The 144,179-nt window shown below is 32.7% G+C and overlaps 8 protein-coding genes across 9 annotated transcripts; 5 read left to right on the forward strand and 3 right to left on the reverse strand.

Annotated features, from left to right (window-relative positions):
• The first annotated feature begins 3,967 nt into the window (after positions 1-3,967).
• Positions 3,968-5,752, forward strand: LOC133196922 (serine-rich adhesin for platelets-like). Its single transcript, XM_061332768.1, has 2 exons — positions 3,968-5,424; positions 5,524-5,752. The coding sequence occupies exons 1-2, from the start codon at positions 3,968-3,970 to the stop codon at positions 5,750-5,752; spliced, it is 1,686 nt and encodes a 561-aa protein (XP_061188752.1).
• Positions 5,753-7,736: 1,984 nt separating this feature from the next.
• On the reverse strand, positions 7,737-22,563 carry LOC133197483 (WD repeat-containing protein 5-like). Its single transcript, XM_061333546.1, has 10 exons — positions 22,274-22,563; positions 21,058-21,142; positions 16,415-16,559; positions 15,277-15,466; positions 13,789-13,897; positions 13,312-13,343; positions 12,911-13,010; positions 11,651-11,716; positions 11,328-11,420; positions 7,737-8,073 (listed from the first exon to the last, which is right to left on the reverse strand). The coding sequence occupies exons 1-10, from the start codon at positions 22,393-22,395 to the stop codon at positions 7,939-7,941; spliced, it is 1,077 nt and encodes a 358-aa protein (XP_061189530.1). The 5' UTR covers positions 22,396-22,563; the 3' UTR covers positions 7,737-7,938.
• A 157-nt stretch (positions 22,564-22,720) lies between these two features.
• LOC133197482 (N-lysine methyltransferase setd6-like) lies at positions 22,721-31,046 on the forward strand. The gene is made up of 11 exons (XM_061333545.1): positions 22,721-22,909; positions 24,113-24,257; positions 26,848-26,983; positions 27,259-27,387; positions 27,588-27,831; positions 27,973-28,071; positions 28,730-28,825; positions 29,102-29,182; positions 30,000-30,102; positions 30,675-30,720; positions 30,885-31,046. Exons 1-11 carry the CDS (start codon positions 22,748-22,750, stop codon positions 31,042-31,044), a joined length of 1,401 nt encoding a protein of 466 aa, XP_061189529.1. The 5' UTR covers positions 22,721-22,747; the 3' UTR covers positions 31,045-31,046.
• A 4,431-nt stretch (positions 31,047-35,477) lies between these two features.
• LOC133197484 (protein brambleberry-like) lies at positions 35,478-46,743 on the reverse strand. Its single transcript, XM_061333547.1, has 11 exons — positions 46,444-46,743; positions 46,178-46,306; positions 44,363-44,548; positions 43,008-43,230; positions 42,730-42,846; positions 41,978-42,157; positions 41,387-41,593; positions 40,874-41,029; positions 40,022-40,107; positions 36,878-36,993; positions 35,478-36,077 (listed from the first exon to the last, which is right to left on the reverse strand). The coding sequence occupies exons 1-11, from the start codon at positions 46,669-46,671 to the stop codon at positions 35,957-35,959; spliced, it is 1,749 nt and encodes a 582-aa protein (XP_061189531.1). The 5' UTR covers positions 46,672-46,743; the 3' UTR covers positions 35,478-35,956.
• A 121-nt stretch (positions 46,744-46,864) lies between these two features.
• LOC133197486 (endothelin-converting enzyme homolog) lies at positions 46,865-71,265 on the forward strand. 2 transcript variants are annotated; one of them, XM_061333549.1, is made up of 20 exons: positions 46,865-46,951; positions 56,754-57,015; positions 57,262-57,585; positions 58,244-58,515; positions 58,855-58,917; positions 59,510-59,626; positions 59,896-59,982; positions 61,171-61,319; positions 62,571-62,674; positions 63,050-63,168; positions 63,714-63,812; positions 64,003-64,080; positions 64,343-64,446; positions 64,723-64,833; positions 65,165-65,232; positions 66,363-66,487; positions 66,914-66,979; positions 69,836-69,931; positions 70,232-70,308; positions 70,768-71,265. In XM_061333549.1, the coding sequence occupies exons 2-20, from the start codon at positions 56,754-56,756 to the stop codon at positions 70,865-70,867; spliced, it is 2,421 nt and encodes an 806-aa protein (XP_061189533.1). In that variant the 5' UTR covers positions 46,865-46,951; the 3' UTR covers positions 70,868-71,265. The 2 variants fall into 2 exon arrangements, with proteins under 2 accessions (XP_061189533.1, XP_061189532.1); XM_061333548.1 differs by lacking the exon at positions 46,865-46,951 and adding an exon at positions 50,466-50,713.
• A 3,969-nt stretch (positions 71,266-75,234) lies between these two features.
• On the forward strand, positions 75,235-108,656 carry LOC133196923 (collagen alpha-1(I) chain-like). The gene is made up of 8 exons (XM_061332769.1): positions 75,235-75,391; positions 76,010-76,474; positions 90,153-90,314; positions 90,609-91,058; positions 100,486-100,594; positions 101,904-102,064; positions 103,207-103,662; positions 108,178-108,656. Exons 1-8 carry the CDS (start codon positions 75,235-75,237, stop codon positions 108,654-108,656), a joined length of 2,439 nt encoding a protein of 812 aa, XP_061188753.1.
• A 775-nt stretch (positions 108,657-109,431) lies between these two features.
• Positions 109,432-113,967, reverse strand: LOC133196516 (serine/threonine-protein phosphatase Pgam5, mitochondrial-like). Its single transcript, XM_061332390.1, has 5 exons — positions 113,798-113,967; positions 113,098-113,279; positions 111,262-111,476; positions 110,409-110,542; positions 109,432-110,288 (listed from the first exon to the last, which is right to left on the reverse strand). Exons 1-5 carry the CDS (start codon positions 113,965-113,967, stop codon positions 110,138-110,140), a joined length of 852 nt encoding a protein of 283 aa, XP_061188374.1. The 3' UTR covers positions 109,432-110,137.
• A 7,336-nt stretch (positions 113,968-121,303) lies between these two features.
• On the forward strand, positions 121,304-140,451 carry LOC133196924 (beta,beta-carotene 15,15'-dioxygenase-like). The gene is given in 13 exon segments (XM_061332770.1): positions 121,304-121,387; positions 130,133-130,214; positions 130,309-130,439; positions 130,441-130,568; positions 132,178-132,319; positions 132,418-132,559; positions 132,761-132,957; positions 133,190-133,301; positions 133,433-133,590; positions 133,729-133,840; positions 134,122-134,210; positions 134,383-134,494; positions 140,279-140,451. Coding segments are annotated over 12 exon segments (1,542 nt in total). The 5' UTR covers positions 121,304-121,387; positions 130,133-130,153; the 3' UTR covers positions 140,437-140,451.
• Positions 140,452-144,179: the final 3,728 nt, after the last annotated feature.

A 144,179-nucleotide genomic window follows, 5' to 3' on the forward strand; every position in this document is an offset into this window, starting at 1 on the left:
GCAATTGAGCAGTGAGGGATCTCTATTGTGCAAACACTTATCATGACACAAGACCTCGGTTTTTAAGACCCATGATTTTCAATTCTAATATGCAGATCTTTTTTGTGCCAGCACCTACTGCGACCCGGGACCTCGGTTTACACAGTCTCATCCGAAGGACCGGTCTCTACTTTCTACTGTGTGATTCGAACCCTCGACTTAAGAATCAACTCCTTACTCCACGACTCTAGAGCAGAAGCTCTAACCAGAGCGCCTCGCGAACGATGTTGATGCATTGTACGGTGCTATCACATATTCTGGTGAAATTTAGGTCAAATTCTGCAAATTCCTTTTTAAATTAAGAAATAATGACGATATTTTACTTTTTTTGACAAACAAGGAAGTTTTTAATGAATTTAGAATTTATGTCAAGTAGGATAATTGCCTCCGATTTTTTTTTCATTTGAACATAAGGTTTCCTGTTCTGTTGGGTGAAAGTTGTGCAGAATGAAATTTTTTCATAAGTTTTAAGTACACATAATGCAAAATAATTTTACGAAAACAATGAGCAATTCTTTTAATTAGCAATTACTGGGCTTTTCCAAAACATTTTTGTAGATTAATGGCTTCTTAACTTTGGTCTTTGCTACAGGTAATATCTTTCGAAATTTAATTCATAATGGCAATATACATTTTCAACCATGACGGATAAGACGATTATATTTTCATTTGCAATGTTTGTTATGAGACCCTCTTTTTCAATATTTCAAGGTTATCATTGAACTTGACCTTTTATCTACTTTTTCAGTCCTATCATTTGAATGAAAGATTTGTTTTGAGTAAGACTACGCTACAAAGCTCACAGACTGTCAATAAACTGACACTATGACTTAGTAACTTTCTAAAAACAAAAAACTTTTACATATACAGTGTACCTTGGTGTACTATACGATGACAATCCAAGAAATCGGCGTAATTTTCTACTCGTTGGTTGAATAAAATTTGTGATTCCGCGGAATTATGAGCCCGCGGAAAAAAGTATGTGTATACAGTGTATGTGTATATTAGATAAATATTGGATATTTTTGCATTCATGATGTTTTATGTCAGGATAGGCAGGAATTGACCAATCAAAATTCTTGTCATTCTACCTTACAATATACTATGTAAGAAACAAAGCAAAGTGCATACATTGTAGCATAAACATGTAGTGTACATACAGTAAACACAAAATATTCGATTTTCATTACATGTTTTTCCTTAAAAATAAAGACGTCTATTAATATTGTTTTACAAAAGCAAACAAATGAAGTGATGAAATAGGCGAAGATAACGAACAATAATCAATCTGAATAAAAAAAAACTACAAACAATACAAATCTGTACAGGACATAAAACACGGACCCCTAAAAACTCCAGAGGTGGGATCAGGTGCCTAGGAGGAGTTAACATCCCTTGTCGACCGGTCACACCCGCCATGAGCCCTATGAATTGATCAGGTAGATGGAACAATCCGTAGTTAATTTAATTTTAAAACAAGAAGTCAAAAGAATTGGGGTGAAATATGCCAGTCAAAATATGACCCAAAAAAGGCTGTATTTGCTAACAAGGTCATTTTAACGACCATAGAATTTATGAAATGCTGACTTTAAACGTTGTTGTTGAAATCCCTTTTTCAATTTATTTGTCAGTAGCCTGCTTCAGTTAAAATTGCAAAATCGTACTCAGTGTATGCTCTTGGAATACAATATGTTATGTTGGGAGACATAAACACCATATGCAAGTGATAGTGGAATATTGCTTCATAAATAAGGAAAGTTGACGATGGAAAAGCTGCATGATAATCTCGTTTGTCATACAATATTTAGTTGTAATTTGGTTCTTATCGTTCATAGTCAGTAAAGTAACTTAATTATTTTAATTTCTGAAGAAATATGTTTCAATGACATAATTTGATTAACAAATTTGGGGATATACATATTCTAGAACTTGTAGAAAGAATGAAATCAAGTTAAGTACTCTATTTATTTATTTATTTTATTTTTTTTTAGCAATTTAAGTACTAGGGTAATATTATTTTCTAAAGAAAAAAAATAAGGTGATTAACCACTTAATTATGAAAATATGCCCAGAAATGTTCAATTTTGTAATGATTTTGAATTCCCTCTCTCTCTCGTCCTTGATCGTTGTTTTGCTTTAAAATTGTATTCAGAACTGTCGACGATTGATTTTGGTTTAAATTGTGATGGAAAAAAAAGGGTACATGTATACTTCTTCCGGAGATTCTGGTCAGAAAATTTAGGTAAACGGTCAAGACGGGTATTTTTGTAGCTTTTTAATTACCCAGAAAATTATTCTAATGCTTCCAAACAAATGTCCAAGTATCCCCGTGTTCTATCTTTAAATTTTATCGAGTTGTCATATTGTAAATTTGGCATTTATTGTAGTTTTGTATTTACTACCAACCGGTAAATTCAAAGATGTACAACATAACGAAGTCATTGAGCTCTAAGACATGGCTGAGACACAGTAGACTTACCTGATATCTATATACTTACCCTGATAACTACAAGTGTAGGTACCATCCTAATGCTAAAGGAAAGAGTATTGGGGGGGGGGGGGTACTGCGCGGTAGTAAATACAAAATTATCGTGAGACAGGATTTTTTGCATTCGTAATTTTTTTTATTTTTTCTTTAATCCTGTCTCACTTGTGAAATAAATTCCATATCCAACTTCAAAACATTGAATATCCTCTATGTATTTCTCACGAAATTAAAAGTGTCTTCATTGGTAATGAAATCTGTTTTTTTTTTTCTAAGTGGAGCATTTGTGGCGTGCAAGCCATCTGGTTACACGTCCACCCAATGATAAAAGAGGGTTCTCCTTGATGTTATCCCAAGGAGGGCGAGGAATGTATATTTTATCAAAGTTCCGAGTATAAATTATAATTGAGACTTTCATTCCCTATGAAAGATCAGAGCACCAATCTTAGACACAAATCCTTAATAATCAGTTTTCTTGTGTTTCAAAGGATTTTTCAAATTATATGGTAGTTATTAACTTTCAGAAGCAATAACCTACGCAAAATGTTCCTCTAATTTTAAAGGAAGTCAGCTCTTTTCCCTCGCCGCCAGGAAATACGTAACAGAAAATAGCGAACAAATTTAAGATAAAGAGAAAATCCTGTCGAAAGATTTCCTTGTTTCCAAAGGAGTGTTGAAAGCTGGGTTATTCGATTAGGATGAAATATAAAGTAAAAATAAAATCCAGAATATGAAAAACCATACAAGACCGAATCCATTCACATCTTTTCGACAGGGGTTTTACTTTTTATCACAATGGTAAATTAAGACCAAATAAATTTTTATATAAAAAAAAATTAAAGATAAAGACTCAGAAATGTGATATTAATTCAAAATTATTATTACTTGGGTTTGGTATAAACAGATATTGAAAGAGATAGTACATTGTAATACTTCAAGGTCAAATACAAACACTTGGATATACACTTATGTGCATATCCTCTTTCCAACAAAAACCATAGAGTATGTTTCCTGCTCAAAGCGAAGAGGCCATTTTAAACACCCGAAAAATCTTTACAACGCCTAATTGTTTCACTTAAAATAACATTTTTTGTTTTCCTCTTTGTCTCTTATCTACTTATTCCCGATTTATGTAAATAATATCACACAATAAACAATAAAAACAAAAATATGTCTTTCCTTTTTTCAAGAAAAGCGGACATGGACATTCCCGGTAGGATATCTTATCACGACTCCCTTCTGAACTCTCGAAAACCCTGCTAAATATTACAAAGCAGCAAAAAGTAGTCACGACTACTAAAACGAGATTTTCAGCATTTACATTTCATTTGGACTAGACAAAGTGATTGAATACAGACGACTTTGACAACTTCTGAACTATTTCAGGACCCCCTTGATTTGGTGCTTTTTGTGCGCATTTGATCACCAGTTAAACTTGCTGCGATGAATTTCTCTGACTCAGAAATAACAGAATCGTTGGTAGTGCCGCATTCCTCAGGTGTGGAGAAAGATTTCACAGAATCTTATGACATGTCTACGGTGAACAGCACAAGTGATGATTCAATAATAAACTGGAAAAAACTATCATCTGCACCCACGTCTACAGGTGATTTAAATGAAGCACATGAGTCCTCTACTGCAAGTCTGTCTAAATCGTCTGATGAATCAACACTCACACTCTCTTCAGAGGGAGCTAGCTGGACTGAACCAAGAGAACAATTTTCAGGACCTACAATACCAGTCACTGAACCTACACCTAACTTGATTAACAATGATATAACTGCAATGGATACCATACCTTGGTCAAACATGGACAAATCTATAGAAAACAAACAGTTAGATAATCAAACTGAGGTTTCCACGATAGAATTCTCCCCAGAGTTCAAGAAATCCTCATTATTAACATCAGCTTTCTCTGAAAATTTATCTGAAACTACTAATGCAGACTTTCAGCTAGATTCCATGGAATCAACAGTGACTCTAATCAACAAGACAACATATTCAGTCAACGAAATTACCACTGAATTCATAAACAAATTAAAAGAATTGCAGCCTAGAACTATATCCTTAAATGAAAAGCCTGAATTCTCTTCTGAAAATATGCCTGATTTACCCACTGAATCTTCAAGGGTCACTGGTTGGACTGAGGCAAAAGAAAATTCCACAAGGATGCTTGATGAAACAGTCACTGAATCTACAACAACTTTGTTAAAAAGTGATGTAGATTCATTGTACATCACAATCAAGTCTATCAAGAAATCCTCTGAAGAGCAAAAGGGAAACATGGTATCTAAAATGGAAACCAAGTCCCCAATTGCTTCTTGGGAGCCAGAAGCAGAGGAATTAATAGAAAGTAGTATTTGGTCAACAATGAATATTGATTCCTCAGGAAACTTCGCTGAGACCACAGAAAAAAGTATTGTACAAAGAGTTTCCATCTATCAAACAGTAGAAGAAAATACTTCTGGAGAATCTGGAATGAATTCAGAATCTGGAATGAATTCTGGTGATGTTGATGATGATGTCTTCCCAACATTAAAACCTACAAAAATGACAAATAGCAAGAAAACCAGTAAAACAACAACAAAATTCAATTCCACAACCTTAAGGTCTACAAGAGCAGCACCCAAAACACCAGAAATAGACACCTCCACATCAACCACCGTCAAGAGTCATAGCCATCCCTCACTACAAAATGATGCTACTTATAGGACCAGCAAATCAACAATTTCTAGACCAACTACTCTTAAAAACCCAAGAGCAGTCTCCAGTGGAAGAGTCACCACCAAGTTCCTTCCAGAGGAAAGTTCACAAGTGGATACCCACATAGTGGCTGGGGTCTTGGTACCAGTAGTAGTACTTATACTCATCGCAATTCTTGGTTTTATATGCTATAGAAAGTTAGTAATTCTTTTTTGTATTTTAATGTCAAACAAAATATAAACATTTATTGTCAGAATTTTAAGAGATGAAGCTTTAAAAATCTTTCTGTATTTAAGGAGGAAAATGGGAACATACAAACCAAATGATGTGGAATCTACTTCAAGAAGAATTGAGGGAGAGACTTATAAAGAAATTCATAAGTTAAGAAGTGTTTCTCATCAAAAACAATCAAATTTCAAACCACTAACACCTGATGGTTATGCACAGATAAATTTAGATAAGGGTGAAAAAATAAAGGTGAACGGTGTATCGTTACACCAGCCAGATACTGGTGCCTATATTTAATTTGATTGAACTTGAATATTCCAATCATTTTAGCTCACCTGAGCTAAAAGCTCAGGAGAGCCTTTATGATCACACTTTGTCTGGCATCCGTATGTCCGTCTGTCTTAGACTTCTCAAGAACCACTGGTCCAGTTTTAAGAAAACTTGCCACAAAGCATCCTTGTTTAAAGGTGATTAAAGTTTCTTCAAATGAAGTGTCAGGCCCTCTTTCAAGGGGAGATAAGTAAAAGGTTTTGAAAATTTAATGGCATCTTCATAAATTCTCTTCTCAAGAACCACTTGGTCAGGAGAGATGAAAGCTTCATTACATAGTGTATATTTAAGTTTGTTCAAATCATGAGCCCTCCGGGTGAGGTGGACAGTGTACCTAATGAACAAGGAAATTTTCATGTTAAAGAAATAGGGTGCAGTTATCCCCCTTGAGATTTATTCTACCATTATAAAGTATCCCCTACCTATTGTAAACCTTTTTATTTGATACAGAAGTAATCCCTACCTATTGCACACTGTTTTGTTTGATACAGAAGTATCCTCTACCTATTGTACACTGTTTTGTTTGATGAAGAAATATCCCCTTCCTATTGTACACTGATTTGTTTGATACAAAAGTATCCTCAATAGAACACTGTTTTGTTTGACACAGAAGTATCCTCTACTTGTTTTGTTTGATACAGAATTATTCTCTACTTACTGTACACTGCCTTGATTGATATAGAATTATCCCCTTCCTATTGTACACTGATTTGTTTGATACAAAAGTATCCTCAATAGAACACTGTTTTGTTTGACACAGAAGTATCCTCTACTTGTTTTGTTTGATACAGAATTATTCTCTACTTACTGTACACTGCCTTGATTGATATAGAATTATCCCCTTCCTATTGTACACTGATTTGTTTGATACAAAAGTATCCTCAATAGAACACTGTTTTGTTTGACACAGAAGTATCCTCTACTTGTTTTGTTTGATACAGAATTATTCTCTACTTACTGTACACTGCCTTGATTGATACAGAAGTATCCTCTACCTATTGTACACTGTTTTGTTTGATACAGAAGTATCCCCTACCTATTGTACACTGTTTTGTTTGATACAGAAGTATCGTCTACCTATTGTACACTGTTTTGATTGATACAGAAGTATCCCCTACCTATTGCACACTGTTTTGTTTGATACAGAAGTATCCCCTACCTATTGTACACTGTTTTGTTTGATACAGAAGTATCCCCTACCTATTGCACACTGTTTTGTTTGATACAGAAGTATCCCCTACCTATTGTACACTGTTTTGTTTGAAACAGAAGTATCCCCTACCTATTGTACACTGTTTTGTTTGAAACAGAAGTATCCCCTACCTATTGTACACTGTTTTGTTTGATACAGAAGTATCCCCTACCTATTGTACACTGTTTTGTTTGATACAGAAGTATCGTCTACTTATTGTAAACTACATATATACTACATGTATACCTTTTGTACAACTTTTAACTATACCCTATATAACACACAAAAACCTTGCCACTGCATGAATACTCTTGGAACACAAAAATGTATACAGATGTATATAGTTTTGGCTCAATTAATTAAAAACAAATACCCTATTAACTTACTGTAAAAATATAGCAATTATACGTTTAAAATTAATTTGTCATTTTTTCCCTCGCAATATTCATTTGCATTATTTAACTTTCCACATCACAACAGTTCTTACATCTCAAGCACACAAGTTCTGAAAGCATTAAATTCTTATTTTTGGATGTTGTCAGGCCTATAACAGCACCTCTCTGTGGTGACAAATTATCATTACGCATTTCATTAAATTATCTATGATATTCAATTTGTTGGCATGGCTATAAGCCATATGCTGTTATAGGACCGACGACAAGAATTCAGTGCTGAATTAAATATATACAACTAACTTGAATGACCATTGGCCAAGCTCAAGTTTATCAATTCTTCTCATACAAACAATATAAAACTTAACTCTGATATACAAATAAATTTTAATGGTATAAAGAAAAAGAATTATGTACATAACCAAAACAGTATAAAATTGTATTTTTAAAGGTTTACATGGTGTATCACAATAATAAAATGCTCAATATCATTTCAAAATCAGAGAGCTTAAGCTCAAATATCACCTGAATGTCATAACATGTTGGATAAATAAATCATAGACCCATTCTTAGCTGATTTTCTTTTCACTGCGCACCAGATAAATATTGTTGCTACTTCCTATGGCCACCAGGGGGCTGTTGCCATGGCCATCATTATCAATGCAATACACGCCCTGTGGAAGTTCACATAAATGCCCAGTTGTCTGCAAAGAAAAAAATCTTATTAATAAATTCATCTTATTTTCTGACCTTTTACTTTATGAATGCATAGTTTCTATTGAAGATATGGTTGTGGAATGTTGCAAGATTCAAATGTATTAAGAGTTTTATATACTAGTATAAATTGTATGTTTAGACAACCAAAACAAATATGCAGTTAGGAGCTTCTGAAAAAGGCTAACTAGTTAAGAGAAAAACAATCACATTTTCCTGTTGTAGGTATCCGAAAAATGTGTCACATACATACAAATGTATCCAACTTTTTCATCAATAAATAATTAAATATATTCCAGAAATGTCATTTTTGATGTCAGACATTACTGTTTAAATACTACCATTGAATAAATTTTAATGAACATCTGCAGACCTATTCTAAAGTGTATAACTGAACTTATAGATATCTCTGACATTGATAACTCGTAACAATATGCCTGAGTGAAGTGGAAGTCCCTACTACTTTTTATGCCCCACCATGAATATGGCCGGGCATATAGTGTTTGTCATGTCCGTCTTCCATCCTTCTGTCTGTCTTTCCATCACGCTTTGCGTTTAGCTCTGTTCAAAGCTCAGTTTCAAAGAAACAAAACAAGATATTTTTATCAAACTTCATATGCTGAATAGATATTGATGAGAGCTATGCAACTGCATTAACATTTTTTGACCTTGACCTTTCCTTTGACCTCACTTTTTTTGACTTGGTGTTTAGCTCAGTTTTAAAGATACCATTCAAGATAGTGTAATCAAACTTCATGTGTTGATTCATAATGATGTAAGCTATTCAACTGCATCAACATTTTTTTTTTTACCTTGACCTTTCCTTTGACCTTGACCTCACTTTTCTTAAATTAGTGTTTAGCTCAGTTTTAATGAAATCATTCAAGATATTTTCATCAAACTACATATGCTGATACATACTGATGAGAGCTATTCCACTGCATCAATAATTTTTTACCTGACCTTTCCTTTGACCTTGACCTCACTTTTCTTAAATAAGTGTTTAGCTCACTTTTAAAGAAACCATTCAAAATAGTGTTATCAAACTTCATATGCTAAAACATACTGATGAGAGCTATTCAACTGCATCAATTTTTTTTTACCTTGACCTTTCCTTTGACCTTCGACCTCACTTTTCTTAAATTAGTGTCAAACTTCAAATGCTGATACATACTGATGTAAGCTATTCAACTGCATCAATATTTTTGACCATGACCTTCCCTTTGACCTTGACCTCACTTTTCTCGATTTGTGTTTAATTTAGTTTTAATGAAACCATTCATAATATTTTTATCAAATTTCATATGCTAATACATACTGATGTAACCTTTTCAACTGCATCAACATTTTTTGACCTTGACCTTTCCTTTGACCTTAACTTCATTTATTTTAAATTAGTGTTTAGCTCAGTTTTAAATTAAACATTCAAAATATTTTTATCAAACTTAATATACTGATATGTATTTGTGAGAACTATTCAAATGCATCAAAAACATTTGACCTTGAACTTTCCTGTGACCTTGAGCTTACTGTTTTTAAATTTGCATTTTGATTGATTTTAAAGAAACCGTTTAAGATATATTTAAGTAAGCTTATGCACTTATGCATAATTTGGTGAGAATTTATCATCTATATCCAACTTTTTAGATTTCAATTTCAATTTTAAAGAAACTATTCAAGATATTCTCATCAAATTTCATACACTAAATTACTAATAAAAATTTTCATGTTGCATTACTAATATACCCTCGGTGGGGCATTCATGTCCTATGGCCATATTTCTAGTTCTCTTTATATTTTAATCTTAATATCTGAAATCTCAGATATCTCAAAATGTTTTCTCTGTCCCTTCAAAGAGATAATGAGATGTGACAGTCTTTAAATATACCTAACATTTCACTTTATAATTTTGGTATCTAAGAGCTGTAGATACAAATCAAACATGTTTATAGAGAACAAGGGTGGTTACATATCATGCTCACAACTAAACCCCATACAAAATTTTAATAAGTAGCCCATGGGCTACAGTGCTCACCTGATTTATTTTAACTCTGCTTTCCTGCTCTGAGAAAATGATTTTAAAAATTTTCCCTACAAATTTCCACGTAAAACATTGTGACCCCATTCTTGCCCCATGTACAATTACTTGACCAAAACAGTGAGACAGACAAATGTAAAAATGACAGAGACTTTGATGTACCTCTGAAGATTCTTAGGTTAGAGGACAAATTCAAGGCAAATAGATGACAAACATTGATCAGAAAAATTACTTGAGCCTTTGACTCAGGTGAGCTTAAAAGTTCCTAGGATAAATTATGGGAAATATATTGAAGCTGTCCCTGATGATTCACTATAACCATGTTCTACTGTACTTAGCTTTTTAAATCATTATAACTTATTTAGAGAATTTGCCTTCAAAGATACCTTATCTAACAGGAATAGGCTGGATTTTACCACTTTTTCTGTAGGTACATGAGTACTTAAATTTAATGGTCCATTTCAGCAATTCTGCCCAGTATTTGTAATATGCCCTAACACTTATATTTTATGTTCATTATCACTTCTGTCCTGTACTTACATTTTATATTCCCATATTAAAAATTCTGCTATAAATACTACAGATGTATTTATTTTAGCAATTATCATATTTTAGTGCCTTTTGTGCTGCGCCTAGTCTGCTAATTCAAGTACATACTTGTAAGTTGTAAACATTTTGGTCCACATGCACAAATTCATGTTTATGCTAATTTACTGATTAGGAAGATTGTGCCATATTTTGAGTGAGATAATTTAAGTACTTTCAAAGTAGTATTAAGAACTAATCAGTAAATCTGCTCAGTACTCAAATTCAGTGTTCCCTTTTCAGTCACTGACAGTGTTTTTCCATCAGTAGCACACCAGCACTTATATTTAATTTTCCCCTTTCAGTTATTTTACATAGTACTTAGCCTCTCAGTAATTCTACTCAGTAATTACATTTAATGTTAGAGTAATTCTGCTTGGTACTTATATTTAATGCCCCCCTATCAGTAACATATTTACATTATACCTTTCCCTAATTTTACTTGAAACTTGCATTTACTGTTCCATTGTCAGTAATTCAATCAGCTCAATCAGTACTAATATCTAATGTTTCCATATCAGTAACTTTTCTCAGTATTTTTAAATATTTAATGCTCCCCTATTATTCTGTCCAGTACTCACACTATTAATGTTCTAGCTATCAGTTCTACTTGGTACTTACATTTAATGTCCCCCTATCAATAACTCTGGCCATGTTCATGTCTGATCCTCCACAAATGATGTTCTCCTTCCCCAGCCACTGACAACAGTACAGCTACAATTAAATACCATAGAAATGAATCACTGTAGGTACAATATGTACAGTTGGTTGCAGTTTCATACTAAATCACATTGTAACACCTAAAAGAAAAACTAAATGGACCACTCACATACATTTACTGGATCACACATCAAGTGGATACAACAAATGTATCTGTCATGTTATAAGTCTGATACATGAAATAACAGTGAATGCACAATTACATATACAAATAATGATCTTACCAAACTGTCATTCATTGGCTCTGGAGGAACATCTTTTATTTTCTCAGCACTAGCAAAATCCCAAATCTACAGTTTAATGCAAACTTCATTTTAATTTGTAATTACAGTCAAATCTCATTATTTTGATAGAATAAAGCAACAATGATTTGGCAGTTTTTTTGTCATGGCTTTACTCTGAGATAAAATGTAAAATGAATAATCATACAATGCAAACAAATATGAATGACTGTTCAATGGTACAATACAATGAATATGAACAATGATCACTGACTGTTCAATAGTTCTGACAATACTGTATAGGAAAAGCAATGAGTTCACACACAATGGTCTAAATCAACTTTATCAATAGTATATGATGTAGAGAGTTCAATGACAATGACACAATGACAGAAGCACAATTATTTGCCACAGCCCCTGGAGGATAATAGAACCTGCAGTGATGCTTGGACTTAATCTATTCACCTCAATAACATGACTCAACTCATATACGAGTTAAGTTGGATTATCTTGAACTCTGTGGGACAGAGGAAAAACTTCGAGATATCTGATGATTTGAGATATCGAGGGTAAAATACTTAAAGAATAAGTAGGGCTGAAACGATATGCCCCCTCAACGATACGGTATGTATCGCGATACTTGTGTCACAATTCAATTTTTTTCAATACGATACATTTTAAAAAAGAAACACATCAAAAGGTTCAAGAAAACATGTATTCAGATTTCAAAAGGCAAGTAAAGGGTGATGATACAATAAAGAGCACTACTTGTGCTTCTGTAGATTAAAGAGCACTTTGTTCATGTCAATACTAGCAGCATCAGCCTGCTCTGAAACTTTTCCGTCGCAATTTTCTCCCTCATGTGTGTCAAACTATTAAAATGAGGTCGAACCTGATCTATTTCAAGGAGTAACCACATCCGATTATAAAAAAACGTACCGAACCGAAAATCGAGATAGTGAATCGAACATTGAACCGAGCAGTAATATTAAACAATATTGAATCGTTTCAGCCCTTAGAATAAGTGGTTGGACTTCCAAATCACTTTGACATATCCTTGGTGTTCGAGATACCTAAGTTCAACTGTATTTCAAAAGATAGAACTTAATTAATGTGATAATATCTGTTATCAGAATAACTTTCATTTTAATCAAATCCCAACATCAGCCTTAAGTCAGTGTATAAATCTGCTCCAATGCAGTTTATATGAACTAAGAAACTGAATTTGGATGTTGGTATATCATTAGTTTTTAATGTATATACCTGAAGTACGTCAATTTTCCTCCAGGACCCCGTTAGGATATGATTATGAATTGGGTCAATGTCTAAGGCTTCTCCACAGATGTGTGGTCCACTAATCAATCTAAAAGGGAATTAACTTACAGAGTTAAAACAGAATGAAGACTTTGTAAGATGTATGGTCCACTAATTAATCTAAAATGGAATTAACTTACAGAGTTAAAACAGAATGAGGACTTTGTAAGATGTATGGTCCACTGATAATTCTAACTTATATAATATAGTGTTAAAAACAGAATGGTTACTATCTTTCTAGTTAGTACTCTTTTTAATATTTCCAAAGCCTCTACATTTTATTGATGCAGAATCAGATTAATTAAGCTTTCCCAAGCACTCTACTTAATCTGGTGAAGAATATTGCTTACCTTATTGACTGTCTTTGTCGATCATCCCAAAACTGAAATGAAATAGAAATTATTATAAATTAAATTGTTTTATTTTCAATTAATGAAAAAAGTTTCAACATTCTTTACTTCAGTTGTAACTCTTAAAATCAAAATGTGAAAAAAGTTGGTGCTAAATCATTGTAATTAAATATGACTTGACTTCAAGGTTACATGTCTGTGGCATGTGTGGGTCAGAATGGAAGGTCAAATATGATGGCTTACTTTTTGATATATATGACTTTGATCAAAGCAGTTTGCAGTGAATAAAGAAACGTTTTTTGGTTTGGACACTGCTGTACAAGAAGAAGGAACAAACTTGAGGTACATTTAAGACAAAAATTTCTTATCTTCTTTTCTATTAACTAAACCAAAACTTCTCTGATAAAATATGAGTTAAATTATCCCAATAAACTGTCACTTACATGTACCATTTTATCCCAATAAAATGCCACTTACATGCACTGTGTTATCCCATCCTCCTGAGATGAAGACATGAGGGAAGTTTGGATGATACTGGGCTGCAAACACTCGGAAATGATGACCATCCATCTTATCTCGAGAATCACTAAAAGAAAACATGCATATTTCACATAACACTGATTTTTTTTAGTACAGGTGAAAATCATGGGATAATGTCTCTTAAATTTTGCTTCATATGTTTAGGAAAGTCAACAAAATTATTTTTTAAAGGATTCTTTTCTTCTTGGTAAAAAAAGAGACAAAGAAATAATCTGCTGTTAGAAAAAGACACTGAAAAACCATTGTGGATGTTTATACAGAAAATGTTTTATAAACTAGAAATATGTCCATAGGACATGAATGCCCCGCCAAGGGTATATTAGTAAAGCAACATGAAAATTTGTTTTACTGTATGAAAAATGAGAATATCTTGAAAAGTTCCTTTAAAAAAATTGAAATCTAAAAAGTTGGATATAGATGATAAATTCTCACCAAATTATGTATAAGTGCATAAACTTACATAAATATATCTTAAATGGTTTCTTTAAAATTAAGCAATATGCAAATCTAAGAAAAGTGAGGTCAAGGTCACAGGAAAGTTCAAGGTCAAATGTTTTTGATGCAGTTGAATACTTCTCACAAATACGTATTAGCATATTTAAGTTTGATAAAAATATTTGAATGGTTTATTCAAAACTAAGCTAAACATTTAAAATAAATGAAGTTAAGGTCAAAGGAAAGGTAAAGGTCAAAAAATGTTGATGCAGTTGAAAAGGTTACATCAGAATGTATTAGCATATGAAGTTTGATAAAATATTACGAATGTTTTCTATAAAACTAAGTTAAACACAAATTGAGAAAAGTGAGGTCAAGGTCAAAGGAAAGGTCAAGGTCAAAAAATATTGATGCAGTTGAATAGCTTACATCAGTATGTATCAGCATATGAAGTTTGACACTAATTGAAGAAAAGTGAGGTCAAGGTCAAAGGAAAGGTCAAGGTCAAAAAAATGTTGATGCAGTTGAATAGCTTATATCAGTATGTATGAACATATGAAGTTTGATTACACTACCTTGAATGGTATCTTTAAAACTGAGCTAAACACTTATTTAAGAAAACTGAGGTCAAGGTCAAAGAAAAGGTCAAGGTAAAAAAAATGTTGATGCAGTTGCATAGCTCTCATCAATATCTATCAGCATATGAAGTTTGATAAAAATATCTTGGATGGTTTCTTTGAAACTGAGCTTTGAACAGAGCTAAACGCAAAGCGTGACAGAAAGACAGACATAAGGACGGAAGACGGACATGACAAACACTATATGCCCTGACCATATTCATGGCGGGGCAAAAAAATAACTGTCTGATGAGTTATTGGAAATGGGAGAAAGAGAGAATTATATAAAATGCTTTTTATTCCTACTTGTTTTTTTTCTCTTGAAAAGGAAGGGGTTGATATTTTCCCTTTATTTTACAAAGATTTTGCATACCTTGGTTCAAGTGTATTGATTCTCTTTTTTGTGTCTTCGTCATACACGTGGATTTGTGGACTGTCACCAGTGGTCAGAAATCTGGTGCCATCTGGATTTACAGCTATATTTAGTGTTTGTCTAACTTCGTTGATAGTGTGCAGACATTTCCCTGATGTGTAATGCCAAAATTTGACTAAACCTGATGCATCTGAAAATGTTGTCACATGAAAATATATATATACCAGTATATATATCGAAAGCTAGTGTAAGATTTCTTTTATGAGAACTTTAAATTACAAAGAACACATGCTGTGTTGTTTTGTTAGTGAATATTTGGCCTCTGGAAGCAGCTACCCATGATTAAGGGTACATAACTACACTTAACCATAAATAACCTCTAGATTTAAACAGAGTAATTGAAAATTTCACTCTCTATATATTTTAAGCTTTATTTGTGAAATGTGCATGCCAAATTTAAGTCACTGTCCTTAAGTATAATTCAAAGGGTTAAAGTATGGATCTGCAAGAATTAAGCTGCATGTACATATAAAGATCAAAATGGAACAATAAATATGTTGACGTCAGTATGAAGTCATAGAAGCAATACTGGATTCAAATCAATTAATAAGCAATTAATAAGACATGTAAAAGAAAAATTTCAGACCTCTAAGAAATTTATTTGTCACTGTTAACCCCCCCCCCCCCCCCCCCCCCCCCCCCCCGGATATGTTATAGTGAATAGTCCCTTTCAGTACCCACTCATGTGACATTTTAACTTTCAATTTTTTTTTTTTAAAAAAAAGGGATTTTTGTAAATCAGACCCAAAATTAAGTTGTCTCTAAAATTCAAAATGTACATGTATCTGTAAACTTATAAATGAAAGTAATTTATGCTGCTCAAATTCAAGTTATTGAATTTGAAATCAATAAAACACTGTTTTCCAAAAAACTGGAAACTAAAACTGGCTTACTAGGACTATATATATAGCCCTGTGGGGCATTACCAGAAGAGCTCACACCTCTCAAAGCTGAAAGACAGAACTGGCAAATTTTATACCCTTTGCCAATTTTCTCTGTAACAATACCTCTATCAAGCATGGCTCTCGATAAAATAAAATCTTAATAAACCTTTAGTTTGGAGGATCTTAAAACTTACATGAGGCAATAAGAATGTGTGAATACTCGGGTTTTTCATCGGATGAGTATAGTCGGAAACGGATCTGAGTAACAGGCAGATGTTTTTTCTGAGTATCTGTGTCTTGGAGACTGTAGAGGCACTGGTATGTGGATGGGCTGTAGATCTATAAAATACAACAGACATATTACAGGCACTGGTACGTGGATGGGCTGTAGATCTATAATACAACATGGATAGGCTGTAGATCTGATCTATAAAATACAACCGACGTATTACATGTCATATTTGAGTATATGTGTACTGGCATATAAATCTACATTGTCAGAAGCCCATATTATGCTACATTTCTTCCTTCCTTCATCCCAAAGGAGGAGGGAAAACAGTGTATCGACTGTTATATTGGTAAAATTATTGTTTACATTCTACCCAAAAATGGCATTATTTAGAATGTTAAAATCTGTGCTGGCCTGGTTCCTAAACTGAAATTCATAAATAAGGCCCTTTAGTAAGAGCACAATGAACACACTTGTCATGTATAAAGAAAAGGATCAAATGTTCAATAAATCAAGATTATTAAACTTGACAAATAAATCTACATAAACAAATTGTATAATATTACATGTGATTCAAAACATTTCCTTTCAATCATCTGAAATTCTATTTTCCATCAAATTAATTGATCTTCTCAAATATTCAGCAATTTAAAAAAAGTAGTTGTTGAAATCCTTGGTACTGTTAACTCAAATTACAGTCTTCAGAAATTAATCAATTGTTGTATTCATTTACAGACTGTCAAATTTTGTTAAATGTCGCAATATCAGCAATGCTATCTGTGTGAGAACGTACATTTAAGTATTACCTCAGTGTACCAGTAATAGTTTAATTCTTGAACTGGTGTATATTGCATTGCAATTATCACAGATATCTTTCTTTTTTTTTGCCAAAAAACCAAAACATTTTTTTTTTATTATTTTAAATGGCTTTGAACTGAGATGTCTTCAAATGGTACATTGTTTTTTACAGATCTATTTGGGATCAAAAGCAAGATGTTCTTGTTGACCCTAAAGCCAGACAATATAAACTGTGTGTTTTGTTTTGAATTAAATCATACACTTATTACAGTCGTTTTAGAAAATCCTCAAATTTCCATGGAAATTTGTCACAGTGCATTGAAAGTGCATTTAAGGTGTAATGTCCCTCTGATAAGAGAGATAACTTTCCATTAAGGCATTAATACAAGAAATCTGTGTAATTTTCTATCTGTGAATGAAAGAGAAATTTTGATTCTATGGAATTATGACTGTGGATAAAAGTTTGTACACAGTATAAGCACCTCACAACCTATTGAAAGTCCAAGGTTATTGATAGATTTGTAATAATTTCTTTTTTAAAACGTCTGAACTAAAATTTACAATGTGCATGAGAAACTTCAAATTTACTCTTTAAGTGTGGTAAGATGAGGACAAAAATTGTCATAACAGTTGTATAATTTTGATCAGTTTTCACATCCTATTTAATAAATGGGCATTCATATTGCCAAACAAATATCTGAATGACCCATTTACCAAGTGCCTACGTGACAAAAAGTAGTCATTGTCAATTGATGTACCATGACTGGCTGATTCCCAGGAAAGCATTCTGCGTTCAGGTGCTAAAATTATGCTCCTAAAGTGTGCAATGTGCTTTGTTTTAAAGGAAGAGAGGTTAAATTTCAACATCGTAAATTGGGGAACCTTTTTCTGAATTTAATTTCCCCCCTAATCATGAAGCCAATGTAGATTTCTCCAATGTCAACACAAATTTGCATTGATTCTAAATTAAAAAGAGCTTAATGGTTGATCAATGTAATTCCTGTTAAGTTAGCAGCTATTGAAAACTTCAAATTTTTACTGACAACATTGTACTGAAGTTGGTTCTGTCTAGCAAGACAAATTACAAGATAAGTGTTGACTTGGGATGTTTGTAAAGGAATTCTTTAACCTAGTGAAGGTTGGGAACCTCTATTGGAGGTTCAAGGTTTTTCTGGAACTGCGTCTTACACTTGTCACAAAAAAAAATTCTCTGAACTGAAACTATGTCACATCTACTCATCAAACATCTGTTTTAGTTGTTTTAATTTTTTGTAAAAATATCCTACAATATGAAATGGTTTAAAAGAAAGGTCTTTTCTAACAGAAAATCTATAGTATCCCAGTGAGTCCCAATGTGAAAAGTATTTGGAAAAGATTACTACACTTGAGTTGCTTGAAAGCACTGGCTAATCCTAACATATGACAATATTAGTGGATCAACAAAACAAAAATCTTATGGTCTAGATCAATATTAACCTTAACCAGCTTAGCCTTGTATTTAAAAAGGTGTCAAAATGTTTCCATCTCTAATTATATAAAAAGGAAACTCTCAAATATGAGATAGCTGCAACCTTTCAAAAACTAAATTGAAAAATTTACACTTTAAATCACTCAGGAATTATAATGGAAACCCTTAATGTTGTTTCTATTAAAGTTCTTTCAATAAAATATATATATATATATATATATATATATATATATATATATATATATATATATATATATATATACTGTAGAAGCACACATTTTCATGGGGATAAAATTTCATTGATTTGTAATCTAAAAAGGTTTCGTGGGCATTAAATTTCATTGTTTCGTAAGTAACCCTATTCAATATATAGTCATACAAAAAATTCGTGTTGGATTTATTTTCGTTGATAATTGTTAACAACGAAATAAACAAAATTTAATCCACCACGAATATTTCTGCTTTTACAGTATATAGAACTTAATACATGTACCCAGTACTTAATACATATGTAAGTACTTATGAGTGAAAAAAAAAATTATGCAGTTTACAAACCCTAATTATATATTCTCTCTTAAAACATCTGTCACTAGAATGTTTGCATGCATGGTCTTATTTAAAAGCATTAGGATACAGGTATTTGAGCTTTAAGAAGTCAAACAGACAAGAGAGCAAGATCTTAAAGGTCTGGCAAGCATTTAATTTTGTAATAAAGTTATCCAGACTGAAAACTAATCTTGGAGCCTATTTAAACATCCTAAAGAAAGTCACCCAAGCCGAAACAATAAACATATCACTCTGACTGAATTAAAATTCTTATCTAAAAGATGGCACTGACAAAAATAAAAACATTTTTCAAGGGTGTTTTCAACATTTGGTCACCATACATGATGATCTTTCATTGAGCACTACCAAAATTAAGCTATTTAACAACTGGCATATATCTTTTGCAAAAATTATAATTCAATTTTATAGTGTACCAAAAAATATATTATTGTGCAGCTATTCTACATTTTTTGCAACTTTACAAAATGATATTTCAATACATTAATAAAAATATTTGTTACAAAAAATTGGTTCCTGTATAAATCTATACTTAAAAAAGTCTAACATTTCCAATGTTTTACTGAGGGTCATGAAAAAAATTGATGTTTGACCTCAGAGTGAGATATTGGACCTGTCGATGAGATATTGGACTGCTTAAGTCACACTGTGGGCGGGAACAGCTAAATCTTATTTGCATGCATTGGTGATGGACAGTGACAGAATTGACCAAGTTTTAGTACAGGTAAAGGAAATCTACATCATGGAAGCCAGCACAAGATCCATGTATGTCAAAAAATATGAGGTATAACAAAACATTTATTGACTGTGTTCTCAGGCAAAACGCATGTTGCCCTCGAACCCACTCAATAAATGTAATACATAATTGTATAGGACTTGCACAAAAAATGTTCTAGTATACTCTGTGGGACCTCCTTTTTCTTATTGAAGATTACACATATGCACAATGTAACTGCTGTTTAACTATAGAATATTTATTAGACAAATCTATTATACTAAATTAATTTTTTTTTCAGTTAAGGAGTATGTGGCTCCATCAATCATGCATTGCAGTCACAATGATGCAAAAAGCTATTAGCAATTGTTTCTGCCATGAAAATTCTTAATCTAACTGTACATAGAACCCAAGTGGAGAATATGAAATATTCATAGCTGTTTTCATTAAATGAACCCATTAAATAAATTACACTGTTGCTGAGAAGTTTAAGTGAGGGACACCTCCACATATAATCAATAACTATTTCTGAATGCTAATTAAAGCAATACATCAATCCACATCAATAAATACTGTACAAAATACAGGTATTCAGTATAGGTGAATGGTCTACATTTGAGGCAGTCAGGTAGGTTCCATCACCGTGGCCAAATAGCATGGCCTGGGTTCGAATCCTGGTCCGGTCTTTTACATTCTTCTCCCTCTTCCGTCAATTTCATAAAAATGCAAGCAGTAAGTAAAAAGTACTTCATAAATGTATGTGAAACTCAGAAAAAAATTGTAATGAAAGTTAATTTGGAAGTTGGAACATCTTGGTAATTTTGATAAAAATGTCCTTAATTGTAGATTTATTGTTCTGCTATCCTTTAGCACAAGTAATCTGCATTGTCATGTTAATTCTAACTGATGCATTCACTTGAGGCCTGTAAACTACCACAACATATATCATACCAGGTAAAAGAAATCTTGCTATGAAACATCGATTAACAACTAGCTGTATACATATTTTATAACAAAAGGCATATCTAACACGTACAATACACAGTAACTTTAAATCCTTTACCTTGACAGATCCATCAATTAAACCAACTGCTAAGTGTTGTCCATCTGGACTAAATCTACAGCACATCACATCTGTGCTACAGTCACTGAAAGCAAAATTTAAAGACAATGTAATTTCATAGGATACTACCTACCACACAAAAAAATCATTCAATTACAAGGAGACAATGTAAATGTACAATTGTAATCTGTATGTTATCTCTGTAAGTAAAGATTGCTGTGAAGAACTGACACATTTTTGCATTACAGTGCATCATCAATTAAAAGACGAGTACAGTACATACACATACATAAATGTTTTATTACAATTTGTGTGTGAAATGTGTAGTGCTTTATGATGCAGTTATTGAAACATGAAATACAAGCATTTTTATGGAGATAATTGTATTCATATGAGAAAAACAAATGAGGACTTTAGAACTTATTAATTATAATCAAATTTCATTGAACAATTAATGTACTGTAACTAGTTAACATACTGTATACTGTACAATTTTTGCCCCCCCCCCCCCTTCCCACTTTATACCCTCTTCACAAACATCCTTGATTCTATATTTTTTCAACAGTTACAAGCCATGAAAGAGCCTGAAGTGAATATGAGTTGGTGGACTGTTTTGTATGGATGTGTTGTAGGAAAAAGGATTAGTGTAAGAAAAAATATCCCATATAAATACTATATGGGTGATCGTAATTAATGTCTGCACTCAAAAGTTTGTTGCTATTATTTTTTAATTAATATGGGTATTTTAGTGTGTAATATTAATGAAGAATACTGTGATTTGATTTACATTCAGTTTGAATCAGTAGTTGATTGGTGCAGGGTATATTACATGAATGACAAGAATCCAAAGGTAAACTTTCCAAGTTAAAAAAAAATCAAAAAAAAAAAATCATTTTTTTTGTTTAGTAAGATAATATACAAATTGGTATAAAAAGACAAGTATAGATCCTAAAGAACATTAAAATACCACTGAAAACAAAAATGAGAAGTTCTCCTTAAAATCAAATTACTCTCTCTACATTCATTTATAATACAAATGTTGTCAAAATAAACGGTTATGTTTGATATTTTACGCAGTGTATTTATTAGGACTAATTTTCAAAACAAGAAATAATAGTAAAGAAGATAATTGGGTAATAAAATTCATAACCATATGATACTCGAAATTTTATAACTTAAATTACTGAAAGAGAAGTCCATCAAACTTAAAACTTACATTGTACCAATCAGTTTTAGATTTCCCTCTAAATAAGGTCCAGTACGCGCATTTTCACTAAAATCTACAGACTCTGTGGCATTTGAAACCACGCTTGTCCGTCGGTTGTTAACAATAAACATGGTGGTGTGTTTATGTCCGTCAAAACATTAGTATGTGGAGAGAAACAATCGTCTGCTCCCTGCTATAGTCTTTGCTCCTGCTTGCCTTCTTGGTTGGCTATGTAAACTATGCAGTACCGCACTGAAGGCAAAAATTCCTGAGGACTAAATAAATAAATTCGGATAAAAACGTAAATGTAATTGCCAAACAAATACAAATAACTGTCAAAATAAAGCTTTATTGATATGAAAGATTTTAATATAAAATCTTATACGAGCAAAACAAATATTTTAGATCAATATCAGAGCTCTGTGTTTCAAGGATGTTAAAGATCCATAAAAAAAGAAATCTTTGGTTAAGGGAGATTTAAAAATGGCAACTCCAGCAAAGAGGCCACGTGAGGAAAATGAACCAAATGTTGATCAAAACACAAATGACAGTGTATACGCAAGTAATAAATCTGACTGCAGAAAGAGAGCAGCTGCATTTCTCAAGTGGTTTTCTTCTAATGCTGATAATTATTTCAATGAAAAGGTAGTCAGCCTTGAAATACTGGTACAGTTATGCTTATCTGGTACCGAATTTTCTCTTACGAAGCTTTAAGTTAACAGGTCCGGCACAATCACTTGATTTAGCTATATAGCTTGATTTAGCTATATAGCTTTATTAAGCTATTCAGAATAGCTTGATTTAGCTATTTTGTCACACTTTTTTCTTAAATGTGCTATTTTCTCAGCATCTACAAAAAGTCGCACCTTGGTGCAGTGATAATATTCAACCTTGAACTCTTCTGAAAATAATGCATGTAAAAATCACTCATCAAATTGTGTCTCCTTAAGAGACTTTGTACTCAAAGTTCTAAATGTTTTGAGGCTATATAAAGCAATTGATACAGTTACTTCTGCAATGAAATTATAAAGGAGGCCAATTATGGTCAACAAGATAATTGATTGGTAATAATTCAGTACAATGACAAGCAATCATACTTATCCATGCCTCAGCGCACACAAGGTAGTGTACAGTTACTCAAACAATGGAAATACATCTTTTGCTTAAAAGTATTCAAATGTTGCAATGTTAGAACTATCTTCGATTTCAGTTGTTGTTTTGTTAGCCCATAGTACATATATGAATAGTCAAATACTTGCGACTTTTTGACTATTTCTTGCAAAAAACATGTTTGTGAAAAACTGTATAAAAATAGCTTTATCAAGCTATTTTGAATAGCTTAATAAAGCTATATGGCTATTTCAAGCTATATAGCTAAATCAAGAGATTGTGCTGGACCTGGTTAATTCATTATACATGTTATATACCTAAAGCAAATCGCCTTAGGTCTATGTTTATTTGAATTATCTGATTTATTAGAATACAGTGGCGGATTACAAAGTTTATTAGATAGCAGTCATTCCTCCCCTAAAATTTTACTTTTGACAAAAATCAAAAGACTTCTCCATGTTCTATATGAGTCTCTATTTCATCTCCAGTAAAGATGTTATCTACCACATATTGAAATTTGTTTAACTATTATGAATACTAGAATTGAAATTTTAATACATAATAAGAAGAAATGTAACCAATGTACTCTAAAATACTCCAATCAGCAATGTACTCTTGAGCACACTGTACATATACCCAGTAGTTCTAATGTTTCACAAAAAGTTTTTTTTTAATTGCTTGGTAAATGTACACTGCATGAGAAGATTAAGTCAATGTCATTCATGATAATCACTCCAGGTTACCATTGGACCAGATGGTTCTTGTGCTCAGAATGGCATGGTCGCTCTTAGTGACATTGATGAGGGAGAATGTCTTTTCCGGATTTCCAGAAAAATTCTTCTACATCCAAAGACTTGCAGCATTTCAGAATTACTTGAAGAAGGTAAGAGCATATATTGCATTGTACTAACATATTAAATAATCAACTGTGATACATTGGTAGCTTAGATAGGCATGAGAGATGCAAATCATCACCCCCACCCCACTTTGACTTTTTCAAATGTATATTACTGATAAACATCTAAGCCATATATTATCCCATTTAAAAGCAAAAGAAAATATTTTTTATAAGTAATAATGCAGAAGTATAAAAAAAAGTTAACTTATTTACTACATATCACTATCACAGGAAGTAACAAAATTGCATCAGATTTAGAAGTCTACCCCAAGTATATCTTTGCTAGCCCAGGATAATAAAGGGACGAATGGATCATCACCATTTCCAAGCTTAGCTAGATGATATCCATGCAACAATTGAATAATTTTTTTTTGAGGCGCATCGCTATCTGCGATGTAGCCTCATTGCTGATGACCCCCACTCTTTCTTTCAATTACTGAGGCGACGAAGGACTCCACAATATTGATTCTAAATACATTATTGAAAATAGTGCAAATGTATATTTACAAGATGGTGATATTCACTGTCTATTTTTAAATATTAAATAACATAAAATCTCACATTTATATGTTGTTTATACTTTGAAAGCAACAAAGATAAAAAAGAAAAAAAAAACAAACAAAAACCGAGAAAGAGAGAAAACAACGACAAATATGTGCGCTACGCAGATTAAGATCTATTTGCATCACAACAGCTCGTACTATAAATTATTAGGCCTTGTTAGGGGACATTGCTTGTACGAATATCTGAGAAAAATGTACAATAATTTTATTTGATAAAGCATCACTAACAATAGGAACAAGATGGTTATTTTTATAGAAATAGAAGGAATATTATTTGTTCACTCATTGAAACGAATAGTAAGATGTCCAACTGAATAAATTTTAACAAGCGCCACCTTTCGGGAAAAAAATTCCCCGTGTTACACGAAACGGTGAAATGACCGGTTTTTGGTGAAATGTTGGTTGAATATCATGAAATGACTAATAATAAAAAACAGCAGTGACTGTGGATTCAATTTATAGGATTATTAATACCTTATAAACTTAGATGTTTTGAGTACAATCCTTACCGCTAAGGTTTTATAGCTAATTTTATTGGAAATATCGGAAATCGGCCGAAATTTAAGGGGTTTCCTAGTATATACCGTATACCATGCCCGATTGTTGTTTTTTTTTCAGTCTCGTATTATTTATATGAACATTTCATGAATCACTATGGTTTACGTATTCATGGTATTATGCCATTTTGATTGAGAAAACTAGTCTAAGACAAGTATTGATATTTTAAAAAAGTGCACATAAGGAAAGAAACTGAAAAAAAAAATCAGATATGAAATTGTGTAGAATTACTCAATAATCAATCATTTCTAAATTCTCATTCATTATTTCATCTTCCTACTGTGATTATAATTAAATAATAAAAATAAAAAAAATAAATTATTATAATTTATAAAATTATAAATTTATTTAAATATCGATGAATTATAATTGATATATCAGACTATCTTTAAGTTTAAACAGAGACATAGCTTTAGAGAAATATTTGTTTGCCCTCTCCCGACCGACTGGTTAAAAATGCCATATGACTCAAAACTTTTTTAACCTCAGAGAAACAATATTTTAATTTTTATTTTCATTCCTGATTTTTTTCATTCCCTCAACATGTATGATGAATTTTTCTGAGAAAAAAATTCGAGTTTTCTATCTTCAATGTGATGCGCCTCTCAGGCCTTCAGGCCTTTGATTTCAATTTTATATGAGATGCTGTAAACATACTTTTTCCTAGCTTAGATGATATCCATGCAACAATTGAATAATTTTTTTTTTTCAATTTTATATGAGATGCTGTAAACATACTATTTTGTTTAGGTAAAGCATACAGTATTAAATAACCACTTTCAAATGATGTATTAAGTTGTTGGATGTTTCTCAGAGTTCTCTCTGCCAACATTAAAATTAAATAATGTTGTAGAGCTGCATTTTTATGCCCCCTTCGAAGAAGGGGGGGCATATTGCTTTGCTGCTGTCTGTCTGTCTGTCCACCAACAGTTTCCGTTCATCTTCTTCACAGAGGTTGTACATACTGAAAGGAAATTGGTATACAGATTTATCATAAAAATATCTAGGTCAAGTTCTGTTTGGGTATGATCAAGCAAATTTTTACAGAGTTATGCCCCTTGGACTTAGAAAAATTCCAATTAATTGGGAAGGGGGGATAAGTGTTTCACAAACATCTCTTGTTCAGATAAAAATATATCAATTTGAATGAAATCTTATTTTTGGAACAAAAAGAGTTTATTTCAAGCAAGAATATGAAAAATTATATATTAATAATATAGTAAATTTACATTGAATTCACTAGGATGTAGAAAATCTTCCTTTTTGTTAAAATCTTGTGTGCTGCAAAATGGTAACTAAGCAGGCCATCTTGGATTTGGTACTTAGCATCAGATATTTATGCTAGCTCTCCCTATGTAGCAGCTAGGCTAGCTTAATGTTCAAGATTGTAGCTTTACATAGAGGCTAAGTAGCGGCTTTGCTCTTGAATGCACCCCTGATCTTCTCTGTTTTAGACCCTGTTAACAGTGAGAGTGGGTGGTCAGAACTGCTGATTTCTATGATGCATGAATATAATGCCCAGAAGTCACAGTGGAAACTATACTTTGATGTTTTACCAGAATCAGTTGATTTACCAATGTTTTGGACAAAGTAAGATTAAGACAAATTTCATTAAAATTATTGGAAACCATTTTTATAGCAGTCATGTCAGAGGAAACAGTTCTCTTTCAGAGAAGACATACTTTCATTCTTATATATGAATTTTCTGACAAAAGTCAAATCTTGATTTCTCTAGATAATTATTATTATTGTATTATTAATAGAATCTGGCAAAGATATCAGGCATTGATTTAAGAGACTCTGGCCTTTTCATTTAGATAACCAGAAATTTTGATAATAATTGTTGTGTATAATTTTGTAAATAGAGAAGAGAGGGAGCCGTTATTGACAGGAACAGGAGTAGTGGAGGCAGTGAACCGTGACATCAACAAAATCCATAAGGAATTTGAAGCAATTGTCTCCCCTTACATAAAAAAGCACAAAGACATCATCAGGTCTGGATCACATTCATACTAGTATTGATGATTTGCAATGTCTAAAAATGGAGTGTGTTCAAGGGGAACAACTCCTAATACAATTAATACATATATCAATTATACTTACAATATGCCACTTTATTTTCATCTGTACAATCAAAGTTTTGATTTAAAAAACAACAGTTATCTTGATTGATATTACATGTATTTTCTTGAAGTCCAGGATGTGACGACATAGATTTATACAAAAAGATGGTGTCCTATGTGATGGCCTACAGTTTCACAGAGCCACCAAAGGATGATGACAGCGATGATTTAACTGAAGAGGAGGAGGAAGAAGAAAAGTCAATCATTTATATGGTCCCCATGGCTGACATGTTAAACCACATAGCCAAGAATAATGCTCATTTGTCTTTTAAACCTGATTGCTTAGAAATGATTTCTACTAAGGCAATTAGCAAGGTAAGGAAGTTGTTAAATGTTAATAAAATATCTTTTGATAAATACATGTGAATAAACTGGTTTATGGTAAGGCACACACCATTTTATTGATTGTGTAGTCATATTCTGCTAAATTTCTAATTGAACTTTTTTTTTATTTAGGGAGAGGAAGTGTTTAACACCTATGGAGAGCTTGCTAACTGGCATCTTCTCCACATGTATGGATTCTCAGAAGCTTATCCTGAAAATCACTATGATACAGTAAGATTATGAGTTACTGTTTTTGACAGAGGTGTTTATTATATTCAGACTTATTCTACTGTAATTTTTGGATGATAGGTTGATACTTTTTTTCTCAGAACCATTGGGGTCACCCTGTTTAACAAATCGACCTTTGTAAGGCTCTCATTAATGAAAAATGCCCCCAAATCATAAAATTTACGTAAATTTTAAAGCAAGTCTATGGCATTTTCGTAACTTTTTTAATCATTTTACTGAGAAAAAATAATAAACAATCAACAATTAAAGATATATTTCAATGATGTCTTACAAATTAACTTCCATTAAATATTCATCGATGTACAAAACTAAACTTATTTAATCACCTCGTAAATATGTCTCATCAAACTTCAAAGTATATTTAACAACATGCTTTCTGCATCCATCTTGTGAAGTTGAAAGTCGCAATTGTTCACTAAAAATAAAATCGCAACCATATTGACATTTAAAATACAGATAGTTTTCAAAATTGCTATTGGGAAAATAATTGTCATCTTTTTTATGTGTCATGTGTAAATTGAAATAATTGACTTAGAAACATGATACATTGATTTGTACTTAAATAACAAGTAATTTCTTTGGAAATTATGTGAAATTTAGATTACACTGCACTTTTAAATTAAAATATTTTATTTTTCAGGTAGACATGCCTCTGGACACTGTTCTAGACATTGCTGAAGAGGAAACAGAAAATAAAGAATTTGCAAAAAAGAAATCTTCTTTCTTTAAACAAAAGGTACCTGTACTATGTACACCAAGAAATCTTATCTGACAGTCACTTTCACACGGTCAAATAAATATAAAGGAAATGTAAGTGGTAACATTAACAAAAAATAGATAAGAGGTTTCTGATGTTAGCAGATTCTTGTTAGATAAAATTATTTGCTCATAAATATTTTTAATCATTGAACCAATTTGCCACCTATAAAACCAATTCATACATTTCTTATCAAAGGATTTGAATTGAGCAAGAAAGTGTGACAGTTAAACTAACAATTTGTTTTATATATAGCTTATGGAGGATTTGATTGGTGACGTGGTGGTGGGAACTAGTGGGATTTTAACAGACGACAGATTGTTCCTGGTGTTAAAGGTCAGCCCTACCACGACTGTTATGTAATCACTGATTGGATCACTTTTTTATGGGGCTTTTAAAACAAGATTTATTAATTCTTTGTTATCCAATATCAAAATCAGCTTATATACCAAGGATTTTTTTTTTTTTTTTTAATTTTACTAAGAATTTTTTTTTTTAATTTTAAGAAACAAAATTTCTTTTAGGCAGTGCATTATTTTACTACATGTATCTGGAAAAAATGTACTTTAAAAGGTTTCTAATATGGAAAAAAATTTCATATTTACAACTTTTGTTCATGTTAAATGGTGATACATGTATAGTGTTGTTTAGAAATGGGAGCTACAGATCTGTAGCTTAATTGCTGGTCTGAAAAAATCATGGAGGATGACCAATTTTTTTCAGACCAGAAAGTGACAGATCTGCAGCTATAGAAATGTCACCCAGTTTCAAAAAGTAATGCAGTTATTGTTCCAACACTTCAGATTTGTGAGAAATTTCTGCTAAAAATCATCACACAAATTGAAGATAAATACAATGCTGTAAAATCACATAGTTTGGTGGGATCAAAGTTTTGTGGTTGGAGGAAAAATATTGTTTTCTGGGGACTTAATTTCATGGTTGAGGAAGTGTTGAGTTGTTGTATATACAAAATTTTACATTTCATGGAGGACATGAATTTGTGGATCTTTTCATACCAAAACAAAAACAACAAAAATTAACCACCCACAAAAGTTAGTGAATTCACAGTACCTGGATATTTATTTTTTAAGTGTGTAATAGCCATTTCATATATAAACATATATTTTTATATTTGTCCTTTGATCTCTGTCAGGTGATGGAGATGACCCCTTCACAGTTTGCCATTTATGAGGAGGAGTGTGAGGAGGGCTGGGAGGAGGATCTGGAAGAGGACACATCTGTCCTCGCAGACTTTGGTAAGTACATGTATAAGTGTCAGATATTTGTGTTCTACATGTGTAAAGGGAAACAACTTTGCAATAACAATCTCTCATTTTCAGCTAATAGGGACTAGCTTTGAAAGCATTCTACATTATTTAATATATTCCATTTTCACATTGTTAATGAATTTCTCTTTAAAAAATGGTGATTACATTTTAAGCACAGGTTCCTTAAAGTATACTGTGATTTTTTTATTGGGTTTTTGATATAAATGAAATAAGTAGAAATAAGTATTTAATCTGTGCAAATATTAATTAACTGGGCAAGGTTGAATACTGTGGAATCATCATTGTTCATGGGGGACCAATGTTCATGAATTTAGTGGGTCACCCTTACCTGTGACTTTGCATCCCAATGAACGTTTATTTTGTAAACAGATTGATTCATTGAATCTACCATATAAACAAGTAAACCACGAAATTACGTCCCCAAGAACAAGTAAAATTTTGCTTGCCAACAAACATTGAACCCCATCAATTAAAATGATTCCAGTATACGTGGTGGATTCTGTAACAATGCTATACAAAAACTTTACTTTTTTCTGCAGAAAAAATGAAAGATCTGAGCCAATCTTGGAAAACTATCATCTCCAGGTATAAAGTTAAAGACAAAGTTAATTATTTAGAAAATAAAAGATCTGCCATGTTTTGAAATCAAACTGTCGTTAAAATTACGCAGATTGAAGGTAACACAGTTCTAAATTGGCATCCAACTGAGAACCTACATTGCCAGGTTTTTACTGTATAAAATGTTACAGGTCAGCATCTACCTGTTTGAAGAGGTACAACACTAGTATGCAGGAAGATGAGGAGAAGTTAATGCAGATCAAGACACTTAACTCACGGCAGCAACATTCATTATATCTGTGTTATGGACAGAAAATGTTACTGCAGAAATTAATAAATGCCTGCAGATAAAATACTTGTGTTGAAAGTCTTATTAGTGTACTTTAGTGTAATATGAACTCTCCAGGACATATTTTAACAGTGGATTACAGTGTACTTTAAACATTTTATTATACTTTAAACAATTTATTATTAAATTTGTTGTTTTTATCTCTCCTTGACAAAGTTGATACGAGATACCCCTTGCTTCAGCATCTCAGTTGAAGTTTTAGGAGCAAGTCCATTTTCAAGTAACTTCGAGCATGAGCCCTACCTGAACCAAACTTGTATGAATGATGCATCTAGTGATGTATACTACCAGACGTGCTTGGACATCTGGCTCTAGGGCCAGTTCACTTTTGAGATCAGTCAAAAAATCTCAGATTCCAGACTCACTTCAAACCAGAGAGCATGACCTTCACAACATGGGTAGAAGACTATTAAAATTTTTATTATAATTCGGAAAAAGTTTGTCTGCTAAATTTCCATGAGTAGAGAAAATTTTCAAAGATGTACATGTATTTTCATATATGACCAACTAAGCCCCACCATAAGGCATGAACCATGGACCCAGGGGTAATTAATATCACAATTATGGTACATGTGAACTGTTCAGGACTAAATATAATCATGCACACAATTTGCTTGCTGGTTTAATGAATTGTTCTCTTCCAAAAATGTTAAGCTATTAAGTAAACTTTGCTCGTTTATAAAAATTGTAAATGAGAGAGTCAAACCTCCTGGTTAATAACATTTATATATATAGAAATATGATGCAATCATAAACACATTTTGTATATATGTTACATGTTTTGCTCATGCATGTATGTTGTTATAATTGTAATATGTTGCTTTGATCTCTATGTTGTTAAATAACAACCAAAGAGATACAAATAAACTGGTAAACTGACTAGATGTCCAGGGGTAAAGAAGATTTGATAGGCAATGATAGGTAAAGTGAGTTTTTAGAACTTGTGTCTGATCCCATTGTACAGATGTATATACCAGTACAGGTATATATTATAATAAAATATGTTAATTAAATCAATGCATGTTCAATATACATGCTTGACCAGCTAAGTTCCACTCTAGAGCCTGAACCCGCGGCCATGAATTTCACAATTTTGGTAGGTTTCTTGCTTTTCCTAGCAATGCATTCAATTTTACATACACACAAGTAGAGACAAATTTTCTAAGATTATGTGCATTTTTGCAATATGACCATATTGGCCCCACCTTGGAGGAAGGCCCTGAGTATCATGGAAAACACTATTTTGATGAGGGTTTAATACTGTTCCCAACCATGCATTCTGTTTAACTTCTAGATGTGCAGGAGTAAAAAAGATTTTCTTGCATTAAGTACATATTCCCTATTTCTACCCCTTTCCTGGAGGAAGAACCTCTGCCCTGGGGGTCATGATAAACTCAGTTTGGATAGGGGGCTGCATGTTCTTGCTAACCATGCTATTAGTATTCCTTAAAAATATGCAGGAGAGGATTTTGTTAGATTATGCACATTTACACTAAATGACCATTTTGGGAAGAACCCTTAAGCTTGCCCTGGAGGTCAGAAAAACATTATTTTGGTATTGCTTCATGCTCTTCTTAACCATACATTCATTTTTCCTAGAAGATGTGCAGGAGTGGAGAGGAATATTTCGTAAAATTATGTACAGTTTTACAGTATGACCATTTTGGCAACACATTGGAAAAAGAACCCTTGCCCTATCTAGGAGTTATGAAAAACAATTTTAGTAGAGGGCTTCATATGTTCCTTCTATCCAGGCCTTCATTTTTCCCTCAACTAAAGATTACCGATATGTACATTTTCACTAATGCTACATGAACATTTTGGTCCTGTCTTGGAGGCAGAACCCCTGCTGGGGGTAATGAAAAAAACACACATCTTTGGTAGTGGCCTTCATGATCTTCTGTACCATGCATTGTTTTACTTCAAGATGTGTAAGAGTAGAGAGGAATACTTTTGAAAATTTGGCTATTATTAGCAGTTTTTTTTATTGTCCCACCTCTAAAATCTCAGGCATTTAATGATATGATTATACCCTTACCCCGAATACCAAATTTGATGACAATTGACCAAGTACTGTGGAATCATTTGAATTGTGGGGGTCAATGTTTATGGGAAACCAAAATTTTACTGGTTCCTAAGGATGTACTTTCATGGGTAACTTGTATATAAAAAAAGTTTCAATGAATAATACCTTGTCAAAGTTCGTTCATGGGGATGTAAATTCAAGGGTAAGGGTGAACCATGAACTTTGGTCCCCCATGAACAACGATGATTCCACCATAGCTTTCAAGGAGAAATTATAAATATTCAATTGTAATTGGTTGAAGATCAATGGAATAGGTCACCTGATTGACTCTGGTAATCTAAGCACCAGTTTCTTACTCTCTATTTTTGCACTTAAAAAAGTTGCAAATGTATAATTTTTAGCTCACCTGAGCTGAAAGCTCAAGTGAGCTTTTCTGATCACCTGTTGTCCGTCGTCCATCCGTCTGAAAATTTTCACTTTTTCAACTTCTTCTCAAGAACTACTGAGCCAATTTTAACCAAAGTTGGTAGAGAGCATCCTTGGGTGAAGGGGAGTTTAAATTCTTAAAGTGAAGGGCCAACCCCCTTACAAGGGGAGATAATCAAGAAAAGACAAAAATAGGGTGGGTCATTAAAAAATCTTCTTTTCAAGAACCACTGGGCCAGAAAAGCTGAAATTTATGTGGAAGCATCCTTGGGTGGTGTAGATTCTAAATTGTTCAATCATGGCCCCTTGGGCTAGGGCGGGGCCACAATAGGGAATCAAAGTTTTACATTGAAATATATATGCAAGATCTTTGAAAATCTTCTCAAGAACCACTGGGCCAGAAAAGCTGAAACTTACGTGGAAGCATCCTTGGGTAGTGTAGATTCTAAGTTGTTCAAATCATGGCCCCCGGGGGTAAGGCGGGGCACAATAAATATTACAAAGGGGAGGTCTTGTGAAGAACAGCAGAGCCAAAGTAACTCAGGAGAGTGTTGTGGCCCATGGGCCTTTTGTTTTTTTACCACTACCACTTTCTCCTGACAATAGACATTTACTCTTAAGTTTCTTTCTCTATTTTACCAGACATTAACTTGTCAAGAAAAAAATAGTGATGTCATATTATTTATTTTCTCATCACAATGACAGAAATGTGCAAACCAAATAAAAAATAATTAATTTCAAGGTAGCAAAATGGCTCTGATGAATTAGAAATGTTGGCAAAATAAACTTCTAATGCACATGAATATTCGCCAATTTTTTTTTTATATTTTATAAGTGAAATTTTATTTGAATAACAATTGAAAGCCACAAAAAATGTTAAGGACCAGTAAAAATGAGAAAATGAATTGTATTATTCCATAAAACTGATTATAAGTTACGTTTTCATGTACCATTACTTATGTGTAACAAACTGTAAAATAAACATTCACATACATAAAGCTACTGGTATATACCAGTAGGTTCATTATAAATACATAAACACACACAATTCTGGGTTGAACAACCTGAACACATAGTTTGAAAACATGACAGAGGTGTATTGGCTACAGTAACAGATGGATAGGGTTCAAAGTCTAAAATCAAAACAGGTGTATCTACTGGGTATTCACTTCATTGTAGTGCAAATAATAATGGTTTAGTCATACAAAAAATGCAGTGGAGTAAATAAAAACTTGTTTTCAGTCATTCCATGCAAGGTATTTAAAACAAGTTAAAGTAAGTTTTAAGGATGTGCTTAATTAATCCATATGATTAATTTTTTCTAATTTATTTTGACAATTTCGTTTTTTTACAGATTTATTATTTGATTGACTACCACTACTGTAGATCAACAAATTTTTGCGACATCTTATTTTCGCGAGAAAATAAATTGGTATTTATAAGCAAAAAAAAATTTCACGAATTTTGGTACCATTGTATATAATCTGTACTAATGAAAATATACGCACGAATGAAATTTTTGCAAGCAGACCGTCTCAAGTAAATACATAAAGTTCTTGCAAATAAAAATGATTTACACTATTCAAAACATGATTTCTTATTCAGGAAAGAGGAGACATGGTGTGTATATATACAATATAAATATAGATGTACATGTATAAAGATATACAAATTACATGTTCAACATCAGTTCACGGGTTTCAGTTTGATGCTAATGGAATGCTGGACTAAATTACATGAAGGTGGTAGCCTTACTTTCAATAGATTTACATTTAATTCACTGTTTCCCTTTATATATACAAGTTTGTAGAAAACAAAACAATCTGGAAAACTTAAATCATTTATCTCTTCCTCTATCTCATTTAAAACCTTTCAGTTATACCTTTCCAACATAATATCACTGAAGTTATTAAAGATTCAAAACTGTATATACCATACATATGAATGCATATAAACGGTAAACTACATTTATTGTTAAAATTTAAAGAACAGATCTTTGATCTTAATGGTATCAGTCTAATTGCAATTGTACAAAATTCTAAGATAAAGAAAACTTGAACATGAATGAAATTAAATAAATGCATGCCTAATTAATATCATTAGAAAAACTTGTATGAGATCAACAACTTGGTATTTATGTACAGTTATGAAAAAGCTACATTTTGTATCTGAACAGATGTTAACTAGTATGAAAAGCACTAATACCGGTACTTAATTATTCAAATCATTATCTTGCATTTTATCTGTTATGATAAAAACATACTAACATTTGGCACATCACAAACTTGCAAAAAAAAAAAAATTACTTAATCATACACAATGCAATTAAATCAAAGCTAATTACATGACCTGATTTCTAAATTCAAAACATGATTAAGAACATTATCTGTTCAACACACAAGTAGATCATAATTTATACGGACTGAAAGTTAAATGCTGATGGAGACAACTTTTCCACACTGTTATTTGTGTCGGTGACAGAAATCTTGTCCTGGTATTGTTGACAGTCGACAAGGGGTTCCTGTTCGTGTCAGACCATGACAACGCACACTCGTTGTGCTAGAACGGGAGGGTGTGGATGACCTGTAAATAATATTCTTAAACATCACATTAAGCTTCTAACACCATTCCAGGCTATTTGCTGTATGATATATTTCTCTTTGCTTGTTGGGCGGCCTGAGTTAAAAGCTCAAGTGATTTTTTCCAACTGGTTCTCTTATTACACTGTACCTGCATACACATATACCTGTTTTTCTCTCAACTGTAATTTTTTTCCCTCATTTTTCAAGAACGCTGAGCCAATTTCAACAAAACCTGGTATTCTTTGGTAAAGAAATGTCAAGTTGGACTATTCCACCCTTCAAATGTATACGAATTAGAAATGATGAAAAGGATATGTTAAAAATCCCTTACTATTGCAATGTTCATTGAATCTAGGGTCCCATACATATGATAAAACACTGCCTTTTCACCCTCAAGGTAGTTTTAACAAAGTTTTTTTAAAATTTGAACATAACATTTACAATGTTACCCTGACCTCACCCCAGGAGCAAAATTTTAATTTGAATTTTCATTATAAACATGTAGGAATAATTTTGTGTAACCAATTCTAACACTACCTCTGGAGAATTTTATATGTAGAGTAATCCTATCTTAACCTTTATAAAAACAATAGCAGCAACCTCTGTCTCTGAGGGCCATGACATGACCCCATTTCAATAAGAATTTTGCATATCAACATGCAGCCTTGTTATTACTTAAAATTTTTTTTTAGATTCTTTGCCCTTTAAAATCATACACATAGGTCCATAAACAAATAGTTTATGTTTAGAAAAAAGATTATTTGATCTCATTTGTATACATAGATCCTAATATACATGTACCTAGAGAATGATCGTGTAAAGGCGGAGGTAGATGGGAGGGGAGTCTCTGGTCTAGTGTGGATTGGTATATCAAAGTTCTCATCTAAAAAGCGCCTCACATTCTCATCTTCATCCAACTAAAAAGAAAACATGTAGAAGATTAATTGATGAAAATGTATATATATGTAAGACTCCCAAGTCCAATGGGCACGCCAAAGTCCGACTGTCATGCCAAAGTCTGATGGTTTAATGCGCCAAACCCTGATGGTTTGATGTAGGTATGGACTCCAAAGTCTGATGGTCACACCAGGGTTCAAAATTCACTATATACAACTCGCAAAATGCGAGTTAGAATTCCCAAATTGCGAATTAAAAATTAGGTAACTCGCAAAAACTTGCGAGTTGATTTTTTTCCTTTGGAAAAAATCAGTCCCTTCTTGCTTATAGTTTTCATTTTGGGTATGTATTTTATTTCCTCCTTATCTAAATATCAGCATGACTAGTTTTTTTTTTTTAAACGGCAATTGGAAGAGGGTGCTGAAAACAAATGAACAGCACCAACAATGATGATCATGTACGTGTTTCATTTGAAATGTTAAAAAATAATAGGCATGGGAAAAGGGTTATATATAACCCTCGGAAAAAAAAAAGTTGTGAATGACTTATTTGTGAAACTCTATCATAAAATTTGTAAGAACTTTGTCACTTTATAATAATAGATGTATAAATACAGTACCATATGTTTAATTCCTCATATTACAGTTAAATTATCAAGATAAAGTGAGGGGAAAAACATGCATTGAAACTGTAGCAAAATTATATAATATGACAGAACACAATGCTTTTGATTTAAATCAGTAATTTAAATAAAAGTCGCACTGTAATTGAATTTTGAACAGTAGTTTCTTTTTCCTTAAGTTACATGTATTTAATTTTCATTTTAAAAAGGATTTTATATGAAAATTGCGAGTTATCTTATAAAATTGCGAGTTAACTTTCTTGGTACTCGCAATTATTTGCGAGTTGTAATTTTAGGGAGTTTCCTGCACACTAAAGTCTGATGGCTCATTTCCTATGAGATACGCTGTGCTAAAGTGCAATGGTCTGATACACCAAAGTCCGATACACTGATGTGCAATGGTCTGATACACCAAAGTCTGATACACTGATGGTGCAGAGAAACAATCAACATTTATGACCTCACAATATTCCAATGTCAATCCATGTTGCCATTGTCCTGCATTCAAAAGCCAACAATTCAGTATTTATCAAGTCCTTGCATACAATTTTACTGTTTTTGCTTACTGCTTGTACCCACCGATATTACGGTAAGTCCTCATATACTACTCGACTGATATGGGCTAGTCCTTGCACAATATTGGACTGATTATTTGATCGATTCACACCCACCCAAAAGATTTAGGGTTAGTCCTTGCACACTATTTGACTGATTAGGGTTAGTCTCGCATTTAATACACATGTACATATATTCGCATTTATTTAAAAAAACCATTGGATATCTTGGCATGGCGCAGCATCGCAATTTGGCGCAGCAGTACTTATCTTGGCATGGCGCAGCATCGCACTTTGGCGCAGTAGTACTATGACTTCATAAACGTTAATTGTTTTTTTCTGCACCATCAGACTTTGGTGTGTCAAACCATCAGGGTTTGGTGCAGACCATCAGACCATTGACGTGACCATCGGACTTTGGAGTCCTACATATACGAGGGTTGTCCAAAAAGTTCGTGGACAAATGCTTAATTTTCTTTATAAAGTCCGCAATGGCAAACATACGAAAATATATTAATATAGACCATGATTGAGTAAATGTACAAAAAATTAAAACAATGCACACTATTTACTGAACATCATAGGTGTAAATACTTTGTATATGCAAGTTGCACGGGCCAGTCTGATGTAACGCTTATTTCATGATAACGTCAGAAATATGAATTTTGAATTTTTATCGCATGTTCATAGATGCACGCTTTTTTTCTTTATTATGCCACATTGCCAAATATGTGCAATAATATTTATGTATAGATTATAATTAATTTAAATTTAAAATTCAAAACAATACACAATAATTTACAAGCGTCATCAATATTAACACTTCGTAAACACAGGATGCACAGCCCAGCCCGACGGCGCTATATTTATAACAACGTCATGAATAGGAATATATCCTATTTTCATCAAATAACAGTGGTTTTCCACTTCTTGTAGTGTCTCAATTTTACACACCATTGAAAAATCGTATACACCAATTACAAATCACTAGACTAAATATTCTCCAATAAATTTAAGTTGTTTGAATAAATTTTTTGTTTTTTACGACGTTTCAACCATATTAACCATAATTGTATGATTGGACACTGTCCCGTTCCGATGGCTGACGTCGCTTTTTCTGTCAATTTTTGAAACATACTTCTTGCGGTTTTCACTTAATATTTTCATTGTCTATTTAGTAAGGGATACTAAAGGTATCAGAAAATGGCGATAACCGCTTTATTTGTGATATATTAAATTTTTATTCAACTTTAACAGGTTTTAGAAAGAAAATAATCATTTCAATCAGATCACTTTATTTAAAAGTTCATGGCATTTTAACCCTGGTCCGTGTGCACTATCGGCGACCTTTAATGACCGAGATTTTTACAAAAATATTAAGTTCAAACAATAAAAACCAAACTATTCCGACTTGGATTTTCATAACTAATATTTTGGTATACAATAAGCATATCTTGAACCATTCATTTTGACAAAAACGCCATTGTCCACGCACTTTTTGGACAACCCTCGTATATGTATGTTTAAAGTGTTTGTTCTTTTTTTAATCTCTAATGCATTCATTATATGAAGGTTAAAATAAGGATAATGTACTGTAAAAGGTGGAAATATTAACGAACCAAATGTGAAAAACATTGAAGAAATTAAGGAATGACTAATAATCATGCAAGTTTCCACTTGTGAATTTTCTCAATCTTGATAAAGAACAAAGTTAGGGACTAGTAAACCATTAAAATTTCCACTCATCATATTTCTAAAACAAGAAAATCATCAAACTTTTAACCCTCATTATAACCACTTTCACACTATGTGTACAAGTACAAATTATATAGTACACATTATACATTACATTTCGCAGAGCTGATAGTTTACCATTGTTGAGGAATCAGGCCTGGCTCTGGTCGCCTGGCTGTGATTTGTATCACTTCCACATGCTCCTCTGTTATTGCCATCAGGAACTAAGACATAAAAAGTAACATATTACATGTAGCATTCCATATCATTATGCACTTCTCTTGAAAATCCATGTACAATAAAGCCTCATTAATTCTGAAGCCAATAATACTGATACTTCACCTTTCAGATGAAATTTACGGGGAACAGAATTTACATTTATATCAATTAATTAGAAAAGGTATACTTCAGTAATCTAGATGCTTTATTAATCTGGATGATTTGCTCCTAAACACAAACATCCAGGTAATGATGCATGATTATACATTATATGCATGTGTATATGTATTAAGTGTATAAAGTGAAGCCTTGTCATTTGTATTTCCATGCAAACCTTCCTGATTAATGAAGCATCCATAACTTTTATATGAGGCAGATTTATGTTTTGTTCCCCACAAATTTTGTCCAAAGGTAAAGCTTCCAGATAATTTGAGGCTCCACTGTTCTCCCCATACATGTACAAAATTAAATAAAAATCCCATATTATCTTTCTTTTTCAAACAAGAAAATGTCTTCAATGTTACCATTTCACTTTAATCCAAAGCTAAGTCAACAACATTGTGTTAAAAATTCTCTAGCATGTTAACCAGGATTTCACAAACAGAGATTTTAAGATATACATTGTGCTTTTATAGACATGATGAATCAAAGATCTAGAATGCACACACACACACAAACACACACAAATGTGCAATTCTCCATCATATTAATTTTTTTTTTGTAAAATCATATTTTGACATTTTTGTTTCTCTGCTGTAACACTCTATTTACCAGAATTCTGGAATCTTTGTAAGAGGTTCTGTAATGTATGCATGTCACCAGCTGACAAAGGAGAACTCGAGTCAGAGATCGGGGAATTCCCTATGGCAAGATATGGCTCCCCTCTAGTGTCCATCTTAGGTCGCCAGATATGGTACATAACATTAGCTGAAAAAAATATATAACAAAAACATATTCCATTTACATGTACAATGTATTTTGTGATTCTATTAATTCTTTGAAAAAATTTGAAATTTTGTTCTTTGCCTCACTCTTGCTTTATATAGGGGAAGTGTTGTCAAAATCAGCACTGAAAGACTAAATCTTTCAGCTCTTCCTTATTTTAAAGTTTAATTATTATGTAATATATTGATTTCAATATTTCACATTAATTCAAAATTATCACTTAAAGATGACATTCTTTACACTCGTCTTTGTTTGGAGAACAATCATGCAAATTGAAATCAATATTTTACAACAATGTAAAAAAAAAACCCACTCAATTCACAACTTTCAGATACATACCTGTCACTACAGTGAAAATGAAACCCAAGACTTGTCTAAATCCAATACTGTGTCCAAACTTGAGTTCAGCAACAGCATTGATTGTTAGAGCTACAATGATGGCCAGGCGAGACAGACGAGGAATTTGTAGATATACAGACATGATTATTATAAAGAGGAAAAACATGAGATGCTGTCCCCAGGACATCAACACTGCCAGCTTGTCCTCTGTAAGATAAAAACATGGTACATCAGGGAGAAATACAGTTAAACCTCAGTGTCCAGAACAAAAATATCTCAACAGTTACCATGGATACGTCAAAGTGAGTTGGAAGTCCCAACCAATTTTTCTTTATGTATTTTAACCTCAGTATCTCAAATCCCCTGACATTTTGATATATTTTCTTGGCTTCAAAGATTTTGAGATAATGAGGTTTGACTGTATGTTCTGTATAGAATAATTCTTATTTTGACGGGCACTTAAGACGAATGAGTTTTTCTTTTTATTCTGAAATTCTAACTGAATATCAAATACATAATAAATGCCATATACCTTGTTAATTAAGGAAATTCAAACAAACATAAACTTAGTCAGACAGTGGGTTGCCTTACCTGAGCTGCCTAGAATGTGTGAGAACCAGCTTATCTTCTTCTCTAGGTCCCTCTGCATGGTTTGTACCGTTTTCATCAGCTCTGTTACAGACGAGTTGATCTTGACAACATTCTGGTACATCTCCAGGTAAAACTTGGTCATCTCTTTATGATTCTGTAAGAGCTGCTTAGAACTTTCATCTGTAATGTCAGTAAGAAATGATTGCAAGTTATCAAAAGCTAATAAAAATATATTTCAGCTCACTGAGAACATCTTCATAAAATTAATAATTAACAGTGTTTAGGATAATATGTATGTCATTAAAGGTCCTCATACTGAGGGCATTTGGCTGGAGAGAAAATACCTCCACCAAAATGTTTTTGAAAATAATTTCAAAATTTAGTTTACATAAAAAACAATTAATAACACCAAAGGACACTCAAAGAAAACAATTAATTTATTGTAAAATTTCAATTGCCCTTCTCATGCATGAGACCAAACCTGGGTAATTTTTTTTTTAAATTGAGTGTATTCTATCACTATGCTACTTGGGTGCTATGGTTACATATGTATCTACATTTTTCTGATTGAAATATTGAGTACTGTTGTCTCTCTTTGTGCTGGTTGTAAAGTGATGTGATATCATTCAATAGAAAACCTGAGAATGCATATTACAATGCCTTCCAATCTCAGATCTGAATTTTAGCATCTTTTGAAACTTTACAGTAGAAATTGGGAATATAGTCAATATACCTGTCAGAAAATTTACTACCTAATTTTTCCAGAGCATCCTGTGATTTCTTATGAATTTGGCTCAAATCCTGGATGATTTTCTTGTAATTTTCCTGTTGTTTTTTCTCCTGAGAAGCCATTTTTTCAGCAGTCATATCTTCAAAATAGATAATTTACAATTTTTTTTCAAGAATTAAGTAATAACAAATAGAATTTACCTCAGAAGTGGTTTTAAAAAAATATATTAAAATACATATAATGACTCCAATGAGAGTGTACTCTTGCAAGACCTCTTCCTTAATACCATAATAAGCACACCTAGCTTATGTCTAATATTCTCCACCATTTCTGCAAGCTGCTGGTTTCCAGTTGCAATCAATGACCTCTCCTTGTGTAGATTATCCATGTTGTCCTGGACGTTGCTCATGATGTTGTCATGAGCTAGCTTCAGTTGTTGATGGTTTCCTAGCAACTCCATCTGACTGTCAAACAGCTTCTGCACTGTTTCTGAGGTCAAAGTGTGTAGGACTTCTTGTCCTTTCTACATGAAAATATAATGAATGTCATAGGTAAATGAAATAAAATTTCATAATATCATAATATTAGATGATTATCATTAAAATCACAACAAGTTGTAATGTACAAGGTATTAAGAGAGAAAATATGTCTATAAATATAAAGTATGTAAAAATGACTTTCCTTAGAGTTACTGTTCCAAATAGACTCCACTGGAGCTACATGGCTACAGAAACCAATTACCAGTAAAAGGCTTAGTAATACATTGAAAATAATTCTACTTATTTAATTGTTGCAGACCTGTTTACCCATATTGTTGTCTCTCAGTATTTTTTTATTAGATTTGTCCGTGAGATTTGGCATTTGCCAGTAAGATTTCACTTTCAAAAGATTTTACATACATTGCTAGAGAACAACTACATTTCTGATTACAATTTCTGTCATTTTTTAAACCACCGCGCTTTGGCAACCCGACATCACTGAGGTGTTTGAAATATTTCTCTTTTTTAGCGGTTAAAAAGCGTCAAACTCAGATAGATCATAAAGAAAACTAACTGCTAAAATCCAAACGAACGGATTTCCGATTTCCGTATTTTCATACAAGCAAAACGTGAGACGTATTTTGGACTCAAAATCCGTACAAAATACGGCGAAATCGTAAGAGTAAACAGGTCTGTTATTGATTTAAAATTGGACTGTTAACACTTGAATTGACAAGGGTGACTGCTGTGGTGTAACTGTCTACATTGAATGATTTCTTTTTATTTTAATATTTTAATTATTTTAATATGAATTCTTTTTATATTTCGGAATATTAAAATAATTTGAAGGCATTGATATACATTGTGGAATATAAAACTTCTAAGAAATCCTCTGAAAAGTCAATAAATACACTACATATAAACAAATCATGCTTATATGTATCTATGTCCCCAGTGGGAACATGATTGGCAAATAAATCTATTCTATTGTATTCTATACAATGTTTGGGCTCGCAGTACAAAATACACATAAAGAAAGTGATAATTATAACTTCATATGAATGACAATGAAATTTGACAAAAGATACGGTAATACCTAAGCAGATCAGTGTAATTAAGCACTTTAAAAAAAAATTAGAAACATGGAAATCAAATTTAAAATTTTCATTCTTATACCATCATTTGCTTCATTGATTCTAGCTGATCATCTGCAGCAGACACCAGATCGTGAACAGCCATTTCTGTTAATCTGCGGAACTGATCCTGCTGTGTTGCATAGCACACTGCTCTGGCTCTATTACCAACGATTTGATAAGCATTCCATGTTGGGCCGTCCATGTCTTTTGTGCATTCAGCAATAGACTGGAGTAAAAAGAAATAACAGATATAAAATCATTTATTATTACTATTTTTTTCATATTGCAAAGCCTGACAATGGGACATTTGTCCAATTATTAGTCTTAATCTAACAAGGTCTAGTCATTCAACAGGTCCAATACAATCAGTACATTTAGCTATGTAGCTTGAATTACCTACCATAGCTTTATTCAGCTACATGAAGTAGCTTTATCTAGCTATTTTAATGCATTTTTTTTTTTTTTTTTTTTTTTTTTTTTTTTTTACAATTTTGCTCTTTATTTAAAATCAACAAAAAATCACAGGTATGTGACTACTAATATTTATACTGGGGGAGCATTAGAAAAGCACCTCAGAGCAAACACAGTTTAAACTCTCCTGCTTTTGAAAAATTTTAAGCAGATTTTTAAATTTAATAATTTCCATTAATTGATTAACTGTACACCACCATGTGTGTGGTATGGCAGGGATAAGTATGATTACTTCACACAGCACTGAATTATTACCAATCAATAATCATGTTAAGTAGAATTGGTCTTCTTTGTTATTTCATTCAAGAAGTAACTGTTTGGTCACAAACCAACTGTTGCATATAGCCACTTTGATTGCAACTGCCAGGGTTAGAAACTCCCTAAAATTACAACTCGCAAATAATTGCGAGTACCAAGAAAGTTAACTTGCAATTTTATAAGATAACTCGCAATTTTCATATCCTTTTTAAAATGAAAATTAAATACATGTAACTTAAGGAAAAAGAAACTACTGTTCAAAATACAATTACAGTGCGACTTTTATTTAAATTACTGATTTAAATCAAAAGCATTGTGTCCTGTCATATAATATAATTTTGCTACAGTTTCAATGCATATTTTTTTCCCTCACTTTATCTTGATAATTTAACTGTAATATGAGGAATTAAACATATGTTACTGTATTTATACATCTATTATTATAAAGTGACAAAGTTCTTACAAATTTTATGATAGAGTTTCACAAATAAGTCATTCACAACTTTTTTTTTTCTGAGGGTTATATATAACCCTTTTCCCATGCCTATTATTTTTTAACATTTCAAATGAAACACGTACTACATGATCATCATTGTTGGTGCTGTTCATTTGTTTTCAGCACCCTCTCCCAATTGCAGCTAAAAAAAAAAAAAAACTAGCCATGCTGATATTTAGATAAGGGGGAAATAAAATACATACCCAAAATGAAAACTATAACCAAGAAGGGACTGATTTTTTCCTTAGGAAAAAAGATAAACTCGCAAGTTTTTGTGAGTTACCTAATTTTTAATTTGCAATTTGGGAATTCTAACTTGCATTTTGCGAGTTGTATATAGTGAATTTCAAAACCCTGATTGCACTGAAAATGAAACATCTTCAAGAGTGATTTTTCATGAATTGTATCAGTTCAGTTCAAAAGTTTGAAAATCATTGCTGCATCAAAGTGCAAGTTTTTTTTTACATCCTGAAAAAAATGGTAAAATGTTATACTAATTTAAGAAATAAGAATGATTGTGTACCTAAATAAACCTACCTCAAGTAGGTAAGTAAAGGTATGTAGATAATTCAAGCTACATAGCTTAATCTAGTGATTGTACCAGACCTGTTCAACTCAGTTTGAACATACCATCTCTGCAGTGCACTTAAAAGTGGGTCTGTCCTCTGCCATGGATTGACAGTTTAAAAGTTGAACAGCTAATTTTCCTAAATCCTCTTCTTTCAGTTCCCCACATTTTTTCTTTAATTTATACACAACCTGAAACCAAAAATACACAAATTTGCAATACCTAGACATCTGAAAGATGTCTGTTGCACAATCAAAAACAAGTAATGAATCTTATTTTGTGAATTGAAAAGTAAATGTATTCTTAAATATGAAGTTAAATGAATTACAATATGATAGCAGGCATCTAGCGGTGACATATCCGTGAGCTCACTAGCAAGTTTTAAAAACTTTGTATCAGTTGATACGACTTCAAACTTAGCGCTACTCTTTTTGAGGGCTTTGTCAACATTGTGTTGGGTGTCGTCTCCAAACATCCAATGTTTTATGGAGTCGAGAACACATTCCGACTCTCTGTATTGCCAAATTAAAACGATAACGATTAAGAACAGTTTCATTGCACGAAGATCATGTCAATGTGACCAATGTGTTGACACAGGAAGTTGATTTGAAAAGGCCCTCGTATAATACAAAAACAAAATCTGATTGGTTGAAAATAAACTTTTCATTAACCCTTACGTCAAATCTGTCGGTTCTAAGAATAATTTTAGTACACTTTAGCAAAAAATACATAAAGGGGGAGAACTGCGTCGATAATGTAAACATTTTTACATGACTTGATGAAGTTGTGACGAAAGGATGTAGGTGGAAAATAGCAGTTACATCAATAAATCAAAGGTAAGTTATTGAAAAATCTTTATCTTTTCAATTTTTATGTTGATTTCAAATCCAAGGATGAAATAATCGGTACTCTGGATCTCAAATATTTCCTCTTAAAAATTTTCAGCATCTGGAGCTTCTTTTTCTTTTCTTTTTTTTTTTATTTTTACAAATGTACAGTTTACTATTAGATTGAAACAATTGAAATTGAAAGATTTTTTTTTTTTTTTAGAAAATAGTTTAAAAGAAAATATTTTTGGTCATAGAAAAATGGGGGAAGGCATTCTGTAATAATAAAATTCTCTTTAATCAGCATTTCCTATAGAAATGTGTAGGCTAATTTCATTTAACAAGGTACTATTAAAAAGATATTTATCTTGATCCATCGTCAGAAACTTACAGTTGATTATGCTTTGTTCATCTCTGACATGGAGTGAGAAACTAAGTATGCAACTGTTGGTTTCTGACAATGATCTTGAAATATATTTTGTAAATTAATTTAAAGGCAAGGATCGAAGTATGTCTCAACTGAATAAAATAAAATTTGAAAATAAAATTTTGAAACTTAGAAGTGAGAGAAAAGGATAAGATTTACATTATTTGTACAATACACATATAGTATAAAATGTGGTTTGGAATGATTGCTACATTGAAAAATAAGAAAACGACTTTGAAAATGACCGATGATAGAATGTTAATTGATCTGATCAGCCTTATGTGTATAGGGCATAATACATTTTAGCAGTGCAATTATTGCAATATAATGATTGTCACAAAAATCATAATACATTTTAGCATTGCAATTATTGCAATATAATGATTGTCACAAAAATCAATTTGCATATAAGCATTTTACACAGTCCTGCTGAGGCAGTTTATGAGTTATGAACAAATTATGTGTTTTTAATTAACCATGCAGATGAGATACAAAATAAACATCATTGATAATGTATTGGGGCTGGGGAGGGGGGGGGTGGTAATTGGGGCAAGCAATTTGTAGTGGCCAAATTTCAGCACCACACAATTTTCATTAAATATTAAATCAAATTCATACAACCCAGAAGAAAACAAAACAAAATTTAAAACAATTTTTTTGCACTAATATTAGAATGGTAAATATGCAAGTCTGCATGTATATATAACAATGTATTTTTTATATCCAGTTCATAAATATTTGATAAATATACCCTTCATAATTCATTTAAACTTTAAGATATATTTTATGCAATGTAACACTCAGGCCACATGGAGGAAGTTGCTTATGACTTGGAGGTTATTTACAACTCAAAGATCAATGCTTTTTTCTCACAGCCATATCCTGAGAGGCAATAGGATAATAGAAAAGATGTTTATCATAGAAATTTGCATTTTATTGCACACGAGCAGAATCTATCAATAAATTGGTAGAGTTAGTGAGAACTGGCCTTGTAATCATTCTATTGTTGTTTTAGAAAGGTTTTTATGGTAAGTATATTTCACTCTTATGATTTCTTAGTTTTCAGATGTAACTTATTTGTTTGACAATGGAAACGTAATCTTTTGTGTGAATTTAAGTCTTCTATTGGATGAAGTAATATATGATATTGTAAATGATTGGGTTAACAAACATGAATAATAGAATAGTGTTAATTTTAAACAAGTTTTAGATCAATAATTGATCATTCAGAGATGGTGTGGAAAATATATGACGGTGGTACATAATTAATTTTTTATATTGTATTATCCTCAGACATCTGTTAGATCTGAATGTTATGGTCTGTGAACGTATCGTTAAACATGTAGTTCATTGAAATTATAAGAAGTCGTTATCTTAGAGCTTATAGATATCAATTATCACATGTGTCTGTGTATTGTTGTTCATCAGATGTTTTTAGCCAAGGAGCGGTGATACAAAAAGTCATTTGAAATACTGGTAGATGTAAGCATTATAACAACAAAGACATTGGAGGCCATTAACTTAAGAGTTTACCTTCTTTTTTCTCATAAAAGAAACTGAATGTGAAACAACCATGTAAGGTCATTGACATCTTTCTTCATGTGTCGATGAAAATATTGGAATTTATTTGAAATGTGTTTAAAAATTGATGTTTTCTATAAAACGAAAGATATTTGAAAATTAGAAACTTTAAAAAAATCAAACGAAAAAAACCCACTTCAAACTATGTAGACACATCGTCCCACCCTTTACCTTTCAAACCATTTTTGCAAATAAAATTGTGCCAGGTCCTTTATTATCAAAACTGAGCTTACTCATTTACATACAGCTTTATACTGTATTTCTTAGGAGAAAAATTAGGGAAGAATGTTAGTTCATGGTAGAAATTTGTGATAAACTACAGACATTAAAATGGATGTGCTTTTTTTATTTAAGTATTAAATTCATACATATTTATTTCCATTATTTGTTTGAAATGTTCTTAATGTCTCCATGTGGCACAGAAATGTAGGGAACAGGTTTTAACTTTGGACACTGAAGCATTTTTCTGAAAGCTTTGAAAAGAAATTCTTATGCAGTTTACATAAGCGGGAAATTAACATTTCAAAAATGCTTAGTTGTTTACCTAGCAGTATTATGGTAAAATGGAGAAACTATTTGATTTGAAGAAATACTTGGTTGTGATGCATTAAAGTTAATTACAGAATGTTTTAGAAATAGATAAATAAAAAATACACATGGTGTATATTGTGCAACAAATGATATGCAGAAGGTCATTATAATTACAAGTAGAATTTTGTGAAACTCTTAGTACGGTAGTTTTAAAGAGATAATTAAACATGTAAATATCACTTTTGACTATTAAGTGGCAGTATTAAATATTTAAAATTCCTAATGATTTGTAGACACAATAGAAAGTAAATCATAGACATGATTAATATCTGATAAAATCCCTCCCTCAAATGAGTATAATATCTACTGAATACTGTACCTTTATCTCTCACAAAACCTACATTTATTGCTTAGGCCAACTCAAACTCAACTTTCATAATTTTTTTTTTTTTTTTTTTGTAGAAATCAATATACAGATTTCTGTAATTTTGCTAACCAGCAGCGATAAAACTTTAAATAAGATTTTTGCCTTAGTCAACAGTTATGAAAGTTGAATGACATAAGGAGTCATCTTGAGGCATTATGGAGTGGTTCAATGCTAGGTCAAGGCATTGAGGCTGCTAGCAGCTTTATATCATTTTCATCTTGTTGAAAACTTGGAGGCATATTACGAGAAATAAAATCAATAAAATCCATATCATTGTTTGTATCCCAAAGTCATGAATATCGCAGACCCTCCTTGAGTCGATATACAGTAAATACATGTACATGCTTATAATTATGCTTGTATTGGTGCTAGTTTTGGCATGAAATTTGGATCCGATGAATATGGCCTCGAGTTTCTTACCCTATCATAAACGTAATGAACTTAATTGTGCAAAAAGGAAGATCCTTTCATTGTGTATTTCACAGTAATGGTAAATCAATACTCAGACAGGAACTAGCCTGGGATACAGCCTTCTATTTTGTATTGTATCAGGGATATAACCCTATGTAGGAGTATTTACCCATCATCGTACCTTATCAGCAAAAATCATTTGTCCTTATCACCAGAGGAAAATTAATGTACAGGGTATAACCGTTTAAGTTTATGTATACATGAGTGTCCTTGTTCTGTGGTGGCTGGATGTAAGTTGGCCGTGACTTAAAATTATTGGATTTACGCTGTATTCCTTAATGGCCAATATCCTCTGACATCTTGTTTAGTCTCCATGGATAAAATGTATTTACAGGTAAGCATAATTACATTGCAGAGATTTTATAGCATCATGAGCCATAAAATGTATATCTGACCTGTATCATTCTAGCATGTTCTAGTATATCCTTGTATAATTTAAAAGTGGGGTTATTGTTTTCAGCCCAATGCAATTTAATGCATTCCAATTTTTATGAATAAAAAATATGGATTAGTTGAAGTAATTATAATGCTCTGCCATTTGTTTTGTTTTATTTAAAAAAAAAAAACAGGTGGGTTTATCATCTGAATACATGTATAATGTTGTAATCCTGTAATTGTATTAAAAGCAGCCCCAGCCTAATATGTTGTTCACAATGCAGGAAACTGATGACAAAGATAAGAATGACATACCGACTTTCAGTGGATAAAATAAGAAATTAGTACTGAAGAGGATTATTGGATTACTTAGAACTCTGCTGAGTTCATCAATCATATAATGCTTGTAATATAAAAGATGTTTGTTATTAATATTATCTGTGTGTAAAATCACAAGATTTTATTAAAATCCAGTTTTATATTATCCTCCATATACATGTGAAATGTTGCATGTTTTGGTTGTAGAAGAACAAAAGAGCTTTATAAAATGAACATGCATTTTCTGGCTGTAAATAATTTTTTAAAAAGCAGCTTCAGTTTTGGTCTGATTTAATTTAGTTTTGATAACATTAAGTACCCTGCACCAAGATATATTCATATTCTGTTTATGGGTTTATTTTATTTCAATGAACAGTGTTGCCATGGTTACTGCATGAAAATAAAAGTTTTTGTTAAATTCTTTCAGGTAATGCTTCTCCTCCTAGTTTTGGTCATGCATTTTCATTAAGACTTCTAGCTAGATAGTTTCGTTTTGCAGCAATGTTATATATTAAAAATTACATGTATATTTATTTAAATTCATTTTACATTGCATAAAAACTATCTTTTAATTACTGTATGTGTACTTAAAATAGCGGGCTTCATATTTTATAGCTTTGGCATGGACAACGATGCGCTAATTCATGAATACCGCTAATAAATGATTTAGAAATACAATATATGGCGCGTTAGTCTGTAGCGCTAATTAATGAATACACCAATAACTCAATACCCAGTGATTGCGCTAAATTTTGAATACGCCAATTTTATAATGTACACGTACAGTATATGGCTATAAAAGTTGAGGAAATATGTCCTATTTGTATTAAAAAAAGAAATTAAAAGATATATTTATTGCATGCATGTAAATCTCAAAAGGTGCAACTCAGAAATCAAATGTACAAATGTTTTAAAAATATCATTTACTCCTCCAAGGCACCTGATCCCATCTCTGGAATTTTGGGGTATCTGTGTTTTATGCCCTGTTCACATATTTGTATTGTTTGTAGATTTTTTTTTTAGATTGACCACTGCTTTTTCATTCAGGATGTCAAAAGTACATATAATATCAATGTTAATATAAAAAATAATTACATATAAATAATTACATATACATAAATAGATGCTTTGTCATGAGTGCTCTCTAATAGTTATGGAAAAAAGGGGAAAAAATGTCAGAAATTCAGACGCATATATATCTCTGAAAATTTAGTGTATTGTTTAATATTAAAAATGCTAATTCATGATTCCTCCTATATTTAATCATATGAACAAGAGGGTGCATATACTTAAGTTTCTTATCAAGTAAACAAATGACAAATATTTTACAAGATGTTTAATATGAATGGTTGTGTGTATGTATGCATGTGTGTGGTATGTACTGTTATTGCATGTTTACAAACTTTTTTTTTTTCTTTCTCCATAAAAAAAATTATTAAGTTTTAAAAAGTTCGTTATGTATTACACTTAATTTGCTTTTTAAGTGTAGTTTGGGATTATTTTGCACATGCTGTTTTCTGTCATTTCCGTCAGTTTTAAAGTTGTAATAAATTATTCTTTTGTCTGCTTTATGAAAAATGTTGTCATATTGCATAACAGTTATATTGATTATTTAGGATTTAGATAGTGAAAATAATTGCATTACATGAAGTGTCAAGAGCAAGAGTTGAGAACTGCCAAGTTTAAATAATGCTTACATGCTGCTGCAAATGGTTTGTTTGATTTTAATGATTTTTTTCCCCATAACCAACTCTCTTAAGAGGGATCAAGTTTTTTCCCCCCAAAATATACAGCCATTTGAAGAATATGGTAGTCAGCAATCTTCCTCCTATGATCTGTATAAGCCTTTTCTAAGTTTATGATGCTATCTTGAGTTTACCAATATGTAAGCTTAATTATTATATTATATAGCATTAGTACATTCGTATAAATAATACATGTACATATATAGCGGACAGTTTGCAAATCTTGTCATTTTACAAACTTGTTTTAATGTTTTTCTTTGTAACTTTTTTTACTCCCCTTTTTCAGACAGCTGGTCATTTTCAGTCCATTAATGGAGTGGTTTCATTTGAAAAGTTTCATCTTCATTAAAAACCATTAGTTGTACAAATGACATACTTATGTTATTTAAACATGCGTGCACAAAATTCAGTTGCAAGCATCCTGTTAGGAACACCATAAAGACAAATCTCTCACAAATAGATTATAAAAGTAAGAAAATTACACAAAGGGAAAACTATTAGATGGTTTATTCTATATAATATATATCATAACTGTAGCTGGATTAAGTCATGTCAAACATTTTTTAAGGAGTGCTGCACAAAAAAAATAAACAAAAATAGGTGATTTTGAATTTTCTACATATGCATTGACTAAGTATATGATAGGCATTCTTTAATATTAATAAAACATTATTTCTGCACATCTAAAGCTGTATGTGGTATAAATTCTGTCAATTTTACAATAATATAATTATTTATGGCACAATGGTAATATTGCTATCAAGCATTTTCAGCAGCGAGACCTATCAGTGTACTTTGTGTGTTATTTTTATCTTCTCGTGATTCAGTAATCATGCTTCAGCCATACCCATCACCTATTTTAACAGCTTTCATTTAAAAGCTCCAAGGATCAATTCCTCTTCATAGAAATCAACTGGAATATTTTATAATTCTCTGAATTATCTCCAAACATTTTGAAATTTTGATTTTACTAATCTTAAACCTGATCTTGCAGTTTTGTACAGTTTTTGTTATCAGGATTGAGGTAATTGTGTGGGATGTTGGGGAAAATGAATAAATATTGTTATGTTTATTTAGAATTTAGTTAGTGTGGTTATCACCATTAAATACACAACCCCCAATAAGAAAGTCAATAGTGTAGGTGTTCAGATTTAAAGCAATAAACTTCCGTATCTAACTGACCATTGGAGTCAAAAGTATGTCCACTTTGCATGATTTTGTGAAGAATTATAAGCAATGAAAAACTTACAATGATCAGTTTAATTAATTCTATGCTATTTGGTTGGATCCCCTCCCCACCACCACCATCACCACCACCACCAACAAAAAAAAACCCCACCCCCACCCAATCCTTACCAACCCTCAAAAATCTTACACTCCCTTATGTTTTATGGGGGGAAAAAATCTGCAACTGTGACTGAACATTAATTGATGGAATTTGCTTGAATTTTATTGTATTTCATTGAAATATGAAACACTGTACTGTTTTGAACTTTGTCATCTCCAACATCAGTATCTTGATTAATTACTATGTATCTGCATGAAGTGGAAGTCCCAGCCACTATTTCTTTCTGCATTATAACTTCAAAATCTCAAATCATCAGATATTTTGAAGTTTTTTTTAACTTGTGGACTTTGACTATTGTCTAGTGGTAACAGATATTATATATTTTAAGAAATTTTGAATATGGGTGTCTTTATGATATCTTTGCATTGTAAAGAAATTTGAGGGATGGTAAGGGACAATAATTGTACTCAGCAATACTCTCAGAATCTTTATTTTTCTTTGTGCCACATGGTGTACTTGACAGCTATTGAACAACAGTAATTATGTTGGAAAAGAAAACAAAATAAAAATACTTTGGAATGTCTATTGCTTACATCTGTGTATCTGACATGAGGAAAAATTGGGAGTGAATTTTCTATCAAGTTTGTTAAACACTTTACAGATAGAATATAGCCCTGGAATTCTCCCAATCATCTAGTCAGTAGTCAATACCATTCACAATAACTGTAGGCTCTAAGCTTTGTATGGAATAATTAGTTTTATTGAGAGACTTTAAGATTTACCAGGCTCTATTACTAAATATAACAGCACTGCCCCATAGCATGTCTCATCGATTTTAATCCACTGCTGAAATAGAGGAAGTGTGATACTGAGGTTAATTCTATGATGTTTTATCAATAGACAGTAAAAGTCAGACTGGTTAATATACTGCTGGAGGCCATCCATAGGTGTACATACTGCTGTAAGTGGTGGTTGTCAACCTTAACACAATGTATACAGTGGTGGCAAGGAATGGTATTAGGCTGTAATGTTAAGTGGTATCTTGATACCATAAAAGTAGTATGACTGTACTTTGAAGTAGTATTTCTGTATAATATTGATGTTACATGATGTGGTTATCTGTATAGAAGTAAGGTGTTATCAGAATGCTGATGTTGGTTTCATTCTAAAATTTGAAGTGGCTGTAAAGTGGTGTAAAGGATAAATATGTTGCTATCATTCTTAACTTTTAAGTGATTTTCTGGATAGTGGTGTCAAGGATGATGAAGTGGTGTCAATCTGTAATATTTAGTGGTTATCTCTGACTGGATAGTGGTGTCAAGGATGATGAAGTGTCAATCTGTAATATTTAGTGGTTGTCTCTGACTGGATAGTGGTGTCAAGGATGAGAAAGTGGTGTCAACCAGTAATATTTAGTGGTTGTCTCTGACTGGATAGTGGTGTCAAGGATGATGAAGTGGTGTCAATCTGTAATATTTAGTGGTTATCTCTGACTGGATAGTGGTGTCAAGGATGATGAAGTGGTGTCAATCAGTTATATTTAGTGGTTATCTCTGACTGAATAGTGGTGTCAAGGATGATGAAGTGGTGTCAATCAGTTATATTTAGTGGTTATCTCTGACTGGATAGTGGTGTCAAGGATGAGAAAGCGGTACATGTCAGTTAGTGGTAATCTCTGGATAGTGGTGTCAAAGAAATTAAATTTGTATGTACTTTGATCTGTAATGTTTTAAAGTTGTGTCCAATGTATCAGAGCAGGTTCTGGATAGATACCATTGGGAATGAAAGGAATCTTGTAAATTCAGGTGTTGCACAGTTACTCATTGTTTACAAAAAATGTCAATCAATTGAATTGGCTCAATGTAGCAATAGAATTAAGTGACATTAAGTTATTAGCTTGGAACAGATGGAAATGTGTAAATGATGAATAGTATCATATTTTCCAATATAATTTTGCTGGTGGCAGTTTTCACTAGATCAATGTGGGCTTTTATTGTTTCTATTTTCCTGCTGGTAGTACATGTAACACCTTTGTAAATATTAAACATTTTGTTAATTGGATATGATACTAATATATCAAGTTCAGAAGTACTTAATTGTATGCATGGAGCACTCTGCTAGAGAATTCAGTCGAAAAGTAACCTTTAAAGGGCGGGAAAATGGAAATTCAACTTTCTATGCAGCTTTCAGATTTGAGAAGCATATTTGAAAATGAAAAAAAAAAACACAAACCAAAAAAAATGTTGCATGCATTGGTATTTATTTTTTGACTGATTTTGAATAGAAATGACATAAATAATAAAAATTCCTAAAAGATATTATAAAATTCATAGGTTTTCTTTGGTGTTCAAACATGAAACTCTGTTCCATTTTCTATAAAAATCTACAAATTTTTGCACACATTTTATGTCATTGACATTATAACAAAATCTTATGAAATTTCAGCACTTAATTTTGCAAACATTATTCAAGTTTATATCTATACATGTATATCTATCTGTATTTAATTAAATCATGTACCAAAGGGTATGTCCATGAAATAGTTGGAAGAAAAGTTTGGATGCTTTTTTCAAAAATTTTAAGGAATTCAACAAATCTGTTTCTCACTTATTTTAATACTGTATTGCATTTGTCTCTGTTTTCCACAGATGTCCAATAAGGGTTACAAACATACCCACCTAGAGGAAGAGGATGAGGCCTCAGAAAACAGTGCCCCTGGGGTCCTGAACTTTGAGACAGGGGTGGTGGTGAGGAGCAGCATATTTTCCTGGCAGCGTAAGACATTGCTGGAGCGTATACTGATCGTCCTATGCTTCCTGTTGATACTTACTGTCATCATAATGTCCATTGTCCTGGCAACCAAAACCTCCAGTAACCAGGCAGACCAAGAAGCATCAAAGCAACAAAAGTGTAAGATGACTGGTTAATCAATAGATCTTCCACAGTAATTTTGATATATTTCACGGCTTTTAGAAAAAAAATAAGAGAAAGCACACAATATATGAAATGTGTACTGTAAGATGATTGGTTAATCAATAAATTTTCCAAGATAATTGTGATATGTGTCATGATTTCTAAAACTATGGGAAAGGACACATCCTGTTTTCATCTTGCACTGTTAGATAGTGAGAGCAGCTTTTTTTTTCCTTCTTTTAGTACAGATTTGTAAAGAATGTGGAAATATCATTCCTATCATTAAAACAAACTACACAAAGAACTGCCCCACCCCCACCACTATCACCCCCAGCCCTGCTCCCCCTTGTCCTGAGCACCCTTCAGTGTGTGTCACCCCAGCCTGTGTTACAGTGGCAGCCTCCATTTACAATGCCATGGACACCACAGCTGACCCCTGTGAAGATTTTTATCAGTATGCCTGTGGAGGATGGGTGGACAGTCATCCCATACCCTCAGGACACTCCCGATGGGGGACATTTAACGTTCTTTGGCAGGAGAATCAGATTGTATTGAAAAAAGTTATTGGTAAGTCTGTGTCTTCAAGTTATTTTCACTTTCTACATTTTTAAAAAAAAAACAATAAATGTTGAACTTATTTGGACTCTATAAGAATACTGCATAATGTGAAGGTAGTGCATGTATCCGTGTCCTATCTGAGGTCTCTCTGAATGACTTTTTTGATGTTTATACATTAGACAGGTGTTCATAATATGGTAGGTACTTGTAAGATTATCCAAACAAAAATAAAATCAGAATGTGTATTGGGTTAATGTAAGCTTTATTGCAGATTAAAGTTAAAATCTATTGTAAATGACATCTAATTCCACTAGCTTTGGTGTGGGGATGGAAATATTTGTTTACTTGCATGAATATAATCAGGTGGTTAATAAGATCATGAGAACAAGAGTTAGAGGAAGCTCTTCTTGAACTACTGAGTAACTATACTAGGTGTATAATTCACTACTGTGTTCAATGTGTAATGTACAAAAAAATATTAATCAATTTGAATTTACAGATTGTCATACGTGAATATTTTGCAATCATTTTGCTAAAAAAAACAGAAACAGTAACTTTTGTAATCTGATTTTTTTTTTCATTACCTTTTCATATATCTATATTTCACTGTAATACCTCTGTAAACTTTTCAACTCCATAAATATGCAGAAATTTTTTCCCCTCACAGAAAAACCACTAAACAAAACGGCAAGTTTGGCTGAAATTAAAGCTCAGAAATATTATGAATCTTGTATGGACCGCAATAAGACAATAGAGAAGCTCGGAGCTCAGCCAGTAAAGGAACTACTAGCTGGTATTGGTGTCTGGCCAAAGCTGAATGAAACCAAAGATTTAGACATACAGGGAATGGTGGAGAAAATCAAAGCCTATGGAATTGGAGTTCTGTTTGCTATCTGGGTTGAAGTGGATGACAGGAATTCATCCGTCAATATTTTACAAGTTAGATGATTAAAGTGTATATCCTTGTAGATTTATCAAGAAACCAGAAACTATGGACAATAAAAAAGGACAGTAACAAGCTTCATTTGATATTTAAAAAAAAAAGTGTAGAAAGTCCACTCGTCCAATGGATACTTCATATTTGCAACTTTATTAACAGTAGACTGTCTGTATTTATGCTAATGTATTGAATTCTTCCTTATTAGCTAGCAATACCGCTATACATGTATCTTTTATCAGGCAATCGTTCTGACCTTACAGTCTTTCATTTCACTTTGATTATTCTTTTTTTCTGTTTAATTTTGTACAATTTTAATTATCAAGTCCTAATTATTTCAGATTGACCAAGGAGGATTAGGATTACCAGAAAGACAGTATTATCTCAATGAGTCTGACAGAAAGGTACTATAAATACTTACTATAGTCTAAGTTTGGCTATATTTAGCAACCACTAGGAAACACCCCAGTGCTGCTGCTGTTCAAATTAAGTCACAAAGTTCTAGATTTGTGAATACATGTACCACTTCAAAACTTTCTATCATTAGCTTGTAAGAATTCACTGAAAGAATTTGCAATAAAATTACTTTTAAAAACAAATTTGTTCAATTCTGATTTGAGGTTTGTAAATTAATTTTTAATGAGGAACTATATTGATTGTTAAAAAGTTTCACTTTGTGTGTATTCATTAAATCCAGAGACTCCTATGCAGAAATCTATTTCTGAGCATATCAGGTAGGATGGGCAAGTTCAAATTAAGTCTCAAGCATTCAATTGAAACAAAATTTAATTCAGTTTCCTGGGGGTTTTTTTTGTTATTGTTTTTTTTTTGGTTAAATTTGATTAAAATTTACTTGATTTTCTTAATTTCTTTAATGATCATGCAATGGTTCTGTAACAATGCAAGTTTGAGAAACTGGCAAGAGTAATCTCCTTTTTAACCAATTACACTATCCCCTAACATATGTATCTACTTTTAGTTGACATTTCTCTGCAGGTATTGAATGCCTACTTGGACTACATGACAAAAGTTGGTGTCTTGATGGGAGGTGAGGAGAACATAACAAGGAAACACATGCAAGATGTGATAGCATTTGAGACTGAGCTGGCTAATGTGAGTGGGATTGATTTTATGTCAGTTATACGTGTCCTCTTGTCCACTAAAGGGAGAAGTGATGGACAGTTACGAGATCATTGACTTAATGAAGTTAAGAACAATGTCATGTATTAGAGAGAGAGAGAGAGAGAGAGATATTTAAGGAAGCATGTAATATGCCATGTCTGTCTGTGGATCACAGCATCTAGTGAGGAATATAAGTCATGTCTCTCTATAGATCACAGTACATGTACCTATAGTGAGGAATATGTCATGTCTCTCTGTAGATCACAGTACCAAGTGAGGACAGACGAGATGAAGAGAAGATCTACCACAAGATCACTATACCAGACCTACAGGAAATAGCTCCTTTTGTAAGTAATTGGGCACGGATGGCCTTTATGGCTGGGGCAAGTAGACTAAGTATTTTTTCATATCTTTTCCATCCTTTCATCCTTCTCTCCTTCCATGTGTCCATCCATCAGACATTGTATTAGCTCAGTTTCAAAGAATTTGTCCAAAATAATTTTTTAAAAAATCATAGTTGATGCATATTGGTGAGAGCTATCAACTTTGTCATAATTTTCTAACCTTGTTCTTCCCTATGACCTTGACCTCAATATTCCTTTTTTGTGTATAGTTCCATTTTAAAACTATTAGAAATATTTTTATCAAACTTCATACACCGAAACAAAGTGGAAAGCTAGAAATCAGCTTTTCTACTGTATCATAATTTTCTGACCTCAACCTGCCCTGTGACATTGAACTCACAATTTCTTCTTTTGTATTTACCTTAGTTTGAAAGAAATTGATTAAGATATCTTTTATCAAACTTCACACACTGGTACAAATTGATAACAGCAAGCTTTATTTAAAATTTCATAATTATCTGACCTTCCCCTTGGACCTGTGACTTCATTTTTCAATAGATTTCAATCAAATCTCATGCAAAGATACATATTTATGAGAGCAATGCAACTGACCCTGACATAATTTCCCGACCTTGATCTTCCTGATGACCTTCAGCTTCCTATGATGTTGAACTTCCATTTTCAGGATATTGCAATCAAAATGTAGAAACTAGGTACATTTAATTCATGTTGCAATACAATAGTACTGTTGGTTGGGGCATTTATATCCTATGGATATATTTCTAGTTTTATGATAGGATTCCGATTACTAGAAACGAAGTTTCATTGAAAAAAAGAAAAGAAAAGTAGCTGTAGAATTCTTTATGAAATAGATTAACCCTCATCTGTAGATATGCTGTAGATAAACTATAATCTTTTTATTTAAGAAATATTGGTATGTACTTTTACAGTGTAAATACATATTCACTGCTTAGAAGTTGTATCTTGAAATCTCTAAGATTTACATACATTAACCTTTATTTGAAGAAGTCACTAGGGCCATGTTAGAAAAACTCCTCAGATTTTCGTTTGAAAAGGTGTACAATGTAATGGAATTGAATACAAATTACTTTAGCAGTGAATTTACTTCGACAATTCTCTCATTAGCTATAGACAAGACATGACTGTTGATAATTTGGTGATTGCTTTTAGTTGAATTGGACCAGGTTTTCCAGTAAAATGATGTCTGTGACAAACATCACTCTATCTCCAGAGGAACCCATTGTTTCCTTCTCATCCGATTTCCTCAGAAAAATGTCTTCTCTAATCACCACAAAGTTAAACACAGAAAATGGCAGAAGGTATAAATTTCAGAGTAATTTTTAGAATGTGATAGTTAAGGTTTTACTTGTTCCAGATTAAGGAATAGACCAGTGTAAAATTTGTTATGATTTTTCTTCATCTGAAATAATTGGTACAAATTAAAACCTACTCCAATTAATCCCTTTCCTTTTTTTCAAATTTATAGGTCTAACATATCATGAGAAAATAAAATACTGTAGACTCCTTATTTTACATGAGTGATTAATATTGCAAAATTAAGGGATTAATTGTATTCTCATTTGATTTTTGCGACTGTTACTGCTGATTTAACGGTCAGAAACTGAGTTTTACCGGCGACAAGTCAGTGGAGCAGGTAAAAATCATTTTGTGACCTTTAAATTAGCAATATTTACATTTGCTATGTTTTTCATCTAAGCCAACTGTGAAATTGATTTGAATGCCATTTTCGTGTATAATCACGCATAGAAATATGCACGGAGAAACTCGTGCTAAAGTGACGTCACAATGAGCTACAGAGACGTTAATAAAAATGTAACAATATAGGGCAGTAAATAATTCAAAAATTGAGTACCGGGTATATTTTTGGTGCTTTTGAACATGTAAAATGTAAATATAAGGAATGTTATTAAGTTTAGTGTGAATTATTGGTGTGTAAATAACACAGACTTGCACATAGGCATATTTTTCATAAAGCGCTAGCGTGCTTCATGAAATATGCCTACGTGACAAGTCTGTGTGATTTACACACCAATGACTCACACAAAACTTAAAAACATTCCTTAACAGTCACACATAACAAATGAGACGATAGATATTCCCACTCTTATGCAATTTATGCATTTTGTTTGATGTTTACTGGTACATCATATTTTGTTGACTTCATTTTATGCTTGTATTTTGCTTTTGCATCATTTCATTATGACATCATAGTTAAAACTTTCTCTCTCTTTATCCTTGTTTAACTGCCTCAAACTCTATGAAAATTAAAATGACTTAATTATTGACTTCAAATTGTGAGATAATGAATTTGTGAGGAGATGGTATATCAAGAATTAAAATGTATTTCAGCAATGAAATAATAAAAGCTAGTAATTGCTTCTCACAAAATTACATGTACATTAATAATATAAATTTTTACCTATATGTAGGAATCTGCTGTAATTAAATTCAGTATTTTTTCAGAGATTTCAATGTGTTCTGCTTTAATTTCTTAATAAATCTTACCTATTGTCAATATTCAGCGTGTCTGTATAACTTTTCTATTTAAGGACATTACATAACTACCTCCTATGGCATGTCGTCAGTTCTCTGACATCATACCTGTCAAAGCCATTCAGAAATGCTAAGAAAATTCTGACAGAGGCATTATCAGGTAAAATTCTAATTTAAAATCAGGAGCTAGAGTACATTACACTGGTCGACTATGTAATAAAAATCAATTCTAAGTATTCCTCAAGTAGCAGATATTGTAATATTCACAAGATTTCTTTGTTTAGTACATGTACTTAATTATTCCAATTACGTTGTATTTCAAACATGCATGTTTTTTTTATGCCTTAAGACTTGCTTATGAAAAAGATTGAAACATACATATACTTGGGTAGATCTATAGTTTTTTATAGCATAAATGGGGAATGTTTGAATTATGGGATTTAAAGTGTTTTAAGTATAGGGTTTCCAACCCCCTTAGGAATGTAATTTTAGAAGTTTGAGAGGTTTATTGAGAAGTTTTTTCTGTGAATTTTAGGGACAACTGGTGGAGAGGAACTGTGGAGGTACTGTATTACAGATACAGATGGGGTTGTAGGAATGGCTCTGGGGGCCATGTTTGTCAGAGAGGCCTTCAAAGGGGACAGCAAACAAAAGGTCAGATCTGTAACAAGATGGTAAATGTCCTTTATTTCTTTTGATCAACTCTAAGCTTTGAATTAATTTGAAAAATAAAATTATAAATCCTTTTCTCTCACCTGTTCTTAATGTTTCGAAGTGCTCCAAACTAAATTATGAAAGTCATTTTAACAGAGTGTACTGAAGTCTTCAAGAATCTGAAATACATTTACATCCCTTTAAAAATAAATTAAGAAGTTAAGTTCTTTCTAATGTCTCCTGAGTCACTCAGGTAACCATATATACAGTTGCTATCTGTTCATCAATTGTCATGCATCGTCCATTGTTTGTAAACTTTTGAAATAATCGGTTTCTTCCACGGCTGGAATGGCTGAAACAATTTCCACCAAATTTGATACAATATAAAATCTATAAGTAAAGAAAAACATTTTTTTTTTTAATTTCCATAGTCTCTGCCTCCTTGGGGCCTCTAGTAGGTTGGGTTTTTTTTTTTGGGGGGGGGGGAGTATTTTTTTTAAAGATATGTATGATGTATGTTTAAGTCATTCAGTTAATATTATTAGGCAGAAAAAATGGTGAATGAGGTCAAAGATGCTTTCAAAAAGAATCTTCCAAATCTCTCTTGGATGGATGACGAGACACGACAGGCAGCAAGGGATAAGGTATGAATAATGGAAACTTAGAGAAATTAAATAATAATTTCACAAAAGAAATAAACAGTTCATCAGAATACTCTATTTTATAGTTGCATTGAATCTATACAATATTAAAAAAACTATATTATTTTACACTAAGATGTTTGCCAAAAAAGACAGAAAATATCTTTCATACATGAACATAATTACTTTTCAGGCGAATTCTGTTATTGACCTCATAGGTTTTCCAGCTTACATAAACAACAGCTCACTGCTCAATAAGGAATATGAAGATGTAAGATTTCCTCAATGTTCATTTAGAATTAATGTTTGATATGTCATTATGTTACTGCAGAAGTACATTCCTTATCAAGTTTGAGATGAAGATATTTTCCCTGTCGTGGAACTGATTTGAATTATTCTGATAATGACAGCACTTATATCTCATCAGATTTGATAGTACAGGGAAGTAGGACAACTTGCCACTTAGCTTTATATAGAGAGTACCTTACGTAACATATACTGAGGTATTTATCAGCTTGTTATCTATTCTATAGTTAGAGGTTACGGCAAATGAGTACTTCCAAAACAACATCAGGAATTTGTTGTTTGTTGTCAAGAAAGACTTGCAGAACCTGAGGTCCAAACCAAAGAAAAATGAGTAAGAAACTTTCAACAACTTCATAGACCAGCTTAACAGCAACTTTCTCTATATACATGTACTATTTGTTATTGAAAGCACACATGTTCTCTTAAAGAGAAAAAGCTATTTGTGTATTTAGTGTACCTGAACCAGAGTTTAAAATAAATTTTTCTCTTCAAAGTTTTTTTCTGGCTCATGGGTCTTTTCAACAGATTTTCATTTGACAACAAAATTGAACATTAAGTTAGAAAATTGAAGGAATACCATTACTCAGATTTTTGTCTTGTATTGTAGATGGGACATGACTCCACCAACAGTGAATGCTTATTACACCCCCACAAAGAATGAGATTGTTTTCCCGGCTGGAATTCTGCAAGCACCATTTTATGAGATAGACTATCCCAAGTAAGTCACACACACATTTTAAGTCTGTACATTTTTTTTTTCAAACATTTAAAGAGCTTTGCAGGAATTAGACAGAGCTGACTATTTGAACTCTTTGTCTTCATGCATACACCTCTTGTTTGGTACTCATTTGAACATACATCCTTTCTAAATATAAATATTTTAGTCCATATGAAATTTAGGTTATTATATATGTGAATATATGAAATTTAGGTTATTATATATGTGAATATATTTTGTGCAAAGAAAAGTTTTGATCACTTGGGCTAAACAACATACAACATATGAGAAATGCAACAACAAATTAATCCTTTTTGGATGCCATTTACAGATCCCTGAACTTTGGTGCCATGGGAGTGGTAATGGGGCATGAACTCACTCATGGGTTTGATGATCAAGGTATCTAGCAGTACTTTTTAGCTCACTGAAATTGAGCTAAAAGTTGAGGTAGAAATTAGGTGCTCTGATCAGAGTTTTTTGAGGTGTCTGTCATTTGTCTGTTTGCTTTTTATAACATTTCACTTTCAAAGGAACCACTCGGCCAATATCAACCAAACTTGCCAAAAAAGCATTCTTAAGTAAAGGAATTCATGTTTATTTAAAAGAATAAGGGCAACATTTTGTATGAAACGGAGATAATTAAGAAAGTAATTAAATATGACAACATAATTTATATAAATGTAGAAAAAAAAACTTCAAAATATTTCAAATCAAGAACACTTAAATTACATTTTGTCAAATTGATAAGCAAGCTCTATTAGAAATATACGGTAGATAGAGATTAAGGAGAGCATCTTAGATTGATAGTCTGGCACCAGAGTAAGAGGATTTACATCTATTTATCTACACTTATGAGAGATAATTGAAAAGTTCTGAATGTCTTTTGATGAATTAAAAATATTATTTTCATACATTCAATGAGCTTTGCCATTGGTTTGTTAGATATCACATGTCAGGGTATACAGAAATGTGGATAGAGCTGGATTTTCTAATTATAAACTTACAAAACTCTGATCAACCTTTACTTTCTAAAAATAGTCTCTATGTGTTAAAAAGTAGAGAAAACTTTGCACCTTATTTGCAAATTTTGATTTATCAATCTTGTTAAAAAATAATAAAACAAATGAAGCTCTTCCATATCGTCAATCTATAGATATATATTGACTTCAGAGAAAAGCATATCAACCTCACACTTCATGCTTGGTCCTTATGCTTCTCTGTGAAGCCAATATATCTATGGATTGATCTCATGAAAGGACTTAATTTATTATCAGCGAATACTCCAATTGTCCAGTACTTTCTAATAACAGAATTTTTTTCTTTACATTTTGAAAATCTTCCTTTAAAAAATATTATAACAAATGTTGCCTTTGTAAAAAATAATACAACTTCCTGCTCAGTCGATATGCTTTTCTGTGAAGTCAATATTTCTATAGATCGACCTCATGAAAGGCCTATATTTGTCTAGTATCATACATGTATACTTTTTTTTTGTTTTTAATACTGAAAACATTTTTAACTCCTATTAGGAAGAGAATTTGATAAATATGGCAATCTCCATCCTTGGTGGAACAATCAGTCCATTGTAAACTTCCAGAACAGGACACAGTGTATTATTGATCAATACTCACAATATAAACTGGGGGATAATCATGTAAGTCATATTCTTATTCTAGTAATATTATGAATTAATTTTGGTTATTCATTCTAAAATGCCAGTGGCCTACTTTCTTTTTGCACAACCTTCAACATTTATTAATACACAATATGAAAGCAATCCATATTTTATGAGCAAGTGTATTTAATCAGGTATTTAAAATAAAACTGAATACAGTACATACCAGGTATTCGCCTATAAGTCGGTTGTATTTTTGAAGCTTATATTAGAGGGATTGACTTTCTAAAATACCAATCTTTTTATAACTCGCCTATAAGTCGGACATAGAGTTTTGGACCAAAGTTTAACTCCCAAAAATCCGACTTATAGGCGAGTATATACGGTAATTTTAAACCAGGGGCACCACAGGGGAGACTGATATGAAATCATGCTCAGTATTACTTATCCAATTTTTAATTTCAGGTAAAAGGTAAACAGACACTGGGGGAAAATATAGCAGATAATGGAGGACTAAAAGCTGCTTATCATGTGAGTCTGTTATCCGAATTTAAAATTACAGATCTAAAAACTTATGATTTACAAGACTGATTAAAAATTGTAAGTTCAACTAGATACTCGTTGCGAGCAACGAGAGGTCTTCCGTCCGAATTGCCATCCTTAACTGTGATATTCTTTGCACGTAAAATTACATTTATATCTGCTTGTTGTAAAGACATCTAAAAATTTAACATGGGTCTTTAAATAGATTTTTTATTTATAAGAAAAAAAAAATAAAAAGAGCACAGAATTCACAAAGAGAAAAACAAAGTTCAACATCATTGATAAAGATGAAAACGTAAATTTAAGCGAAAATTCAGTTATAGTCAGGATTAAACCAAGATCGGCTGCCCGAAAAGAGCTAGGTTCACTTTTTGCATAAAATGGCCCTGTAGATATACCAATTTATTGACTAACACTTTATGTTCCATTTTAAACAACAAGATAAAGTAGAGACTTAGTGTTTTCATTTCCTATTAAAAATTTTCTCCTTATAGCCAAGGTCTTGGAAAACGGGGCTCATGAAATTGCAATGTTCTTGAATTTTAATGAAAATAAGTATATTTGAGTACGTTCAGAGAAGAGAAATAATATGAGCGCACCCTCTGATCTAAAAAATAAAACAGGTTTTGTAATCCCCAGAAATAGTTCTATCATTTTATAGTTGCATATTTAAGATAAGAGGTTACGCTCTATATTAAATATCGAAAAACAGCTTTAAAAATTGGCTGTTTTGTAGACTTTTTCACGATATCAGGAAAATGACGCATTTCATGACGTCATAATGCATTGGCTAGCCAGAAAATTACGTCATTTTGATAGATACGCAGTCATCAAAGGTCTATTTAAATGATATTTGATGCATTGTCAACTAAAACCAAGCAGTTTCAGTTTTTCTGAAATTCACAGGGCCAAAAAAGGCCCTAAGTGAACCTTGTTCTTTAATATTGAAACCACTACAGTAGCGCAATTTACCAGCCATCACCAATGTTTACCTTGCACTCATTCCCTGAAGTAACGAGTGTCAGGCAGGTTAATCTTTTTTTCTTATAGTGTGGAATTATAGGATGAAAACTAGCCAGCTAAATTTTGTGCAAGTACTAGATTTACATCGGATTTGTTACTTGAGTTTTAACAATAACTGATAGCAGAGAAAATAATTTGTTACTGATAAAAACTAAAAAAGAAAAAAAAACTATTGTGTTTACTTCCTTTATTCTTTATGCATTCAACTTTCTATTCTATGCAATTCCAAATTCAGACATGTCCGTGTAATCTTTTTCTGTACTTCTACACTACTGCTCAGACCATTTGTGAAAGGCGGGTCAAGATAATTATTTCGCACCAAACGTCACGAGTAAATCTTCGCGCCTTTTCTTTGGAATGTGTCTTCAATTGAAAAAGTGTACGTGATAGCTTCAATGAAATTTTAAAAAAATATGTTGCTATAGCCTGATTTTCTAGCCTAAGAATGTATATTTATCACACTGTACATATAATATACCGTATAGGGGCAAGTAACGTAAAGGCAGCGCTAAGTTTTCTTACACATTTTATATTCCTCTTTACTCCCAAAGTGGATTATTCCAATTTGTAATACATTAATGAAAAGACTGGAATGTTTCGCAACAAAACACGTCTCGCCATATGACGCTCAAGGAATCTGAAGCCTATTATGTTCAGTAACTTGCATCTATAAAGGAATATTGCCCTACTAAAATCAAAGAAAAATATCATTAAAGTTTATTTTTCTCTCATTTGAAATTGCTATATGTTATTCAATCAACATGAGAAAGTAACAAATTCTACTTTCAAAATACAATTCGGCAACTCTCCAATTTATGATACATTTGCATAGGTATCTAGCTACAAATACATTTGTACCAACATGTTTTCCTCGTTTCGTCATATCACAATTGCATCTGTGCACATTAATTAGTGCAAAATTCAACTGCAAACTCTTTATGATGGGGGTAAAAAGACACGCTGATATTGTGCCGTCAAACACCACTGCTCTGACATCGAACAACATAGCCCCCCCCCCCCCCCCCCCCCAAGATAAAATCTTACATTTCAGCCCAAAAAAGTAAGAAAAAAATCGGACGTTCTTTGGATTGAATCCAGATTGCCCACGTGAAAATTCAACATGCTAACCATTACGCTATCAAACATCATCGCTTAAAATTGAAAAATGATAAATATTTAGAGTATGGGTCATCAATTTTTAAACAAACTACATATTTAGCATTGTTGTAAGACTCTTTATTTGCCTATCAACATCATAAAAAAATTATGAAAAACAAAAAAGTTAAAAAAATTACTCTTTTTAAATCACTTCCTGTGACGACCGGAAGTGACGACGACACATGAAATGTTTCCATCACACATCTACAAACCAAATTCTATCATACCTGAAAGTTTCAGACTCCTACCTTTAACAGTTTCTGAGAACATTCATGGACTAGATTTTTAGTGGAAAAAGTGAAAAATCGTAATAATTCCCGACCGGAAGTAAATTTTTCCGAACTTTTTCAATATTTCAAAATGGCATGAGATAACACATCATTCCTGAAAATTTGGCTGAAAATGAATGAGTAGTTTTTGAGATATCGCGATTTGAAAAGGTCAAAAAAATAAAAATGAAAAATAATAATAATAAGAAACAGTAGAATCACTATAGGTCTTCCGTTGAAAACAGAAGACCTAATAAGGTTTGTCTTTCAGTACATGTACTTTAAATTCAGGTCTGTGATTATTGAATATATATGTACATGTACATCATTTAAACTTAGGCCTACGATTATTGACTAAACATGTATAGTGTATATATTTTTTTTTCAATTTTAGGCATATGATTATTGGCTGTCACAGAATGGTAAGGAACAACCACTACCTGCCTTGAATCTCACGCACAAACAGCTGTTCTTCCTAGGATTTGCACAGGTCAGGAAAGAGAGTGTTAAAAAAAAATAAGTACAGAGTGAATAAGGGAAAGAGAAGAATTTACATAGGTGTCATGACATACATGTATGTGGAGGGTGGATTATTGTTAAATCGTCAAATATTATGTACTTTGCAGCAAGGCTGGAAGGAATGTTTAATGATAGAAGCAGGGTAGTTACTTGTTTTTGTCCATATTACCGGTACATATCACATGTTATGTTGTGAAAACTCCTCTAAGATGGATGTCCTTCAATAAATGCACGATTTGAATCTATATTTTGTCACCTAATTGTTTTTTAGGTGTGGTGCTCTGCGAGTACAAAGGAAGCTGACCATTTACAGATTCTGACTGACCCACACAGTCCGGCAATCTACAGGTAAAACAATAGAGAGATCTTTTAGAGAGTCAGAAGCAGGGGATAGTGTAAATGTACTGTTTTCCACAGGGTCAAAATCCACGAAACCACAATTTCTGTTCAATCCGCTGGCATAAAATTACACAGATTTCTTAGATTGCTATAATATGTCCTAAATGTACTTTATGTATGCTGGGACAAATTTTTGTGAAAAATCTGTGATGGCATACATAGTATAGTACAGGGATAAAAGTACTTCTACAGTAGATCAATTATCCATGCCAGTAATAGTACCATGTATTCTGTACAAAAAATAAAAGAGTAAACTTTATTGTGTAGTAATCAAGTCAGGTACAGCCTGTGTTATATAAAAAGTACCAAGAACTCATCATTTATCATTTCTGAAATTTTTATTTCATGGAAAGGACTTTTGATTGACAATTACATGTATGATTAAATGTAATGTTTGTATTGTTTCAGAGTTATAGGAACTTTATCCAACTCTAAGGAATTTGCTGAGCAGTATAAATGTCCAGCTAATTCAAGGATGAATCCCAAGAAAAAGTGTGAGGTCTGGTAGAAAGGAAAAGTTTGACTGAATTAACACCACATAGCTTTCTCTAATAAGCACAATGTTATGTCAAAAGCACATGCAATTTCTTATTGGCCATTTGATATTGAATGATGAAAAACTGTAGGTTTATTTCTGGGATTAAAAGGACAAGGTATGGTATCGGCCGAATCTGGCCCCTTATTTGATGTAAAAATCAGAACACATTTAAAATTGTGATAGTTTGTAGTTAAGAACTTAAAATGATGCTTGTTTAAAAACCAGCTCTAATTTTTATTCAAAGCTTACACGGAGGCCACAAGAGGGTGCAGAAGTAGGACATTTTCTTGAATTTCGTCAAATTTGAGACACTTTTCACTTCGAGAAACATAGAGCACAAGCTTGCCTATCTGAGATTTTTATACACAAGATGCACTTGATACTAGATCATTAAAACATATAAATTTGGTAGATAGGCAAGCTTGTGCTCTATGTTTTCTGAACCAAAATGTGCTGTAAAATCGATGAAAATTTGCATAAAAATGAGAAAATTTGGAAATTGACATATTTTCTGACCTTCCTGTGACCTCTGTGTATCCCATAACTTGGAACCAATGCTCATTTTGAGGCAGGGGTGACAACAGGTCTTTAATTGATAAACTATTGTATCATTCTCAAAGACACCCCAAACCAGGGGCCAAAAAGGGGTCTTAGCCTATCTTGTCCTTACTAGTGCTTTTCAAGAGCAAACTTGAACAAACATTTAAAGTTTTATGCTGTATGATTTATAATTTTGATATGTATTTGAAGAAGATCTTTTTTCATATGTTATTTTTTTCATATGTTTTTCACATTTGTAAATATTTTTGATTTTAGAAATTATTCTTTAAATAGAAAGAAAAAATGGTGGAAATTATTCATAACAAACTTAACATTTAGTCTTTGTTAATAACCTTACTTTTCCTAAATGATTTACAACTATTTGACTCTATACATGTAATAGAAGAAAGGGGGTTTTAAAGTGCATGGCATGTATTTGATATACATGTATCACTTACATGAATAATTACATTGAGATGTCCACAATATTCATGATAGCTCAATTAATGTTTGTGGAAATTTTTTTTTAATCACAAACATAGTGAAATTAAAAACACTGTAATGTATTTAACTTTTACATTTTCATGTACAATGATCACATTAGTTAATGGTAACAGTGTTAAATTTGCATCCTAAGATTAATTATTCTATTGGCATTCTTTAAGCAACGACATTGGCTATAGAATCCCACATCCAACATACATGTATTCAATTCCAGTTTATTCCATTGAATAGGGTATTATCCATTATGTGATTCAGAGTAAATATGGGCAATGTATATAAAATCTTTATGTTTGGAATTTCTCTACCAAGTTTGATGGTAACTTTCATGATGATTAATCATTTCAAATCATTATTGATTTTATATTGTATTGGTTGTTAGTGTTTCTATATTTACTGAGTGAGATTTTACTCAGATAACATCATAAATATAATGTTATTGTTTAGTATTGCTTATATATAATCATGAATTCCATTTTTTAATTTGTGTATAAAGGGTGTTTACCGGTATTTATCCATATAAAAGTATTTGTATACTATACATGTACACGAACAAAGCATCCAAGTGTAGGTACGTATGTTCTGAAAGACACCTGTATTCAGAAATTCAAAGTAAAGCACCTGCTGCAGAATTTATAATCTTTATTTACATAACATGTACATGTATTTAACATTATTTAACATGCTTTTTAGTGCATTAATTATTTAGTAATAATACACATGTATATGATTAGTTACATTGTTGTCATCTACAGAAAAAGCAATTCTCGAAATAGGTTGTAAGAGATGAGATTTAAATCTAGTTTTATTTTACACAACTTCTGAGCTACAGCATTACAACTAAGAGTGTACTGCATGCAGATTTTTTTTTAAAGATAAGAAGGTTCATTAAACTTGCCAATGTAGTATATGTTATCAATCATTTGATACCTCAAAGTTTTTTTTTCTCTGTTTATGTTTGACATTTTCTTCATTGTAGTTTGTAATTGGATAAATGCCAATAAGGTACATTTAATTCTACAGTTCCTATACATATAGATATGTATTATCATTATGATATATATCATTATTGTAAAAAGTTTTGTATAAATTTATAAATGATAAATCTAGTCAAGTACTGAATTCCATACAAACACAAGCCTAAGCAAGTGATTTTTTTATTTCTCAGACATTTGTCTATTTGTGATGCATTTTGTAGAATCTCATGATATTTATCCTTTTCTGTCCTCTTTATGTATTACAATGACTTCAAATTTGATATTGTTTCAGAATTCTGTATTTTATATTATTTTTACAAATGACATGTATTTCTACAGGGATGTACATGAAAGCAATACAATTTCACTTTTGTCCTCATTCATTATTGATATCATGATAGTGCAATGCAATAAATATATGACAACCTAACAAAACCTATAAGCATCATGCAATATATATAGCATAAAGGCTTTCTGCATTTTATTTCACCAAAGGAGCTTGAAATATTCATGCAAGATGAATTATTTCATAGCGTATTTCTTACTAAATTGACATTTTAATAAACTGTATGTAGGCTTATTATTTAAGCAATGATGTTTCTCTTGCATTTTAAGTTCCTTTTTTGAAGGGAGGGGGGGAGGGGGAGGTTACAATGTGCTGTAAATTATACATAAAAGCAATTAGTTACACAAAATAAAATTCAAAAACATGCATGTTAGGGCAAAGGAAAGTTGTGAGCACATTTCATGTACACGTAACTAATGACACAGTAAATGTGAAAAAAAAATATGTAACAATTATATAAAAGTTCTTTAACCACTTGATATTTCAAAGTTATTGTTAAAATTTTAAAAGTTTAATCTATTTTCTCAAACACCTGAATGTCATTTTATATCTCTGTAACTTTATAGATAGTAATGATATGTCTCTGTACAGTGAATTTTATATCGCATTTCCACATGAAAAGCAAGTTGTTTAATGAAAACTCTTGTAGAATGGTAATATGTAGTATTGTTCATAACCAGGCCTAGTCATTTTTGATGTACTGAAGTCTTTATTTTAAGATGTATGAATTTTTTTCAAACAATATTTTACCATATCACTTAACACTATATCAAACCCTGTGAAGGTCTTGTTAAGTATTAAGAATTTACTAATAGTCCTCAGCATTGTGCTTTAAAATTGTACACACTTGGTAACTTAATAAGAGTAGTGATATTGAGCCCGAGTAGAAAAATTAAGACACCATTATAATACGATGTCCATTTGTTATGCCTATTTAATATTGTGTTGAAATCCATTTGTTTTTGTGTCTGTGATCAAAGTTCAAATAAACTTACAATGTTTCATTTTATATGGAGTTATCAGTTTTTTTTCTTGTTTTTTTTTTTCTTTTATATCTGAGATTTCTTATATACATGTACATACATGTTTTTCATACAAATTATTAGGCCATTATTTTTACACTGAATTGTCTACAGATTTTTCCGTTTGTCGATCATGACAAGAGCACATGGCGAGTGTTGACCGGTCGACAGGAGATGCTTACTCCTCCATGGCACCTGATCCCACCTCTGATGTGTTTTAGAGGTCCTTTTTTGATCTGCTCCAAATTTGTGTTGTTTCAATGGGCTTTTGAGGTTGATTGCTGTTTGTTATCTTCATGTTTCATGTACATCACTAGTCATCTGGATTTTTCTTTTGTCTGATAAACACTTCAAAATGTCTAGCAAGTCATGAAATACCTCCCTATGGGATGGAAATAAGAAAAAACGATGCATTTGCGTTCGTTTAAAGCCGTTTTATGCAAAATCAAGTTGTAGAATGAAAGGTTTGATTTAGAGACACAGAATTTAGTCGTCCAAATTCAAATGTTTAGATATACGTCAAGTTTTTATTACTCATTACTCTAGGATGACACTGTCCGTGTTCTGTATCTGAATTCCTAAATTACAGGATACAGAGACGATCAGATCTCACGACTGCCTTGAATGAAAGCTGTGTCATAGTAGTAGTGTTCGCTAAAACTGACTTCAAAAGGATAAATATAGTAGTTTGGTCACTTTGTGGTCAAGTCAATGATTGCTATATATAAGAAAACGTTTCCTAGAACAAGTGGTATACAACTATGAACTAATGTAAGCAACAACAGGGTTTTCCATCCACTCGAAATTAAGGTGAGATATGAATGATAGATGACAAGAGTAATGTTTTTGACTCAGAAACACGATTGGAATCATATTTTTTTTCATTTACAAATATTGCAATGAACTGCTATCATGATTAGTTTATTTTCTTTGTATATTTATTTAGCCAGGATGAATACGAAGTTGTTGCTTTTGGTGGCGGTGGCTGTGGTCTTGGTGCCTGAGATAGCAGGGTGGAGGTACACATCATACAACCTGCTTCAGCAGTACCGCAAACTGTGCAAACAAGTGCAACAGCTAAAACACATTGTTTTAATTCTTAGTAAAGGTATGGTATTGAATAAGTATATCAGAACTGATAAAAGGTATCTGATTAAGAAACCTTAAATTAATACAGTTTCATTAATTGGGTGAGGTGGGGGTGTTAAAGGAACCCAGTATATGCCATTCAAGAGAAAACCAATTCTAATTTACGGCAGTTTCCCCTCAATTACGTTTCATTACTTTTTTGAGCTTGTCAAGGAAGTTCCATTAGTTGTGCCCCCCCTCTCGATAAAAAACTAAAATTGTTTTCTACGTGCCCTATACATAAATAATAACAATTAAAAAAAATATCCATAGGCTGATGTGTGAAATGACACATATATACATATTGTTCGTCCAATCAAAGTCTAAGGTATCGAAATACCTGTAATCTTGTTCATTATTCCATTAATTTCCTATATATTTTTTCTAAATTTTACCAAATTTTGACCCAATATTATAAAAATATGAATGATATGAACTCTATAGCCTTTGTTTACGTATATTGCCCTTGTTTTGTTGATATTGAAATTATAGGAGGTCATTTATTAAATTCTTGAGATATGTTGTGTGGAATGGTTTTCGTTTATATGTCTTAAATGTCTTTGTCATATGATTTTCTTAATAATTACTTTGATTGAAGGATTGAAGGGCGAGCCTGGACCTTCAGGACAAAAGGGGGACACTGGTGACAAGGGGGGCACAGGATCTCAGGGTAGTCAAGGCGCCAAGGGGAATCTTGGGGTCAAAGGTGATAAGGGTATCCAAGGTACTCAGGGTTCTACCGGACAGAAAGGAGATCAAGGAGCATCAGGAGCAAAGGGTGATAAGGGAGAACAGGGCGCCAAAGGGGCCATTGGTGCGACTGGTCCCGCGGGGGATAAAGGCGAGAAGGGGGTTGGTGAGAAGGGAGAGGCTGGCACGAAGGGACAGAAGGGAGAAACAGGACCTAGTGGGTCCGCAGGAACAGCTGGGACTAAAGGGGAGGCAGGAGATCAGGGACAGAAAGGGGAAGCAGGAGAAAACGGGGCTGCGGGCGCCGCTGGAGAGAAGGGCGAAAAGGGACAGAAGGGAGTAAAGGGAGAGAAAGGGAGCACGGGAGGAGGAGGCACCATTTCCTAGTTAACTCCGTCAGTAGCATGTTTTACCTAATGACCTACATGTAATGATAAACATCTGCTGATGATGAAATATTCAAAGAATCCCTTTTCTTCCTTTATCATTTCAGGTAAAATTTAATACTAGTACATGTAACCAAAAAGAATGCGTTTTATGTATTCAAAATTGCGTCTTTTTATTTATTATTGTAATTCAAACAGAGAAAAGAATTTGCACACTTTTGTTACATATTATCAACAATAAAAATAAAAGATGATATCTAAAGCGAATTTTTCTTTCCTTTTCATTCTTTTTTCTTTATTTGAGATCTGAATAGTTAAATAGTTTGAGTTGAATAAAAGTCAAAAGCTAAGGGCCAGTTAATATATGTAATTTGTTAGATTTTAAAGAGATGTACATCTTTTAATTATAACAGGATCTCGTAGATGACTGTAACTACATGTATGTTGGTTTCAATATAGAGAGAGTTTGGATGAGAACTGTTGAAGTTTATAAAAGGAGATTTCTTTCATTTACATCAGCGACTGTTCGAAATAGAATATCAATATAAAATAATAAAGTAAACTGAATTATCCCCTGATTTCAAGATTATTGTATAACTGGCAAATTTTGGTAAATATCACATCAATATACTTTTATCTCTCCAACACGCACGCACACAAACACAGATACATGTATATCTAACAGATATTTTCCAGAATTTTTAGAACAGTGATCATACATGTATTTCATCAACAAATGTGGACAATATTTATTTTAAGGTAATAAGTATTGTTTGAAAGGAAGATGGATTTTCTTATTCAGGTATATTCAGTAAAACAGATAGAATTATCACACATTGTCCATACTGTTACTTTCCTGATTTAAAAAAACTTGAAAGTGAAAAATAACTTGTAGGATTACTTTTTTTTTTTAACAGTTCAATGGTTAAGAAATTTGAAAACTCTGAATTTTTACCATTGTTATTCTCTTCTGTTGAAATTAAAGTAAGGTGCTCTCAAAATGGAAAAAAAAAGTAACGAGAAAGAAAGAAGAAACTCGGCAAACTAAATTTAATATTTTAAAAGGATTTTTACAATATTCTCCCCAATTCAGTGAAAACATTACAATTCATATACCTTTCCATTGAAGAACAAGTGACTGGGCCTTGAAGGTCACCGAGTATCAAAACTAAGATGATACTCTGTTATCAACTCAGGTGATTTTCCCACCATTTTACAATATAATGGCACAACGAAATTTTAAAATACAAATAAAACACAGAGACCCGGAAAATCCAGAGGTGGGATCAGGTGCCTAGGAGGAGTAAGTATCCCCTGTCGATCGGTCACACCCACCGTGAGCTATATATTGATCAAAGATCAATTAACATTTTGTATGAAATAACGGGTTATACTATCCAATGATAGGTTATATTTGCAAGGTTATTACATTGACCATAGAATTTCCGAAATGCTGAGGTTGTTGAAATCACTGTAACATCAACTTGCATGTATCTGTCAGTAGCATGCCTCGGTTTAAAAATTGATCATACTCGGAGCTTGCTCTTGTGAATCAAATAAGTTTGGAGACATGCATGAAAAATAAGATACACAATTAAGAACACGTTACTATAAATTTGGGAATTCTAGACCGGGGAACACATTTATTTTTTTTTTACTAAAAGAACATTTTTTTTCAGAAAGCAGTGTTTCTTACTATCCATGAACTATTTAAAGCTACTAGTAATTATACTTCTAAATCTGTTAAATATTGAATTCAGAAGCAGATCTAGATACTTGACATTTTATAAAGTTAACATATGCTAAAAAGGGAGATATATCAATCGTTCCTGCCAGTAGTTTTACTCGGTACTTAGAAAAACTCTACACTGTAAAAAATGATGTTTAACTAGTGTTTAATTTTTAAACAGTCGTGTTTTACAATTAAACATGGTGGGTTTAAATACAAAACATTAGCGTTTAACATATAAACACGACTATTTAAATTGGTGTTCAATAAGTAGCGTGTTTAATCATCCATCTTAAACACGCAATGTTCATATGCATCAAATCAAAAAATTAAATTAGGTGTTGCTTCTCAGTATTGCTGTGTGCATTTGCCATTTGTACAATTTCTTAATTTATGAAGTAATTCCGTACATACCAGTAGATATTTTTCGACACAGAAAAAATACGAATAGCCAGGCAATACGTTGACTTTAGATCATACCAAAAGCAATTACAATTAACATTAATTTATGGTAATTTTGTGCCAAAAATTCATAAATTTCATAAACTGTTAAAGGGGAAAGAGAAACATATATTATGATGACTTTTATAATTTTATCAATATTTTAATCACCGGTGTTTAACACGAGTGTTCATTTCTTAACCATCATATATTTCTAAATTAAACACATGGTATATATATAGAAATTGCAAATTAAACACCTGTGTTTAATGCGTTATGATAGTAAATGACGCAATTGATTATATCATAACATGCCATTTGAACGCAGAAGATGCAGAATCACGCATATACTGGCAAAAACACCATATCTAACAAGGAAACAGGAGGTATTTATACTGCTTTTCATTTATGAAATGCAGGATTGTTAGGCCTATCGTCTGAGTGCAAATGCGGCCATGTGCAGCGGTCGGCATAAAATATTTGTAGTCTTTAAGAATATTGCGATATCTAATTAATTTGCAGGGACGTTCATCTCATATTGTGAATTCTGAGAAGAATACATTACTTGATAAAGGAAAGTGATTTTAAACGAAGATCACACTTAACCTTGAGAGGTGAGTTTAAAGGGCATTTCAAAGAAAAAGGGGTCACCCCCCTTACACACACACACACACACCCTCACACACACACCCTAACACACACTCTCACACACACACACACAAACAATAACATCATTGTTTCCTAGCCTACAATAGTTTTGGGTCTCCCAGCAACATGAAATTTAAGTAAATGTAATCCAATTACCTGCCCTTGATAAAATTTATGCTCCCTATCACGCATTATTATGATTATTTGCTGACCATACATAACTTAATTAACACATATGCGTTAACAACAACATTTTTTATCCCCTGCCCGCGCATGTATTCTTTAAGGAGACTTTACATTTTTGGAGAGTGTTGTTTACATGATAGAAAATGCCTCGGATAACCCCCTCCCCCTTCTCTTAATTGTTGCTGTTGGGCTGCTCCTGCGGGTACATTAATATTTAATTTTTTAGTGTATACACTGTTTGTATGCTTATATGATTTATTTGTATTGCAGATTTTTATTTCAAACTTGTTTCTCAGAATGTATTATATAATTAAAATTGGCGTTAAGGATAACAAATTATTTTTTTTATCTCAATGTATTCTTTTACAGATAATTTTCTGAATTGGCATAGTGAATATTTTTTATCTATCTATTTTTCAGGATATTTCTGATAAGAAAAGGGAATTAGAAATACTAAGGTTGAATAAAATCTTGGAGAATGGAAAACTGGAGATCATCATCCGTGACAGAAGAACCTGAATTTTACACATAAGCAGAGGAGACTGTTTAACTCAGTTAGAAAATTATATGAAATTTAGTGAGTGATACCCCGGCAGCTCTTGTGAAGTTGCAAGAATATTTAATGAATTAGTCGTTTACAGGTAAAAACTGGAAATTTTCTTCATTTGGCTAAAACTCTGAATATTAGTGAAAGTAAAATTATACAGGTACAACCGGATTTACCGGACTGCAATACATACAAAATGTATATATCCCGTACCCAGGCAATAAATAACAATTTCAACATTTGTGCATTATATTTAACATGTTTAATTATGAATTGGTTTGTTTTATTAAAAAAGATGTAATGGACGCCCTGTCCCTTTTTTAAATAAAAGTTTCAAAATTTTATTCCTGAAAAATAATATTTCATTTTATTAAGTGATTTTACTATTTCAACCCCCTCCCCCTGTGTTGGTAAATGTTATAATTGTTTATAAAGTTTGAATCTCTATTCAACATTAAATCATTTATTAAGGCCAAAGTTTTTTTTTCAATTGGTTTACGATTCCGCCGACCCTAATTTTCACCAATCATGAAAATAAAAATAATGTCTTTTTCCGAAATATTTTTCCGGATTTTTCTCAGCTGAACTGGTGGTTTTAAAATTTAGAATGCATCTTAGTCAAATAAGCGCTTATAAATATATGATCGAACCCTTTACAAACATTTAGGTGACCGTAAATAAACACATGTGCAAACCAAAAATGGCGGTTCTGTCATGTAACAAGGTAATTCCTCACTGAAAGCAATGACACACATTTAAAGAACTTTTTCTGCATGGAAAAGTGAATAAAATCTTGGATGCATGATCCCTTTCTTTAATTGCGATGTCTCAATTGGCTAAATTCATACCGTAATATTGGAGAGTGTATGCCCAACCCTGATCGACCTAGCAGACACGGATACACCTATAGATAACAGGGATTTATCAGTGCCTTCTCATGGGCCGACATTCGGCTTCATTCCCAATTGAAAATGAGTTCAGTTTTTCCAATTTGGCAGTATTTTTTCCCAGTTGGTGAACAATGCTTTTATTTTTAATTATCTTTGGAAAAAAGTAAAATTGTCAGATTGTCTGTAATTTTCATCTATTTAACTCATTTAGCAAAGCTACAGTCATAACACATGTTTAAAAACACTGAAAAAACATCGCCAACTTTTAATCCGAATTTCCTCCGTTTTTCTAAAAATGATATTGTGTAATTATATAGATTTATTAAGTTATTTCCACCTACTCTATTGATCTGCAAGTGAAGAGGACTTTTAGAAAATGTGTACTTAGTATAATTTTTGCAGGAGGTTTATAATCTCCAGAAACAGATACTATAATGACCTAAATTGAAATCTCATACACACATGTACATGTACTACCCTAAGTTGTAAAAATACTTTATACTCATTGAAGTCCATTTTACCTTTATTAGTCTATTATTCATAATTGATCTTGTATCATTGTATGATGAAGATGGATCATATTTAATTGTCGTTTGGTTGCCCAAATTAGAGTTCATGCTGAAATGTTAAATGAATTACCCCTGAATACATGATTTAAGCAACATTTTAAAAAAAATTCCAATTTCATCATATAGCCAATATTTTTTCCCAATTCCCCAAAAATGGTGTTTCCCAAAATCATAGGCTGATAAATCCATGGATAATAGTGAAGCCAATTTAGTGTTGAGAGATACATCTTAGTTGAAGTAAAGCTGACTGGTATTTCACTGTATAAATTCAAATGTGTATAAAACATTTTGTTAATTTATAGAAGTAATTTTAATATACAAATCTTTGCAAATTTGATACTCAATTGAGATCAGAGCCCTCTGAATTACTATAAAGTAAATAATGAGCATTGCTTACTGTGCAGGTACATAACAAAATTTAAAGAAGGACTTGATTGAGAATTATTGGAACATTAAATTTGATAGCTGCATGATCAAATTATTATAACTTTTATTTCAACGTTAATTACTTTCAGTATTGTTAAACAATTAAATTGTATTTTTCTTCAATCTAAATTTAACTTAAATTTGGATCCTTATTTTTAGTTTGTGGGGATACTGAGGTTTATAACACATCACATATCACTGAAGAGCACAAAAAGAAGTTGAACATCATGAACCAAGCACTGATTGATAAACAAAAATCAGAACTAAATGAAAATGACATTCAGTCTAAAGTTAGAAATGAATTAAAATTAAATAAAAAGAGTTATGTGATCTAGACAATAAAACTTAAAAGTACTATTGACGTGTATTATTTTCATTAAAATAAACATTGCTGGTATTTTAAAATGAAATTGTTGAATCCTAAATTATTTTTATTTTTATTTTTCGACCACCCAATGCATTTTTTGGAGACAGAAAATCGTAAACCAATAAAAATAAAAACTTTGGCCTAATTAAGCTTTATGTACATGTTCATCATCAAGAACAGTGTGTTTTGTAGTTTTATGTTTGTTTCAATAAAAATGTTGAAAACTTATAAACACGTTTAAGTGTTTATTTATTTTGTAAATTAAACACGTTGAAGTGTTTAAAAAATGACGTATAAACATGTTTAAGTGATTATTATCTGTTGCATCGAATAAACATGTTTAAGTGTTTAGGTTGAACGTGTTTATTAATAAAACATGAAATGTTTAAATTTTAAACACGTACGGTGTTTATTTAGTAAACTCCTTGTGTTTATTCAGTGTTTAATCTTTAAACGTTTTGTGTTTTTGAAGTGTTTAGTATTTAAACAGAATGAGAAGGAAGTATTTAAGAGGCAGTCCACCGAAAAACCAGGCAATGGGTGGCACATCGCATGTCATGGATTTTAATTATTTTTTGCATGTAGACTTATTAAAGCAAGTGTTTACACATGACAACATTAAAAAAATTTTAGTGCTCCTCTAGTCCTATTTTTGGTAAATGCTTAATTTTAAGTGCAAAAAGGTCAACATAAGGGTAAAAAAAATTACTACGTTTTTATTTTGTTTTATATGTAACAGATACTAAAAAGCTGGATGTGTCGATGAATATTATTTATAGAATAGACTCTTATCTTTTATTTTATTAATGAATAAGACTCCAATTTATACTTCTTTAGAAAAAAATTATATGGTCCAAATTTGAGTTAAGCAAGTAACTTTTTGAATTCAGTATCCAATTTTCATTACGTTATAAAACCCAATACATTACAAGGACAGATTTTTTTTCTTATGTTATTATGAATACAAAGTACAAACTTTTGAATCACTCAATAAAATCAGTGGGAACAGGTATATTGAAAGAAATAAAAGGAGTCAAATTTTTTTTTTTTTTTTTTTTTTTTTTTTTTTTTTTTTTTTATAATTTTCCCAAATGAAACCGATCCCGACCGGAATTATATAAAGAAAAAAATACTATAATTGTAATGTTAAATTTGGCTCTTTTGTTGTAATATGAGTAAAAACTTACTTGATTTATTTTTTTAACATGTTATATAGGTGGCAGGTGCCTTTAGTTTGATAAATTTGTTAATTTTGCATTATTTTCGATCGGATCGGGATCGGTTTTTACTGTAAATTTAGAAACATTTCCTAAATTTGGCTCTTCATTTTAATTTATCAGAAAAATATGCTTGTCTTTTATTTCTTATCAGTCATTTAACTGTTTTTAAATGAGTGTAACCATAGATTCAAATTTATATATTATTTAAATTACTAATGTCTTTTACGTACATGAAGATTACATGTAAAACATCTGATTGAATTCTTAATAGATACTCGGTATTAAAAAAAAAGTATTTGTACATGCATTATGCAACAAATGAGAGCAGGCAGCTTTCTAGCTTTATTATTTATCTTATTTCCAAGTAAAATTTCTTTTTTATTTCCTCAGGAATTAAAGAGTAAATTCTATCAGTGGCGAAATTAAACTTGCCTAAATACAGGAAATATTTTTATGTGTACAGTCTCGACTTTATCCAAGTTTTTTCTTACCTGTCATCTGTAAAGCCTTTTCCTCTTTTACAAAATTTGATTTTATATAAATAAGAAAATAAGTTCTTTCATATATAGTATCATTATTCAAGAGCCGATAAATCGCAAGCAAAAAGCAGGGGGGGGGGGGGGTTGGGGGTTGGGGGGGGTTCATGACATCATTATTTTTAAAAATTGGTTTCATGAACGTGAAAACATTTTAGAATTGGCCAACATAGTCACATGTTTAAACTCCATATTAAATGTGAGTGTGTGATTGTTTCAATCGCCAAATTAAAAAAATAAATAAGTAAAATAAACAAAAAAACGAAATGTTTCACTAAACCATCTTCCGTTTTAGTGCCAAATTATAGTGGGGAGTTCAGCAGTAGTTTAACTCAATAAATATATTTTTATAACTTATTTTTCAGTTTTTTTTTTTCATTTTTAATCGTACTTCGGATTGTTTATTTTGATTTGACTGCATAGATAAATATATTTAAGTTTTTACAACTATCATGAAGTAAACATCTCAACTTCGTTGAATTAAGTGTTGCGTAAATCTAAAACATTCATCATTGATTCCCAATTTTATAAGAAATGTTCATGATAAACACTTCATTAATTATTTTTACGCATATCCTAGTAAATCAGTTAAAAAAAAAATAGTTCTCAGACATGTATAAAATTACTTATCAAAACGTCATCTAGCTGAGACGCCGCCCATGTATAAAATACATTTTGATATTAAAATATTATTTAACATTTAGAATAATGCACTCTGAAGAGTAATTAAACAGAAAAAGAGAAATCATTTTTTAAAAATCTTTTTCTTTATACTTTTACGCAAAGAATTTACAAACTTCTCTGGAAACTTGTAACTATTTCATTGTGACGCAATATTAGTCAGGTATATGACGTCACTGATACATCAATGGAAACGTGGATTCAACCTGAATAATAGAGCCAATTTTAATCTAAATATTACGTCTGGAGGCGAAAATAAATTATATTTTGAAAATAAATTATTTATTTTTTTGCTTAATTATTTTCTTTAGTGTATCGATTCTAAATATTTCACTAGGATTCCGATAAAAAGGTGTTGAGCAGATTTACCGATGCCACGGGAGATAACTCTTGCATCGCAAAATTTCATAAAAACGTCCTTATATTTTGCCAGAAAACTACTATCAAAAGTGTTTTTCCCACCGATTTTATTTTTTAAACAAAAAGTTGAAATATTTCTAGATTTAGTTAAGTGTGAATTATAGTCCTGTGAAAAATGTATTAGAAATTACAGTTCTTTGTTTCTGACCTACATTCAATGGTTTATATAGGGGCATTCAAAAACACAAAACACAAGGATATTTTACTAAATAAGCAATTATCAAACAAATCTTCAATTACATTATTCCTTTTAGGCTACATTGTTATTGTTTTTAATAAAATATCAAATATTCCTGACATTCGATGTGCCGCCTATTAATACAATACTGCCTGGTTTTTCGGTGGACTGCCTCTTAAATATTAAACATCATGTGTTTAGAATTTAGAAACATTCTAACATGTTTATTTCTTAAACACTTCACAAAGTGTTTAAATTTTAAACGTGTTAAAGTGTTATTATCTGTGGCAATTTGGTGTTTATATTTAAAACACTTATTTTTTACAGTGTACGAAAGTAGTAATTAAGTCAGGTACATCTTGTCTGATATAATAAAAGTACTCTGACAGAACTGCATTTGTTGTTTAAAATTTTACTTCATGGAAAAGGCTTCTAGTTGACAATTATGGATAAATGTTATTTCTATATGTTGTTTCAGAGATATAGGAATTTTACCAAAATTTAAAGAATTCGCTGAGCTGAACAATGGTTTGACTTGTTCAAGGATGAATCCTAAGAAAACGTATATAATGTGTGGTAGACATAGAGGGAAAAATTAGAATTAACATCATATGGCTTTCTCTATTACATGCACTTAATAAGCACAATGTTATGTCAAAAACAAAAACAAGAAATTTCAAGTTTTCTTCTGTATGATCTATAGATAATATTGTTATGCGTTTGACTTACTATTGCTTTTAAAAAAAAAGCTTTTGTGTACTCAGTAAATCTAATCTAGTACTGAATTCCACATAAATACAAGTCTAAACATTTTTCTCACAATTTGTCTTTTTGTGACACACTTAGTAGGATCTCGTGATATTTATCCTTTTCTGCCCTCTTTATGTAATAAAGTGTTAAAAACTTTGGTATTGGTTTAGAATTTACATGTAGTATTTTATATTATATTTCCTAGAGGAAATTCCATTACATGTAGTTCTACATGGATTTGCACAAAAAACCAATACACTTTCACTTGTATCCTTATTCATATATCACTCTGTAGTTAATATGTGTGTTCTGACATCATGAAAGACCAATACAATAAACATACCACATATCTTTGCATACCGTCAACAGCATATTTCCCCTAAAAAGGATATTTAAAATAAAACGCTATAAAAAACATAATTTTAACAATTTTTATGCTTTTATTTGATATGAACTCAGAATAAAGAAGATAATGCTTCAAGTACTGTCAGAAAATGTCACTACACAAAATCATACAGAAGCATCTCCGTAAATCTTTAACACAAACTCATACTGCCGAGATTGGTGCGTTAGGAAGAGAAGGTTTTCCTGCATTACATCCACCAAAATTCTTTAAATATCAATGCATGTAAGATAAATAAGTCATGATTTACATGTATTTCCTAGTTAATTGATACATAAATGTATCAGACATTTAAAAAATAAATGATTCATGACGTCAGAAACTACGGCGCTTCATGACTAGAAGAGCTTCATGAATATATGTCGGTGTTTTGAATGCTCAGGTGATCGAGCTTATCTGATGAAACGAAGATAACGAACAGTAGTCTAGCTCAAAAATCCCCTAAAACAATAGATTTGGAGCAAAGCAAACACGGACCTCTAAAAACATCAGAGATTGGATCAGGTGCCTTGGAGGAGTAAGCATCCCCTGCCGACCGGTCACACCCGCCGTGTGTTCCTTGTCATGACCGTGCAAACGGAAAAATCCATAGACAATGCATTGTGAATAATGGTATATTGTATTTGATGACAAGGTCATTATGTCGACGATAGCATTTGCGAAATGTTGAATTTTTAAAACGAGACTGTTGAAATTCTTGTTTCATCAACTTATGTGCCAGTACCTTGCAACGTTTTAGAAATTGATCGTACGTAGAGCATGCTCTTGTGTATCGATTCAACTGGGAGATATAAATCCCTGTCCAGGTGATAAGGGTATATTGCTACATATATAAATAAGGGAAATTGATGATAGAAAAGTTGAGGCCATCATGTTTATTATAAAGTTTTGCTGTTAGGTTACCAATAAGGTTTTTTTCTAGTAAAACATCCAAATATGAAATAGATGTGTCAGATTCAGGCTTGGGCATCACTGAAGAGACATAATTTGTCGAGTTGCGCATCTGGTGCATCAAAATTGGTACCGTATAAGATTTCCATTCTGTGGTATCTTTTATTTCGAGTTCAAAGGGATATATCAAATCAACATAGGAATGAAAATGAATATTGAAGAAACGTCGTCAAAATGTGAAATGTTGAACTGAAGGCTACAGCCAGAGTTCTTCTTTTCATGTAGAAGTTTTTGAATAAATTCTGCTTCATATGAATACAAAAGAGGTCTGCTAGTAACGGGGCGCAATTGAAACCAATGGGAATTACGACAAATTGATCTCCACAATGATTTTATCTCCATGAATATTGTCAATCAGAAACTCAAGCATCTTTTTAATATCAACTTCAAAGTACTTGTGTATACAATCAGAATGTTTATAATACAATAATTTTGCAAATGACCAATGACAAGGTAAGTAAATTTATGAGTTCCGTTTTTATTGAAAAAGCAGCTGTCTATGATGTCAAAAAGCCTGGACTTTAATTTATCGTGGGGAGTAAATATAGTGTTGAAAAGTCGTAAGTTTTGATGTTTTTGATTTTGGTAAAATTTTGAGATTTCAAATTTTCTAAAAGTATCGGAGTATATTTTCTGTCAGTGTTGTCTCATATTATCTTCTTCGGAACCTAGGGGTAAATTTCGATCCAAAAATGTATAAAATATAACCAGTTGTAAAAATGTATGTATAGCCACAAACTGTGTCAAATGTAGTGGAGTGTTAAATATAGTTTACAACAATACATATTATGATATATTGCAAGAATTTGACCAATATTCCTAATTCAAAAAATAATAATAACAATTGTTTATCAAAACTTTACGAGAAACAGCATATTGCAGCTAATTAGCATGCAAGATGTTCATGCGCTTTCCTGTGCGTTCATGAGCAAATGAATCACATTCTTATTTGTAAAGAATCTAGAAAAAAAAAATGGAGATGTAAATATGTACATAGACTTGATATTTGAGCAATGGTTTTTTAACGAAAATTTGTACGCACATTTCATCGACATTTAAGTAATGATACAGTGACTGTATCAAATTTTCATTAAGTAATTATTTAAAAAAAAATTTCTTTTATCAAACGATTTTTAAAAGTTATGCTTCAAACAGTTTATCCCTGAAATGTCAGGTTACATGTACATCTATGTAACGTTACATCTTTGTAATATGAAGTTTGCATTGCATTGTCCTATAATATGCTAATTATTTGTAAGAAATTACTTTAAGAGACATACAGTTTGACCTTCGGTATCTCGAATATTGATATCTCCAATACCATGAATAGGTAATGTGAGCTGGAAGTCTCAACCATGCACTTTATACCTAAAAATCCTCGGATATCCCAAAGGTTTTTTTCTTTGAGTTCAAGATATTAACGAAGTTTGACTGTATGATAAAATTCTTGTGATATTATATAAAAAATATAAATATATTTAAGTATTCTTCTTAACAGGGTTTGGAACGATTTGAGTGAACTGATAATTCTGTATAATATGTACAGGTATTTATAATTAGTCATATTTTGAAAACTAAAATACAAGTCTATATTTTACCATCTTTTATCCCTAGACACTAAATCAAATCCAGTAAAAGTCTTTTTTAGTATTAGATAGAAAAGATGATTTCTCATACATTTGGTGCTTGTATTTCATCTGTCATCGATCTGGATTGTTCTTTAATTCTCCTGATAAACACTTCAAGTTTAGCAAGTCATGAAGTGCAAACTATATACAGTTAAGACAAAACTTTATTCTGATTTTTTCCCCTTTAAATTTATAAATAAATAAGATAATTTATAACTTTGCCCGGTCCCTATTTTTCTTGAAATCCTTTATCCATACCCTGTGACATGGAAAATAGTCAAAAAATTATGAATTTGTTGCCTCTTTATGAATATCACAACAGAACATTCAACAACATCTCACACAAAATCAAATCGTAGAATGAAGGGTTTGCCCAACGTGTTGACTCAGGACCCCTGGCTTGCGAGGATTGGGTTTGCCTTAAAGAATCCAGAAATTTCTAAGAATATAGTCTTCAAAATTCAAATGTTTGCAAATGCAAACATCGAGTTTTGATCTTAAATTATGATTCATTGCTCTAGGATGACACTGTCCGTGTTCTGTATCAGAATTCCTAAATTACAGGATACGGAGACGATCAGATCTCACGACTGCCGTGAATGAAAGATGTGTCATAGTAGTAATGTTCGCCAAAATTGACTTCAAAAGGATAAATTTACATGTAATGGATTGGTCATTTTGTGGTCAAGTCAATGATTGCTATATATAAGAGAACGTTTCCTAAAACAAGTGGTATACAACTCTGAACTAATGTAAGCAACAACAGGGTTTTCTCCTTACACTTGAAATTAAGGTGAGTAATTAGTGATGGACGTAAATTATATATTGTATTATATACATGTACACATGTATAAACATTGAGTTATGTGTTTGTGTTGGATGGATGCTTTCTTCTGTTTGATATTTCTTTTTCTGTATGTTACTATAGTACTTTATATTTTGTACGCCATTAAATCTTATCCTTATTTTACATGGAAAAAAAGAATTTGACCTGAAAATACGATTGGAGTCCCACTGTCTTCCCGCTTACAAATATTACAATAAAGGGCTATCATTAAAGAAGATTAAATTAATTTCTTTTTATATTCTTTTTAGCCAGGATGAATATGAAGTTGTTGCTACTGGTAGCAGTGGGCGTGGTCTTGGTGCCTGAGACAACAGGGTGGCGGTACACGTCAAATAGGCTGTCTCAGCAATACAACTATCTACAGAAACAACTGCAACACCTGCAACATATCATCTTAATTCTCAGTAAAGGTACGTGTATGGGTATATTTACACAATTATACATATACTATTGTATTACAATTAAATAATATTTTGTCAAAATGCAAATATATAACATGAACTGGAGGGGTCTTGAATTGAACATTTGCCCCAATGTTTAATAGTGCTTTTTTAAATGAAATAATCCACGACCTCGTTTAACATTACTCGCACAATAAAGGGCTATATATAGGAATAAAAGATTTTTTTTACTCTGTTTATAATTCTAATATTCGATATATCTTTTTCGTTATAATTAATTCTAGATGATTTATATCCCTTTAGGTTTGAAGGGCGAGCCAGGACCTTCAGGACAAAAGGGGGATACTGGGAACAAGGGGAACACAGGATCTCAGGGTAATCAAGGCGCCAAGGGAGATCTTGGGGTCAAAGGTGATAAGGGTATCCAAGGTACTCAGGGTTCTACCGGACAGAAAGGAGATCAAGGGGCATCAGGAGCAAAGGGTGATAAGGGAGAACAGGGCGCCAAAGGGGCCATTGGTGCGACGGGTTCCGCGGGAAGTAAAGGCGAAAAGGGGTTGTCTGAAAAGGGAGAGGCCGGCACGAAGGGACAGAAGGGAGAAACAGGACCTAGTGGGTCCGCAGGAACAGCTGGGACTAAAGGGGAGGCAGGAGCTGAGGGACAGAAAGGTGATGCGGGAGCTAAGGGGGCTACAGGCGCCGCTGGAGAGAAGGGCGAGAAGGGACAGAAGGGAGTAAAGGGAGAGAAAGGGGGCAATTAAGGGGGAAACATTTCCCAACTCAACTCGATAGACAGTGTGTTTTATCTAATGACCTAATAATGAACAAGTTTTAATGATGAAAAGATCAAATATTCAAAGGATCCCTTTTCTTTCTTTACCTTTCGAATGTGTGTTTAAGTACATAATTTTAGAAAAAAAATTAATGTTTTCGTCTCGCGCTATTCAACAAGTCATTATATTTAATTCAGTATTATCAAATATTATTGCTATTGAAACTTTGTCAACACCAAAAATAAAAGATACTATAGTGAATTTTAATTTATTTTTTTTTTCATGAGATCTGATTAAGATATGAACAGATATATCTATTAACACACACAGTTAATTTTTTAGGAAATCTAACAGTGGTTGGTAAAGGACATGGCATGAGGTTTTTTTTAATTATTATTATTATTATCATTATGAATAATTCGTAACCACGAAATAAAATTCGAGGCCACAAAATAAAAAGTCGTGAATCATTTCTGTATATATTGTGTATGTAAAGTAAATCTGGAACGGATTCAAAACAGTCTTTCCAACTTTGCACGTTTTTCTGCAGTCAAATTGTTATAAAACGTTAACAAATTGCAACAAAGTTGTTTTCCTTGGTGCATTATATGTAAAATGTGTTCTTTTTCAAAAGTTAGGCACTCTTGAATTATACTTGTGAATGCAAGAGGTTTTTGGTTGATTATACTAATCTGATAAAAAAAATATATATATAATGCATAAAACCATACAGATCATTTCAGCTTCTTTGAACAAACTGAACAAAAATAAATCTTTATAAACATACTTAATATAAATTAGTTTTTAATCAATAAAAATTTCAAATATTAGAACTCTATACATAAATGTGTTCTATTCAACATTAGAGAACTCATGAATTTTACTTACGAATGCAAAAGAGGTTTTTGGTTGATACTGATTTGATATGTGGTGGGTAGGTCACGTGGAGGGGGCACATTAGCGATATAATGTCGATAGGCAGCATAATGTGGTTTAATACAGTCTTCTTCTCGACCAATGAAATTTCAAGATTTTTATAAAAGGCAGGATAAAAATATTTACTAACCTATAAAAATATAATGCATAAATTTCAACCACTTTGATCGTACCAGGTTTGTAATAAACAAATATAAATCATCATTAATATGCTTATTATAAATTTCAAATATTAGGATTTTGTTCATAAAGTCATTTGTTGAATTTATTCAGCACAATATTAGTAAATCATTTGTACCAAGTCATAGTATTTCATGATGTATATCTATCATAATACTATGAATCATAAAAAGTACATCATTTTTTCAAATTGTAGCAGTTTATAACCTCAAAGTAATAATAAACCCAAAATATTAATTTTATAAGATGACGTTTCTTACTCTAGTATTAGATATGAAAACATCGTGGGATCTACGTAAAACCCTTAGTGTATCAATACATTGTAAAAAGTACAATAACTGCTATAGCTTACAATGTATCCCCGGTTATCTACACGAAGAGTTAGCGAGAACTCTTCCAAATTCGAATTTATTATATATTTACGTTATATAAAAAAAACAAATGAACTATTAGTGATCACGAATAAAAAAAAGGGGGGAGTATAAAAAAAATATTTCTTATACCCATGGTATGTCAGTCAGATTAAGCGATCTAAAGCTAGGCCTGTGACAACTTTTGGGGGGAAAATCTTTCTCTGGGTTCTACAGTGCCTGTGGATGATATGTAAGACACCTCTGGTATGCCGGTGTAACGACGGAAAGTGACCCCCGTAGAATATTGACCGGGGAGTCAAATTTCTCCGTAGAAAAATGACCCCCCGGTCAATTTTCTACGGCAAGTAGGGTCATTTTTCGACCGTAGAAAACCATTCCAGGCCGGTAATTCTACGACTCAACACACGTTGAAAAATGACCCCCATAGAAATCTTACCCCCTACTTTTTCACTATATTTTATAATTAAACCTTTAGAAATGAGACGTTATATGCGTTAATCCGAGGTGTTTGAGGGTCGGTGAAGGCCTAGTGTTTCCTGATTTTTTTCTTCAAATGTATAATGGGGGAGGAGCAAAGTACCTTCCCCTCCTTAACGCCACTTCTCAATACTAGCATCATATACAATGTACGTGGTATGTTTTTTTTTTGTTTTTTTTTTTTTTTTTTGCTTGCATCCTAATGAGTATACATTATTGAGGAGCATAAATTCATTTTATATATATATATATATATATATATTTATCGGAAATATAGAGAGAATCTATGGAAGAAAAAATTATATACTTATATACCATTTGGTATAAATAAAAGGGAGCACTATTGCCCCTAAACCATTATATGAACAGTTTTGCGTGTGTACATTGTATATATGAATATGTTTATTTATATGGAATAATTCATTTTACATTATTCAGAGTCCAAATATATGTATCATTTGATTACTTTTGCAACTCTCGCAATCTTTTCAGATGTTTTTCGCGAAATTTTGATTCATGACGTTGTCTTTCTATTGTATGTACATTGTGACGTCATAATACGTTGTTCAACGTTAGTTGCTATGCATTTAAATAAACACGACTGATGAAGGCCGGTAACACGGTTGAAATATTTCAAAAAGTGTTTTAAAGTGTTTTTATTCTATTACAAAGAAGAGACTTTGGATATATATATATATATTAGGGCAGTTATGTTAGTTTAAGAGTTGTTGTAAATTGTGCTTTATAAATAAAATTAATTTCATTACAACATGTATTGGTAACCACTGGCGGATTTAAGGGGGGGCGTGGGGGGCGCACGCCCCCCCTAAAATTTTCAAACTATGATATGACTAATATTAATAATGCCTTACTTAAGTATATAACTAACCAATACCACTATTTTTGTGCCTGGTTTTACTCTTAAAATACACGAAAACCCAGGAGCTTCAGGGGGCTTCGCCCCCTGGGCCCCATCTATTCAAAGTATGATATGACTAGTATTAATAATGCCAAACTTTGGTACATATAAACTAACCAATACCACCATTATTGTGCCTGGTTTTACTCTTAAAATACACGAAAACCCAGGAGCTTCCGGGGGCGGGGCCCCCTCTATTCAAAGTATGATATGATTAGTATTAATAATGCCAAACTTTGGTACATATAAACTAACCAATACCACTATTATTGTGCCTGGTTTTACTCTTAAAATACACGAAAACCCAGGAGCTTCCGGGGGCTTCGCCCCCTGGGCCCCCACCAGGGCTTCGCCCAGACCCCCTGCCTGAACGAAGTTATCCACGCCCCCCCTAATCACAAATCCTGTATCCGCCCATGGTAACAATCCGAGCTAATAAAACTAATGTCCAAATAACTGTATCTCACTTCTATTCTCAATGAACGTGTAGTGTAGGGCAGCGCTGTGAGAATTCCATCGGCATCGAAAGCAAGTTTTTTGACTTGCCTAGATAGCCGAGCGGTCTAACGCGCTGTTCCTGTACTGCTAGGAGACAGATTCCGTAGGTCGAGAGTTCAACCCCGGGCTGGGGCGGAAGTGGGTATCCTTATAAAAGTGAATTTCTTTGTGCTTTCTATATATATATATATATATATATGTTGTTCACGTCTTCTACGGAACTGAATCAATAACTTAAACGCATTTTGTCGTTTCAGTATCACAGATATTTATTTTCATAATGGCAGATATAAAACAATACATTTATCCATGAACTAGAAAATCACAAAAAATGCATAATTTCTCTCAGGTTGGTTGGTCAACACAGTCCGATGTGTTAGTGGTTTTTGGTGGGTTTTTTTTTTCTCAAATATTTTGTTCCGAAAATGATATATGTTTCTGACAACGATATACTTGTATGGAATGCATGTTATCGGAAACCATCTAAAGGACAAGCTTTTTGGCCCCATACTTCTAGCTTGAAATTGTGCCAGCTCTCAACTTGCCTCCACCCAAGCTTTTACATATATCAGTTTCTGGATACACCAATTGAAACAAAAAACGTATATTGTATTATTTCTAGACAAGGAAAAAAATTAGAGAAAGCACGGCATATGAAGCGTCCAATGTGGAGATGCTATCATTAACTGTAATTACTGCTTCATTTTTAATATCATGTAATATATTTTTCCCTCTTTCAGCTTCATTTATACTTATTTATTACATGAATATTAATACCCCCGCTCCGAAGGAAATGGGGGTATATACCTTTACCCTGCGAATCTCTCTGTTGTGTGTGGGGGTGAGTGTTTGTGTCTATATGTCTGTCCGAAACAATTTTTTTCGTTGCAGTTTTCTCTATCACACTCTTTGGTTCGGCATGCTATATAGTGGTATTCATTTTGGTAGTGATGGTCACCATGCTCATTATGGGAAAAGATATCCTAATCCACCCATCCTATTACCGAGATTTGGCCATTTGTGACAAACGGACTATTCTTGTTATAAAAAAAATAATTTGCATGGTGAGAAATATAAGACTCGGAAAAATCTTTTAACTTCTGTGAACAGAACGCTACGGAGCATGTCACGTGGCCGCCTGGATCACGTGATTCGTGCATGGGCAGAACGGTAGCAGATGTACATTCAAATCGGAGAGGACCACTTTAAAAAATAATAAACACTGAAAACTGATTTTATTTCTTTTATAGAAGTAATTCAATTAGTTCGTGAACTTTTTGATTACCCCTCGTATTTCTTGTATATTAACATATCACCCCAAAATTTTTTACTGATATCAGTTTTAAGAAAGTTTCAGCTTTGAAATCTCAAAAAAGTAAAAAAGTTCCAAACTAAGTTTCATAGTTAATCAAAGTATCAAAGTATAGTTAATAATAGTAAACTATAGTTAACTATACTTTACTATAGTTAATTTTTGTTATGGGTGCCCTTCGACTGTGATAGAAATTCTGGCAACATACTCCCCTTCCTTGATCATTAATATAGATACATGACTGTATAATCTACATTATCATTCACATATGCATTATGTAACTCCTTATAAGTAGGATTTTTGATGTAAGAAAAAAATTACTTTTAGCCTATAATCTCATATTTTTAAAACCTCGTATCACACAGCAAGATCGCTTAATTTGTGAAAAGGAAAGACATGGCAAGATTTTTTTTTCTATAGGCTAACAATTTAAAGAGTGGGTTACATCCTCGTTACCCACTCCCTCAAAACTTACCACTATATATAGACGCGCTGACACAAATCACGTATATGGTTGGCCGTTCTACTCACAATTATTTATTTTTACTCCACTAAAATTATTTTTACTTCAGTAAAAATAAAACACTGGCCATTGCTACTCACAATTAAATATTTTTACTTCAGTAAAAATCATTTACTTTCTCACTGAAGTAAGAATACTTTTTGGCCACATTACTCACAACTAATTAATTTTACTGCAGTAAAAATAAAACACTGACCATCTAACTCAAAAATTAATTAATTTTACTGCAGTAGAAATATAACACTGGCCATCTCTACTCACAATTAAATATTTTTACTTAAAGTAATAGCGAAGTTTGTTACAAAAGAAGCTTGAAACAGGAATGATGTGATAATTAGCGACATCAATCAACTAGACTTGTAAGAGATTTATTAGGACCCGACACTCCAAACCACAGTTTATAGTAGATAACTTCAATTGTGCTAATATTGCCAATCATACTTAAGGAAAAAATAATATATACATTAAGCAGAGAAACTTTTTCATAATGCAACATTCGGTCTTTTCTAGTGGTAAATATTATTACACGTAACTAGAAAGAGGAAATACGTACTACTGTGTATAAACTTGTGTCAATTCTAAGTATACCAAACACCTCTTTTATTAATTAATCATTTTTTATGTAAAAAGCGTCATTTTGTTTAGGTTTTTTGACACTAGCAAACGACAAAAGACACTGGTAAAGATTTTGAGCTGACCATTTTTTGTGTCCCTGAGATCGAATATCAGAGGAATATTAATTTAGTCCTATCTATTATTTTTCCACTTAATCTTCCCTATATTTTGATGAGAAATTTTATACTAGAAAATTTAAGATATATATGAGATCAAATTTTCCTAACAATTGTCCATTTTTCACGCAAATTTATTTGGGTAGGGTTCGAAAACATTAATCTTTCTTATAAAACCCTTGAGACTTTATTTTAATTTTTTTTTTTTTTTTTTTTTTTTTTTTTTTTTTTTTTTTTACATTATTTTACATTATTTACCCAGAGTAAAATTTAAAGAGGATCATTACATTATACACAGAAAACATGCATTTTTTTTAAATTTATATATAAGTTTCTCTTTCTGACTCCAGTTAAGTAAATAATCTTGTTTTTTTTTTAAATGACGACTGTGGAATCTTATTTTATAAAATGTGATCAAACAAATCTAAGAACCTAGTTATTTTTTTTTCCTTTAATGAGATAAACATCTTGTTTTATTGATGTACATGTAAGGTATAGTATAACCTTTTGTTATCTAAACTTTAAAGCTTTAAGGCTGCGTGATTTACCCCTATGTATTTGCCTATCAAGAGTATTCCTACCAAAACCATTTTTAAAAAAAAGACAGAGGGTCATTATTCTACGGGGTCATTTTTCTACAACCCACACGGAGAAAAATGACCCCCAGGCCATAATTTCTACAAAAAAGTGGGTCATTTTTCTACGTAGAATTTTGACCTGGGGGGTCAAATTTCTACGTAGAAAAATGACCCCCGGTCACTATTCTACGGGGGTCACTTTTCGTCGTTACACCTGCTTATAATAGCAGTGCTATTTACTGTAGTGTCTATAAAAGTTATCTTTCCTGATTTATTTTAAAATATGCTGCAACTCATTACTGGCAAGTTTGAGTACACGTCAGGGCAGTAATATACATTTATTGACAGGGTTCGAGGGCAACATGCGTTTTGTCGGACCCAAGAACCAAACTGTTTGCCTGAGGCCGTTAGATTTTGCTGGTTCCGCCCACAGTGTGACGTAAGCGGTCCAATATCTCGTCCACAGGTCCAATATCTCACTCTGCGGCCAAACATCGATTTTTTTTATGGCCGCTCGTTAAAACATTAGAAATGTTAGACTTTTCTTTAGTATAGATTTATATAGGAACTAATTTCGAAAGGTATAACAATTTTATTTTTCCAAGACATAAGATCTTACCATTATTTATTCGACTTTTGTATATCAAAGATACTCAGTATATGCACATTGTTAACCCGTGAAGAAAGCGTACAATTTTAATCTCATTCACATCTTCCAAGTATACATATATAGTTTGTTTGTTGACTGAGCCTTCAGTAAAAATCCTCACTACGTCTCTTACTGTCAGTGAGGTCAACATTTGAACTACATGTACATGTATTAAGAAAAGCAGTTCATAATAAACGCAAGCATTTGAATATTGCGTCAAGTTTTACATCTTTAAATAACTCCAGTGGCACTTCAAGAAAAGTATGAATGTCTTGTCATAAAATTATCATTTGAACGTGTACTGATTCGTCACCAATTAAATATTTAAATTGTTAATTTAAAAATAGAGCAAGGACTCGTTCATATGGAGAGACCATTTATTGCTAAAGGAAATTTTGCCCACTGATCTGTATCTATGCTGTCAATACTTTTCTGGTTGGAAAGAGCATCTGAAATAAATTTCACAGTAAATAAATTATATACAATCATGTACATTAATGTCATGTGATATACCAAAGAAACTAGAAACTGTCTTGGCTGAGTTCTCACATTTGTCCGAAATTGGGCATTTTTCTTGTCGTGTATGCCCAAATTCTTTATATTAGAATAATTAAAACCATAATGTACACGTGTTTTTTTTTGTTTTGTTTGTTTGTTTTTTTTCAGATAAATATTTTTGTACATAAATACTTACTGCAAAATAATTTAACAATTAAAGATTTTTTGGTTGTTAGTATGGGAATTAATGTTGCAGCTATTGCAGAAAAAAATACATAACCCGTGTAAGCGTATGTAATTTTTAGTCCCCTACCGGTGAAACCGGAGGGGACTATAGGTTTCCTCTGAATCTGTCCGTCCGTCTGTCTGTCTGTCTGTCTGTCTGTCCCTCTGTAGTCTGTCAGTCTGTCCCATTTAGTTTTCTGCACTTTTTTCTAAACGCTTGCACATATTGATCTGATTTTTGGCATGTGAGTGTATCTTGATGAGTTACAGATCAAGTTTACATTTCATTCCGCTTCAGTGCTTTTTGACGGAATTACGACCTTTTGCATTTTTAAGGGTTTTCCGCAATTTTTTTCTAAACGCTTGCAGATATTGAGCTGACTTTTGGTATGTAACTTTACCTTGATGAGTTATAGACCAAGTTTGCATTTCGTTCCGCTTCATTGATTTTTGACGGAATTGTGGCATTTTCAATTTTTAACGGGAACCAATTACACTTGCCGGTAGGGGACTAGTATTGCTATAATGCAATACTCTCAGAATGCTTGTTTTTTCTGCAATAGCTGCAACGTTAATTCCAATGTACAAAAAATACATTTTATTGTTTATATTTATATATGTCTGTATAAATAATCATGTTAAGTAGGTTCAGTTGTGTTAAATATTGTATTTTTGATAGTTACGTCGTTGTAAGAGGGTCGTTCAATGAATGATGCAACAAACAGTATGTCATAGTAAATTTAGATCTGTTTAATTTTATTTTTTCACAGTTGAAACGTTCCATTAAAGAGTCCCTTATCATAGAAAACCCCATGATTTTTCCTATTGTCCTCGCAAAGAAAAGTATGCATGGTTACTACACTGAGCTGAAAACTGTTAAAAATGATCTCTGCCAAGAAGATGAAAATGAGAGCGTACGTAAAAACTGTGCTGCTTTATATAAATCGCCGAAGAACTCATATTAAAGACATGATTTTCATATGTAAAAAGTAGTCTTTACTGCTATATAGTTTTCAAACTGATTCAGGAATTCAAAAGTAAAAGAGGAGAGTTTAAATTTAACATGCAGTCAAACTGGTCGATTGAAATTTGTAGGGACACCAAAAATTATCGATGCTGTGTGCAACATGATATCTGAAAATGTCAGATTTACATCGAAAGACATTGCAAAAACAGTAAGAATTTCATCTTCACAACATTTTATAGAATTCTGACAGCGGAAATGAATATAATATTTCTATCAGATAGGTGCCTTATTTTCATAAAATTGCATAAGAGAAAATACGCATTAAATGTGCTAACGGTCTATTTAAAAACAAATATTTTAACAAAATAGAAGATTTGTAAAATTTGCGTGATGGATGACGAAACATGGGTGCATTTTTCATAACCAAAAAGGAAGATCAATGGTAAAAGGTGGAATCAAAGAAAAAGCTATTTTTTTTATTACTGTAAAGAGAAACAAGGACTCCAAGCATGTTTCATTAATTTTAATTTTTTTCAAGAGGTCCAGTAAAACAAGTACTTACACCCAAAGGAAGGGCCATCATTGGTAACTTTTATGTTCAAATTGCACTAAAGAAAGGTAAACAGATTTCCTGTAAAGGAACCCCAGGGTAATTTTCTAGTACCTGGCAACGCTGCTGCAAATAAGCACATAGAAATAGACGAAATTCTGAAGAAATGAAAGTTTACAGAGCTTTGCCATCCCCTATATTCGCTAGATCTCGGTCATTTTGATATATTTTTATTCCAAAGACGCATGAAAACAATCCAAGGAAGATTGTACAATATTAGATATGTAATGAGAAGTGATATTCATCAGTGTCTTTGGGGCACCCTTAAAGATGAGAGTATGCTGAGATTTTCTGGTCATGGGTACAAAGACTTAAGACATGTGTATAGGGTAACAGAGAATGTTTTGAGGGATTGAAAATGTTTAGAATATGTATTACGTACTTTTCTAACTTTTAGAAGACCTATTGCATTATTGACTGAACGACCCTCGTATGTTTCATTTGATGGAAGAACCACTGCTTAAGAAATGAATACAGATGGCTCAAAAACATGATAAAAAGATTTATTCATCTAAGTAGAGTTCTTTTTTTAAATTTTCTAGACAGTCACTTACTCTACCAGGGAACATTTGGACGTTTCACTCTAACCTGTCTCACAAGATGTCAAAATTTTACTGAAAAAAAAAAATGAATAAAAGGCTTGTTATTATATTGTATTCAAAACAATTTGTAAGTATATACGATGCTAAAAAGTGAAATAATGCATTCAGATAATCTATATACTTATATATACATGTATTACATTCTAGATTGGAATGTATTAACGGCAATCGCAAGTAAAATACTTTGTGCATCAGATGTACATAAGTGAAACAAGCTGTACGGATTGACACGAATTATGAGTCAATTATAACTATGGGGCATCGTAATGTATATTGCGTAACATATGTAAGATAAATTATCCCATCCGTGAAATTTGTCCCGATGTTATCATGTACGATACCGGATTATATCCGCCGTAATTTATTGCAACTTTTTTTTTCAATGAAATTGAGATATACTGGACATTTATGCCGTCATCAAGGCTGCTTAAGTTATGTAAAAGAACAGTATATATAATACATTTATTTCAGAAATGAATGACAAATCAACCCTCCCATCAAAACCAGTCTAGAGATCCCCGAGTTCATTTTCACAAAGTAAGGTTTAATTTGAATTTGCGTTAAAGCTTTACCAATTAAATTTTTAATATCAATAAAAAATTGTAAATAATATTATATACTTATTTAATGTATTTATCTATACAAATAAGCAGTGTAGTTAACTTGGGGTAAACTATTTTTGAGAACATAGGTTTATTGTATTTTAGTTTCCAGCTTTACTTTTCAAACACGTGTTCTATTTATAGTATGGATTTGAAGCTGGTTCTCCTGCTGGCAGTGTGTGTTTGTGTGGTGCCAACAGTGACAGGTTGGGGATACACGTCTTATTATACCTTAGTGGCACGTTACAACTATCTGTACAGAGAACTGCACAAACTAAAACACATCGTGGCTTCCCTTACCAAAGGTTTGTACCATGCGCCTTTAACATAAACCACAGTCTTCCGATTTCTTATGATCCAGACAATGTTTTATGACATTGTAGAACACATTGAGTCAACTATTTGAAATCAATAGAGAGGTTGAGATTTCATACGTGTACGTGTACGGGTACGTCTAGTAGGGGAATTCCCTAAATTTCTTGCGTATTACGTCATCAGTTTTGGTGATGATGTTTGCTACTCGTTCCTACAACTTGTAAAAAGGCATCTACAACGTAGATGTAAACTTGTAGCCTTTTCAATAAAAACTAGTCAATTTATGTGTGAAACTGTTATTGTTGTTAATTATTTAAGATGTTAAGTTTCATGAACACTTATTTTAACCATGTTTTGTTCACTAACTAAAGTTAAACTATATACTAAATACTTGAAACAGAGACACCGATTCAATCTACACGTTCATGTTACACGTCATTAAAATCTCAACAGACAAATTACAAAAAGCGTGTACGCGTACGTAAAAGTTTGTGCACACGTACACGTACGCGTACAAGTATAAAATCTCAACCTCTCTATTAGAGATATATGTTGCAAAGCGCCACTCTCTGGAAAATCATCGTCTCTGTAAACCAAAAAGGATGCTCGTAGGGTTGGGTGAAGGCACAAAAGAGGTCAAAGTTTGACATAGGAATCACGAAAATATTTTTTTAAATCTTCTTTTAAGAGAAGAAGGGCTACAATTAGTCACATAAAAAATTATCACCCCCATGTAGTGAAATTCAAATTTGTTCAAAACATAGACCCAGCATAGGGCTAGGGTAAGTTCAAATTTTGATAAAAGAATAAGTAGGAATTTTTTTTCTGAATTTACAATTTGTCAATTTTATTTGCCTTTATCCTCATGTATTGAAGAATCAAGTATGTTCAAATCATGACCCCTGGGGCTTGAGTGATATCAGTGAGAAATAATAGGGGGTCAAAGTTTTGTACATAAATATATCAACTTCAGCAAAAAAGAACAAGGTTTAATAAGTTGTTGACTACTACAATGGGTTTCAATTATCTACATAATGGCTTGGACCTCTTGCATCAATACTAAATGTTAGTTGTGAATAAGTCTGTTCTCGCTTTTGCATATCATAAATGACATATTTTATTTTCTTTAAAGGAACAAAGGGAGAGCCAGGACCTTCAGGTCCAAAGGGATCAGATGGTGCGAAAGGTGATAAGGGCAATACTGGAGTCGCTGGAGCTCAAGGCGCCAAAGGAGACCAAGGAATAAAAGGTGATAAAGGTGATATAGGCGCAAATGGAGCCGTTGGACCCATTGGAGCTACAGGAGCCGCAGGCGCACAAGGTGCCAAGGGAGAGATTGGATCGAAAGGTGACACCGGGGCGACTGGAGTCACTGGTGCTAAAGGCGAACCAGGCGTTGGTCAGAAAGGAGACACAGGCGCTGCCGGAGCTAAAGGTAACCAGGGCGCTGCCGGAGCGGCAGGGGCCGCAGGTGCTAAAGGAGACAAGGGCGAAGTAGGTGCACACGGTGCACAGGGAGTTCAAGGAGTGCAGGGTATCCAGGGAGTCCACGGAGAGAAAGGGGAGAAGGGGCAGAAAGGAGAACCTTAAATCTGAATGATTTCCTGCTACATTTCACGTACTTCCGTAATTCCGCCAGTGCACATTTATACATTACACTTATTTAGTAGGAAACAAAAGAGACCATCAATGAATTTTCCCAGTACCAGTTTGTGCGATTTTTTAAAGAGATTGAAATATTGTTATTTGCAGTTATTTCATTTTTTTTTAATGTTTTCTCTCAAATAAACTTTATCAATATACAATTTAAGTTAATTCTTGAAGTATATTTTTATTGATTTCTCTCTTAAGGGTATCTGCTGTTGGTTTTTTTTTTTTAAATAAACTTCATAAAGGAGATAATAATCGCAGCTAATATGCGTGTCTACCTTGTACCACGCTAAAAAAAAAAAAGTTAGATACCATTGAAATGTCCCCTTGAAAGTCATGAGATTTCCAAAAACAATCTACGTGTACTTTTTAACCCCTCTCCATCATCTTTTCTGGCTCTTAAAATACTTACTGATATACTTACATAGTGTCCTTAATATATTTGTCCATGGCCTGTCTGATCGTATCAGCAACAAACTTCTCAACAAAATCTGCCAAAAAAAAAGAAAAAAAATAATAATAATAAAAAAAAAAAAAATAAACGAAAAAATAAAACGAGGGTCATAAAATAAATATATATTACATAGTACTTTAATTTAATAAAATAGGATCAAGTGATATTTTAAATACATTTTTTATTAATTATTTTTTAGTAATTGTTTATTTACATTGGACGTAGCTAGAAAAAAGAATTGCAAAGTTTAAAATTTTCTCCTGGAATCATTAATTTAACAATTGTGTAGAAATACAGTACTTGATATTATACTAGTATTTTTCTTTTCCATGCTTTTCTTAATACTGTTTCGGAAGTTTCTATGGTTTATGTTTAAAATTAAAAATAAATTTTAGGTGGTCATTTGATAATATTTTAACCAAACACTTGAGTAGTTGCTACATGTAGTGCTCTATGCCAGGTAAAAACAAAATCTTTAATAGACTTTTTCTCTTTTTTTAAAATTTCAATTCCGTCACGAAAGACACGTGATGTAAATAAAATTAGATGTCGTACTTTTCATGGCCGCCTCCTCGTCCTCCTCTGAGGACAGGGACAGGAAACTGACATATGACCTCTGCAAGAAAGTTCCATTGTGTTCCAGATACACCGGCTCCACTTTGTTTACCCTCTTACAAAACTTCTGTGAAAAGTATGAAAAGTGTTTTAAGATGAATTATTATTAATTTCAAAATAATAAATTGGTATGCATTTGATAAAATAGAATATATTCTTTGAGAAATGAAAGAATGGGAATGAATCAAAATGCTCGCCTGTATCAGAAGCATCCATCCATTCATTCTTTCTTTATTTCCTCCGAAACGGAGATTCGAAATCAGCAATACAATGTACAATCAAACATATTTACTACATTATTGTAGATAATAAGTTAGAAAAAATTAATAGTTATAAAAAATAAATAAATGCCACTTTGCATGTACTCTTGAGACAGTATCTATTTTGTTTACTATATAGTATTTTTTTTCTCCCTTTTTTTTTTGGGGGGGGGGGGGGCAAACACGTTAGAATGATAGCATTTTAGAAAATCAGTAAAGAACATTTCTTCTGCTTAATTTTTCTGAATAGACATGGCCGTTCAATTAAAAATGTTTTGCTAATCTGTCTCCGCCTTTCAGACTCTAAAGCGGCCATTCTGGAATTCAGTTCCAGACGAACCTTTCGGGCGAAAGGTTGTGTCTTCTAATTAATTCAGAAACAATCAAATGAGTGATAGGAATCAAGTTAAAAAGATCAGATTCGAATGAACTGATTATAATTATCAATCAAGATCAGTGTCTCAAATAAGCTCATGTAAATCATAAATAAAAATTAGTACACACTGCATGTACAAAAACAAAATGCAACTGAGATTCGATATTCTCAAATACGATTCGGGAATCTAGTTGACGTCAGTCTTAAGTTTGCTGCTGCTCTTCACAAAAAAGAGGTAACTATCAAGAATTTTTGTCTTATAAGAAAAGGTGTGCCAGAAATTCTAACTTTCAATCGAAAAACAATTTGGCAAAGGTTGCATAATTATCATTGCAACATTTTCCCTTCGTCTTCATCAAAGTGTGAGCAGACGGTTATCACTTATACTAAACAGGGGAAAAAATGCATCACTTTACGGGAAATATACCAGCATCTTTACGGGAGAATACCGGTATCTATACATACCACACGATTGCTGTCTCTCCTATCCGTTTCTTTTCCGGACTTTCTGTCCAGTGGCCCTGGATGTAGACCACCTTCACCACCAAAAATACACTGTAATGATACAGTTGTTGAAGTACATGTAAGTTCCTCGGGATAGAACACATTGATTAGAGAGAAAGACAAGGAGAGGGGAAATGGCTTACTTTTTGAAAAGGCCAACAGCCATTCCTTCCAGCGGGCAAGTTATCCATTCTTCCCCTCCGTTAGACTTAACGACTTTTATACACAAAGCTCACAATTATTTATCAAGATGAAATTCTAATCCCATTTTATATCCTCTGTTCCACCGATTGTATGAGAAAAGATGCTTACATCTATAAGATCAGAAATCGCATAATACAAGTATAAGGTATTAAATGCCGTATTTCCTCATAAACGATTTCTCCTGGGAAAATAGTCATACGGTAATAATATTCTATTTAAGGAATTCATTTTTTAAATTAATTTCCATCTCATACAGATACGAGTGAGGTTTTGTTACTTTAGTATCCCTTCCCTTCACCGTGGGAGTGAAAAGGTGGAGGGGGTTAATACGAACATACAGTTATAGAATACATTAAATATGTATGAATAATCCTCTCTTTTTAACTTTATTGTTATAAATTATTGTTATAATTCGAAGTCAGATTTTATTGTTATGAATTATTGTTATAATTCGAAGTCAAAGCCCCCTCACCCCTCCCCCCAACCTCTTTTTATTTTATTTTCCAGATTGTTGAAGATGCTGGAATTTCATACTTGGTTTGTTCATGCCCAGTGTCCGCCTCTCAATTCACTAGAATACTTCGAATAATATTCGCGATATCTTGTATACAAAGAAGCAAAAACACTAAAGTTGATGGACATATTCAGGCTCACATAAATGAAAGAAGCTTAACATTTCAAATATTAAACATCTTAAGATACTATAAATTAGACTTATGTACTTTATGTACTTTTTATACTTTATGTACATATAGTATTAGTAAATACCTAGTTTTTCCGGCCTTAAGGACCATCTAACCACTAAAAGATTTTTTTTAGATATTGAGAAAAGTATATTGCATAAAGGTGCAAATATTGAGTTTACCTATTTTTAAATTTTCGACATAGGGTGCGTGACATTTACCTGCATCAAAGACAGTGGAGTTTTGCTGAACAGAAATCACAACTGCTTATTCAATGGGGAAAATACATGTAAATACAGTGTTTAATCGAGTAATCTTGGCCTATTACACTGTTATAAATGTTTAAAGTGAATACGAATAATACACTGTAGATTCCAATTTATTTAAAGTAAGATCAAAGGGCGGATTACTCTGACTGCATAAAAATACCTCAGAATCAGAACTTTTTTGTGCAGTGTATAGAGGGTTCTTAAATAGGCAGGTTTTTTCCCTATCGGTGGCATCTTCGCTAGCCAAGGGATTCTGATCCGCTACTCTCCTCACAAACCTTATGAGAGTAGCGGATCAGAAACCCTTGGCTAGCGAAGATGATCGATGTGAACCTCTCCGATTTTTTTTTTTAAAAAGATAGTACATGTGCACCATTCCAAAGCTATAGATGGACATCATTCCAGCTGATACAGGCATTTTCAACCAGTCAATGACTTCCTTACATAATTCTTAGTTAGATAATTATAAGTTAGACAAATTAGATAATTTAATCAAGGATATAAATTGAACTAGACGCCACTCAGGTATTATATAGTATTTTATACGTTTTATCCGTGTTGTGGTCTCGATAATATAACGAGGTATCCTTTGCGTCAAGCGTCGTGCAACCCAAAAGTTGCGTGTATTCGTGCTTTAGCTAGGGGTTCATTCAGTATATCAGGAAAGATTATGCAAAGCTAATATACAAATAAAACTTTCAACCCTTGCTTTTGTATAAGGAAGCTTCCCCCGTACAACATCAAAGGTACAGAAAGAGAGAGAGAGAGAGAATTCTGCTCACTATTAATTTTACTATGATCTACATGTAAATTTTCTACATAAAAGTATTGACAGAACTCTTTTCAGCATGAAGTTGTTGCTTGTTGTGGCAATTTTTTTGTGCGTGGTGCCAGAAATCACAGGAATATGGTATTCGTCCAGGTATCTTGACAGGAAATCAAGATATCTAATTAACGAGGTCCACAGCCTGAAACGTGAAATCCATCACCTCATAAAAGGTAACTTTCTCTTTCTTGGTATCAGTCTACATATAAAATATTTTCTTTACCAGATTTGTGGTTTACAACAGTAAAAATTGTGTTTGTAGCTGGCACAAAGGGCAGTCCCGGAGACACCGGTGTCAAAGGAGTAGACGGAACAAAGGGAATTAAAGGGGATATTGGTGACACGGGACCACAAGGTACCAAAGGTGAAATAGGAGTTAATGGAGAGAAAGGAGAGAAGGGTTCAGTAGGCCCTATTGGAGCCAACGGCGCTGCCGGCCCCGTAGGCGCTACAGGCGCGAAAGGCAGTATAGGCGAAAAGGGAGTCATTGGAGACACAGGTGCTACGGGTTCTAAAGGTGAAATAGGAGAATCAGTTAAAGGGACCGCAGGTGACGCAGGGGCAACAGGTGCAGTAGGTGATGCAGGTCCTGCGGGACCTACAGGTGCCAAAGGAGAAGTGGGGGAAAAGGGGGCACCAGGAACTACTGGAGCCCAGGGGGTCCAAGGTCTACAAGGGCCAAAAGGCACCAAAGGGGAGAAGGGTGAAAAGGGCAGCCAAGGGGGAACACCCCCTAGTTAGACCGAATACTCTGTTTCAGAAATGCCGCTTACAAATTTTTATAACAAATGGCATTGTTGATTTTAAATGAATTATATTTCTTTCAAATTGTTTTCATTATTTTCTGTTACATTCTGGATGTCAAATAATTGAATACTGTAATATTTAGTTTCTCTGGCTAACAATAAATGTGACAGGCATGTTTCTGTTTAGTTTTTGGTCTGCTTGTTTGTTTGTTTGTTGTTTTTTTTTTAGCAAGAGTAATCTCTATTTTTATGTCAAAAATGTTGATAGCAATAGAATCTTTCCTTTTTTATACTCGTATTATTTGAAACTTGGTAAGCTTCAAATATGCTATTCAAAAGGCTTTTATAAAAATTTCATTGAAAAATTACTTCTTTAACAAGAAATATGTTGAATATCTAATGGAATCCTGTATGCTGAGAAGCTTTTCTTATCAACTTGGGGAAAAAACCCAAGTAATGCCCCTTTTCAATATGTGAATAACATCGATCAATATAGCTATGATTGACATAATGCAACAGTCCTGGAGAAGCTAAGAATTAATTTACTTGGCCTTAGGAAATTTATGAACATCTTATTAAAGTACACATCTTTAGCATGTCTTTTGATAATAGTAATAATATAATAAAATGGCATACTAGTATACTTAATGCCCAAGTTTAAATTATATTGTGAACTTAAAGGATATATAACGATTTACGTTTGTAACGAAGTAAAATTGTCCCTGGCACTTCATTATAAGCGTGTTTTATTGTATATATAATGTAAACTCTTATTATAATAATTGTACATGTTTATTTTGGATAATATATACAGACCATTTTTCTTTTTTTTAATCTTCATATTAAATAGATTTGTAATTTTGCCCTTAATTGTTGATAAGTAAATATCATAGGTGTACAGGAACTGCATTATCTAATTTGAGAAAAATGTTTTAAAAGTATGAAGTAATAACAGACAACACCTAGCTGAAAAATCTCTTATGAAAAAATGAAAAAGTTGTATTCTCTTCCTTTCTCAAAAGAGACATAAAACAAACTTATACACTTTTGATTGGAATAAAAAGAGGTATATGAATACACTACAGTCTTGACATGCAACAACTTTGTTCCTTAAAGTTCACATACTGGAAACATACTATTTTCAGCATGGGATTAATTTACAAGATGTATGGGGTAACAAATTTTTCCAAGGATGTTTGTCAGAGTGTAGTTGAAGTACATTTAACACTTACAAAGGCATTCCAAAAAATCTGTATAATTTTCTACCCACAGATTGAACGGAAATTAAAATTCTGCAGAATAAATACCTTAATTGTGGAAAAAAGTACATTTACAGTATCACAAACATGGGTTTTTTCATCCAATGGCATGTTGTTCAGAGGCATAGAGACAGTAAGACTGTACAGAATATGAGATCAACTCATGATTAACATTGCAAATGTTGAGTGAATTTAAAACACTATGTAACGGTCTACATCAGACAACTGTGACTTCCTTAGCAGGTATAAATCCTGAATCTCCAACCCTCCGAATTGAGACACGGCCGGACGGTCGTATAGTGACCCACGTGATGCTGGCATGATCTAGACTAATCCTTAACCAAGCTTCTGGTGGAAACTGAAGAGCCCTGGAATGGTTCAATACAAACTTTTAATGGTATTATCATTTTGAATTAAAAGATAAAGAAATGTATATAAAATGGTGTACTAGTCTATACATCTGTTCAGTGTCAATTTGATCCACTTACCTGCATATAAAGTATCTGATTACATTGGCATGGCAAACAACCACTTCATAGCTGTCCTTAGTCTGTTCAACCTCAGCTCTGTGGAAAAGTTTTCGGAAGGCAGTTTCTATTCTAGGACCATCCTGAAAGAACTGCTACAAATAAAACAGCCAGTTACAAACTGAGTCAATAAGATGAAATATACTGCTTACCTGTGTATTAGTATAGGTAAGGTGAAAAAGCAACTCATAATAGTATCAAAGAACTACGAATACTTTTTGTCTTCATTATCAGTGAAAAAAAAAATAGCTAGTTAAAACTGTGTCCATACACTGTGTATACCTCTTATTATTCTAGGATATAGGTACATAAATAAACAGCTATAATAATTGCAATATACTTTTATATCCGTGTTCTTTTGGAAATGGTAGGTAAATTATTGTATATGTTATAATACTAACAGATGCCTTGCATAATTTTCTTTTTAAGTATGATTAAACAAATATATTGTGTAAAATGTTATATTAATCCAGGTCTGGGGTACAGCAGCCACAATAAATGTTAAAAGTTTTACAAAGTTTAGTTTGCAAGTTAACTATGACCCACTCCAAGGTCATCAGTAACACTCACAAAAAAACTATTTACACTGATGTACTCTACTTTTCTTATGAAATGGTGACAGTTATGTTGTGAAATTGGTTCACAGTATAGATGTTAATATGGATATATAATATGAGATCTTCAAATCTCTTGTATATGTTGAGGTTTCATTTTTAATCTATTGATGTCTTCCAAAATTTAAGTTAACTTCCCCTGTTACCAAATACCAAGGCAAAATTTTAATGATACGGTGGGGTTAGAAAGGAAGTAGTACCGATTTTTCTGGTCTCCAATGGCCTACTGGAGGTTCAGGGGGAATCGGGGCACCCTCACACAGATTAGGTTCCCTCTCCCAGGTCAAGTGAGGGAGACATTTGTGTATGATTTCTGCTGTTTCTACAGCCCGGGTCATGGTGGATGAGATCAGTTTGGTGTATGGCAGATCTGCTTCCTTCAACCTCTGACCACAGTACTCGGCTTGTTTTCTACCTTAAGGAAGTATTTTATATTGATTAGAAATGTTCTATACAAATCAAGATTTTCTTCTCAATAGCTGAACAGAGAAACTAAATTGTATGCTAAAATAATTTACAGTTTCAAATTCATTTCCTTGGTAAATTTCAGTAATTTTTATCAACAAAAATAATCTCTTTGTTGAAAATTATAATAGAGGAATATCCTTGCTTAATATATATTAAAATATATGCAATTAAAACACACTGATTTCATATTTTTCTTATTTTACAGTGTTGTTTTATTTTGTGATAATCTTAACATTATTCTATGGATTTTACATCAGTGGAAATTGGGGAAAAAAATTGTTAAATTTGACTGATATTTCTATGAAAGCCCCTACTTAGACTTCAATTTGCACCATAATAAAAACTTCTCTTATAATATCCAATTAATTTTTTTTTCTTTTTGGTTAATTTTTTCCTTCCAGGACTTCTATTTTTCATTGTTTTTAAATTTGTTCAATAATTAAAGACAAGTATTAAGAAATCAGTAAAAAAAAGTTAAAGATGTCAAGACTCTGTGCAAGATTGTTTACAATAAAGATCATAAGATTCCCTAGTTAAAATGCTCTAACTGTAGCACTTCTTCCTAAAAATTAAAATAAAAGATTTTAAGGTCAAATGTCATTTTTCAATATTCTATCTCCATATAATTGTAGATTCTAAATGAAATTTGCTTCAATACCTTCTGGATTTCATAAAATCAAGTTATATGTACAGCCTACCTCACACAGCGATCTGTGACTCAAGGGAAATAATCTAACCTGACAGCAAAGATGAATTTTCAGTTAGGAAGGATAACTCCTATCTATACATGTAATCAGTTTCGTTGTACTAGTATAGCATAACATAGAACATCAATAAATGTTGTGCATTTAAAATAAACTTATTCACTATATATGATATTATTCATAAGCAGATGTTGCCATTAATTAAAGTAATGAAAATGCATAGAACATACCTAACGTGAAAATATGTTATGTATATTGAACAAAACTATAAACAACAGCCTGAACAGGGAGGTAATCAAACACCAAAACACTGCTTCAATATACTTAAAAAATGAGTGACAAAAATTGCTTCCTCTGTTCAAATTGCGATTTTGCATAAAAAAATCTAATTATATTTGGCAACTTTTAATTGGTGATGCAACTTGAAGCAGGCAGAAATACCTTTGCAAATAATTTTTTTTCTGTTTGACGAATTCATAACACGTGCGTTTAAATTGATTTTTGTTAACATTTCAAGGTGTAATAGCTTTCTATGAACCTACAGAAATTATATTTACCTTGTTCGGACAATGTCATACACCAGGGAAGTGTTACAACTAGAATTCGTGACCTGGTGTATTGCTTGTCAACTCATGAGCAAATAAATATCAACAGGTCACAACTTCCGCTGATTTAGAGTTATCGTTCTTTGCCTCCCCCTAGCGTTCAGTAGAAATGCTACCAACTGTGTCTTGGGACAAGCCCTCAACACAATCGTTAAACCGGGTCCGTAGGACAATATCATTTTAACAATAGAACATTCTATCTGAAGATTCCCTGGCTCATAAAAAAGGATGATGTATAACTTTACTAGAAATGTTTTACCTAATTTAGTCAGAAATCTCTCGGAATCCTCTTTTCCCTCCAGATTGTACTGTCCATGTCTGATCAGAAGTAAGTGCCGTGTGGCTGTAGGTTTCTGTTTCTCTAACTCGTTAGCTCTATCTTTGGCCTCCTTGTCTGATGAACCGTTTTTTAATGGCTTAACTAGAGATTCCGGGTCTCTCCTTATAAAACATAAAAAATAAAAATTCATCAATGTCATTTACTCATTTAGGGGACCCCCTTGATTCTGAGGGGGACGGGGTGTCTCCTGCAGATTTTTTAATAAATAATCTGTCCTCAAAAATTTGGAAATAATCCGTCCTCGACTGGCAAGAAAATAAATTATATGTCCTTGACTGGTGATACTCCTCCACCAGGAAATAGAACTTTAGAGTTCTGCAATTTTCTTTATTTTTTGATTGTCAGACTTTTTTTTCAGTGATGAAGAAAATAAATAATCTGAGTGTCCTCGATCATTATTTATTTCCAAGATGATCACTAAGACGGTTCCCAACCTTTTATTTTTTTTAAACAATAACTTATACTTAGGATTAAAACCTAATTGTTATAAAAAAAAATGTAGCTTATGATTAATTCATCATTTATAGTAAATACAACCGAGTCCTGGTGACCACGATAGTGACGATACTTGTGTTTTATGTCTGGTGAGTTACATAATGAGGAAATTCGGGATACACACCGGTCCCAGTTGTCATCCCACTTTACACTGGGTTCAAAGTTGGTCGTCCAGGACGCGTGAACTATTTTTCCTTCAGAAACGTTAATGAACAAGGCATAGCCCACAATCCCCGTGGTAGCAACGGCGCCTATTCCTTTTGAAACACACCACACGTGCCTAAACGATACCATGTTTTTCCGGAAGTAAACTATCCGTTCTATTCTTATTTTATACAGGCACGTCGATTTACCCAAATGGAACCCAAATGGACCCAAATGGACATAAATGGACCCAAATGGAAACACAAATGGACCCAAATGGAAATCAAATGGACCCAAATGGAAACCAAATGGAAACCCAAATGGAAATCAAATGGACCCAAATGGAATATTAAATATATATCATCCGTAGGCACTCCCCAGCTTAATCATGTTAATTGTTAAAAAATATATATCTACTATAGGGGTAAACTGATCTAGAGTCGGACACGATCTAGAGTCGGACAATTTTGATGCTATTTTTAACAGACTTCCTATAATGAATCCATCCTCTATCATGATCTCCTGAATCAAGCAATTCTTAATCTATCAAGAGTTGTCTTTCTTTCTCAAAAGACGATATTGCATAGTCTGGTTCCCGCCCCGCCACTCCGTTTTCACTTCGTTTTGGGGACCCCAAAACGAAGTGAAAACGGAGTGGCGGGGCGGGAACCAGACTAGATATTGCAGTCTTTTTGACCTTTAACCATCGAAAGCACTAATTACCGGGAAATTCGAAGATCCGCCTGGCAATATTTTGATCGATCAAACGTATGAAAGTTTTCACGTCGTGTAAAAGAATTTAATTTGAAAGTTAAAATTACACGTATATTATGCACTAAACATTGTAAATACACAATATGTATGGTTTTTTGAAAATATTTTATTCTATTTCGAAGAATTCAAGTTCGGACGCAATGGCTCAATTTAATCTTGAGCCGGACAGTAAATTTTAGCAATTTGATGCTAAGTCGGACACTGTTCAAGTTTTTATAAACCTTGTCACATAAATAATTGCTTGAAGAATACATGTATTATAAATTAAGTCAAATATTCGAATATCTCTATTAATAAAGATAAATCACAAATACATTTTTTTAAATTTATATTTAAAAATTAACGAAATTAATTCAAGGCAGGAAGTAGTAGGCGTGATCGTCTGATGGAAGTTGTATAAAGCGTATTGTATACTTTCAAATTAAAATGTGATTTTGATTTTAAAAACTTTAGCTAAAAAGAAATATTTCAAATTTCTTGGGGATTAAAAAACGTGATTATTGAAAATTTCTATCAATTGTTTGCATTCGACAGGGGTGGATGGGGGGTGGTGAGGAACTCCAAAGATGCCGATGCTTCATTACTGTAAACTGATGGGAACCCAACAAAACCCAGTGAATAAATGTGGCGATTTACACAGACCTTGAGTGCAGAAGAGTAACCAGCAGCTTTCAGATATTTCGGTCAAACTACCTATCAAGAGTTGTTCGATAACGGATCGTCTTCACCCCCCCCCCCCCCCAAAGCAGGTCCTGTTGTGGTTAGGGAGCAGAAGCGCACATATAAAAGAAAGACTTAAAATTAGGCAGGAATAAGTACAAACGTAACTGACATGTAATGTCTACTTATGAGACAATCTACTCCAAGACTCGAAACGGAATATTCCGTTCAGCGGAAATAGTGTGACTATTAGCGTCTTAATGATTTTGAATCGTAAAATGAAATGTAGAATATTTATGCGTTTAAAAGAAGATGGGTGAACATGACGAGTCTATAGTGTGACAAACATTAAGGTGAAAAATTAAATCTCAAATATATCAAATTTTTCCTTGCTATTTTATCTAACATTAAAATATACTTTATGTAAAATCTCTGCAATTTGCAAAAATCTCACAAAGATTGAAATTATTTACTTCTGAAATGTTATACACAAACTAAAGAGGGCAAAAAGACTCATTTTCTCATATTATAACACTATTTTTCGATATGAGTGGGTCTTCGATTCGCTCCATTTTTTGTAAAGTTAATCCTCAAAGTTTGCATAAAAATATACATTTTTTGGTTAACAAAAATATGGAACAAAACCCACTATACCTTAAAAATATACTTTTATGACATAACATTTGCATCTTTTCGAGAAATACTTGAAGTCCAATAAGTCAAGGGCCATATCACAAACATGATTTAAATCCCACTATTCATCAGGACTTGTGTAGTCTAATGGTAAGCGTGGTGGTCTCGAAAGAAAATGATACGCAGGTTTTTTATTGCTAGGGTTCGAATCACACGAATACCACATTTTTTTTTAAATAAAAGAATATATTTTGCCGACAAAGTTTTCCTCAGAAAAGTTTTGTTTTTCATAATTTCATAAATTTCAATAATGAGAATTTTACTCTAAATACTAAATTCACAAATTGAACATGTTTTTATATATCTGAAGCTATGGGCTTTCTGCACGCTATGTTCGCCCATCTACTTTCTTACATTCATACTTGATTGTGTTTTTTTAAAAAGCTAAATGTATATCAGTTAATTATGAGACCCTCTCTTTCTCTCCCCCCCCCCCTCTCTCTTTTATTGTACCTTATTTCAGATGTTGAAAAAATATATGAAATACGAGATCGTAACCTAAAAATACCAATTTACCACCGTACAATTGACTGATCTGGTCATATTTTAGCAAACCAAAACACGATATCAAGAAAAAATATTTTTCTTTCCTACATCACAGAAACACGATGTCATTAGAATGCTAAAACATAATTTGAAGGATCAATGATTATTGTAGTTTTCACATATACCTGCTGTATCCATATCAAATTCATGCGGCCAAATTCTCTTGACAAGCCAAAAAAAAAAAATAGAGAGAGAGGAGGTGGGACTGCCGAAACTCTGGGGTGGGGGGTTAAAACAAGTCGAGGTCAGATTATTTATTTTCTTCCCAGTGAAAGAAAGATTGTTTATTGCCGTAAACCCCGTCATAATCAAAGAAGGGATACTTTAAATTACACTAAGAAGTTAGGGGCAGGGAGGGGGGGGGGTCCTCTCTCTTATAGCTTCTGGCATGTATTCTTTTAAGTAAGCATGCATGATCGCCAATTTTTCTTATTTTTTTTCTGGCACCTCCCCCCTTCTTGAAATACGAGACCGTGAAAGGCCCAATGGATGCATCTTCAATGAACAAGTGCACGTCAGCATGTGCATATAGAAAGTTAATTAGTCGACACTTTTATGAATGTCCGACTCAATATCAAATGTGTCCGACTTACGAACGAATTTCGATGTTGGTGGTTCATCACATCTAAATGTTATGTTTATAGTATAATATTTACATTTCCAAATATTTTTTCTTAAGATTCTTTGCAAATTGGAATGCTGTTCATTTTCTCATGAACTACCATGGATGAGCATGAATATCTCCATTGTTACGTCATAATACCGTACTTGACGTCAAAACTATAGTGCAAACTGTTTTGCTTTAAAAATAACAGTTGAATGGCGTAATTTGTGGCAACTCATCAGAAAAATAATGTAAATATAAGAAATGAATTTAATTTTTGAAGATTCATGAGGTACATGAACTACAACGCTTCACGCCGGCATATTTATCATGAAGCGCTAACGCGCTTCATGAAATATGCCGGCGTGAAGCGTCGTAGTTCATGTCCTCATGAATCTTCAAAAATTAAATTCATTTCTTAAGTAGATATATATTTTTTAACAATTAAGCTGGGGGAGTGCCTATGGAAATGAATAATTAATCTCCATTTGCAAGTTTATTATTTTCATCATTTTAAATAAGTAACAACTTGAGAATACGATAATATATAATATTTAATATTCCATTTGGGTCCATTTGATTTCCATTTGGGTTTCCATTTGGGTAAATCGACGCACCCATTTTATACTGACAATAGAGCTTCCGGGGGTCGTAACATAGAGGGTACTTAAGTCTAAGACCGTGCTTAAGTAGGACTTAAGTACAGTCTTAAACTTAAGACCGTAACTAGAAACGTGCTAAGATTTGACAATCTTAGCAAAACTTAGGCGGCTGGTAGAGGTGACTTAAGTATGTCATAACTTTCTATAACATAGTGTATATTTAGAACTATTTAAGGACATACGCAACGTACCTTACCTACTGATAATTTTTCAAGATATTCTTAATTTAAGATTATAGTGTTATCAGATGTTCGTAGACAAAAAATCAGCATGCATTACCAGGATTTTTAAAAAGATATCAATTGATGAAAATTCTTGTATAATTCAAAGAAAAATATACAAAAATTACTAAACATATATTCTATATGTTTTGTTTATCCAAACTTGTTTTAGAAGAAGTGCACAACGGTATATATAGACATTAAAATGTAGCACACAATTCTTTTAAGTATTGGAACTCTTCAACTCAAGGGGAAAAGACAATAAAGTTCAAACTACGTTGCGTATGTCCTTAAGGAGGGATTCTTCTCTTATTCTACTCATATATCTTGTATTTAAAAATTAACGAAATGTTCATAGATTCAAGAAGACAATATCACTAAGTGATGGTATCAATTAGATTAAATTTGACCGTTTTATTTTAGAAACAAGGTCAGGTCAAGGTCATTATCTTTTTCCTTGACATTAAGAGTAAAGAAATACTGTTGCTAATCATGCGATGCCTACTTCTATTTTAAAAGATAGAATGTTTTTCTTTTTGCACAAAAAGATGTTACCAAATCGGGTCTATCAGATGATTCTACCAAATTAATTGACATTACTTAACTTAAATAGATATTGGCTAATCCGGATTTCCTCTGTTTTTCCTAGTTTTTTAGGATATATTAGTTATTTTTATATACTTCTTATATTTAAATATTTCTTATTTTTACATATGGTAAAGTAGTCATATAAATATACAAAATGATACAAAAACAAAAAGCTTTGACCGTTTAGTAAGAGAGAAAAAACACTTTTTACTGATTTTTTGCTCAAATCTGATTTAAGGTTGGAGGCCTTCAAAAGCTTACAAGATTGTAGTTTGCTTAGAAAATCATTTTCGGATAATGAAAAATGAAAAAAAAAGATTACTCTATATAGATATTTACCTGTATAAAAAACGAATGTACATATTAATGACACTACTAGTATATATTGATAATCTTGAAGTAAGCGAGTAAGCGAGTATTTTTAAAAGGATTTTATCCAGATTATCCATGAAATAATACACTAACTATGTCATAGGAAATATGTTCAGTACTCCAGTGGATGTTCATCGGGACTGGAGAAGGGCGGGGTAGGGGGTCCTGCCCAATATTTGTATTTTGTGATTATTTTTTATTATAGAAATGTGTGTGGAGGGGGGGGGGGTACTGATAATCAAGTTATTCATGAGGTCCAATAAAAAAATTTCCACTCGACTGTGACCGTTGATCGATCTTTTACTGATCGATATCAATGCACGTGTCTGCCGCTTCATCTGCTCCGGAGATTTTCATTGCTGACGTGGATAAACTCTGTATGTAAATCTTACCCCACCTCTGTTGATTTTTCGATGAAATCCTGGCTTACGATTGGTTGAAGTCTGTCACGTGAAGGGGGTGTATTACTTATACCTAGTCGCTTGAAAATCAATACATGGTCGATACGGAGTTATCGTTCTTTTGTAACGTTCGAACAACTCGAGTTCACGCGATTTGCCGAGTGTCTGTTGACAATGTTACAGTTAACTAATGTAAGTAACGAAGATGGAACATTTTTCTCCCTTTACTGAAAGTCTTCAAAACTGTCAGTACGTTAATATTACAGCACGAAACACTCGCAAAACAACATTACGTCACACAACGTGACGTCATAATAGGCATTGTATGAGTGATGAAACATATATAGTGAGAAAAACAATTTTACAAACCACAGACAATGCATAAATATTTTATCGGTGGGGTAAATTCGTTACATAGTTTTTTAGTGACAGGGTACGGGATGATACCTGGTTAGTAAATTTCATACCTGGCTCGGCTTCGCCTCGCCAGGTATGAAATTTACTAACCAGGTATCATCCCGTACCCTGTCACTAAAAAACTATGTAACTAATAATACACACAATAGTACGGAAGCGTATTAGGGCCGCAGCAGTATCTTTTATTAATTTGTTTTAACAGATTACTAATTTGTTATAACAGATTACTAATTTGTTATAACAAATTACTAATTTGTTATAACAAATTACTAATTTGTAATAACAAATTATCAATTTGTTATAACAAATTACTAATTTGTTAAAACAAATTACTAATTTGTTATAACAAATTATCAAATTACTAATTTGTTATAACAAATTACTAATTTGTTATAACAAATTATCAATTTGTTAAAACAAATTACTAATTTGTTACAACAGATTACTAATTTGTTATAACAGATTACTAATTTGATATAACAAATTATCAATTTGATATAACAAATTAATAATTTGTTATAACAAATTAATAATTTGTTATAACAAATTAATAATTTGTTATAACAAATTAATAATTTGTTATAACAAATTAATAATTTTGATAAAGTGAAAGTGTATACAGATCTATGGAAGCCAGATGAGATCAGAAATCTTTTTATAAGTTGGATTTGTGAAAATAATAAATGTACAAGCTCTGCAGCTACAGCTTTTGACCAATATGTTAATCTGGATTTACATCTTTTAGCATTTAGAGTTTTCACTGTCAAACATTATTGTTATAAAGATACAATGCTTCAAATTTTTTGGTTCCTATTTACTTATTCTTAGGAGCTCTATTTGAATTTTGTCCTCCTCCCCCACCAGGGCTCCGTCCTTGACTCCCATTTACCAGGTCATTGCATCCCCGTTCGTATGCTAGGAAAAAATATCTTATCAAAGACATGTTATTTGGAGAGGGAATTTTTCCCACCCTGAATCAACATGTTCATTATAATATGTTTTTTTTTTCAATATGTCTTTTATTTTATTTCATTTTACCCCCCCCTCTCTCTCTCTCGATTCATTCTATACATGTACCAAATGATTTATGCCTACTGTTCAATCCAGTTTATGTATCATGAATAAAATATATTTTAAACTAAACCGCCGTTCCTAATGCATAAACCTGAATCTGCTCCTCTGTTGAACCTCCTTGGCCCCAATTTATGCTGGGGGCAATAAAGGCAACATTGATAAAAAATGAATTTGTAGATAAATTATCATAGAAAAATTGATAAACACTCTGTAATAACCTTTTCTGAAAACGAAAATAAACAATATTCTTGAGTGGGTAGTACTTCTTAAATTTGAATTTAGATACCTCGTGAAATTTTTTCATGTATGTATGTAATTTTTATAATCAAAATACGTGCCTTTTGGAAAAGCCTTCGAAGTCCCACTAATTAGTAATTTGTTAAAACAAATTAATAAAAGATACTGCTGCGGCCCTATTACGCTTCCGTACAATACTATATCCTTATTTTTATAAATTTTAATTTTAGGGAATTATGCCCGTTAGAGTGTACTAGAGGCTTCTGAATCCCTTCCCGAGATTCATGTGCATTTCCTGTCGAATCCACTACGCAGATTTAGGTATGTAATTTTCGAGTTTGTTTATCAAACATGCAAAGTAGCGTGTTTGTCTCTAAAAAGTTAAAATTTATTAGCATTGGCCATATAAAATATTTTGTTCGTCGAGAAATGGATCTAAACAAATCGCACACCCCTTTTTTTAAAAGCCTTAGGAGATTCACGGTTTTAATTTGAAGCAAAAATTTTCAAGGCCTGTAACGCGCGTTATGATAAGGCCGTTTCAAGTTTTTTTTTTTTTCCATGTTCAGCGTATATGCGGTCGGATTGGTTTTTGAGGTTATGAAATTAAAAACAAACGCAAATTAAATTGAATTTTTATTCATCTTTACTAAACTTTAGGTGAGGTCACAAAAAGGAGGGGGAGGGGTTGTTGTATTGTGTTTTTCCACGTGTCATTGCACTCATCGTATTGCTTCCGATATTACCGTAATCTTTCCGTCAGCATACCGCCAGATCCGTAGTGATATCACAACAATCCGTCCAGACACCGCAAATTTTCGTTCTGACAACGCCATTCCCCGTCCCCACTACGTTGTTAGTCTGTAGACAACGTCTCTTCTCCGTTGCAATTTGAACAACCGAGTGTTTCCGCGAAGCGAACGTAAACATATACCCGCGGAGGACCGTACTATTCGACACCGCGTCAGCCGTGCTAAAACCGCGTAGGTGATCGAGAACGGAGCTTAATCGAGCTCAAAATTTCATTGAAACAATACAGATTGAGCAGAACAAACACAGACCTCTAAAAAATATCAGAGATGGGATCAGGTGCCACGGAGGAGTAAGCACCCCCTGTCGACTGATCAACCTGCCGTGTACTTGTCAGGATAAATGTCGGGAAAATCCGTGGACAATTCAGCGTGAAAATAATGGCCTAACAATTTGTATGAAAATATATCAGTCAACATATGACATAACAATAAACTGTACAATATATTTGTTTAACAAGGTTATTGTGTCGACCATAGAATTTACCAAATGTTGACTTTAAAGAGACTGTTAATATCCCTGTATCATCCACTTATTTGTCATTAGCTTGTTTCTTTTTTAGATATTGTTCGTATGTAGAACATCTCTTGTGTATCGAATCAACTGGCAGACATAAACTCCATATATTGCTACATAAATAAGGAAATTTGACGTCTTGTTTATCATAAATTTAGTTGTTAGTTTGCCATCAGTGTCTTTCTCTGGTAAAATGTTCAAATATAAAGAGATGCGTCAGACTCTTTGTGTTGCGAACAGTCGCAATTTCAAGAACTTTTATAGAAATTTAATAAATTAATTTTAATTATGTAAAGTCTAGAATGTTCTACATGTTACCTGAATGAATGATCAAGAATTTTCTAGAGTATGTGAGAATATGATGACCTAGAATTTTACAGAACTTTCTATTTCTAGATGTTTCCTTCATAGTATATAAGTGACAGTTTTAGATTGAAATTAGATTGAAAACAAAGATTAAGTATATATCAGAAAACATTCTGAATATCTTAGCCAATGTGGTATTGTGATTGTTAACCCTTGTGGATTTGTTATTTGCCTTTAATTGCCATAATAAATGATGAAGAAGATTTCCGTGTGATTGTGAGTTGCCACACTTTGGTTGACTTTTATTTTGAGTTCTTAAGGTTATATCGAATCAACGTAAGAATGAAAATTAAGTGTTAATGGATAAAACGCTGTACATACCTAAATGTCAATTTGAAAGCCACAGCAAGAGACTTCTTTTCATGTATGTATCGGATGTATGTTAAAATCTCGCATTTAGCGATTGAGGGGCAAAATGAACACCAGCTATCCTTCTGTGTTCAATAATGCAGAAGTGAAAAAAGAATTTTAAAATAGATTACACGATCAATATTTACTGGTCCCTGCTTCAAAACCATATGCCAGTTTTGAATATTTATAATATTCCCAACAACCAACATGAATCTATAATGGATTCCGAAACTTCATAAAAATCCTTACAAACAAAGACACATAGCAGGTTCCAGTAAATGTTCTACCAAGCATCTTTCTTTACTCCTCACTAAAATATTAACAGTAATGAAGAAGAAACTTCAGGAGTACTGTGCAACAATGTATTCGAGAAGCGGTGTAAATCAGATGTGAATACTTAAAAGTTCCAAGGAATTTTTGGAAAACTTGAAATCACAAAATTTTACCAAAATCAACAACATAAAAACTTACGACTTTTCAACTTTATATACAACCATTCCCTACGATAAATTAAAGTCCAGGCTTTTTGACAACATTGACAGCTGCTTTTTCAATAAAAATGGAACTTGTAAATTTACTACTTTGTCATTGGTCATTTGCAAAATTATTTTGTTAAAAAACAATCTGATTGTACACAAAGGCACTCTGAAGTTGATATTAAAAGATACTTGAGTTCCTGATTGACAGTATGCCAATATCTATGTGGTTTTTTTTGGAGACCAGGTCTTCCAACAATCTATTGGATTTCCCATGGGTACCAATTGCGCCCCGTTATTAGCAGACCTATTTCTGTATTCATATGATGCAGAATTTGTTCAAAATCTTGTACGTGAAAAGAAGAAAACGCTTGCTGTGGCCTTCAACTCGACACTTAGATATATCGACGACGTATTGTTTATTAACAATGGTTATTTCCATTCGTATGTCGATACGATATATCCCAGTGAGCTTGAAATAAAAGATACCACAGAGTCTGACACATCTGTTTCATATTTGGATATTTTACTAGAAAAAGACGTTAATGGTAATCTAACAACCAAGCTTTATGATAAACGTGATGACTTTAACTTTTCAATCGTCAACTTCCCTTACTTATGCAGCAATACACCTTCATCACCTGCATACGGGGTTTATATCTCTCAATTGATTCGATACACAAGAGCATGCTCTGCGTATGAACAATTTCTTAAACGAGGTAAGTTATTGACAAACAAGTTGATGAAACAACAATATCAGCAGTCTCGTTTAAAGTCGTCATTTCGTAAGTTCTATGGTCGATACAATGACCTTGTCAGCAAATACAATTTATCATGAAGTCAAATGCTGACTGACGTTTTTCATACTAATTGTTAGGCCGTTATTTACACACTTGATTGTCGACGGATTTTTTCGTTATTACCCGATCATGACAAGGGGCACATGGCGGGTGTGACCGGTCGGCAGGGGATGCTCACTCCTCCATGGCACCCGATCCCACCTCTGATGTTTAGAGGTCCCTGTTTGCTCTGCACCAAAATTAACATTGTTTAATGGACTTTTGAGCTTGAATACTGTTCGTTATCTCCATACATTTCATGTAGAAGTTTGTTTTTTTGTTTTTTAATAAATTCATCTTCATATGAATAGAAAAAAAACAGGTCTGCTAATAACGAGGCAACAATTATTACCCATGGGAATTTCAACAGATTGTTAGAAGATCTTATCTCGAAAAACTACATAGATATTCTGAATCAGAAACCCAAGCATCTTTTTATTATCAACTTTTTGGAGTATTTGTTTGTAGAATTAGATTTTTTTTTTTTTGGATACAGTAAAATAAGTTTGCAGATAACCACGATAAGGTATGTAAATTTACGAGTGCCATTTTTACTGTAAAAGCAGTTGTCTATGCTGTGATTGCTGTGATGCTATGATTTTATAGAAAACCCTAATCAGGCCCGTAGCAACAGTTTCAAAGGGGGGGGGGTAACCTCCCAAAAAAATCTGACAAAAAACAAAAAAAAAACAAAAAAAAAAACAACAACAACAAAAATACACAGCCAAAAAACAAACCTTAACTGTCCAAACCCTGGAATTTGCAAGTGCTCGGCCTTACAGTAACAAAAAGTGGGGGGGGGGGGGAGGGGGGGGTGGCAACCAGCATCTAAATGAAAATTTACTATACACAGTAAATAGTGGAGGGGGCCCTCCCCCCTCAACGTTCTATGGGCCTACCAATGCAACACATATGCCAGTCTGGTCATGTTGGGCTTCTAATCAATTGTAAATGGACCTCTACTAATTTTAACTCTATTTCTTATCTGTCAATACATAAAATTCACTATACGTTTTAAAGCAATATGAATTGCAACTTTGATGTCGGAAATTTTTGTTGCAGTTTTGTAATTAACTATTTCAATGGCAAAAAAAAAAGAAACTTTATAAACTTCTGATTTTTATGTTTGTGAAGGAAGAACTAATTCTAAGCTTTGATTGAAGCAAAATTACATTATTGTCATCCTGTACAATGTTGATTTCCTATATAATACTATACATTCCAACGTACAGAAATTTTTCTTCTGACACAATTTAATACTTTATTTTAGATCAATTGATCATAAAGATTTCAGTTACATACAGATTTATCATAAAATCACATTTTAACAGCAAAATAAAATTTAAAAAAATGAGCTCATATACGTTTTAAGTATGCTCAACATTTATGTATATTGTACAGGTATAACAGAATAAATAGAATTTTAGCAGTATACTTACCATATATTTCAAGCGTGGGGTCATCATACGTTTAAAATGTATATTGAATACGGAAGCGTATTAGCGCCACGTAATATTATTTTTTAAGTTGGTAATTCCAACTTTAAAGTTGGCTTTTCCAACTTTAAAGTTGGAATTTCCAACGTTAAAGTTGGAAAGTAAAGTTGGTACTAATACGCTTCCGTAATTGAAAATGTTTCAAATTATAATTATGATAAACTGAATATATACATATGTTATACACAAATGTAACACAACAACAAATATGTTGCTAGTTTTCCTTTAATGATAAATATTTTTTAAATTACATTGAACAAACGCTGTAATGTTGCTTGTTTTACATGATATACATATATGATACGCATAATGATCGCATATTGAACAAAGATCTTATCTTTGGCAAGAAATATAAAGTCCACTAATGTAACAAAACTTTCTTTAATTCGTATGCAGTGAATACAGATCAATCGGAAGTTAAAAGGATAGAAAAAATCAAAATGTACATTTACTCCGGTCCTTTAAATGCAAGTCTGCAGCATATAAATATAACATTGTGTGGATCTAGGAAATTTTCCCGGGTGGATCAACACCAAATCAAAGGAAAAAAATCCTCCGAATCTTTTCGACAAGCACAAAAAAAAGATGTGTTTGTGAAACACTGATGCCCCCGTATGGCAGCTTATGACGAAGGTTAAAGTTTCTCAAATGCAAGTCAAAATCCAGGCCAAAAGATAAACAAGAGGCCCAAGGGCCTTAACGGTCACCTGAGTACAATACAACAATTTAGAGGATCCATAAACTGATAAAAGAAGTTTTGTTGCACAAAAGCAAGAAAAATAGTATGATAAGCATCAAAAAAATAATTGGTATAGAATCTATCTGTCCCCCATTTATCACAATTACCATGCAGACTATTAACAAAATGTTTATTTTTAACTCCATATTATTACTTCTCACATTGGTCTCTCTTGGCCATTGAAGAACATTAAAAAAGATAAGTTATTTTTGCCTCTCTTTTATTCATCTATTATTTCCAAGTCTAACTGATCATTAAAACTATGAAAGTACTTTTTTTATTATACAATAAATATTCTTGCATAATTCTCTTATTCTATTAACCTTTCAAATACATTATTTACAGTGATTAATTGTCAAAGGTAAATGGCAAAGGGGAATAACTTTGCTGAGCTGAATACAAGTTCATAGAGCCCTGGCCAGGACCAGATCACTTGACTAAATAATCCAGATGTTCAAAATTTTGGTAAAAATACCCTTGCATATTAAAATTTTACTCTGTTTGCCTTGGATATGCCCAGAAGCATAGAAGATTTTCAAAGACATGCATTTTCACTATATTATTAAATAAATAAAGCCCTCCCCCCCCCCCTTACACCAGAACATCTTACCCAGGGGTCATAAACTCACAATTCTGGAAGAAGCACCTTGCTCATCATAACTATACACTTGTTTCTTTGCTTTATTACCAGCAGTAGAAAAAATATTTTGAAAGAAATTATGCATTTTCACTATATAATCAATAGAGCCCCCCTCCTTTCACCTGAACCCCTGACCCAGGAGCCATGAATTTCACAATTTTGGAAGAGGCATTCTTCCTTATCATAACCATGCACTTCCTTTGTTTGAATAATACCTAGGAGCAGAGAAGAAGATTTTGAAAGAATTTGTGCATTTTCCCTATATAATCAATAGAGCCCCGCCCTATCACAAAAACCCTTAACCAAGGGGCCACGAAATTCACAATTTCTGAGGAGGCAGCCATGCTCATCATAACTATTACTTAGTTAATTTAATATCCAGGAGAAAGAAGAAGATTTTCAAAGATATAATGCATTTTCACTATATACATCAATTGAGCCCCACCCTAACACCAGAACCCCTGACCCAGGGACCATGAAATTCACAATTTTGGAAGAGGTAACCATACTCATCGTAACTATGCACTAAATTAATTTATTTAATACCCAGGAGCAGAGAAGAAGATTTTCAAAGAAATAATGCAATTTAACTTTGTAATCAATAGAGCCCCGCCCTAACACCTGAACCCCTGACCCTTGGGTCATGAAGTTCACAATTTCTGAAAAGGCAGCCATGCTCATCATATCTATGTTTTTAGTTAGTTTATTTGATATCCAGGAGCAGAGAAGAAGATTTTCAAAGAATTAATGCATTTTCACTATATTGTCAATAGAGCCCCGCCCTAACACCTGAACCCCTGACCCTGGGGCCATGAAATTCACAATTTTGGAAGAGGCACTCTTGCTCATCATAAATATGTACTTAGTTACTTTATTTAATATCCAGGAGCAGATAAGATTTTCAAAGAATTAATGCATTTTCACTATATAATCAGTAAAGCCCTGCCCTAACACCAGAACCCCTGACCCTGGGGCCATGAAATTCACAATTTTGGAAGAGGCACTCTTGCTCATCATAATTATGTACTTTTACTTTATTTAATACCCAGGAGTAGAGAAGAAGATTTTCAAAGAATTAATGCATTTTCACTATATATATTCAATAGAGCCCCGGCCTAACACCAGAACCCCTGACCCTGGAAGTTCACAATTTTGGAAGAGGCACTCTTGCTCATCATAACTATGTACTTAGCTATTTCATTTAATACCCATAAGCAGAGAAGAAGATTTTCAAAGAATTAATGCATTTTCACTATGTAATCATTTGAGCTCTAACACCAGAACCCCTGACCTAGGGCCATGAAATTAACAATTTTGGAAGAGGCATCTTCCTCATCATAACTATGTACTTAGTTCATCGGCTGAATACCCAGGGACAAAGAAGATTTTTAAAGATTAATGCATTTTCACTATATAATCATTAGAGCCCCACTCTAGCGCCAGAACCCCTGACCCTGGGGCCACGAATTTCACAATTTTGGTAGAGAGCTCAATGCTTATTACAATTCCAACAGTTTGACTGCTTGATGTCCAGGAGTAAAGAAGAAGATTTTTTAAAGATTGCATGAATTTTAATGGTTTTAGCCCCACCCCTCAGGCACCAGGGGGCAGGGGCCATAAATTTCACAATTTTTACTTCCCTTCACCCATAGAAGCTATATGCCAAATTTGGTTGAAATTGGTTCAGTGGTTTCAGAGAAGAAGCTAAAATTGTTCAAAAGTTTACGAACGATTGACGACGTACGACGACGGACGAAAACAGATAGCAATAGGTCACCTGAGTGACTCAAATGTTGGTACCCACAGAAAGGTCTTGTCTCGAGGAATAAACCTGTGAAATTGAAAGCCCTAGCTGCAACTGTTCAAAAGATATGGCGAAGGTTAAAGTTTTTTTTTAAGTAAGTAAAACGTCAAGGTCAAGGTCAAAGTTGTTGGTATTCAAAGGAAGGTCTTGTCACAAGGATTACGTATGTGAAGTATGAAAGCCCTAGCACCAACAATTCAAAAGTTATGGCAAAGGTTAAAGTTTTTCAAAAGTAGGTCAAACTCCTAGGTCAAGGTCAAAAGGTCAAAGTGGTTGATATCCAAAGGAAGGTCTTGTCACAAGGATTACATATGTGAAGTATGAAAGCCCTAGCTCCAACCGTTCAAAAATTATGGCCAAGGTCAACGTTTTTCAAAAGTAGGTCAAACTCCTAGGTCAAGGTCAAAGAGGTTGATATCCAGAGGAAGGTCTTGTCACAAGGAATACACATGTGAAGTTTGAAAACCCAAGCACCAACTGTTCAAAAGATATGGCCAAGGTTAAAGTTTTTCAAAAGTAGGTCAAACTCCAAGGTCAAAGTTATTGGTATCCAAAGGAAGGCCTTGTCACAAGGAATACACATGTGAAGTTTGAAACCCCAAGCACCAACTGTTCAGAAGTTATGGCCAAGGTTAAACTCTCAAAAAGTTTTGCAAAAGTGGGTCAAACTCCAAGGTCAAGGTCAAAAGGTCAAATATGATGGTACCCAAAGAAAGGTCTTGTCACAAGGAATACACACGTGAAATATGAAAGTCATAGCTCCAACCAATCAAAAGTTATGGGCAAGGTTAAAGTTGACAACAGACAGACATCAAACAGGCAAACAGGACAAAAACAATATACCCCCGGGATTTTTCGATCCGGGGGCATAAAAAAGAAGAATCTTTAAATTGAAATAGGTCTGGGGCTTGATAGGGGTTGAAAAATCTTGGGCTGGGGTGAGGGCGATATAGCATGTTTAGATTAAACTCATAGATTTTTACCAAACTTAGTCATTTTCACAAAGCTAATATATTTAAATTTTTTCAGATTTCTAAGAAAGACGCCATCATGTCGAGACTATTTGTAGAGTCCGTTGACGAATGTCCACCCATAGAAGGAATCATCGAAGGTACATGTTTTTGAAATCAATTTTAAAATTACAGCCATTTACATGTTGGTTCAATGCTCCCTGTTGTTCTCACATTTATTCTGGTTTAACTCAGGTAGAGTACCTTCCTGGATCAAGGGCACTTTATTCAGAAATGGGCCAGGACTATACGAGTTTGGGAAATACAAGATGAATCACATGTTCGATGGAATGGCAGCGGTACAAAGATGGACATTCCGTGATGGAAAAAATCACATATCAACGGAAGTTCGTCAACAGTCAGGCGTTTCAAAGAAACCAAAGTTCAAACCGTATAGTCTTTACGGAATTTGGTACACACAAAGTTCCAGATCCTTGCCTGAATATATTTCAAAGGTATTCATTATTTGTTTATAATTCTGCAAAAAATAAATATGGAGGAAACGATAGCATATCTGTACAAATTCCCTAGCAAACTCAGGAAATTTTAGAGACTACTACAGTGTACACTCGGAGAAAATTCTCTAGTGCTATAAACCTTAGGTGCTTGTTTCTATAATCAAAGTATATACCCATTGAATAATAATAATATACAATGAGTATATACTTTGATTATAGAAACAAGTACCTAAGGTTTAAAAGTTTAGCACATAGTATAATAATAATAATATACCGTGGGCTAAACTTTTAGAAAGAAGTGTCTGTGCTATGTACACAGTCGTAGGAATGACGTAATAATTATGCCCCCGGATCGAAAGATCCCGAGGGTATATTGTTTTTGTCCTGTCTGTCTGTTTGTCTGTCTGTCTGTTGTCAACTTTAACCTAGCCCATAACTATTGCGCTGTCAAGGGTAAGGCTTTAATATTTGACATGAGTGTTCATTATGACAAGAACTTTCTATTGGTACAGAAATTTTTGATCATGTGACCTCAACTGTGACCTTTGACCTACATTTGAAAAACTTTAACATTGGCCATAACTATTGCACTGTAGTCTACGTCCCACTGCAGAACTGTGTTACCATCGGGGGCATAGTGTTTCACAAACACATCTTGTTTTTTTTTTCTATAAACATATCGTCATCTTAAATTTACTTTGAATCTATATACAGCAGTGTTTTAAATTTCAGTCAATAAAATGCATAACAATCCAATTAATTTTACGATGTTTGAAGTTAATCTAAAAGAAAACGCTTATTTAAAAAAAAAACAACATAATTTTGATTTTCAGTCAATCTACATCATCGAATTTTCGCGACATCTTATTTTCGCAAAAATAGTTATTTGTTTTTATAAACGATATCAAACTTTCACGAATATAGGTTATTGTTGTATACAATCTTCAATACAAAAATTGAAAAAAATTTACAACTCATCAATGCAGTTTTGATCAAATTTCAGTTCAATATTTAAAAGTTTTACTTAAAGAAAGCTTCTTTAAAACAAAATATTGATCAATTTTCAAACAATATTTTTTTTTACTTGAAGTATTTTGGAAGAAGTACCGATATTTGGAATTTTCAATCTAATATCACCCAGATTATTAATAGCAAAAAGACATAACTCTTAACCAACCAACCCCATCCCCGAAGCTCAGAAAGCATAATCTGCAATTTTTCTATGTACAACAGTGTACCAAACCCAAATTACACATCTTGAAATGTAATGCAGGTAATCTTACAGTAGAAATATTTATTATTAATCAATAGTTATATTTGAAAAAAATGATTAAAAATCAAAGCAACTCATACTTGATCCAAGTGTGTTCTAAATTCAACTAAATATCAAATTTCATTAAAATATCCCAAAACTAACGTAAAACCCTCCAGAAATCGATTTTTTTTATTTCCCACTTATCCTGTTATAATTCAAAAAGCATTTCACCGTTTGGTTTAGCTGTACAAAATTTATCATTGAAACTTAATTTTTTTTATTTGAAGATTATTAGTATATTCTTTTAATATCAAGAAAAATTTATAAAGCGACCCTCTCCTCTTGTTTCAGATTCATTTCGTTCTTCACATCTGATGAGAACACCGATAACACCTGTGTCACAGTCTGGCCTCAAGGAGACAGGGTTTTTGTTTCTACGGAAACGGTCAAAATTCATGAAATTAACCCAGAAACACTGGAAACTCTGCAAACAGTAATTATAATTTTTTTCTTTCATGTACGTATAAATTACAATATGTTTTTTTCCTCTCCAGAAGTAGAAGTAGAAAAATTTCATCTTTCTGTACATAGGTAAATTTGTCCGACTTTTTGACCATAAACACAGCCACAGCACACACGCATTGGGACAACGATGGCACTGTACATCATTTTGGTTTCTGGTTCAAAGGAAAAGACCCAAAGTATACCTTATTTAAAATTCCACCAAAAGCAGGTGATTATGTGATTAGCATTCCTTTTATATCACTGAGGCCAGATGCCTGATGCAACATACCCCTTTATGTCTTCTACAGAGGAATATATCAGTAGCGTTTGTGTTCCCTGATGTCATTTGCTCAGAAACTAAAATAGCATGAATTAATCTCTGGCAAAAAAAAAAAAAAGAATTAAAAAAAACTTTTCGAATCATTTGTAGAAGTAAAGGACGCATATTCTAATATCGACATTGTTGGGTCTGTGCCTAGCAGATGGAAGTTACACCCCAGCTATGTCCACAGTTTCGGAATCACGGAAGACTTCTACGTCTTTGTGGAGCAGCCCCTTGTATTCGACATTTTGAAGTTTGTGTCTATGAACGTAGCAAAAAGAGGAATTGAAAAAAAATTTGACATGGTTTCCAAAAGAAAAAGTAGGCCCAAGTGAAGCATTGAACGAATATGTCCCAGTAAATTGGTTTAAGCACAATTCAATTAATCATTTAGGGTTTATGATTTAAGCTACATTGTATTTGATTTTTTTTTAATGTAATTCTAAATTAGGGGAAAAATTATCCCCTCGCTCTGAAAAAAATCATACAAATTAGTTTTTGGTGCTTTAAGTAATCAATATATTTGGTCGTTTTCAGACATTATTTTACATGTTGAACAGAAAGACCGGAAAACGCCACAACCCCTCAGTGAAATATAGCGGGGACCCCATGTTCATGTTCCATATCATCAACAGCTACCAAGAGGAAGGTCAAGCAGGACATTTGTTTTATTTTTATTTAATTAATCTTTTAGAGGTTGAATTTCAAATAATAATAATAATCATATAGTTAAAAATACTGCAGATACGAAATTGGAATATTAAGATTCTCCATACCTAGATTTTCTGGTGTTTGATGTCTGTGCATTTAAGGACAACACAATCATTAAGACTTTGTACCTGAAGAACTTTACAGAGGAGAAGATAGCCGAAACAATGAAAAACCTACCAGGAGCTAGTGTTCGTAGATATGTGTTCCCATTAAACATCGATAAAAACGTAAGGTTTGATCACTCTTTTTATACCAACATAAATGTATAAACTATCCTGTATTCTTATTTCTTAAATAAAAAAAAAAACAGACTGCAAACATATAAGGTTTTAACTTTTAAAAATCAAAATTCTCATGCTTTTCAGACTCCATTGAACGAGAACCTGATTACCCTGCTCGGGTGTACAGCTACCGCAGTGAAGATATCAGCCACAAAGGTCTACTGTAGCTGGCAGGAGATTGACACACAAGGACATGGTAGGGTTCATAAACTTTTAGAATTCTCAGCATTTAAAACTACCAGTATTGATATTTCCAGATAACAATCCTGCGAATTCAAAAACCTAAGGTAACATACTGAAAATTTATTCTATAAAATCCATGATATTCAACTTTGGCTTAAAGAAAATCAAAAATATTATATAACATAGAAAAACTAAAAATATGTAACATTTTTCCCTAGTAATGTTTGTAAAGTAATACCCTAACCATGGTAACATTTTCTTCATTTCTCCTTCATGGACGAGAATGTTTTACAGGGTTTGAGCTTCCACAGATTAATTATACACACTATAACGGGAAGAAGTATAGATATGCCTATGGAGTTGGTAAAGATTTATCAAAGCAGGTACACACAATCTACTCGTGTCAGTTACATAAAAATAATGAAGGAATACGTGTTCCATTCTTACTTACCATACAACAAAACATTAGCACTAGTGTTAGAACTTTTAATTCCATATTCAGTTAACGTTATTGCCGTGTTTTTAAATTATGATTGAATTCTTTTAAACATATAGCTGGTGAAACTGGATATGGACACTCAAGAAGTCAAATTGTGGTCGGCAGAGGGGTACTTCGTATCGGAACCAGTGTTTTTAGCTACCCCCGGGGCTACCAAGGAGGATGATGGTGAGGGATAGTAAATTAATTCAATCTGAAGGAAAAATGATACTTTATGATTCTTCATCTTTGCAAAGCCTGTGACTTAGCCTCGTTAATAAGAACGTAGAACTCATAAGATTGTTGACAGAAAGTAAATACTTACTGTCGGGTTCGAATCCCATAGCGGGACTCGGAGACCGGTCCTTCAGATGAGATCATATACATGTAAACACAGGTCCCTTGTTGCAGTAGGTGGTGGCATGAAAAAGATCCATCACTGCTCAATGGCCCTAAGTGCCGAGTATCGGTCTAAATTTGCATCCTTCCGCCGGCAAGTCTCCATATGAGTAAAAATTCTCGAGAGGAACGTTAAACAACAAACCAACAAACAAATACTTACTGCAGAGAAACGCCAAAAGAAACAATGATTGTCTGAATTTAAATTATTGAATTAAATTTAAAAAAAACAAGAGGCCCATGGGCCACATCGCTCACCTGAGCACATTGGCTAGGAAAAAAAGCAAAAATCAGTAAATATTGAAAAGTTTACAGGGAGGGGGGGTGTTGAATTTTAAACTACCTGATGATGCTTTCATATCAATATAACAAATGGCTTTGTTGTTCTTGAGCAGCAGATTTTTTTCCCATATATTCATTTGTAAAAATTTGATCCCCATTGTGGCCCCACCCTACCCCCAGGGGCCCTCATTTGAACAAATTTCATTCTACACTACCCAAAGATGCCTCCATATCAATTTGACTAATCATGGCTTTTCTGTTCTTGAGAAAAAGACTTTTTCCTATATATTCCTCTGTAAACTTTGATCACCCATTGTGGCCCCAACCTATCCCCGGGGTAATGATTTGAACAAACTTGAATCTTCACTATCTGAGGATGCTTCCATATAAATATGACCAATCATGGCTTTACTGTTCTTAAGAAGATTTTTAACGATATTTTCCTATATATTTCTATGTAAAACTTTGATCCCCCATTGTGGCCCCACCCTACCCCCGGGGGTCATGATTTGAACAAATTTGAATCTTCACTACCTGAGGATGCTTTCATATAAATATGACCAATCATGGCTTTACTGTTTTTAAGAAGAAGATTTTTAACGATATTTTCCTATATATTTCTATGTAAAACTTGGATCCCTCATTGTGGCCCAACCCTACCCCTGGGGGTTATGATTTGAACAAATTTGAATCTTCACTACCTGAGGATGCTTCCATATAAATATGTTCAATCATGGCTTTACTGTTCTTAAGAAGAAGATTTTTAAAGATATTTTCCTATATATTTCTATGTAAAACTTGGATCCCCCATTGTGGCCCCACCCTACCCCCGGGGGTCATGATTTGAACAAACTTGAATCTTCACTACCTGAGGATGCTTCCATATAAATATGACCAATCATGCCTTTGCTGTTCTTAAGAAGAAGATTTTTAAAGATATTTTCCTATATATATCTATGTAAAACTTTGATCCCCCATTGTGGCCCAACCCTACCACCGGGGGTCATGATTTGAACAAACTTGAATCTACACTACCTGAGGATGCTTCCATACAAATATGACCAATCATGGCTTTGCTGTTCTTAAGAGGAAGATTTTTAAAGATATTTTCCTATATATTTCTATGTAAAACACGGATCCCCCATTGTGGCCCCACCCTACCCCCGGGGGTCATGATTTGAACAAACTTGAATCTTCACTACCTGAGGATGCTTCCATATAAATATGACCAATCATGCCTTTGCTGTTCTTAAGAAGAAGATTTTTAAAGATATTTTCCTATATATATCTATGTAAAACTTTGATCCCCCATTGTGGCCCAACCCTACCACCGGGGGTCATGATTTGAACAAACTTGAATCTACACTACCTGAGGATGCTTCCATACAAATATGACCAATCATGGCTTTGCTGTTCTTAAGAGGAAGATTTTTAAAGATATTTTCCTATATATTTCTATGTAAAACACGGATCCCCCATTGTGGCCCCACCCTACCCCCGGGGGTCATGATTTGAACAAATTTGAATCTACACTACCTGAGGATGCTTCCATAAAAAATATGACCAATCATGGCTTTGCTGTTCTTAAGAAGAAGATTTTTAAAGATATTTTCCAATATATTTCTATGTAAAACTTGGATCCCCCATTGTGGCCCCACCCTACCCCCGGGGGTCATGATTTGAACAAACCTGAATCTACACTACCTGAGGATGCTTCCATAAAAATATGACCAATCATGGCTTTGCTGTTCTTAAGAGGAAGATTTTTAAAGATATTTTCCTATATATTTCTATGTAAAACTTGGATCCCCAATTGTGGCCCCACCCTACCCCCGGGGGTCATGATTTGAACAAACTTGAATCTACACTATCTGAGGATGCTTCCATATAAATATGTTCAATCATGGCTTTACTGTTCTTAAGAAGAAGATTTTTAAAGATATTTTCCTATCTATACTACTATATTAAAATAATAGACTCGAATTTTTGGCCTTTAATACCGATAAATCGGAAGAGAACTGTCTTTTGTTTTATATATTTTAAACATCATTGGTACTTGAAGATTACCAATTTGTTTTTATTTTTTTTTTCAATTAACCTTCGCTAATTAATAATCAACGAAAATTCCTCAAAAAATTCCGGAAATCATCTGAATTTTTGGATTTTACAATCTTGCGCGTGCGCATTACATTCACGCTAAATCACGATGTTTGAAAGAAGTACTAAGTAGATATATATTTGTTATTTTATAATTTCTCTAATAAGAAATCATAAATATATATAAACAGAATATATAGCAAATTTCCAATGAAAATTTACACGTATTTGTATTATCTTTCTGAGTTTATCCATACAAATGTGATATTGTGGCCACGTGGGTAATCATTCGCCATCTCGGAGAGACATTTATTATATGTTATTTATGTCTCTGGCCATCTCAACGGGGGCAAAAAGCTCATGATCGTAGGAGCAATATTAATGCAACTACCCGATTTTATTTTATCCTTCCTTTCTTTTGTGCTTTTTGAGGGGAAGGGGGGGGGGTTACAACTCCAGCTATAATCACATCTTAGTGAAGTAGGCATTCTTATTCCGCCAAAAATTACAATAACATTATTCTCATTTCTTAACTTTGAAATAAATCGAAATAATTAAATAACGTCAATATAACCGATATTTTCAATTTGAAATGTGTCTAAATGATTGCAACTTGAATTTGTTCGTCATGTTTACTATTACCTTCACTGCTGAAATTTATAACGCGGTAAATATGAAACATAAACTAAGGGCAAAGAAATATTTGATTCCATGCAAAAAACTCACATTATATGTCTTAGGAGTGTAGTGAAATTAATAGCATTATTGTAGGTTTATAGCTTTGTTATGTAAATACATGTAATGACCGCTGACCCTGGTCTGTCAACAATACGGTGAACACTTCCTGCAATGCTTGCGCCGTGCATTTCCCACGTGAACCATCAAAGAAAGCATTTTATTGTTTATATTTAAATTCACCTCCAAATATTTCTTTAACTTTCAAAAAAAGTGGGTGAAATATGTAAATTATTGTTATTGATCTTCAGTACGTTATATAGAAGGGACAGCCTGTTCCTCTAAATAAGTAAAGGTTGTCGTAACTACGCTTGATAGGTAGTCTGAAGTCAGCCCTTGTGGCCCGTACAGTTCATTCTATCAATGCTGCTAAAATATAGATCGTTTGTAAAATATAATCCATGCATAGTAAATCTCAAAACTATGAGGTGGGACAAAATTAAGATCGTAAAAAATATTTATTCATTGATGAAATGAATTATATTTAATCGTAGCAAACAAACTAAATTTTATTAATTCGCCACAAGAAAAAATACACCAGCGTGAAAACAAGTTGTCTTCTTCAGCAACCATGACAGTTCTCAAGTGATGTAATGACTTTTGATAAAAAACGTTTAATACTGCAGTAGATTAACTTTTATCATTAAACAGATATATAAATGTTTATGAGGTATGTATTTTATTTTTGCTGCACTATTTACGTATGAAGTAAGAAAAATTCCCATATTCAGTTCAAGATCCCGCTCCCAAATTCACATTGGCTGCCCCCCCCCCCCCCAAAAAAAAAAAAAATTGGTCAAGGTCAGTAAACTCAGAGTTTACTAAATATTTTGGAAAAAAATTATGCTCTGAATAATTACATCAGAAACATTTATTTTAAAATGTTTCTGATTACATTGTATGATTTCAATTAAAAAATGGAAATGATATTGTATGATCCAAAAAGAGTTGTACCCCCCACTCCCACCCCTCAGGAAAAGGCTTCATTATTGCAGCAAGAAGTACTTTCAAGTTCCTACTTTCCTACTAACGATACCCTAGCTTGGCTTATCTAAGATAATGATAATTTATGTTTCCCATATATTTTATACTGTACTAATTCAAGGATATCACATTAATTTTTATCAAAACAGACAGTCATGAGAGCATTTTCTTATATCATATATAAAGTAAATTTGATATTCTTAATTTTTATTATGATCTCTTTAACAACCAGTATGGTTTTTTTTTTTTGGGGGGGGGGGGAGGGGGGTATTTGCAAGATAATCTGCTCTGCTTCACATCTGCTAAATTGTGTAAAAATACCAGTATAGCACATTTGTCCATTTTCATTTCTGCTTTTACAGATTATATACATGTCTATAACCTGTGTACATATAAAGTATACGTATTAGCAGTGCTTAACTCTTTTACTGTTGAGGTCATATTTTGAACAAGTTGAGACCTGCAGTGTTAAAATTGTTACAAAATTTTTTACACCTTTAGTTAATAACTAACTGTGTAAAAATACCAGCTTAGCACATTTCTTCATTTTCATTACTTTGCTTGATATGTATCAGCAGTGCTGAACTCTTTGTTGTTGTCATGTTTTCAATAAATATCCATAATTTCTTTTATTCTTTGGAAAGGTGAAATTTATGTAAGCTCCGGCGAGATTCGAACTCATGACTTGATTTATATCTAACTGGGGGTCAAACCCATTCTGCGCTACGCCGTTACGCAACAATTTTGCAAAAAAAAACAAAACAAAACAAAAAAACAAAAAACAAAATAAAAAAAAAACAACCCAGAATTATATTCACATTCATTGTTTATCTCAAAAGTACCTTACAATATGAATGTGTCGATGTGTCTATTTTGTAAATGTCCGATATGCACATAGATGCATTCATAACAATGTCAACCCGTGCACGCACGGGTCAAAGTCTAGTATATTTCTATGTAAAACTTGGATTCCCCATTGTGGCCCCACCCTACCCCCGAGGATCATGATTTGAACAAACTTGAATCTACACTACCTGAGGATGTTTCCACATAAGTTTCATCTTTCCTGGCCCAGGGTTCTTGAGAAGAAGATTTTTAAATGATGCCATTATTTTTTCACTAATTCCTAATTATCTCCCCTTGAAAGAGGGCGTGGCCCTTCATTTGAATAAACTTGAATCCCCTTTACCCAAGAATGCTTTGTGGCAAGTTTGGTTGAATTTGGCCCAGTGGTTCTTGAGAAGAAGATGAAAATGTGAAAAGTTTACGACGACGCCAACGACGACAACGACGACGACAGACAACGGACAAATTTTGATCACAAAAGCTCACTTGAGCCTTTGGCTCAGGTGAGCTAAAAAGATATACGAAATTTGTGTAACATATGAGTAGAACAAAAAAATTATATCAAATAAATGGGGCATTTTAATATTTTAAGGGTTTTTTTAATTATATAGACAATTCAAAATTTTCCAGGTGTGGTCCTCAGCGCAATCAGTCCACAAGACAAAGACAAGCAGGCATTTCTGTTATTACTTAATGCACAGACTTTTGAAGAAAGAGCTCGTGTGACCTTTGACACAGACAGATTTTCAAGAGATCTCCATGGATTTTTTAAAACTGAAATGCAATAAATGCTTCTTTCTTTCTTTCTTTTTTTTTTTTAAATTCAATATGAAGTAGATGCTGAATATGAAATGTGGATGTAAACACACAAAATACAAATAATTTGAAAGTGTTTCATATTATTTATTCTACACTATACTCCCTGGAGACACTAAGACTGTTAATGCTGTAAAAACTGCACTTCAGTATGAAGTTACACACTAGTACAGTGAAACCTGTCTTATCCGACATGCTGCGGGAAATAAAATCAATGTCGGATTAGGCAGTGTGTCGGATTATCCAGTGTTGAATATTTCTAAGCATTATCATTAGTGTCAGATGACTTCATACAAAAAAAAATAATTTCTCAATAGGTTTAAAGTACACGTATATTTAATTGTCATAGTGTTTGCATAATTGTGTGTTTCTTTGTTGTATAAAATATACCTGATTAGCATTTCTTTGAGAAACAGTGTCTGTGACACAGAATTAGTAACTCTGTAGTAATATACGATGATTTTTTTTTTCATGGACAAAACAGATGGAACTGCCGATGGCTTCGCGATGTTGCAATTTAATTTTTACTTATTGACAGTACAGTAGATAAAAGTAAATATTTCGTCTACCTTCTCTACACAGTGGTATTATTTTTTTTCAACAGATTTTCGTCATTGTTTATTTCTCAACATTGACTGTGCTATTAATAACGTCACGCGACTTTTTATACGAACGGGACATAACTCTAGAACATGGTGATTGCGATTGAATTTTAATCAAACAGACGTATTGGTAATATTTTAAAATTTAATGGACAACTTAAAGCGGTAGTTTTTGCTTCCAGCTAATCTTTTATGTGCACAGCCTCGCTTTATTCAGTGTATATTAACTCGGAAATGAAATTTTTTCCATTAGACAAGATGCTGCCTTCAAATTGTGTATTGTGTACATTTTACACAGTAGTTCGCCGTACTCGTTTTTTATTTTCATTACCTGGCTTTACGAAGGACTCTGACTGCATATTTTATTTTAATGAAATTAAAAATCTTATTTATTCTGTAAGGTAAAGGCGATCTAAATATCATGTACTATTTTTTTTTCTGTGGCGTGGATGCTATTTTGTCAATGCGAGAATAAAATTGATAACTACAAAGAGAAATGATTGCCTAATTTTGAATTTCAAAAACTGTTCATTTAATGCTTCGATAAACACTTTCAAACTCGCACGTGTAATTAACTACTCTCTAAGAAGACCAATCTTATCACCAAACGGGACGTTCATGTTACCTGGCCAGTGGCTAATTACGGTACAGTGTAATTATGTCGGATTACTCAGGTGAAATCATAAAGAAATTATCTAGTTCTGTTGACAAAAAAGCGCCGGAATTCGGAATGTACAGTGGTCAGAATATACAGTGTTTTATTCTATATAAATTATAAAGATTTTTTGGGGGAATAAAATATGAGGTCGAAAAGTCCAGTGTGCCGGATTGCACTGTTGTCGGATTGGACAGTGGGCACTGTATTTCAAAATTCCTTATTCACTGATCTGAAATATTTTGTAAAACTTTATGTTCATTCTTTTTGGCATTTATCTAATTTTATTATTATTATTATTATTATTATTAATTATTGATTATCAAGGTCTTCCGTCTTCAGCGGAAGACCTTCTTGTTATTCTTAGGTTTCTTTTCCACTATTTTTATTAAGGTCTTTCGTCTTCAGCGGAAGACCTTCTTGCTATTCTTAGGTTTCTTTTCCACTATTTTTATTAAGGTCTTCCGTCTTCACGGAAGACCTTATAGTGATTCTACTGTTTCTTCTTCTTCTTCTTCTTCTTCTTCTTCTTCTTATTATTATTATTATTTTTCATTTTTATTTTTCTGACCTTTTCAAATCGCGATATCTCAAAAACTACTCAATCATTTTCCGCCAAATTTTCAGGAATGATGTGTTATTTCATGCCATTTTGAAATATTTTAAAAGTTTGGAAAAAATTACTTCCGGTCAGGAATTATTACGATTTTTCACTTTTTCCACTAAAAATCTAGTCCGTGAATGTTCTCAGAAACTGTTAAAGGTAGGAGTCTGAAACTTTCAGGTATGATAGAATGTGGTTTCTAGATGTGTGATCGAAACATTTCGTGTGTCGTCGCCACTTCCGGTCGTCACAGGAAGTGATTTAAAAAAGGCAATTTTTTGAACTTTTTTGTTTTTCATTATTTTTCTATGATATTTACAGGTTTAACAGAGAGGCTTACCAGAATGCTAATTATGTAATTTATTAAAAAATTGATTAACCCAGACTCTAAATATTTATCATTTTTCAATTTGAAGCGATGGTCTTCGATAGCGTAATGGTAAGTGTGTTGAATTTTCATGCAGGCGACCAGGATTCAATCCCCAGGATGTCCGAGTGTTTACTCACTTTTCGGGGGCCCAAAATATAATTTCTTTTCTTAAAGGGGGGGGCTATGTCCTTCGACATCAGAGCAGCGGTGTTTGACGTCACATTAACGGCGTGTCTTTTTAGTCCTTCATAAAGTGTTTGCAGTTGACATTTGCACTAATTAATGTGCATGCATGTACATGCAGTTGTGATATATATAAATGAGGTACACATGTATATGTATCTAGGTACATATGCAATTGTATCACAAATTGAAGACTTGCCAACTTGTTTTTTGTAGAATTTGTTGTTTTCTCATGATGATCATTAATAGAAATACATAAAGCAATTTCAAATGAGAAAAAGAACTTAATGACATTTAGTTTAGAGCAAGATCCATCATAATTAAGAGCTCAAAGCGGCTAAGCGTAAGAGGTATTGTCAATTAATGATAAACAGTGTATTTACAAAATAAAACTACTCGAACATTATGTGAAAAAATATGCTTTCACGAAATACATCAGTGAATTGTCAATCAGTTTCTTATGTGTGAGTGGTGCTGACTCGGGAAGGGGGTTGCAAATTCATGAAATCAGGGTAGAATAAAACAAATCAGTGAAGATAGTCCTTAAATTAAAAAAAAATCTCATTTAATCATATTATTATATATACAGTGTATATTACAATTTAGTGTGAGAATATAAACTTGTAAAAATTTCACACAAAGACTTTTTGGACATAGGTCCCCCCTTTTAAAATGATGTCTCGTTTTTAGCTCTACTGGTCAGAGACAGAAGAGCATATGCGATAGTAAGGTGTCCGTCGTCCGTCCGTCTGTCTGTCTCTAAACGATTTTTCAAAATGCTACTCCTCCTACAGTTTTTGTCTGATTTAAATATAACTTGGCACAAAGTAGACTACACTAAGATACATAATTCTGTCTATCGGTTTTTGATTTTGATGAACGGTGTTGTCATGGTGACGAAAAATAGAAATTTCTGTGATATACTTCCAAAACACTACTCCTACAGTTTTACTCTGATTTTGGTATAACTTGGCACACAAGTAGAGTACACTAAGAAACATAATTCTATTTATCGGTTTTCGATTTTCATGAACGGTGTTGCCATGGTTACTAAAAATAGAAATTTCTGTGAAATACTTTCAAACGCTACTCCTCCTACATTTTTGGTCTGATTTCAGTAAAACTTGGCAAACATGTACACTACACAAAGAGACATAATTCTGCTTATTGGTTCTTGATTTCGATGAACGGTTTTGCCATGGTTACTAAAAATAAATTTTCACAATATAAACGTTTAATCATATTTTATGTGTGAAGGTGTCAAAGGGAATGTAAAACATAACAAATATTGTTTAGTGAGA

This window comes from Saccostrea echinata, unplaced genomic scaffold, assembly GCF_033153115.1.
Source record: "Saccostrea echinata isolate AGI-Se365-2 ecotype Australia unplaced genomic scaffold, CSIRO_AGI_Sech_v1 ptg000030l, whole genome shotgun sequence".
Taxonomy (NCBI): Eukaryota; Metazoa; Mollusca; class Bivalvia; order Ostreida; family Ostreidae; genus Saccostrea; species Saccostrea echinata.

Coding starts and splice junctions, on each gene's coding strand:
- LOC133197483 (XM_061333546.1), bottom strand. CDS start 22,395: ATGTTTATTGTTAACAACCGACGGACAAGCGTGGTTTCAAATGCCACA. Junction 13,898..15,276: donor ATCAATACACTTGAACCAAG/GTATGCAAAATC, acceptor GTTTTCTTTTAG/TGATTCTCGAGATAAGATGG. Junction 13,011..13,311: donor CGACAAAGACAGTCAATAAG/GTAAGCAATATT, acceptor ATTCCCTTTTAG/ATTGATTAGTGGACCACACA.
- LOC133197486 (XM_061333548.1), top strand. CDS start 50,693: ATGGATAAAATGTATTTACAG. Junction 59,983..61,170: donor TACAGGAAATAGCTCCTTTT/GTAAGTAATTGG, acceptor GATTGCTTTTAG/TTGAATTGGACCAGGTTTTC. Junction 64,081..64,342: donor TCAATAAGGAATATGAAGAT/GTAAGATTTCCT, acceptor TCTATTCTATAG/TTAGAGGTTACGGCAAATGA.
- LOC133196922 (XM_061332768.1), top strand. CDS start 3,968: ATGAATTTCTCTGACTCAGAAATAACAGAATCGTTGGTAGTGCCGCAT. Junction 5,425..5,523: donor GGTTTTATATGCTATAGAAA/GTTAGTAATTCT, acceptor TCTGTATTTAAG/GAGGAAAATGGGAACATACA.
- LOC133197484 (XM_061333547.1), bottom strand. CDS start 46,671: ATGAAACTGTTCTTAATCGTTATCGTTTTAATTTGGCAATACAGAGAG. Junction 46,307..46,443: donor TAGATGCCTGCTATCATATT/GTAATTCATTTA, acceptor TTTTGGTTTCAG/GTTGTGTATAAATTAAAGAA. Junction 36,078..36,877: donor TTTACACGATCATTCTCTAG/GTACATGTATAT, acceptor TATTATTTACAG/GTCATCCACACCCTCCCGTT.
- LOC133196923 (XM_061332769.1), top strand. CDS start 75,235: ATGAATACGAAGTTGTTGCTTTTGGTGGCGGTGGCTGTGGTCTTGGTG. Junction 102,065..103,206: donor CGTGGCTTCCCTTACCAAAG/GTTTGTACCATG, acceptor TTTTCTTTAAAG/GAACAAAGGGAGAGCCAGGA. Junction 103,663..108,177: donor GGGGCAGAAAGGAGAACCTT/AAATCTGAATGA, acceptor TTGTGTTTGTAG/CTGGCACAAAGGGCAGTCCC.
- LOC133197482 (XM_061333545.1), top strand. CDS start 22,748: ATGGCAACTCCAGCAAAGAGGCCACGTGAGGAAAATGAACCAAATGTT. Junction 28,826..29,101: donor CTTCTTTCTTTAAACAAAAG/GTACCTGTACTA, acceptor TTTTATATATAG/CTTATGGAGGATTTGATTGG. Junction 30,103..30,674: donor ATCTGTCCTCGCAGACTTTG/GTAAGTACATGT, acceptor TTTTTTCTGCAG/AAAAAATGAAAGATCTGAGC.
- LOC133196516 (XM_061332390.1), bottom strand. CDS start 113,967: ATGGTATCGTTTAGGCACGTGTGGTGTGTTTCAAAAGGAATAGGCGCC. Junction 113,280..113,797: donor TGGGATGACAACTGGGACCG/GTGTGTATCCCG, acceptor ATGTTTTATAAG/GAGAGACCCGGAATCTCTAG. Junction 110,289..110,408: donor ATCAGATACTTTATATGCAG/GTAAGTGGATCA, acceptor GAACCATTCCAG/GGCTCTTCAGTTTCCACCAG.